This window comes from Scleropages formosus, chromosome 2 (assembly GCF_900964775.1).
Source record: "Scleropages formosus chromosome 2, fSclFor1.1, whole genome shotgun sequence".
NCBI classification, from domain to species: domain Eukaryota; kingdom Metazoa; phylum Chordata; class Actinopteri; order Osteoglossiformes; family Osteoglossidae; genus Scleropages; species Scleropages formosus.
Window position 1 is genome coordinate 24,292,050 of NC_041807.1, and position 116,573 is coordinate 24,408,622.

Genomic DNA, 116,573 nt, shown 5'->3' on the forward strand with positions numbered 1-116,573 from the left:
TTTGGGTGGATGAGACAGAGTTACGCCTCCTGTTGTCGAAGGGGTCATTATTCGCCTGGGACATGACACGCACAGCTATAAAAACAGATCTATTGTAACGGAGATGAGGGGGGTTGATGTAAATAGTTGGTGTTCGTGTCTGCTCTTGTGCAGAGTCCTGTGCTCTGTTCTGATTGGGAGTAATGGTACCGATGATCTGCTTGTCACTGGGGAATTCTGGGAGGTACAAGTGGTAACCCCCCCTAACCATTGTGTGGAGTACAGGGGGTCAGAGTGACCTGTGGGAACATGTAACCCTGTATGGATCTTTGTAGATATCCTCTGAATCAACATCTTCTAACAAAAACCTGGTCATTTTCTTTATAAATCATAGGAGGGATTAGTTTTGGTCCAGTTTGCGTGACATGAATTGTCACAATATGTCTTCATCTTCACATGGACTTTAACATACTAGATACAGTTAAAATAGGAAAAACATTTCCATTCCGTGTTTGCATGCTCGTTACTGACTGGCACTTTTTGTCAGGGCTCATTGACCAGGGAGCAGAGAGCTCAGTAGGTCTCTACTCCGCTTGGCACCGTTGTGATGGACAGTGGAGGGGGCGGTGCCGCAGCGCTGCTAACTCCTGTAAAACGGGGTGCTGTGCATTGAGATCAGCAACTCGGAGCCGATGCGGGACGGTGTCGTTGGGTTCCTGGGCTCTGCGTCTCTCTCACCTTTGGACATCTGTCATGTTTGGCCGCGGCTCCAAGAGGACACGTGTCAGCTCGGTGAGTGGTTCTCGGCTCCGTCCGTGTGATTCGCGCCTTCCTTGAGGGACTCGATCGTTTCCTCCCGTCTGACGCTGTGGTGTGTGGGTGGGGTGGGGTGGGGTGGGGTGGGGTGGGGGGCGCGGTGTCGCTCAAAGGCTGTCGGACGGACGGGTCCCAGTGCCTTAGGATCGGTGTTTACCTTCTGAGAGGGTAAGAATACAGTACCTTACTCCGCAAAGAGGTGATCAGAAACTTAGCAACCGGCAATCTTGAGAAGGTGTCACAAAAGAGATGAATGACTAACAGCGCTTCATATCGGAACCAGTAAGTAATTAATCAGCACTCACATACTAACATGACATGATACGCGTGTTTTTAGTCTTTCTTGTTTCGCAGTTTTATTTTTACTGAAACGCCCTCTCAACCGAAAGAATTCTGCTTTTGTAATTCAAAGAAACATATTCCTTAGTTTCTGCCCCGAACCAGTCAGTAAAAGTAACACGTGACGACATGGTTACTTTGTTTGAGAAGTGTCATTTTATTCAGTTATTGCGGTTTTCCACATCATGTTACATACAACACTGACTGTACCTGTTAGAGGGCTTTACGCTTTGCGGCTCAGCAAAAAAGCGAATGTTAATATTGTATAATACGTTTTCCTTTATCATCCGCACACATTTTTATCCGATGCTTACGTAGTATTTCGCGGCTCGAACAGTTACTGTTACTCGTTCGGCAGGCGCTTAATTTTCTCCAGTGACGCAGCGGTTACCTCTCTAAAATTTACCAGGTGACTCATAATGTTACGTACGTTACTTACACCGAATTCCCTACAGCTACACAGTCATTCGCCCATCTGTAACACTCTCACGTATTAAAAGCAACTCGGTCTCAGAGCCTCCAGCAGTTGACCTGCTTTGGACTGTGGGAGGAAACCGGAGCTCCTTTTGGAAACCGCATGCGAACACGCGGAGGAGGGCATCTGAAATTCCACATGCAGATTCGAACCACACCACATGTCCTAGGTGCTGAGAGGCTGCAGCACTACCTGCTGCGCCCAGCTTACGCTTGAGGGTCTAGCTTCAAGGGTCATACAGGGTCTTTCTCCTTAACCACTGCACCATCTGCTGGCACTTGCTTGCAGTTACATTTATTCATTTAGCTGACGCTTCTCCAAAGCGACTTACAATGTTAAGGTTACAGTTGTTTACCCATTTATACAGCTGGGTAATTCTACTGGAGCAATTTAGGGTAAGTACCTTGCGCAAGGGTACTACAGCCGGAGGTAAGGCTCAAATCTGCAACCTTTGGGTCCTAAGGCAGTAGCTCTAACCATTACACTACCAGCTATCCCAGTTGCATCTTCCGGGTAAGCCAAATGTGCGTTCTTTTCAGAGTGACTATTTGTTTGTTTGCTTTATTATTTACTGGGAATATATTTAAAAATGGATCTGGATGATGATAATTAATAATGTTTCCGAATGCACTGCACACCTACACTAAATTGGTCCTATTACGTACAAAACCATATATTATAAGCAAAAAAAAAAAACAGTATACAGTTTCCTGAGATTAAAAAAGAAATTGCAGAATATCTTTCATAACCTATTGTTGTTGTATTATGGTACCATAATTCTCCTAAACTTAATTTTAGGCCGTTCGCTGTATGTGTGGTGTCAGTCCCACAATCCTGGCATAAACTGGCATTCCACTGCAAAAATAAACACCTGCTGAAGCATGCATGGTGTACCACTTTTAATTACCAATGTATTCAAAAGTGTAAAACAGTGTTGAGAACCACATCTGGATACTCGGGAGGCAAAGGCAGATGCTGGCAAGTAAGAGTTTCTCATTTTATGGAATGGTGATGGAATTAGTACCTCATTATGATCACATTCCCTTTTTTGTGACACATTTTGTTCTGTTTCCATGAAATGAGCGGCCATGTAAAAAGAGAGTGGGATATTTAATTATGTGGCTTTCTTTTTCTAAGCCATTGAAAACTGTTCTTCGCCTTCCAGACAAACACAATGGACATTCTGGAGAGAGGACAGCCCTGCAGCGCGTGTGGAGATCAGTGTCCCGGTTTCGTGATGCACAGATGGAGGTAATGTCCACATTAAACTATTTTCTTTAGCACTGATTGTTGTCCCTCCAGCCCTTGCGTAAAGTTCAGAGTCCTGCACTTAAACTCTGTAGAATGAATTTGAAACTCGGTGGGAAGTAATTCTTAGAGAGCTAGAGCTCAAGGCTCATGCAGGGTTATCTAGAGGACACATAGTCAATAATGGAGAGCTAATAGTTTGTCATGAATATCTGGTCATTTGTGAATCACGAGCAGTTATTTAAGAAGTGAATAAAGAAATACACACACACACACACACACGCGCACACAGTTTGAAGCCACATGTTCTGAGGAGGGTTGTGGCAAGCCAGAGTTTAACCCTTCAACACCAGGCGCAAGGCTGGAGGAGGAGGGGACACACCCAGGATGGGACGCCAGTCCATCGCAGGGCACCCAAAGCAGGACTCAAACCCCAGACCCACCGGAGACCAGGCCCAGACCAAACCTGCTGCGCCACCGCGCCACTGCACCCCCCTTATTTAAGAAATGATTAATAAAAATATATTTAAAAGAAATTGTCCGTGGGGTCGTGGGGGTGTCGTGGCACAACAGGCTTGACCCAGGCCTGCTCTCTGGTGGGTTTGGGGTTCGATTCCCGCTTGGGGTGCCTTGTGATGGACTGGGGTCCCATCCTGGGTGTGTCCCCTCCCCCTCCAGCCTTTCGCCCTGCGTTGCTGAGTTTGTCTACCGCTTGCCGCGACCCCGCTTGGGACAAGCGGTTTCAGACAATGTGAGGTTGTCCCTCTCTGAATTTTGTTCTTAGCATTGCCTTGGAGGTATTCGCTAGCATTGCCTTACAGGTATACACACACACACACACACACACACACACACACACACACACACTTGGCAGAAATTGCTTTTACAGTAACCTGCATCCCAGAAACAGAAGGCTTAACTTTAAAATAACTGCACTGTTCTGTTCATGCAATAGAGCACGGTACTGTATGATAGAGCCTTGTCAAAGAAACAAGACAGAGAACATACAGGCAAAGTGAGTCAATTCTGTCTGGTTAACCTCTTGGAAATGAACTAAGTTGAAAGTCCAAGGGATCATTTAAGGGATGACACAGACATCTTCCTTGCTTTCAGCTTCAGAACCTCCTGTGTGCTGTGAAATATTTTAATGGCTAAATATTCATTAGAGTTCAGGGTTGCATCTTCCTGCTTTTTAAAAACATATTAATCTCTCTTTTCCGTTCCATGACAGCTATTTAGAGTTGATATCTATGGGTGGTGGAGAGTCTTTCAGTGGTTGATTCTGTGGGGTTCCATCAGTGTTTCTTTAGAAAGCACTCACTCACCACACTGAATGCTGCAAAGCCACACCTGAAGATGTGCAATTTGTTTTTCAACATCAGAAAGGCCCCTTTTCAGTTTTACGTTATAAATATTTCCTATTATGGCCACATCTTTAGGTAAAGCCAAAAAAGTGCTGTCACACTAATGTTAATCTCTGTTGTCTTTGGTTGTTTATGTTCCTCCAAGCTTTAGTGATGTGTATGGTATGTTCTCTTTTTTTTCCCAACCATATTATCGCAGTGTGTGATTCTCAATGGATGTCTGGATGTTTTTGTTTATATCTTCTGGATGATAGAGGAAACACCCTCTAATTATCACTGCCTTGCCATCTCATCTCATATATGTACAAGCGCATTTTATGTTTAATATTCTCAACGTTATCAAAAAACGAGGTGTGGATTTAAAGGAACCCAATGAATATCATTGCCCTGTAACCAAAGAAATAAAAGATTAAAGAATGTTTAACTCAACTCAGCCCTTTAATTATTTATGTTCGCCTTTAGCTCGCTTGGTTTCCTTTGTGCTAATGAGGCTAATTAAAGATCTTACTAACATTAAAAGATATTAGGCAGATTGTTTGATCCACTTATTATCAGTAAGTCCTTGTTGTATATTGTAATGTGCAGTGTAAATGGGAAAAGCTATAAAGGTGTTTTTAAATGTTTTTCTCAATATTTCTACTCTGTTTTTACGAAACAATTCATACACTGCTCCAGGCTGTATATTTGAAGGTGGTGTTATTTTAGCTCACATGCCAAAGATATCCAGAACTTTTTGTGAATAGCCTGAAGTCCAGCTGAAAACTTCACCCACTGGCATTCTGACTGAGAATGAGCAGAAACATGTGCCAGTCAAAGTAGCCCAAGTAAGAGTCAGATTGGTAGGATATCATTTACAATCCAGTTGACATTCCTTGACGGTTTGCCAAAAAGCTGGCCGAAAAAAGACTGTCAGGTTCCTCCTGATTAAAGCCTGAAAGATGCTTCTAGTGTGTGGTGAAATTCCCTCCATAGTGGACACTGCTCTGAAAGTGTGGCATGGCAAAATCACTTTTTTTTTTTTTTTTTTTTTTTTTTTTTTTTTTTTTTTTTTTAAAGATTGAAACCCGCAGATAAGCAACAATGTACCGAAAAAAAAGGAACTTGCCTTTCATATGCTGGATTACAACGTGTGGAAAATATTAATATTACAGTTCTGGTGAGTCTGGAAATATGTCTGCCTCATGCTATATGATTGAATTTATACAAAAAGTACTCATTTGTAGGCATTGCAGTTTTATTTACTGCTTTTAATTGTTTAAGATGTGTTGGATTGTGATGAAACAGAACACACACACACACACACACACACACACACTTTCAGAACCGCCTGTCCCATACAGGATCGCAGGGAACCAGAGCCTACCCGGTAACACAGGTCGTAAGGCCGGAGGGGGAGGGGACACACCCAGGACGGGACGCCAGTCCCATCGCAAGGCACCCCAAGCAGGACTCAAACACCAGACCCACCGGAGAGCAGGACTGTGGTCCAACCCACTGCACCACCGCACCCCAGCAGAAGACACACTCAAATAAAAAGATATGTGAAGGAAGTTCAATATTCTGTTATGCAAAATGAAGATGACTAAAACACCAGGATGCTCAAAAGTGCAGCCTAAATGATTGCTTTCTGTTACTTTTTGCCAGACTCACTTGCTCAGTGTTAGTTTAACAGAGGTCCTTACCCTGTTGAACATAAGCTCGGACACAGAACAAGGTGAGGATCTGAACCCAAAGACGGTTCTCTATGAAATTACTGCTATAAACCTCTAACACTGAACTGTAATTACAGAAAGCATTGTTACGAGCGCCTATTATGAATGTTTGTTTTATAACCTAAATATCTTTTATAAATGAGGAGATCTTAAAATATTTAGATGAATCTGTATGTGGTGGCAAGGCTTTTTATTCGACTTAACTAACACAGGGAACTTGTTTTCTGGATCCCTTTTCTCATTCTCTCTTTCTTAGCCTCTCTGTTTCTCATTTTCCCCTATTTTACTCACCCTCTTTCTTTTCCTGTTCCTTGCCCTCCCATCCCTCTATCCTACCCTTTTTCTTACTCTTTTCTGTCTCTATTCTTTCTTGTCCACTCCCATCATTTAATTCTCCTGCCTTGCACTCTTGTAATGCCTCCATCTCACTTCGCACCCTTTCCCTATTCCTCTTTCCATTCCTCCCACATCTCTTACCTTCATTTCTACCTCCATCTTCTAACTACTGTGTACAAAATCCGACGTTATTGTGTTGTGTCGCTGTTATGAATTTGTTTGGGGAAAATCTGAACTAGATTAGAGCTGCTGTGTCCTAAAACGTGACCTATTATTTGTAAAAAGCCCCCTTCTGCTGATAAGTAACAGAAGTGTAAGGGCAAGAAGAGAAACTTTCTAGCACCTAGCCTTAGGTGTTTGTGGGTAGTGGGTCAAAATGAGTAAACCAGTAAGCTTAAAACAAGGTTCTCGGGCTTCTGGGATTAGAAAATGGTTGTTTTCGTGGTCTTTCATCTTAGAGATCATGCTGGATTAAAAAAGACTTTGACCAAGATAATGAGGCTTTGCTGTTTTATGTGGAAATTTTACACACATGAATCCAGAGATGGGCATCTAGGTACTGAAAATTTCCCTTAAACTCAGTTTGGAGCCCATCATCAGTCCTTGTAACCTAGCTAACATCTTTACACTGTTTGTGCTTGAGTGGTGGAATTCACGTGCTGGATGAAGACCTGGGTTCAGAGAAAAGTTGTCCTTGTCAATATGGTACCTTAGATTAAATGAGTCACTGCTTCACTCCAGGTTGTGTGACTTTGATGCTCAAAGTGCAATGTACATGAAGGGAACTGGTAAAAGAAAGCTTTCCATTAATGGTACAAGTCCAACAATATCCACCTCATGTGCAAATGTTAAACTCCATCTTGCAGGAACTGTCTATCTAAACTGTATTCATGCTAAGGAAGCCATCTGAACTCTTTTCTCACACTGGTACAGTAGCAGCAGGTGTTAAGATCACTCATGACAGGAAGTTTGTCCATGTGGTGGAGCTGCAGAGAAGCTGTGTTGGTGCATGATTTGAGGTTCCAAGCAGTTCTGGTACACAACCATTCCTGCATGTCACCCGTTATAACTCAGCTTTCCCACAGTAGGTCTGTTGATTATCAATAAAACAGTACATGTGTGAGGTCTCAACAGTAGTAGACTTCACAATCAGATATGGGGCTCATTAATATGGTATTTGAAAGATCTTAGTGTTCCTTTCTTGATGGTTGAATTGCTGAAGATGAGGCTGCAAATATACCCTTCTGGAGGAACTTGCTCAACCTTGAGTATCCTAGTTCCTGGGGCTGGAAAGATAAACCTGCTGGGGGCTTTGCATGTCTCATCCACAAGTTATTCAACGTTTACAAGCTAAAGCTGCTTTGAGAGCCAAGTGTCATGCCAGTTGTAACGGATTCTTAGTTTGGCCCTTCTGAGTTTCTAGGTTCCAGTCAGTTTTGTAAGTATCATTTCTCTGAACAAGAAGATCCCTCCTTGTTAACCGAATGTATGCTGCAGGTGAACAGTGTGCCACTGGAAAAGCTTATAGGCACTGACCACTTATACATTTAAAATCTTTTCTTCTACAGAGAGACATGAAAAGGAATTTGTTCAGAATATCACCACCTGGGTGCAGTGGGTTGGACCGGGTCCTGCTCTCCGGTGGGTCTGGGGTTCGAGTCCTGCTTGGGATGCCTTGCGACGGACTGGTGTCCCGTCCTGGGTGTGTCCCCTCCCCCCTCAGCCTTGCACCCTGTGTTGCTGGGTTGGGCTTGAGTTCACTGTGACCCCGAATGGGACAAGCGGTTCAGAAAGTGTGTGTGTGTATCACCACCTGGAAATACCGTATCCCACGAGGAAGCTCGTGTTCGATGACACTGGAGAGATCAGATACCTCTGGAATTTGTCTCTCGTCCAATCAGGGCCTTGTTACTGTGCAGGAGATTTCCGTGTGCACCACTACCGCGTGCACCTCTGCTGCTGTTCGTTTGAAGTAATTGTTTCCCGTCAGCCAGGATATGTCTTCTGCTTTGAAATGTTTCCCAGGTTGGCTGGGACAGCTCTGTTTGGATGTTGATAGGAGTGATGGTTTAACAGTGTCGGTCATTTTGGTCCTCATGAGCCGCGAGATTCCCAAAACCCTCCCTCCACACAGCAGCCATGAATAGAAGACACTTCAGCAACCAAACAGCACATTTTCTCATGTTTTGTTTCCCTCAGCCTTTGAAAGTGTCACTGTAAAAATCATGCTAATCATGTTAATATGTTAAATATGCACAGAGACATCTGGGCAGCATGGTGGCACAGCAAGTAGCGCTGCTGTCTTATAGCACCCTGGTGGAGCAAGAGGGCGTGGGTTCGATCCCTGCTCAGTCTGTGTGAAGTTTGCCTGTTTTCCTTGTGACTCTGTGGGTTTCCTCCCACAGTCCAAAGCGGTGCTGTTCAGGTTCTCCCATAGTGTGTGAGTGATGGAGAGAGTGTGTTCCACTGATTTATGGATGAGTGACCCAGTGTAAGTAGTGTATCTAGCAGTGTAAGTCACCTTGGTGAATAAGGTGTGTGGGCTGGTAACACTGCATAGAGTTCATTGGAAGTTGCTTGGGACAAAAGCATCTGATATGTAAATTGGTGACTGAAGTGTTTATTTTAACTTTTTTGTGTGTATTACTTATGTACGTCTTATGCGTTTTAACACATTTTGTTCTCAGTTCAATTGTAGATTATTACCCAGTTGTTCCGTTTGTCCCTCGGAGCACAACAGCCAGCTGAGAAAAATGACCCACAGTGTTACCAGTGAATGCTGTGAGCCACCTGCTTTCAGGGTCGCAGTCTTCATCAGATATATTCCTCCAGGATGAGAAGTCTTCACGCAGCGCAGTGACGAGTGGGGTGAATGGTGGTGATGATTCTAGGGACCCATAAATATTTTTTTTTTCTTTTTATTTGGGAGGGAGGCAGAGCAATATTCTTTCAAGGGGCCCAGAATTCCTGGCTACATACCTGGCTTCATATCCAGTTCTGCCCTTAGCTCTGTAAGTGCCCAGCTGATCATAGTTATCTCTCTGAGCGATGAGTGGGAGAGAAGTCCAAGCCATTCACCACCACAAGACAACACACAATAGTTTCAGCTTCTTGGACCTCCTTGTCACAGATGTTTACTGTGCTGGCTTACTGATACACTACTGCAGAACTTCCAGGGCAAGGGATTCTTTTCACTGTGACGTTGTGAGTTTTAATGTCAGATGTGGTTTGTTAGCAATCACTGCTGCATGCAAACTGTCCTTGTCACTTCACTTATGTTCTGTTTTTTGACTTGTGGGGACCGAATACAGTTCACACTGTGCGTGATTGGGTCACGCTCAGCTGTTTAAAGTAGACCGCAACACACACTTGCATACCTTAACTCGCAGCAACCTGGGACCTCTTTAAATGAAAATGTTGCTTTGCCATATGATTATTTTTCAAGAAATGAGCAGTGACTGTTATTTAAGCGCCCCCTAGACAATTCCCAGCTGCTTTCCCTTATCCTTAATGCGGTGAGAAAATATTTGTCTTTAAATTCTTTCCATATCAGATTTTTGTTTTGGCAAGATGCGAAAGACTTAGGTCTTGAGCTCTATGATGTATGTATGTTTGGTCTGCAAAAGGATAATTTAATACAAAACACTAGTGAAATTTATATTTTGAAATACAAGTACTGCTATTTTTACTCACACACACGTTGCCTGAACCGCTTGTCCCATACTGGGTTGCGGTGAGCCAGAGCCTAACCTGGTAACGGGGGGTAAGGCTGGAGGGGGAGGGGACGCACCCAGGACGGGAAGCCAGTCCATCGCAAGGCACCCCAAGCGGGACTCGAACCCCAGACCCACCGGAGAGCAGGACCTGGTTCAACCCACTGCTCCACCCCTGCTATTTTTAATGTAAATAAATTATGGAAGCATTCCAATATCTGTTGGATGGATGAAATATTGATAACATACATATATGAAATGTTTAGTTTTTCTTTTTTTTTTTTAACCCCCCCCCCCCCAATTTCTTTGCGTGTAATATGTTCCGCATGATTTGTGCGCATAGTTTGCACTGGCTGAAAGTCTGGACTCATCTGTTCAACAGAGGCAGCTAATAAGGGGCAGTGTATTATATAGGTCTGTACAGCGGGTGGCGCTAGCAGAAAGGAAAGTCCTCCTGTGAAAGCTCCTCCAAAGGCTGTGCTGTATGCTGTGTTCAGAAAATGCTTTAGCTAAGGAAGGTTAGTAGAAGTTGCTCCACCTCCTTGTTTGCTCTCTTGTTTTGTGTGACATCACATAACATTTAGGTAAAAAGCATTTCTAGTGTACAGTGTTTTTACAGCACTGGACTGGAGTTATCAATCACTTAAATGTTTAGATTTGTAGAAGTCCATTGTCTGCCACCTATCCTAACAATCAAAAGCATGGTTAAAAATGATCATTGCTTTGAATGCGAATTTCTCAAACGATCGCGGTTTGAAAAAGCAACGGCGGACTGTTGTCACGCCAGTAATGTGAAACGATTTTGTTCAATCAGTTCATAGAGCAAGAGGAAAACTTCCAGCTAGTTCATCTGGTGAAGGAAGGCAATTGACAGACGTCATATAGAGCAGAGCTCCGTGGATCTGCAGATCACTCCCATGCAAGCAAACTCCTCCTCTGCCATTGACGGTTATTTGCAGGTTTTCTTTTGTTGTGAAGGGTTTTGGGTCTTCCTTTCAAAGCCCTCTACTCCTTCTTCTGTGACCGCTCGTGCTTTCTAACATTTACTTACATACTGGCGCGGAATGTATACACCAGTAAAACTTTCACAGCAACGAGCAATCACACTGTTCACTTGCTTACATTTACATTTCCCTTTATTTAGCAGACACTTTTCTCCAAAGCAACTTCCATGATTGACACGGCAGTTTCTACTCATGAGCAAACAATGAAGACGAGTTACATCCTGAAGAGGCCCTTTGGTGCCTTACCTTTGAGCGGCTGATGACCGCAGTCTGGACAACTCTTCACCACTAGCTGTTGGTCCAAACAAGCTCCTTCACCTGCTTCATCTCCCTCTTTCTCCTCTTCATCTGCACTTCAGAGCCTGCTCACGCATCTCTGAGATCAAAGCCCCAAATGTTTCTGTGGCTGCAGGCGACATGTCATTCTCATCTCATTATATTCCATAATTTATCGCCGCACCCCAGTCTTAGTTGCATTGTTTACCTTTTGCGTATTTACCAGTTATTAAGATTAATATTTTATGTAAGCACTTCAAGGCACTTGCTGTGGGCAGTTGTCGCAGCAAGGGCTCAAAGGACTGAAGGATTCACAGCCTCCTCGTCCAGTTTTCCGTCTGCGCCTGCCATTGCTCTTTCAGCGTGGTGTGCCAACCGTTTAATGTTTTAACATGAAAAGCTTCTCTTTATGCCTTTCTGATGGTATTTATTTTGGTAGAATATAATAATTTTGATGGGGAAATGTCATGCGATAATGTACAATTTGAGCCCAGGTTATGGGGATACTTAACGCTGTGAAATCAAAAGGTTCCCTTTCAGCAGTAATTTACATGCACACTTCATTATTCATGTTTGTTATTGCTGTAATAAGATCATGCTTTTCAAATGGGTACATTTTCACTCCTAAGGACGCCAGCTTCTTCATACATTATATAGGGAACTGTAAGTAGAAACCTAAGGGCTATGTTATACTTTTTAAAAATTTTTTCCGTTTTTATTTGTCTTTTACTAACTGATTTTGCAACTGAAGTAGAGAGTAAAATCATTATTGTATTAGACATATCTGACCACAGAAAATAAAAATAAATTCACTCCAAGACAGTGAAATACTGTGCAAAAAATAAGAATTCAAATTCACGGTAGCTAATGGGATATTGATTTGTATTTGTCCTCTGCAGATCTGTATCAACAGACTGGTTAACTTTGTTTTGTTATAAGAGAAATACATACACCAGGAAAGTCGCGATTAAATTAGAAAAGACGGTGGTAGAAGGTTATGAAATTATAACAGAATTAGAGGCAGCTGGAAGTCAGGAACAAATATTTTATTGGGCAGCCAGGTCTGGTGGAATTCGGTGGCAGAATTTTTGCGAAATACCAGTTTGATGAGATGTAAAATACCCTTAATCCACATTTAATGGAATGGTGAACTAGATATCTTCCATTTAAACAAAATCTAACGTTTCACACGGAGTGCTATAAAAACTATAAAGTCAGTTTTGCATCTCTCCGTCGTAGGAGTTCCAGGCAGAACGCCAGAAATTGCTGTGAAAGGATTGCAGTCAGGAGTCTGCTTTACCTTGGATATTACATTGAAGTTGGCCAACTGGTGCTGTTTTTAAGTGGGGCAAGAGCACACGCAGAATATACAGCAGTGTAGCAAGGACCTGGATGACCCCTGTCACAGGCAGAATTCGTATTAGGATCATTCTAGAGAGCCTGAGCTCTGTCCCGTGTGCCTGGTGGAGTTACTTTGCATTGCATCTCTCCGCATTTTACACAGATGGAGGAGGAACAAATGCACAGCCTCACAGCCTCCCAGGTTTCATCTGTGAATTGTACATCAGCGTCGTCCTCCCATAGGGACTGCTGTGTGAAACAGGGACGCGGTTCTGTAAATATTGTGGTCTAAGTGGAAGAAACTGCTTTGATGAAACATGCTGTTAAGCCCTGTGACCATGCCGGTATTGGGGCAAATGTGGAGAACTAACTGGGTTTCAAATAAAACTGAGAAGCATGTAAACTACATTTCTCTATCTAGTCCATTTTACGTCTGGATCGTTGATCCCCTGTCGATGCGAGGTACTCTGTTCTCAGAACTCTCATGGACTTTTAAATTTTGCCAGTGGTGTTGTGTGACTCTTCTTGCGCTCTCCTATTACGTATCAGTGTGTTCTTGAACATTGTCATTGCTGTAGGACTACCGTTCTTTTGCTCTTCACCATTGTTGCCCTTTTACTGTTCTTTCACACTTTGTTACTCTTCTAGCTTATATAACGTAGCGCGGTTTAAACCAGCGCCTCGACGCTTTGCTGCATGACACCCAGAGTCCTCGTGTTGAAGACCTATGGCTCACCCCCCGAGTGGTGCAATCCACAAGTGGCGGCTCCAGACCTGGCACTTCCAAGGCACCCTTTGACAACGCCTGACTCAGGCGAGCTTGTGCACTCTTGCCAACCGGCATGACAAATCGAATGGCGTGCAGCACGTCAGGAGCCAACATGGCCGTGTGCCCCTGTGCCAGCCAGCAACGGCATGACTTAAATGCCAGTTTGGCCCAAGGATGAATCTAATGGGTACAGCCTGGATAGGGTTACTGTATTTCTGTATGCAAAACAAAATAGTTGTTTGTTCCTTTTCATTACCTGTGGAATGTTCTCTCTCGCTCTTTCATCTCTGGCAGAATTGACTGTACGTACTTATACATAGTGATGTTATGAAAAACCATGACACATGGAGACAGGGAAACCAGCACAGACTAGTTCGCATATTTGCCAAGGAATCCATTGTGTTCTGGGAGGGCACGCACGCACGCACAGAGTCTGAAACCGCTTGTCCCAAGCGGGGTTGCGGCAAGCCGGAGCCTAACCCGGCAACACAGGGTATAAGGCTGGAGTGGGAGGAGAGACACCCAGGACAGGACGCCAGTCTGTCACAAGGCACTCCAAGCGGGACTCAAACCCCAGACCCACTAAAGAGCAGGCACAGACCAAACCCGCCGCACCCCCTTCTGTGAGGGCAGTAAGCGTCAAAAGTGGGTTTTCACTAAGATCTGTTAGAGCCACTCATACACTTCCTAATGAATTACCACTAGAATGGAAAAAAATATATATATATTTGCAGAACGGAGCATAGAACAAATAGAAATGCAAAAGAATAACATGAATGTTAGACGTATATAACTTATTGAAGGTGTAGCTGAAAAATTATGCATTCTTTTTAAGTAACTATTCATAAGCTACTTTTCATAAGTTATCCTTTGATTACTGCAGTTCAGAAGACCTAGGGATGGGTGAGTTAATAATAATAATGATAATAACACACATTGACTGAAACTGCTCGTCCCAAGCAAGGTTGCGGTGAACCGGAGCCTAACCTGGCAACACAGGGCGCAGGGGACACACCCGGGATGGGACGCCAGTCCATCACAAGGCACCCCAAGCGAAACTCGAACCCCAGACCCACCAGAGAGCAGGCACAGGCCAAACCCACTGCGGTACCGCACCCCCTGCATCATAATAATATAGAATCATAATAATAATATTAATGTGTGCTACTAAACATATCCTTTATGCAAATTTTAGAAGAAAAATCACATACTTAAAAATATAGTTTAGTATATAGTAAATATAATATATAGCGTATATGCTAATGCTAAACAGGGAATATGTTTGAATGTAACAGAACATGTATTAAACTTCGAAATGCCTTTTTTGAGTGATAATGCATTAGTCTGTTGTTACTTAGCAGTCTGTATATTTAGCAGTTTCAAGACATTTAAAAGTGTGTTATAAGTTATAAGCCTGTGTCATACATATGCTAGTCAAAATGATTCCCTACTAATGGTTTATGTGGCCCTTTCTGTGTATACAAGGCTAAGATTTGTTTTACCAAGCTTTCATGTGAGATGTTACACTGAGATGGAAAATTGTGACCTTGACTAATTTGCTTTACGTTGCCTTACATTTTTGCTATTGATGGTGCGAAGGCCATGAAACACAATAAATCATAGCAGTGCTTCTGTTGTTCTTGTGGATAACCTGATATGTTTATTTTAAATTAATTTTTCAAACCAAGGAAACTGGGTACCTTCTTGCAGACAATTCTTGAAAGGGAATAAATAGTACAGATATGTAGACGTTTGTATTTTTTCCGATTACAAAACAGTACAGACTTGATTATCAGGCCTAAACAGGAATGACAGTAGGCCAGATAACAAAAATCAAGATAATACAGAACCGTATGTAATATGAGCTGTATTTGAAAATGGATTGTTAGACTCATTAATGAAATAAGAAGCTATAAAAAGGATTTATTTTTTGAACCTCAGGCAGTAACCATTATTTCAGTGCTTCTAAAATGGAACCTAAAGCAAAAAAAAAAAAAAAAAAAAAAATGAAACCAGAGTTATTACATTGTAACAAACCAGCACACAGCTAACAAAGGTAAAAAGGAAAACTTTAGAAACAAGTCTCTGTGTGGAGTAAAATGGAGTAAAATGTTTAGAGGGGCGAACATCACTGTTTGATTCTTGCATGCAGTTCTAAACAGGATGGATTTTCAATCAAAGGCATTCTGCAAAAAATACTTTTTATCTTTTTTTAATGTATCTGCAGCTGGATAAAATGGAAGACCAGGTAATCAAAAAAATGGAGACTCTACTGTCAAATTAAGTTCACAATTATTTTTATCTACATATTTTGACAAATATTTGTCTTGATCCCTTCCTTCATTTCACATTCTTTCCTGGTTTAGACCAAAAAAATTATTTTTAATGAATCCTGATTTACTTCACCTTCCCTGTTCCTTACAGTTTACTTATTTGTCAATGGAATTTTTAAAAGCTAATGTCAGAGCTCATGTGCACTATTGCATCAAATCGTGTTTGAATACTTCAAGTGATACTTGTGAATTAAGTGCCATCCAGTCGGTTTTAGCTCTTTATGATCACATTAATACAGCTCCTTCAGAACGTTCTGTAATTCATTTGTGTCCTTAGTGTTAAAATGGGTGTGTCCATTGTCGCTATTACTTAGTCTATCCATGTGGTTACCCCTGTTACTCTTTTTTTTCTCTCAAATTTCCCAAACTTTAAAGTTAGTTTGAGAGAATGATATTTTTGCTTGATGTGTCCAAGGTACAATAACATGAGTCTCATCATCTGTGCTTCCAGTGAAAGTTCTGAACAGATTTAATTCAGTATCATCTGTTTGCATTTCTGATCAGCTATGGTATCCTTAAGTCTCCTTCAGCACCACAGTGTAGAGGACTCCATGTGTTTTTTAAAGACCAACTTTCACGTTCATCCTGTGTCATAGAAAACATTGTTGTCTGAAGAATTCTAGTGGATACATCAGCACCTTTGTGGACCTTTTCCGTATCTTTAATTACTGCGCTACCAAATTCTAGTCTTCAGCATATCTCAGACTTTTGAAATAGATGAATACATTTAGCTGATGCTTGTCTCCAAAGCAACTTACAATGTTAAGGTTACAAGCTTATAATTATTTATACAGCTGTGTAATTGTACTAAAGCAATTTATGATGAGTACGTTGTTCAATGGTACTACAGCCGGAGGTGGGGCTCAAACTTGCAACTTTTAGGTTTGAAGGCAGTAGCTCAAACTACTATGCTAGTGGTTGTCCCTGCCGGGATAAAAAACGTCCAAATTCCCCATGATCATACATGCCGTATCCACCTTACAGGAGAACAGTATATTAAATTAATTACAAATTTTAAATTGCTGTAGGTAATTTCAGATAACTTTAGGAAGCTTCAGATATTTATGCAGTGTAAATGTAATTAAAATGTTTTAAGTTTTAAATGACAGTTTTTATCTCTTGCTCATCAAAAATAGGGAAATGTAAGAACAAGAATTACAAGGTACGTGGAAAGTTTTTTGCTTCATAAAGTGTGTTACAAAGGACTGGCGGATGGCACAGCGGTTAGAGTTTCCACCTTGCATCAAAGGACCTCGGTTCCAAACCACCTCCTACAGCAGTACCCTTGAGGACAGCACTTACCCTGAATTGCTACAGTTAAAATTACCCAGTTGTGTAAATGGGTAAGTATCTTAAGATTTCAAGTTGCTTTTGGAGAAAAGTGTAAATGTATAAGGTTTCTTGCAGTACAGTATGCCTTATGCAGGCACAGATGAGGTTCTGATAAGTAGAAACATGAAACCTACATTCCCAGACTTTGTGTTTTGAGGCATCCCAGTGCAGAGGTGGTTCTGTTATGTTCCAACACGTGTCTGTGTAATTGTTCCCTGATATGTAAAACAAGACTGAATGGATTGAGGTTTGGTCTTTACTCCAGGGTTTGACAGCCTCATTTCACTGAACAAATTCAGCTCTGGCATAGATTTTGACAAGAGGCGTTTTTTTTTATCACCGACCCTCTTGGTGTAGAGTGTGATCCTGGACAGGACAGTGGTTTCATCTCACGTATTTTGAGTGATCAAGAGTGAGGTACCCGTTATGCAAAGCCGAGATCAACTGTTTTTAATCTGCCACAATAGCACTAAAGCTATCCCACGGGGCAACCAAGAATTCTGCCTGCCAAACTCTTGTGATTTACGTCTTTTAATATACCTCCCAGATGGCACGCAAAAAGCCTGGGAGACAATCAGTGTATGGTGAAATTAATGGATTCTCCATTTCTGTCTCGGTTAAGTTTAATGGTGTAATTTAAGTACTGAAACTTTGATTGAGAAAGTGTCCCGCTAATTGGTAGGGCACACTCATGATGGGACTTGATTTAGCAGTTTGTGCTTTGATTTATGCAGCATTAACCCAGATGGTTGACGGTTATCCTGTGATTCAGTTATGCTGCAATGGCGCTGGGAGAATGTCTTTCAGACTGCTTATTATTGTGGCTGACTCAAATTATAGTTGATTTCAGAGACTGTCTGAGTCATGGTAATGTGTATGCAATGGATGGATGTGGGGGAAGGCACAGTAACCAGCTGCATTTTCAGATGCCCTTTTCTCTTGAAGTGTGTCCTTCAAACTGTTGCTATGGAAATCAACCGAGTGTCCATGGGTGGGATCTGGAGAAGAAGGACCAATTGCAAATGAGTAAGGTAATGCTGATGTGTTGGACAGTGTTCTCAAGCATCCAGCGTGTTTGCATGCATCCCTGTCCGAAGGTTGCCGCCAAGAATTCTTTGACGTGAAAGAACTGCACTGACGGAAGATGAAATTACACCCAGGTGTTAATCCTTTGCTCGTTTCAAATGTCATTTTGTTCTTCCTCATGTCCCTTTTATCAGCAATGAGCCTGACACTCAGCCAGAAGAAGAATAGGAACCATTTACTTGCTGTTGTTACAGTAGGTGGGGAGGAGTTGTGAGGTGGTGTGGGGAGACGCTTCTTTTAGGTTTAATACAAAGGTGCAAAACTAGTCCTGGGACTGCATACGAAGTCTCTGTGTGACATTACTAGATGTATTCATTCTGTTAGGACACTTGCCCTAACCAAAACAACCCTCTGTTTCCTCTCACTACATCTGACTGTTCTGACACAATCCGCTGAACCGGGAGGACGTCCACAAAAGACTCCTCGAGAGAAGTCGTCCACAGAGGAGCAACCAGCTAGCCGTCCCTGGCTTCATGCAGCTCACAGGCGGCTGTCACTTCCATCTCATCGATAGCATCTCCAGAAAAGTTCTCCTGCTACTGCTCTTGGCTCAGGGGTGCATTTTGTCTCCTTGATTTTTGTTCAGTGCAGCTCCTTATTGTTAAGGGATCTCTTCCTGTCTGATTGCTCACAGGAATGAGCTCCTTCCTCCCTACGGTAAAAATGCAGTTCTGGTGAAAAAAGTGCCTCAGGCCTGAAAAGAAGGACCTGTAGTTTTACTGTGCTGTAAATGCACTGAGAGTGCGTAACGGAATATGAAATCTGTGTCTTTCTACGCAAAACGTGTGGGTGGAGTATCATGCAGCCATCTTCTGTATACACTGAGTAGACAAAGTACCCGGGGAGGGTTTTCTCCCAGAGGCTGCTGGTTTCCTGATGTGGTGGATTAGTTGTGTCATGGCAAAAGGTGTCCCGAGGGATGTACGGGAGTGGTGGCATGTCGCCGAATCTGTCACTTTGGTGCCATTAATTCTTCGGCTACTCCCATGTGTACCTATTGTCACCGTCCATGTGTACGTCCATTATTCAACCACACCCTTTCCTGCAGCAGCTGTCAGTATGAACCAGGCCCTCCAACATGGTGGGAAAAATTCCTCCATTAGCATTGGACTTAACAGTAGGGCTTTTTCCTTATTTCCTTGTTCGGTATCTTGCTACTTGGCACGGATGTGGGTGATGACTACATCATTTAGCACCCAGTCTCCAGCCCCCCATAAACTGCGCACTAAGATGACTCACGCGCGGCTGAAAAGAGGCATCGCTGGAGCTAAGACCCAGTCTGTGGGCTGCGGAGCTAAGCGGCAACAGTGGCTGTGTCCTCCGGACTCAAAAGGGTTATAGATTCCGTCCGGAGGGAGACGTGTATCGACCTTTAAGGTTGAAATTGGATTCCTCCTGTTAGTATCACTACAATAATAATAATAATTCAAACCCCATGCAGCTCCTGTGTATGGTTTCATTCTTAGAAGTACAGAAAGAGTGAGTGATGCAGACAACATTAAGGTGGCACCTTCTTATGTTTATCTCTAGGAAGCGTGTAAAACCTATTTATTTTCCTTAAAATAAATATGATGTTTACATTCTTGCCTTTGTGTTAAGCTTCCTGTAGTTTTTAGTGCGGCAAGTTGAGTTTATTGCATGTCTGGGAAAGCGACATACAGTAAACAGTCTTCCAGGCACGTTGTCTAAAAGATGAAGCAGTTTACACTTTAATTAGTCAGGCTGAGATTTCCATCCGTTTCACATGAAAGCAAAGGAGCCAAAAGAAACCAGCTGCTGCAGTTAGATCAACGCTCTGAGTTCAGGCCCTGTGGACTTGGAGGCTGTAGTGTAAGGAAGAGCTGGACTGTAAGTCTCCCACATTTCAGTAGGCCCAGCCTTGAGCCCACCACCAACCATATGGTTTTCACTTCCTGATGGGGGAAGTGTGGATGAGAAGGGGCAGGTCCCCCTACAGTACACAGAGTGATACTTCATTTTTCATCTGTATGAGCTGGAAAGTAGAGTATGTTATAGGGTGTTTTTCATCAGATCATCATTCTTAACCCTGCATAGACCGCATATAGAGTTAGGTTCAGTGTGTGTGTGTACAGTACAGCAGTGTGGAATGGTTGTTCAAATGTAAGAACTGCAGAAAGAGGGAAAACTGTAAGCCAGTGTTATGAAAACTGCATAAATGAGTGAACAAACAGCTTCGCTGGCTGTCTAGCCAGAGCCTATCTTGTGGCTTTTCTTTCTGAGGAACCCACTATTTTTGTTCTCACGCTTTCTTACTAAATTGATGAGAAAGACACATTGTCTTTGCCCGCCGTGAGAATTAATGCTTCTGAGATGGAGGTGATTTGCAAAGAACAAAAGTCCTTACAGGAAGGAGGCACTTGGCTGTGTCATCTGCACTGCTGTGTGTTTAAAATGTAAATGCCTTTCTTCGGAATAACATAGACATCCAAAGAGGAGGAATGACTTGAACAGCCAAAGCTGTCATTTCTATCAACCCCCCCATTCGTTCTCCCGCTCCCTCCTTCCCTTCCTCCCCCCTTCTCCCACTTGCCTGGAAGAAAAGAGGAAATTGATTTGTGTCTTTAAGTTTTCCAGCTAGCCATTTCAATGTCGGTGCAATAAATACGCTATACCACTGTGGCTCTTATCATTGGTTTTCTCCTTTCCTTTCAATATTAAATTCACTATTCGTCTTCTGCACATTTAAAAAGAAAGGATGGTTTCCTCAGACAGTGTCAAATTTTAAGTAAAAAAGCCTTGCATTTAGGCCTAATTGTATTAATTTTACAGTCCTTCCTCTTGCCTTTCTGTCGATTCAAAATGAAAAATCAATAGCCTTTTATCAGTTTGTTTTGTCAGGGAATGTCGTGCCGTGATGGTTTATATTTAGAATCTGTAAGACTTGCTTTATTTTGTTGGGCTTAAGACATTGAAATGAGTGAAGGAGAGAGGGAGGGGTGCTGCAGAAAGCTCGGTGGATAACACAGTGTCTCCATTCACTAAGGTTTTTCAGCTACCTTCCTCCTCCAGGTTGTCCGGACTTTGTTGTCTCAGCGGGGCTCTAACTGGGGATTTGGTTATAATGAATCACCAACGCTGGTGAATTGGGGAAGGAAGAGAGAGACACTGCAGTCTAACTTTCAGGTGTAGTTACTGCACAGGGGTCTGTAAATGCACTATGGATGCACCGGTTTGTATTCCGTAGGCTCATTTTGGTCTTGGTTTGTTGAAGGACATGCATATGTTTCTCTGTGTTTTAATTGTGAAATTCGAAGACCTATATACAGTATGTTGGTGAATGTCTGTTTGTGTTTACTCATGTTCTCTCAAACCTCTGCTCTCCACTGAAGTATTCCAAATATTTGACTGCCTAACATAAAACATATATGTTAACACATAAATTCCTACAATTGTTTGAAAATGTGGATCTAAATATAAAAACAAATTTACAAATTTTACTTGCAATTTTAAATAAGAAACCTCCTAAGGGACTGTCGTGCAGAATAGAAGAGAAAAACTCGAGAACTTGCTGTGTAACACATAATTATCATTTACCTGTATTTCGAAGAAAATGCTAAATGTCACACAATCAGGTGTGGAACAGTCTTGCAGTGGCGGTACACAGTGGAGCAACTAGAGGTGAAGAGTGCTGCCAGTGGTCTAGGAGAGAGAAGGGACTCCAGATATCTCAGATATTTTGTTCATTAGACTTTTCAATGCTTGATCTCCAGGAACAACAGTCTCATTGGTCATCGGTCCAATTGGCATTTTTTGGTATGCCAGTTGGAGTGAGCACAGTGCCAGTATTGTGATGCTGTACACGTGACAAGCTCCAATGGCTGTCTCCTGCAGACTGGCCTTGCATTGATTGGCTAGAACACGTGTGTTCGATTTCTGATCCTGACTCTGTGAAATTGTTCACGTTGGTCAGGGGTCCTTTATTGTAATACTGTAGGGTCACATTCCATCTGATTTTCCTGCTCCTTTTAACCAGCTACCAACCTCAGTAGAGGGAAAAAGAGGTAATTACTTTAATTAGGCTCAATGATCAATTGAATCAAGTGCTTCTGCCCAGGTGCAAAAAAAAAAAAAAAACACTTGCACACGTGAGAACTCCTCAAGCATAAGTGGATTGCTGCGTGGTATGTAAACAAGGCACAAATGACTATTTCTGAAGGCAAAGAAAAAAAAGACCATTTTCAACCACTGATGGAAGATGAACATTTTTATTGGCTTTTTTTGCAGAAATGTTTGAGGCACGGAGAGCAGTGACATGAGGAGGACAGCAGTTATTAAGAGGGAATACTTAATGTACCCCAACACCCTAAAGAACCTCTAGCAACCCACAGATTTTAAAACATAGCTCCCACATTTTGTCGGTCTTACTCTATTTGCCCTCCTTCTCGATAACCAAGGAGCTGCAACCATAGTTCTTATCCTCATGAATTTGGTTAGTGTCTATCCCCCCCCAGGCCAACAAGTCATGATGATTGGCTGAGACCTGTTATTTCACTCCAGCAGGCTGACTGTGGTTGGCTGAGGGAGAGTGGGTGGTGGGAGTGGTTTGTTCTTCTCATCGAGGAGGCAAGCTGCTCTGCTTGCTCTGCTTTAAGCACGGCACACAGCACGCGAACCAGATCGTACTCCTCTGGTGTGCACTGCTCCAGCCTGCTGTTCCCCTGACTCCAGCCGACTCCACCAGCCGCCTCAGAGCAGGGAGGAGGGGGTGGATAGATAGAGTGAGAGAGACCCTGGCAAGCAGCGAGGGCCCCCAGCTCTGCTGGCACCTCTTCTGACTTCTTGCCCCCCTCCATCAGAGCCGGCAGCAGAGCTGTTGCGTTCCAGAGAACGAACTTCTCCCAACTGTGTGGGCTGTAGCCGCCGCTCTGCTGCCCTGCCCTACAACATCCAGCGCAGAGCAAAGGGAAAAGGTGAGTGCTTTACACAGCTCTGGCACCTGTCAACACTGTCAGTGGATCATGTGTTTGGCAGCCAAAGAGAATACGCTGCCGTCTGCAGCATGTATTGGAACTCATCATCTAAAAGCCAGAATTAGTCTTTGGGGGGTGCTTTGGCACCCCCTCTTGTGCCTCAGGCTCCGGGCCCGGTGGTCCTATGATGGTCTGCTTGTGTTATTCCAAGGATTTTACCCAGTGGGATCGCAACTGTCCATTGGTGGGTTGCTTTGATGGTGGAATGTGCTGACGTCTCTTCCATGAAAGTTGCTAAGAATGACTCATAGACTAACAAAGCCATTGCAGTTTCAGTGCAGGTTCAGGGACTGGGGGCTGTGTGGGCTGGTGGGAGTATGCTTTTGGTGATACAGGATCTATTTTGGTCTATGTCGGATGGAGGTTCTACATGAATGTTCACAGTTCACATGCATCACAGTGTTTGTGCGTAGTGTGCGAAGAATTTTGTTTATATTTTCCAGCATATTTATATGTCTCCGAGGGGGGGTGTTTAGAAATCAAAGTGAGATCAAGATGGTCGCTTGAAACCTTGCCTTGCTGAAATAATGTTTTGGTAAAATAAAGACCGTGTCTGTGCCATTTTACGTGTAAGTCTGTGTAAATGGAAGTTACACGGACAGTCCAGGGAAGGCCAAGGACTGATTGAAGCCCTTTTGGACACGATACCCCTGTGGCCTGCCTGACTGCAAGGATCTTAGTCATGTGAGTGTGTAGGTGGGAAGGGGTAGCTTGCTGTGGTTCTGTTCTTATCTGAACTATACGATTTGAGTAGAGTTATAAGATGCCACTCTTCCAGTCTAACCGAAGTGTGCACTCTTGTGGCAATGCCTTATCCTGGGCTTGGAGGGGGTCCACAGAGTTCAGTTTGTTCATTTCCTGTAGCCATTTACTGTGCTTTGTGGAACCTCCCACCTTCACTGTCCAAGAGGCTGAGTGTGTGAATCAGGTAGGAGACTTCCAGAGGAATAGCAGGAGCTTCATTAATCTCCTCCCCAGGCTTCCCCTTGCCCTGACGCACACTCCCGTCGCCCAGGTTGGTATAGGGTTTGTGCTCTGGGTGGCGGCAGTGAGACAAATGCATCCATTGAATTGCTTGTGTGTGGGCGAAACATGGATGACATTAGAGGAGGAGGTTTTCATTTTCCTCCTGTGTTCCAAAATCTTCCACACTCACACTGAATCCTGTGGTGGCCTTTGTGTTTAATACATACACTTTGATATAGCCATTCCCATGGATGCTGCACTGTAAGAAGAAAGTGCATGAAAACTTTAATACTACTGGCAACTATCCTGCAATAGCACCGCTGGTTTAGAAACTACCTATAAATAATGTATTAAATGTGTAAAATATATTTTTGAAATAGTTTTCCAGTAGACTGAAATAAAGAATTGATGTTCAGTCTCTTTAAAAAGAGTTTCACCAAATACTGTCTATTCTATGATATGTGTGCAAGTTTTAAGTTCTTATAATCTCCCCCCCCCCCCCCTAGTTGCAATGAGGAAAGGTTTCAATGTGAGAAAAAATTTCAAGCAGAGACTGGGTAGGAGGTGTGAGAACATCAGTGATTTCGAGCCTCAAAGTGACAGGTTTGAATCCTGATCTGGTAGCCAAATTGCTTCAAGTTTTCATGCATAGTAATCCCTTCTAAGCAATTACGTTTGTGACAGAACTGGGGAATCTGTAACGAGTCTTGAAAGGACACGGATTCCACCCATTACTTGGTGAATCTGCGCCTCTGATAAAATCTGATCTAGAGATGTCATTGCATCTGTCACACAGAGGCTGATGGCTGTCTCTTTCAGCTCACCCCAAACCTGTCCACCCCTGCAATCATCCTCGTCCAAGCTACAGGTGGTTTAAGCTGTAATGTAAAACTGTTATAGCTGAAGGTAGTGAACGGGGACATTATTCCACCTTGAGCTTCAATTCCAAAAGGTTTATTGTAGTAAATGTAGCTTCAACACCTAGAATTCTGGGATGACGTGGAATGTAATAGATATTTGATCTTAATTCCATAATTTACCTTACAGTGCCTGAAGCAATATCATATTTTGGGACCTGAAGTCAGTATGATGTACAGTACTCTAATCTGTAAAAAAGTGAAATTTGTTTGACTTCATCAATACACCTTTTGTCACACAGCAGTCATAGACCTTCTTCCTTGAACTGCTAAAATGTTAAACCATCTAACTCAACTGTTTAATGAAGTAGGAAAATTCTCAGCATTGTCAAATAGGGGCTTCACCTGTGAAAAAAGTCACAACCTGTACCGCTAAATGCTAGAAATTATGCAGTAAATTTGTCAAAATCTGTGGCCGTCGAGTTGCCACAATTATCACATTTATCCCCAGAGATAGGACTGAGCCATGACTTTTATCCACAACAGAAAAGTGCAGAAATTTGGATTTTTGTGTGCCCTTACGTAGAAGTTTCCTTGATAGGTCCCACAGGACTCCTTTACTCACGTGGCTGAAAGACAGGTAATCAGCTTACAGTGAGCAAAGCACCTCTGCTGGCAGAAACAAGTCAACCTTTAAATGAAGTCTAAAGTGGGGGAAAATATATATATAGAAAAGCTAATTTTTAGTGACTCGTTTTTAGTGAAGCCTCATTCGCTGATGTTGGCTGCAGTATATCTCCATATCAACATTTCTCGTTGGAGGTGTTAATCTGGGCTCAGAGTGTGGGCCCGGGAAATCATCAATGATCCTCAGCCACTTATGAGGCTTAATAAACTGAAACGAGTCCCAGTGGTTGGCCTAATTTCTAAGCAAGCTCTCTGTCTGGCCAGCCTCCAGTCTGATAAGATCCTTGCCTTCTTACCACAACAGCTGTGTGATGGGCGTTCAGGTGCAAAATGGCTGTTGTGCATGGGTGTGCTAACACATTGGTGCAGGATGAGGTGTTATTCCACCTTTACACAAAGCACACTGAGATCCTTGGATGAAGGAGGACAACATTCAGCACCTAATACATTTCTCTGCTTTCTACATTACTTCTTTTTCCTGGGAGATAAAATAAACGTCTAAAGTCAAAGCGTTTCAAGACACGAAAGCCCGTGGCAATGGAAATGGCGGTTTGTGGTTTTGTATGCTGTTAAACGTATGCCGTGTTGGGCTGTGTAGTTTTGTTATTTAATTGTCTGAGGAGCTCTTCAGATGTGCCTGAAAACCCAGTGATGTCCCTTGCTCTCCCTCAAGCAGCAGCAGCCATGTGGCTGTCCAGAACAGCATTTAAAAAGCAGAGCAGGGTCTTCTAATTTATCTCCTTGTAATTATTATTCAAAATCTAAACTGATCTGACGAGGAAAAGGACACAAAAAGAACAAACTACTCAGCATTACACCTTCTCTAAGCAGCTTTTTTCCCCTTTCGGTGCGTCATGTTCCTCCACTCCGGAGGTGCAATTAACACCTGCTGCATGTCGTCCCCCTCATCAGGTGGAATGCGATTATGGTAAACCCCATTATCACCGTGTCAGTTTTGGGTTTGCTGCGGGTGTTGATCTCTGAGGATTTTTGTGTCTGATCCCTAGAAGAATCCCCCTTAGAGCTGACCCAAGACACCAATGTATCATGTTTTTACAGCTGTCCCCAAAGCACAGTGGAAAGTCTGCCATGTGACAAGTATAACACTTCAATCTGTGGCTAATTGCAACATGTCTCTTGCATCACCTTGCCAACACAAGTCTGGAGAAAAGGAGGGTTGCTCACAAACCATGCTTGCTTTCCATCACAACAAATGAAGACCCCTTTTAGTGCAGCTTGAACGCAGCAACGCATTTAGACATCTTTCCTAGTAAAACTCGTCAGACCTCTTATTAACATATTAATTTACCAGACAGAACAAATGGCTGACATCAGACACCAGTTGAGACCAGTAGCCTTGAAGGGAGAACTTTTTTTTTCCCTCCAAAGTAATCTGGACGACTACCTAGCAGAACCAAATGCGGTTGAATTGAGTCTTGGAGAATTATTACTCTTGCACAAAGAGATTTCTTCAGTCCTAGGTTTATTTTGTCACTCACAGTGACTGCTGTCAATAATTCAAGTTGCCAAAACATCCTTTGCCTGGGTACTTGATGTCACCTTATGCTGAATGAATGGAAAGAAAAATACACTGGATATATGGCCAATGTAAAGACTGCATGTGTACACATAGTAAATATGTCGACAGTGAAAGCAGATACATGATACTGTAAACTGAGACAAGGGAACATATTTAGTTTAAAAGAAAAAAAATGGAAGCAATGGTTTAACAGATTTGAATTCCAAAAAGAATGTTGCCACTCTTCTCCCCTGCTAGCGGTATTACACTGAGAATGTTTAAGCCAATTAATGTTGCCGAAAGCGGTTTCATTGCTCAGCTGTAGGGATAAGCTTCATTCTTATTAGCCTAAGTCTCTTAGAGGAAGCACAATGTATTTATGATAACAGGGTTAGGCCTTTGCAACATTTCTGGGCCAGATTTTTTCTTTAATTGGATGGCAAAGATTTTTATTATTTTTTTTTTTTTGTGCAGTTTTGTTCTGGACCTCTTTGACTGTAGAGGAACCCTTTGGTATCTTTCCACTGAGCTGTCCAGGCTGGTATGGTGCACAAATACATCCCATACTCAGGCTTTGATGGGTTTGCCATGGAGAATAATCTCATAACCTATTCAAGCTCTCATAGTCACCACATTGTCTCTGGTCTACCCGGATATACCGAGGAAAGAACAGAGCTGAAAATGCGTAACTTTTTAAAAATGTTGACTATGAATAAAATTATGGCAGCCCATACTTCAGATTATCATTGAGATTGTATGTATAATGTTTTCCTTAGCATTTTAGTAGAATTTGTTTTAACTGTTTATTTTCAGAATCAGTGTTCTGTGACACCTCTTGACGTATACACTTTGCTGACAAAATTCATTTGTGAATAATTTTGAATCTTTTAATTTTGTGTGTACTATGGTACAATTCATAATGTTATATGATGCTCAGAATACAAAAGATTTTAACATGAATGCCCACTGGAGCGTAGTTACGGTTTGCTGTTTATGCAGAATCCAAAAGCAAATTCCCTAATATATATATATATATATATGTCCCTGGGAGAAATGAATAAAATAGCACTACCATTTGAGAGATGCTCATTCTGTTAAGGGGTTCTCATGACAAACCATGAAATCAAAGTGTTTGCCAGTTTGTTTTTGTCTGTTTTGCTTTGGGCCTCTTACATGTGACTCCGGGTTTAAGTGCCCTAAACCCCAACCTGGATAGCTTTGTTCTCAAAGCAAACATTTACTTTGAAGCTGAATGGTGACCTTAGCCATGTTTCCTTTAAAGCCTTCTGATTTGTTAACTGTGTGTATGGCCTCCTTTAGTGCCCACCTTCCTCGATCATTACCTCAACTCAGCCTGCTCTTCCTGCAGCCTGATGACACCCATCTCATGTTTGATTTTGATATTCAGCTGACGTGGTTAATACCTCCAGCCCCATATATTAATGAAGTGCCTGCCATAGAGAGGCCAAAATGTTTGTCCCGATTGCACAGCAAGCAGCAGCACTGCTGTTACACATATGTCTTGGGCTTTGTCTTCCTTCAGGCAATATCTGGAAGGGATAAAAATACTCTTAGGGGCCAAATAAACTGTCACTGACTTGAGTATGCAGAGCAGAGAGAAAATTCCATCACACACCTTGCAACTGAGCACAGTGTCGTATATTGTGAAGCTCCATCGCCTTTGTGCTTCCAAGATGTATAGCAAGGCGGATTATGTCTTTAGTTTAAGCAAAGCTTTCATACTTGAACTTAGAAACTACCTCACCTTGTGATTTTCAGCTTTGATTAGACAGACAATTTTGCTCAAAATGAAGAAGTTAAATATGCCAGATGTGTTTGTAGGAACAATGAAGGCATTTAAGATTTTCTTAGCGGTATTTTTATGGCCAATTGTTATGTGGACTATTATAATTTTCACAGGGATGTGCAAAGTTCACAGCTGGTTTTCTGTAAAATGGTCAATGCCAACCATTTTGGAAGCATAACATGTGCAATATTAAAAGCAAAAGAGAACTGGAGTGTTTCCAGTGTTACCAGTCAAGATTTATACAATAAAGGTTGCTTTCATTGGAAAATAGTATCAAAATGAAAAAAATTAACTCTTGTTTTGGAATGCATGTGCTCTTCATAAAAAAAGTATGTTAAGAGCTGCCACAGTTTAGTCCAGTGTTTAGCCATCTTTGCTGTCTTGGAGATCATGACTTTCCACATTAAGCTACAGAATGGTTGTATTGATTAAGAATTTTCAAACTGAAAGGTGATCAGCTTTTCTTTTTTCCGGAAATTAAACACAAAGCTGTATTTAATAGAAATCGATTAAACATATCTATTCCAGATAGTTCACTCATGATACCTGAAATCCCATATTGCCCAAAAAATTTTTTTTTTTTAGCAAAATTATTTTCACACTCGTTTCTGTCAGGGCGGGGAAGGTTGGAAAATTCGGTATACCAAGAGGAGTTTGCTAGTGGTAAAGTAAACCCTCGGTTTGCTGCATTCATACACTCTGAATGTATAGTGTCAGCGAGCACAAAACACAGGCTTTACGTAGACGTGTCGAAGGCCCTTAGTACCAAAAACAGACAGAAGAGAAGAGCGCTGTGGAAGAAACATGGCAGGAGTGCTGGGCGAGCGCTGGCTTGGCTCCCTGTGAAGTAGCTGGTGGGGGCGAAGACGCATAGCAACAGAAGCGCTTGACTCAACAGGCGTGAGTAATGATGTGCGTCCATTAAAGATCCCCCCCCCCCCACCAGCGAGCCCTCTCTGCATTTTTCAGACTCATTTTCCAACAGGACCTGGAAATCAGTACCAAAAAGGGAGTTTTAGGGCACATTTTTGCATGTAGAAAATAATGTTCTAATTCATTCTGACAGCCTTTTAACAGCATGCTTTATTTTCTTTGAAAGTCCTGTCTTTGGGGTCTGCTTCTCCGTTTTCTGTCCAGTTTATCCTGTCACATCGGTACCTGGTGGGGCGTACATATTGACTGCGGAGTCCATTTTGCAACACACCCCAAGAGCGCTAAGAAAAGCCTGGGAATCCAAATGTGTTTTTCGTGGATTCAGATAATCCCTTTTCTATAGATATTCCCCATCCCCTCTTGAGAATGGTGCCTTGCCTATTGAAACCATGTGGCACCGCTGTCAAGGCATCCCACACAGAGAGGAGGGGAGGCAGAAATTTGTCACCGCTTAATTACAGCTCTCTGGTTCATCAGAAATATCAGTCGACCGTAGCTACGAGTGGTGTGTGTGTGTGTGTGTGTGTTATTTCAGATATTAGGCGAACTCCCCCGGCATTCGGTGCCCAAAAGGAACCAGAAGTGAAAACATCAATTGTTAATAAGAAGCAGGGTGTTTCTTTTCTTCAGACTGGATGTGTGGTGTGCTTGTGAATTTCCCGTGATGGCTGTAAAGAGAAGAAGGATTTGGGGGTGGGAAAAAGGCTGTGAAATTGTGGGAGTAGGAGCAGAGGTGTGTGAATAGGAGCTCCTACAGGTGGGGCATCAAGGGAATGTCATTCACTTGAGGTTAGAGGCAGCGCTGTGCTCCTTTTTAAATTGTGTTTTCCAGGTGCCTTTTCCTCTCTCCTCCATGCTGCATGTAGAGGAACCCCAGTCTCCTGGATGGGCAGAGGTGGTATAAGATGCTGGCAGGAGATTGCAGTGCAGCAAATCATGATTAAGAGTGTGGAAAATATCGGGAAAAGGCCTGGGTTTCATTCGCATCATTCACCTATAAAATCCTTTTGGTTGCTTATTGAAATAATAACGAACACCAAGGGACTCATTTAAACAGCCATCTGCTAATGCTGTTAGCTTCCTGCACCGATGACTGTGTCCTCTGTCAAATTTCTAATGAAGTAGAAAGAAAACACTACAGCATATTTCATAAATATGAATTACGATCATAAATTAATTATGCCTGAATTTTGTGCTAAATAGACAACATTCGAGAACAAACAGAAATATTTGCATAATATATCTTTTTGGTCTTTTGTGGGTTTTGAATCGTTTTGATTCTCTGAATCATGGTTGTCAGACTTTAGCCGAATAAAATTTCGTGTATGGCATTTAGTATACTGTCACAAAAAGAAGTGTCAAGTTGAAGGATTTCTAGAAACTGAAGAGAGGTGTAGTAGTTCTCGCTGAAACGGGCGCGCTGTAATCCAGCGTGGCCCAGACCTCGGCTGCTCTGCCGTGCACGTGAAGCGGAGAGCGTGAGCTTTCCTGCACGTGCTGCCCCATAGGCCTTTGCCTGACAATCTGCCAGAAATGTCAATTGCAATTTGGATATCGATCAATAACACCAGGGGTCTTCATGGATTGCCTGACCTTTTGTCATGTGGTGATAATGTGCCCTGGCAATAATAAACATTTGATAGAGATGTGGACCAAATGCAGTACGGAACTGCAATAGTTAAAAACAACGAGGTTACTGGCAGCGCTCTCTTATTCTTGCTCTGCTTTTCTGTTTCAATTAATACCACAAAAGATAACCAGGTAATGAGCAGTTAAAGCTGGTTGTCAAAGCAAAACTATTGAAAATCACTGTGACGATAAAGTGCTTTGCTGCGTATTTTTGCTAAGGGGATGCAGTGTCACAGCTCCTGATGGGAGTGGGGTTCAAGTTGGGCTCAGGGTGTCTGGAGTTCACATGTTTCTCCCTGAGTTTGCATTCCCCCGACCTGAAACAGAAGGCACTTGCGAACCACACAAGTGGTCACTTTGAGTCTGAGCTTTTCTTCTTGCACTTGGCTACAAGAGATCATATAAAACACTTGGAGCAGAGAGCTATTCACCTCATTTGACCTGCAGCCCTGCAAGCACCCAGTCATCTCACCTACACAGGGAAAAGCAAGCAAATCTATGTTCACTGGACATCCTCACCATTGATGGCTGGTGTGGAACAGCATGGATTCAAGCGAATGTCCCAGAGATGGGGTGCACTGTAATTTACCCATATGCCACAGGGGAGGATCCTTAATCACATTTTTAAAAATGTTTTCAGTTGAACTGTCTTGCCTTAAATTCTTCTCGCCTTTGCTGTAAGACTTGGCTGCACTTCAAAAAATTTCAGTTTGGGTATAAATTAATATTTGGATATAATTAGACAAGATGGCAGGATGGTGGTTGGGTTACGTGTTCCCATGGTTGCAGATTCAAATCGAGCCCTAGCTCTGTTTCTGCAATTCGCTTGTTCTACTTGTGTTCGTGTGGGTTTGCTCTGGGTTCTCTGCTTTCCTCCCACAGTCCAAAGACTGAGAGCCTGAGTGAAATGGCACATGTAAGTTAATGTTGCTCTATGAATGTGTGAGAGGACTTGTGTGTGCATCATTGCTCTGTGATGGAATGACCCGCCATCCAGGGTGTACACTACCTTATTTGCTTCATGCTTTCAGATTAGCTCCAGATTGCCATAACCCCAGTTATAAAAGCAATTACTGAAAATTGGTGGATGTGTATAATGTCTCAGTATGTTTGCATCATTTTGCTGAATCAGAATTAATGTATATGTGTTTTACAGGGTTTAAATGGCAGCAGTAATTCTGCCTTTAAAACCAGGTTGTTGGTTTCTGGGTTTGTTTGAAAAACACTGAAACACCTTTATGTGAAGTCTTTTTTTTTTTTTTTTTTTTTTTTTTTTTTCCAGAATACTTTCATATTTTCCAAGTAGTCAATATTATTCAGCAAGACATTTGTGACACTAGTTATAGAAAGACATCATAGTGATACTGGGGTTGAGAGGTAAGATTGCTCCTCACCCTCAAGGAAAAAGTGGCTTTTGTAGAGCAGTTTAAACAATGGTCATTGACAGCATATCATGACTCTCATCTTACCAAGGGAAGAATATATTATGCTGTACTCCCTTCTAAAGCTCTGGGTTGGTAAAAAGCAGTAAAACATATGTGGCAGCTAATTCAAAGTTGTACCTGAAAACTCAACAAGGGTGACCTACTCTTTTAAACTCTTGGAAACACCTTTCCAATGTTGTCAAAACATCCATCCGTGCAGTTCAGAGATAATAATTGACACAGATGAAATAAAACCCGACATGAAGAGTAAGATACTTTATATAGTTTTTGCTCCTTGCAGGTCATTTTTTTTTTTTTTTTTTTTTTTTTTTTTTTTTTGTTACTTAGAAGTTTTGGAAAAATATTTCATAAGTTCTTCAGTGCCAGTATCTTGGACTTTTATCTGCTTTGACATTCAGCTATGAATTGTCGTTAAAATATAATTGTAAATTAATCCTATTTCAGTCTCATTACAAACCATCTTGCATTTCTTCATTTATAGTCATATGTTCTCAGCAAGAAGCCTTTGTAGATTATCTGCTCTAAATGTATCCCCTTGACCACTGGAAGGATTTTTCATTCTAGGCTCAGAACAACTGCACCAAAGAAGGAAATTGTCTAACAGTAACCCCTTGACATTAAGTCATAAAGTACATCTTTAAAAAAAACCACAAGAAACAAAAATGAATACAAAATTTCTACTTTAACTGACTTATCTTCATGTAATGTGGGTCATAAATGCAGCTACTCATGTAGAGTATTCCATGATGATTTCCTTTTTGTCACTCACTCTGCTGCCTTGCCTGTGTGTAGCTAACTCAGATAAGAAACACACTGTTCATATATGACAAATATCTTGCTCATACACCACAGCAATCACCTTGTTGACTTCGCTCACATTAATCACACCTCTTCGGTTGGGAGAAGTGAAGCAGGTTACCGTGGATACTCACTCTGACGGGCACCATGACAACCGGGTATATAGACGCACCAAAGGAAAAATAGAGCAAGCAAGAGAGGCCGTTCTGTTCTGTTGTTCCAAGTGCAAATAATAAGCTCCTTTGAGACAAAGGGAATATGGCGACCCCCCCCCCCCCCCACCAACCCCCTGCCATTATTTTACAGGTTTTAGCTAGGGATGACTGTGAGTTCAGATAGAAATATACAGTCAGGTAGCATAGTCCCAGCAGAAGCCCAGTTGGGCTTGTTCCAGCTCAGTGGATCGTGTAGCTCCTTATCCTCTGATTGCCTAGATTTGTGCAATAATGTTTCATTATCACTGGATCAATGTGATTGATTTTGGGGCCGAGGAGAAGGTCTGATTGTGCTTGTTTTGAAATAGCTTATAGAAAGGATTCCAAATATCCCAGCCATCAAAATCAGATATGTAGTGTTCTAGCACTTTAAGTATGTCACAGAATAAATCAGTGCATCTTGGGTCAGAACAGAGGCAGTAATATGAGATTTGTTTCTCTTTTGAACATGTTCTGGAGTATCATTTTTGTGCACGCAAAGTTCATGCTGCATATGAGAAATGGTGTCTTTCTTTTCTGGGTACATGCTATAGCGCACCAGCTGGATGAAGAAACTGCAGTAAAAGATTAGTCATAATCAGCAGGAGGAGATTATATTACTGCACCGTCCCCAAATGGGCCCACTTGTATTAACCCAGTTTTTTTTTTCTTCTTTTTTTAACAACAGGAAGCTCTCCAGGTGCGGTATGTGTCCATAAGATAATGGCTTTCCACTGTCAAATAGGCTTTTGGTTTCTCTTCAGTAGCTGCAACAAAAATAGCACCGCTGCATCATTTCTGTGTTGACTCAGTGATCACAGTTTTGACGGAAATGAAAGAAAAGGTGTGCTGTGTTCTGTCAGTGTCCAAAGATTATATCTTTCCACTCGGTACCTTGTGAACTTCTAATTCTGGAGATTTGTCACCCAGAACAGTGGCACATGGAGGGAAGGGAGTTATTGTGTCCTTAAAGCTGCTGTTTATGTTATACTGTATTTGTTCAGGCTGAATTGCTCTCATCCCTCATTCCAACCAGAACCGTTTTTCCGTAAGATACAATCTGCTTGTTCAAAGCTCTTCAACAATGTGCACAATCATTTGTAAGCACTTTGCCTGTCAGGAACTTGAAGAACACATTCTGGAAATGCTTACGGTTCTTTTCATATGAAAAGAATTGTCATGTTTCAGTTGTCTCCTTTTTCTGTGGTTTATGGATGATGGAATGTACAGTGGCACACAGCCCAGTGCACTGAGTGCAGGCTTTGCTAAAAAAGGTGTTACGCTTTAGACTAGGGAATAACGTTGAACTGGTTAGAGGATGTAGTCCTTGGCATTAGTCTTTAATGCCACTTATAATGAAATTGTCTTATTTGTATGCAATATGGCCAGATATGTTCAAAAAAAAAAAATGGACAAACTGCGCTAATTCTGGGTGGTGCTCTGTCACGGGATTTCAGTTGTCCTTATATTGAAGAAGCCTCGTTGAGACACACAGCTCAGGGCGCTGAAGTCCGAACTTGCTGGAACTGGTTTTTAAGTTGTTTTCTTTCAAAATAACCTATACAGAGGTCACTTACTTCCGAAGAAGACCTTGACGGTTAATTTGGCCATTCGCTGGAAAATCAAAGACAAATGATTTTGTTGTACAAAACAGATTGTACTATTCTGAATGAAAATATAGCACATTGTTGTTGAAGTTGTGTCCCTCGTAACTGTTTTATTGTTTATATAATGTCCATCATGGGGAAAAATGTTGCAGAAGTAGCTTCATTTAATTTGCTCTAATGGCGAGATGTGAGAGTCTAGTTTCTAATTTTTGTCTTTTGACTCTAGAGTAAAATATGTAATGCAGTAAATGTCATTATTTTTGTGTCTCTTGATAGTTCAATAGTACTTTTTTGTACTTAATTTTTAAAATATTTCAAAAGCTTTTCTTAATTATTTTAGCATGAAATAGTTTTTATTGCATTTGTGAGTCTGAAAAGCAAACACAATCATGGAAAATGCAGGTATGTTGCCAAGGAGACTCGGAGCAAATATATTCATTGTTTTCAGTTGCTGTACCTCATACTGTCTTTTTGTTAATGGAAACAGGTTTGGGTTATTATTTGTCCTTGTGCTGCTATAACACAACATGACCTGGGCAAAGGTTCATAAACACACATGATGTGCTTACAGTGCTGGCATGTCTGTTCTTGTTACCCAGAGAGTAACAAGGTTTTGTCATATGGCTTCATAGGACAGAAACTTAGTGATGTTTTATGTTGTTCTCAGTGTAACCTTAGACAGTCTTAGTGTAATGCCACAGCAGGAATACCCAAGGTAGGTGTTGCATGCATTGCTGTTTCAGTACACACGCTTACATAAGATGTGGTTATCCTTCTCCTTACATTTCACTGTAGATACACTAATTATTATTTTAATGACTTCAGTGCTGTATTCATTGCCAGCAAGCAGCAGTCCCATTGACCCTTGGTTATAATACTAAAAAAAAAGCACCTCTAGTGGGTGCAAAGAAACAATGAAACTCTATGGAGTCTATGAAAATGTAATTTTTTAAATGGACTGAAGCAAAAGAAGAGCCATTACAGGGATCGTTATTAAGTACCATTTTCAATATATTTTAACTGCGCTGAGCACTTTTTTTTTTTGAAAATGTCAGACATTTTTCTTGCATGCATATTTCCAGTAAATCTTTAATGTGAGCTGCCTAGTCTGATCAATCAGCTATTAAATATGCTTGTACTAATTTTTTTAAACCTAATAATGACATAATCAGAGTAGGGTGTAAGCCTTTTAGAGTAAAGAAATATATATAAATTTGAGCTTTGAATTCAAATAATGGAGAAGTTATGTAGCTAGAAGCAAAGAGATCTTAAGATAACTGTGTACATCATGTTGGATTCTTGACGGATATGTATAATCCAAGGGGTAATATGGAATGCATACCCCTGTTCTGTTGCTCACTGAATGCTTCCAGGCATATTGTATTTAGCTGAAAAAGATTTAGTCTTGTGTATCTCTGATGCAATAAATGGGATTCATGTAATACATTGTTGTAACCAGTGGTACGCATCTATCAAGTGTACGTCCTTGCGTGTAGTTGAAGGCTTATCCTCTGTGATTTTAACATACATTACATAGCTGGAGACCTGAAGTGTGCGCACACAGATCGGGTTCTCTTAAGAGCCAGTAGATGTCAGCTGAGAATATGATGAGGGGAAAAATCTAAGAATCTATCAGACAAGCACATTCTTCATCAGTGCTTCAGATGAAAATGTCCTCTCATGCTGGTTTTCAGATTGGGGAAAAAATAAACACTCATTCACACCCACATGGGACCTGTAAAAATGAGATGAAACGTGGATATGTGACACAACGAAAAAATACGGATTTTCTGTCTTCCTGCACATAACTGACTTGCTATCAGCAACTCAAGATGATGCATGCAAAGAAGGGGAGGTGTTCAGTGGGATCAGTAGGAGTAGATGCCACAAGTGATTTTTCCACAATGTATTCACCTTTCTGCTTTAAGTATTTACTGTAGTAGTTTACAAATACCTTGTGTTCATTGTTGTGGGACGTTCACTGAGCTCTGCCCAATTTAATGGGATTGAGTAGATCCGTAATGTCGAAGCACGAATGAAACTAGCTCCACTGCTCCGTCAAGCCCCTAACCTAAAGACATCAGCAAAGGCACTTGAAAAATTATTTAATAATGTGAACATTTGTTTATAATGAAGGTAAAAATATTAGTATAATTTTAACTACTACTGTTCCCCAAATATTCAGTCATGGGGTGGCCTATTTTAGCCAGTTATTACTAACCATAAAAAGGATATGAAATATGGGAAATATAATCCATGGAATAAAGTTTAATTAGGCTGACACTCTGCAACTATTTTTTTCAAGCGAAAGTTAACCGCAGACCCATTTCAGCCGCAGACCTTTGTCACCAAGTGCAGACATAAGTGAAAAATAAACAAATGACATACAGTATCATGTGATAACTAAATACATAGAACTAATGAAAATCATGAGACAACTGACTGGACGTCCATTCAACTGCGAAGACAATTACCTGTTTTAACAATTCAAAATGGTTTCCAAAGCAGCCATTACATTACAATACATGGTTATTCATTTAGTCTTGAGCAACATGGGTGACGAGGTACAAACACAGAATTTCACCCCGAAAAGATCTATACCTAGCAAGCATCTGAAATCTGTTCTTGGATTTTCTGGTGTGCATGTATTGAATTCTTAAATACGTATAATCAATTGGAAGTGTTAATATCTCTTTCCAGCATCATGTGGTTTCTTTAGTGATTGTAATTTGTTGGCATCTTTCGGAAACAAAGTTAGTCGACCAATAACGTGATGTCTTTCCCATCCAATGGTTCTTTGAGAGCAATACAATCATCCAAAAATCACTGAGTCCTTTCTGAATACACTATACATTTTTTTTTTTAAAATTCTGATCATTTTAACTAAAGCAAAAAAAACTGATGCTCACAGCAAATATCAACATGGGAAGGAGAAGCACCACTTTGACAAGGTTCTTATAGATGTGCAGCAAAGTAATTTGTGTAAATATTTGATGTATGATCCCACCCAAGACATCATCATCATCATCTGTGAACTATCTCAAAGACTCAGAGCTCTGTTTAGAGTCTTTTGCTTAAAGGTCATCCACCCAAGTACATTTGTGTGTTCAGAGGAGTGTTTTACAGTTAAGAGCTATGCAACTTATGTAGTATTTTAGCAGACAAAGCTTTTCAAAAGTGAAGAGCTGGCTACTTTCATTCTGGGAAAATGAGAATAAAAAAATGCTCTTCACTAAAGGAAGCTGCTATGACTGTTGATTAGAACTCAGTTGTCTTTGGTAGTGTATGCACTGCACTGATCCTTTTTCTAATTGCCCCTGTTACCCTGGCATCAGCTGAGCTAAAGCTCATAAAACATTCAATGAGACTTACCATAGGAAGGGAATTATGTGCAGCTTGGCCATACTTTTGACAGAAATTGACAGCACGCAGTTTGAATCTTATAGCACAAGGCCCACCACATGCTCTTCAAATGAGTGCCTACCTGGTCTGGTTTAATTTCAGTGTGCTAGTGATGCATTGATAGATTGCTCACAACATTTACAGCTGAACCCTGAATGGGTCTTGTTCTGGCCCCATGCTGAAAGAACCTGTGAGAGGAAGGAACGAGTTGCCCACTGCCGTTACAGGAAGGTGTACATCATTGTTGGTAAGTCTTGGGTTTTGAAAATTTGTTGGATCATTTAAGTTTTCCTCCAAGAACTAATGAAAAATGTATGCAGTGAACTACATCAAAAACCGTGCATCTGCTTTATGAATTGGAACATGAAGAGATCAGTCAGTCATTTCCCACCCCAGCCCTGCAGCCTGGCATTCACTTATTCCCAAAAAACATTACCCACTGCTTAGTGCTCCAGAGCTGTATGCCTTAAAGATGCCATTTGAGACGTTACTTAATCCATTAGGAATGAGTCGTGGAAGAGCCTCGGTGACCCTATGAGCTTCTCCAGAGATGCTGGCACATGGGACCTGGAAATGCTGTGAAAACCACAGCCCTGCGTTTGGAGTCGCTTTGTTTCCAGTGGACTCTACGGAGGGCGCCATCCAGGGCCATGCCGTGCTGCATTTCCTCCCTACAGGAAGACGAGATCGCTGCTAGAACAGAGAGCTTTCTTTGCTTAGATGGAGAGGCGGAGAGATAACGGCAAGCCGCAGGGTTTTCACCTCGCTCTGTGTTGCCAGGGTGATTCGGAGGAGCGTGTGATGATTAGTAATCTGCAGTGCATGTTCGTGTTCTTGCCTCATGTATTCTAAGATGGTTTCGGTCACCTTCCATGCTTTGCGCTTGTGAGCAGTGCTTGCTTCGGGAACCTCCAGTGCCTTACCCCCGATCGAAAATTAATGAAATATCAAAGAGCATAAAGACTTGTTTTGTAGTCTCTGTCTTGCGAGAAATAAACTACAGGCTTTGAAATCCAATACACTTATGTGGGTGAACATTTTTGTGACTAACATGCATCCATAACAGGATTTCAGTCCTTCGTCATCTTGTTCTCTTTGCATTCATGATTTTTGTTGATTTTGTGGCATAGTGGAGAGATTTCTATTTCTGCAGATGATGTCTTTATCCTTAACATCCATTGCTGTTGCACTTTTGTAAACAGACTTCTGGTAAATTTCATGAGTGATAAATTCAAGGCAGCCAGTGGCTACAGATATTGTGGTCAAATAGTTCTAGGATAAGATGATTTGAGGGGAAAGTGAAAATAAATAATATATTCTTCTGTGTCAACTGGGTGGAACTGTAAAATTCGACTGTAAAATTGTCCATCAGGAATAATTCCACTACGGTACTCTTCCTCACTTAACGGATTTAACTAGTTCTGTGAAATCACCCTCTGAGACAAATTCACATTGTGATGGCATCAAATTAACTTTGTTTCATACATATAAAAAGATTCCTGGGTGATAAGTGTCACCTAAAATTGATTTAAAAAACCGAAATAGAAGGTATTTTTACGCATTACAATGACAACATATTTTACAATAACTGTAACAAGTATTCTAACTCTTTTTAATGTTACACTTTCTTTTATTTATCATTCATTATCAATAACTTCTTGAGAAAGCAGGGTTGCAGTGGCTGGAGTCTGCTTATCAATGAAGCACGTCATTCATGTTATCAAAGCTGCTTGACTGTTACACACGTGGCCATGCGCGTGTGACCAAGAACAAGGCATACACACAATTTCAAGAATGAGAATGAGACTAAGACTGAGCCGCCCTGTGTCTAGTCCTGCACTGTCATCAGTCACCATTTCTGTATGTAACAAGAATAAAGGACATATTTCACATTGAACTTCACTAATACTTCTGTCCTCTTCCCAGAAGAAACACTATACGTAACGGTGTTAAGACACGTTTCTCGAAAAAAAAATTAACATATCTGTTTACGCTGTTGCACAGGAATCCCAGCTCCTGCTGTATTACCCGTGATAAAGGTACTTACCCTGAAGTGTTACAGTAAAAATCACCCAGCTAGACAAATGGTTAAATTATTATAAGAAGTTTTACACCATAAGTTACTTTGGAGAAAATTAAATTATTATTGTTATTATATAGTATTAATAGTGCTGGGGGCACGGTGGTGCAGAGGGCATGGCTGGGTCCTGCTCTCTGGTGGGTCTGGGGTTCGAGTTCCGCTTAGGGTGCCTTACGACGGACTGGTGTCCCCTCCTGGGTTTGGCCTCTCCCTCTCCAGCCTTGCGTCCTGTATTGCCGGGTTAGGCTCTGGTTCACCGCAACCCCGCTTGGGACAAGCAGCTTCAGTCAATGTATAATGTATATGTATTCATTAATAATAATGAATTGGCAGTTTCAGATATTACATTAATATTTGGTTGAGACCGTCAATATGCTTTATCATATTGCCTCATCTATGCCCAATTGTTTCTGTACAAAGTTAATTTATTGTGTTCTGTAATTTTCTCGATGTTCCCATGAGTGTTTATTCCGTGTTTGTTTTGTTGCGCTTGTGTAGAATGACTGCTCTGAACCGGTTACCAAGGATGGAGGTTGTTGGGAATCGCCTATATGGAGTTTACTGTATACATGTGTGGTTGTACCTTCTGTTGTATCTTTGTCAGGAATGGATGAAGCGCATCTAAGTGAGCAAAATGACCGTATAACAGGCAAAAAATGCCACTCTACTGAATTTATAAACCTGCTGTATGGAGAGAAGGGTGTTTATTTTCGGAAGCCATTTTAGCATTTTTTTTTTTTTCCCCCCCAAACCCTCCATTGCAATTTTTTTCCATGGGACTTCACTGTGTGACGGTTCAGTGTACAGTAAATCATTTGTAATGGCATCTGAATGGCATTTCCATTCTCTCTCTTGCTCCCTCTTTCTCTCATAGAAAGATCTGCATCCAGTGCAAGTGCCCCCAGGAGGAGCATGCTGCAGCTGTGATGCCCCTGGAGATGGAGAAGGCTGTCAACAAGCTGATGTTTGACTTCCATAGGAACTCCACTTCTGACGACGACTCCGGTTGTGCCCAGGAGGACTATACCTGGGCGCCTCCAGGCCTCAAGCTGGAACAGGTGCTCCCTCTTCTTGACCTTCATAAACACCTTTTCATCTTTTACCACTGGCTTTTGGAATATGAAGGGAATGAAGAGTGTAATGAAGTACTGCTGTGATTGCTGTGTTAACGCTGAAAATGTTAATTATAGAAAAGCATACTTTTCATTTTAGAACAACGCTTATTCCAGCAGTGATTGTTGTAAATTAATGTGTACCATAGAGTCTATGTATTTTGCAATTATTTTAATTATGTGATTCTTGTTGCAATTTGTTTTAATTTCCTATTTTCATATGATTGTAAAAATATGACACTTTACCTCCTGTTATATTTTTAGGGATCTTGACCGTGACCTAATGCTTCACATCTAAGCTTTTGCTTCATGACATTATTAGCTCTATCCATCATCAGTAAAGGCATCTGCCAAACACCATACTGTTTAACACTCTTGAGCACATATCTATGGTGTATTCCAATGGCATTTAGTAGTTAAATTTTGGTTTTCTGGACAGAGAGATTATTTATAGGTGTGCCTTTCAATTCCCTAATTAACTGAGAAGGGAGGCTTGCTGAGTTAATGAGCTGATCAATGAAACGTTCCTTCCTGGGAAATTGTGTTTGGCACACTGGAGAATGTAGTCTGTTTTTGTCCCCACATATGGCTAGACCCTCCCCCCCGCATGAGACATGTCAAATTGGCTGTTATACATTCAACAGAAGAATGCAGATGAGAGGACTTCTCAGCCATGCTGTTTAAAGATGCACTCTCAGTTATTAGTGGAGATCTTCTTCAGGGATGTTTTAATACATATTTTCAAAACTGCAGAAGAATTCAGTATGATGGTTTATAGCAGACTATTTCTGCAGACCAGATTGCTTGTCAACATCTTAACAATATTACCAAAAATATATAGAACACGCATTTGTATATTACAAGAATACACTATGCTCTTTGTCTTTTTAATTATGTGGAATTTCATGCATTGCAAGAATTAATATTTGTTGTCTGATTAGAGGAGCCCTTTGTAGATATCATTTGTTGCTGATGCAGTGTATACTTTTCTATTGGGCAACAGGCAGCATAGTGGTTAGAGCCTTGGCTTTGAATCCCACCCCTGCTGCAGTACCCCTGACCCAGGTACTTTACCCTGAATTGTTCCAGTAAAAATTACCCTGTTGCATAAAAGGATAAATCATTTTAAGCAAATGTATTACTGTCAACCTTTGTCGGTCAGTCCTCAAATTTGACTAGTACTCTCCAGTACATATTGCTGGCATCTGATTTTTACCTGCTAAGAATACAGCTGTTGTCCCTGAAAACTGCCACCTTTTGATGCATATGTACCATTTAGTGTTTCTAAGTACCGCTAACTCCACATCAACAACAGCAGTTTCTAAAATACATATGGAACACAAATTTGGAGTAAATTATATTAAAAAACTAGCCTAAATAAAAGATTATTCATGTAATAAACAAATTAATAAATCAATTTCAATGTACTTACTAGAAAAAAAGAGACAATGTTTTTATCACATGAGGGGGGTGCGGTGGCGCAGTGGGTTGAACCACAGTCCTGCTCTCCGGTGGGTCTGGGGTTCGAGTCCCGCTTGGGGTGCCTTGCGACGGACTGGCGTCCCGTCCTGGGTGTGTCCCCTCCCCCTCCGGCCTTACGCCCTGTGTTACCGGGTAGGCTCCGGTTCCCCGTGACCCCGTATGGGACAAGCGGTTCTAAAAATGTGTGTGTGTTTTTATCACAAACCAATCTAAGAATTAGAGGCAGTTAGAGTCTTGTACCTCGGAACACTTTGGAAACATACTATGTAAGTTCATCCATTATTGTTTCAATTAGAATATTATTAAACAAATTATGTGGTCTGGAAACATGGAGTCATTAATACGAAACCTGTCAGAAAATTAAATTTCACTATTTTACATTACATTATTCTTATATTACACGATTTGCATTCACTATTTACATATGTAATATGTTCTGGATATATGTTTTATATATCTGAGGATATATAAAATCCTACAGGTTGCACTATTGCTGAAAAAGATGGGCATAGGTGAGGATAAAGGCACAATATGTCAAAGCCTGCCATATTCTGAGAAGAACTGAATAGCAGTGAGAGACTGAGATACAGCTGTCACATGCCTTTGTCGTCCTTTTGAAAGAACTCTAATGTTGTTGAAATTATTTACTTTCTTCATTGTTATTGTTGCTGTACATACTTTAGCAGTATGAATATGCATTTACAATAGCATTAGAGCACTTAAATTGAATCAAAATTGCAGTGACAGCAGTTGACGCATGCAGACGACCTATGAGTCATTTATTGCCCATTAAGGAATTCATCCCACTTAAATTAAAGCAAACCGCACTTACTTTCACCTACAAAATACATGTTCAGTCATTTTAACCTTCATTATGTCATTTCCTTCCCCCCCTTCCTTCAATTAAGAACACAATATGTATTTGCATATAATAGAAAAAAAGTGGAATTTCATATGGCAAGTTAAACTTTCCAATGTTGGTCTTGTCATTAGACATGAACACTCTAAGTCCAATCAATCACTGTTTCCTCACATACAATAACATTCTTTCTTCTTCAACGCACTCAGCCATATCAACGTTTAGATATTTTATTCTTCAGGCTGACAGTCTTTCTCTCTTGGCTTTGTAAAATTTGTCAATGACTGTCTAACATGCAAGTGGAAGTTCTTTGAGTTCTGGCCTTTTAGTGTAAAAGTCAAAGTCGATTGCTGCGTGTCAAACTGAACAGAACTCATTGCTACCCTTTTCCTGCAGGTTCACCAGTACTACAGTTCACTTCCTGAAGACAAGGTTCCATACATGAACAGCCCAGGAGAAAAGCACCGGATCAAGCAGCTTCTGCACCAGCTGCCTCCGCACGACAATGAGGTGGGTGAGATTCTCCCAGAATTCTCTATCCGTCAATCAGATCAGATTGGATACTGAAGATGATGATAAATGGAAATGTGCAAACAAAGCTATTTAGCTAAAGTCCTGGTAGACTGAGACCGGCAGATTTTGCAGCTCCCTTTAAGCACATAGTGCTGCTATAAGGCAGGGAGTTCAATGGGTTCAGTCAACAAATAGGAATCGCGTGATTCAATGACCAACTGTTAAGAAAGACTGCATTCCACCATAGCTGAATAGATTTGATGTGGCCTTTAAAAATGATGATGAAGCCGGTGATGAAGGTGGCTGCATGGAGGACAACGTGAGGTATGAGTTGTACTTGATATGTTTCCAGGTGCAGTACTGCAACACCCTTGACCATGATGAGAAAAGGGAGCTGAAACTGTTCAGCAACCAGCGGAAGCGAGAGAACCTGGGCCGGGGGACCGTGCGACCGTTTCCAGTGACCATGACTGGAGCCATCTGTGAGCAGGTACTGGACATGAACGAAGAGACAAATCACGCCAGAAGGAGATTCTCATTTAAAGGTCACACTTCCAGAAAATGTTTTCCTAGCCTTCTAATAAATCTGAATTATTTCAAAAACACTGCAGTGTACACTCTGCTAGATCCATTCATTCTATGTCCTTGTAAGTGTGCTGATTCTCTCAAAGTTTCACCTCACTACCCTGTCCAATAGAGTAAAACCATTTATCCCAGGAGAGGAATGAACTTTACCAGCTTTGTCTCTTCCTTCACTTTTTAATTACCTCGTACCTCTTCCCCATTTCCTGTCTCTCTTGGGCTCACTCCCCACTTTTTCCCTGCATCTCTCGCTTTCTCCCCTGCCGGCCCCCTCCTGCAGTGCGGCAGGCAAATTAACGGGGGGGACATTGCAGTGTTTGCGTCCAGGGCTGGACACAACATGTGCTGGCACCCCCAGTGCTTTGTGTGCAGCGTATGCTCTGAGCTGTTGGTGGACCTCATCTACTTCTACCAGGATGGCAAGATCTACTGCGGGCGGCATCACGCTGAACAGCTGAAACCGCGCTGCTCAGCCTGCGATGAGGTGAGCGCACGTCTCCCACATCCCCGTCCCCCATTCACAGCACTGTAGCATGCTGTTCTCCTCAAGCCTGCTTCCATCACACATCTCGGCGAGGTCCTTGGTGGTCGTCGTTCGGCGCTGTCAAAACTTTCCTACGCCGTTCTCCCGTATCTCCTTACTGTATCGGAATCTACACTTCTGACATGTCAGCAGTATGTCTCTGTGGTAACTATTGAAAGGATGAACAGCTTTCTGTCAAATACTCTATAATGCAGCATTATATACATGTATAGAATATAATGTGTAATGTAATATAAAGCACTAGCACTGATACACACAACTTGTTTATAAATGTATGTTGACTGCACAGATATTCATTGGATAGTGCTGGCTGCTGATGTCACAGCCTGATTTCAATTTCAATCTCCATTTACGCATCTTTTGGGGGAAAGGGAGAGGTTTCCGGCATTTGTTCTCTAGGGGACCGAAGCCCTTTTGGTTCTATTTGTAGATTATCTTTGCGGACGAATGCACGGAAGCAGAGGGCCGTCACTGGCACACGAAGCACTTCTGCTGCTTTGAGTGCGAGACCGTCCTGGGCGGGCAGCGCTACATCATGAAGGATGGCCGGCCATACTGTTGTGCCTGCTATGAGTCGCTATATGCTGAGTACTGTGACGCCTGTGGGGAGCACATAGGTACGTGGTTCACTCGCTACGTGTCTTAGATTCATTTTGGTGAAATATCTGAGCATCATGTATAGTAAAATGGTTAGATGTGGATTTGTAACCTGAAAGTTTCCTCACGTCCTGTTAAGGAACTCTTGAGAAAGGTTCTTAAATAGCCAGATGAATAACCTAACTCTAAAAATGAAGTTTTAAATACCTTCAGTGAAAAAACTGTAATATTAATAGTAATTGTTGTGGTTTCAGTCTTGTAAATAGTGTCCAGTAACTACCACCAATTGACATTTATGCAAAGGGAAATTACTTTGTGAGGAAAGTGTGCTGCTCTTTCTTAATCAGAGTTCTTTGTGCTAGAATATCCAGTCTGAAAGACAGAAGCCATCCTGTAGCCATCACTCCACAAAGTAGCTTAGAGTGTCTCAGATTCTCTGCTGGAATCATAAGAAATCCAGCTGAAACCACGTGGCAGCTCTTTGAAAGGTCTGCCTTCACAAGGAAAACGATCTCTTCTCCGTTCTTTGTGTCACTGGATCATTTTGATTATTTTGCATCATCCAAAAGTGCTTCACGGTTATCTTGAAATAAACATCCAGTTTTGTGCTTTCTCAGAAATCCTGGCAAAGACTGCCTATGTACGAATAGTTACTATAGTGAATAATCCAAAGTACAGTTTTTCCCCACATAATGAATGCTCATAATGTGAAAGCTTCGCTTACAACAGGATGTATTTTTTTGCCCTAAATTCACATAAGCTATCAACTAACGCTTATGAGAAACACATTAGAAGGAGGAACCCACACAAACATCGGAAGAGCATGCAAACTCAACATAGAAATTTACATTTATCCATGACAAGCTATTCTTCAAAGCATCTTCTTATGATTATTAACTAGTACCTGATACCTTTGCCCAAGGTATCTTACAATGCTAGATACACTACACTAAACTCCGTACAGTCATTCACCCATTTATAACATTGATTTAATATACTTATTCACACAGACTACAGGGAGTTTAAAGTTACCAATTCACCTGAAACGATGCCTTTGTACAGCTTGAGGAAACCAGAGCAAACCTATGCAAACACGTACAGAATGTATAAATTCCATACAGACTGAGCCGTATTTGAACCTATGTTAAAATGCTCTAGCCTAGGTATCGCGAGAGACCAGCACTACCTTCTGTTGTATGAACCAAATTCAAATCCATATATGAACCCACAGAGTAGGAGCTATAGGGCAACAGTACTACCTGCGGTGCCACACAAAAGCAACAAAACAATGGGGAGAAAATAATGAAATAAATTATCAGCTGGAAATGGAGGTAGGTGTTTGGAAAAAATCTTAATGAAATCCATATCAATCTCAGCCAACATAGCTATCATAGCATACCACAGAGAGATTCCATTCCATCAAGAATACAGCAAGTTGGGGAGTATGTCATTCTTCAGAAAGATGCAGCTTGACATGTAGGTCTGTTCAAGGTTTTGACTGGAGCAGTACTTGATGGATATCAACACTGCCAAATACATGGCGTTGTGTGCATGCTTTGCTTGTGCTTTTCAGGTGTGTTCTGTAATCCTTGTGTGTTCCGTTGCAGGCGTTGACCAGGGCCAGATGACCTATGATGGACAGCACTGGCATGCCACTGAAACCTGTTTTTGCTGTGCCCGCTGCAAGAAGTCCCTACTAGGCCGTCCCTTCCTGCCAAAGCAGGGCCAGATCTTCTGCTCACGTTCCTGCAGCATGGACCAGGAGCCCGATGATTCAGACTCCTCTGACTCTGCCTTCCAGAGCGCCCGCTCCCGTGAGTCCCGCCGCAGTGCCAAGGTGAGCAAAAACGGTGCCAGGCGGGGAGCTGGGCGTGAGGCTGGAGCCCGCCCCTACTCTGCTGGCCCAGACCCGCTTTCCCTGCAGATGGACCTACTGAGCCTGTCAGGTCGGGCCCCGGCCCTAAGCCGTGACCAGCGCATCTGGAGGAGCCAGGGTGAGCTGAACACCCGAGATGCCTCTTCTGAGACCCTTGCACCTAAACCACCACCTCTCCTGAGCCAGCGCAGCGTCAGGTCAGCTTCCTTTAACTCCTCTCAGAACCAGGGAACCGCTGCCCACAGTCAAGGAAACCCCAGCCAGAACGCAGGAAACCCCACACCACTCATAGGAAACCAGCCAAACCCGTGGGCTAAGGATCAGCTCAATGTGAAGAGGCCCCCCATGGGTGCCCTGAAGGGTCGCTCCTTCAATGAGGATTGGATTCACCGCAGCAGAGATGAATTCTTCCCTCCAAAACTAAAAGCGCAGATGAGTTTCAATGAGGTCTCCAACAGCGGGTTCTCAGGAAACAGGACAGGAGCTTTCTATGGATTTCCCAGAGAAGTGGACCCTCAGCTGGGCAGAGGCAGGAATCCCACCAATACACATAATTTCTCCAAGCAGCTCACTCCCTTGGCACAAACCCCAAGGAGCTCCGTGGAATCGCTTGCGCTGTCCAGTACCACAGGTACTCACTGCCCTTCCTGGTCCTGAGTTACTTCAAAAGAGCATCCGTTACTATTAATGTAATAAGACTTAATTGTTGTCATAAGTCACGATTTTAACTGTAAAAATCAGAGATCTTCCAGCCGTCTTCCGTTTTCTTTACGTTGTTTTTTGCCAAGTATGGATTGTCATACAGCAAAAATGGCAAATCACGTGTTTCCCTTACCAATTGAAATACCAGGCTGCAATAACACGTTACAGAAATTCTTGTCTAAATATGACAATACTATGCCATCAGTGTAAAACGGTTTGTTAAAAATACAATTATTGAATAAAAATTAAAGAATGAAAAGAAATAATCTTATTAAAAGGATTTAAACTATTTCCCTGAAAACTGCAGCATCATGCACTTAAAATAAAAAATAATAATTGGTCGTAGCAGTACTTGCTGAAAATGTGTGCCATCTAATCATTTCTTCTGATACGCAGGCCTATCGGTGGATGGGGACAGGTTCCGGCAGGAGCATCTGTCTAGGTTTTCTATGCCAGACTTAAGCAAAGACTCTGGCATGAATGTTTCTGAGAAGAGCAACATGGGTACCCTGAACTCATCACTCCAGTTCCGCAGCTCAGAGTCTCTGCAGAGCTTGACCTCGGGCCACCCGTACTCCGGTATGGGTCTGCCTGTCAGGCTCCAATACCCTCTCCAGTACTATAGGTCTCCACCAGGTGTCCCCTTCGAGGGCCCAGGCAGGGTCCACCTGGCAGGTGGTGGCCATAACATGCAGCACGTGCCGATGAGCGAGAGGGGCAACAGGCGGGGCGAGACCCCAGAAGCCACTCCTCCGCGGCGTCGGCACCGCCGCCATTCCCGTCGCTCTCGTCTCTCCCGCTCTGATAACGCCCTGCACCTGGCAAGCGAGCGACACGTGCACGCCCCACTGCCGCTGCGCGAGGACTACGGCCAGTATCCAGTTCCCGGTGTTGGCCGGGGTCTCATCGGTAGCGGCCAGTACAGGCCGCAACCCTGCCGCCCGTGCCCACGGACGACCTCTGACCTCAGCCTGCACAACGCCGTGGGCCGCCACCTGGGACAGTACTTTGATGGCTATGGCGACGCGGAGGACTGGTGCTCCAGCTGCACCTCTTCCACGGAGTCTGATGATGAGGGTTACTTCTTAGGCGAGCCCATCCCAAGGCAGGTGGGCATGCGCTACCTGACGAGTGAAGACCTCCTGCATCAGTATGGCTCCCCAGGGCTGGCTGCTCGAGGACAGCTGCACACACGCAAGCACCGCAAGACCAAGAACTGCATCATCTCATAGCAGGACAGTGGGGGGGGGGGGCGAAGCTGACTCTTTCCGTAGACTGACTTTAGAATCTCACTCCCGCTCCTACCGCCTTTCTCTCAGATGGTTCCTATAAACATTCCCATTGTACTTTGACCTTAAAAAATTCCCCAACCTGTAAATGCCTTTAGTGTTGTAAGGTTTATGAGCTGGTCACGAGTGTACAACGTAATATGCTCATCTGCAGCGCAGAGGCTTTGCATGTTTCCCACAGACCCTTCCAGATTTTTCTTCACTCATTTCTTAAGACTACATGACAAACTGTAAATTCAAGAGAAAGAGGAAGAGTGGTAAAGGGCGTTTATCATAAGTACGAGGAAGAGCCCGGCACCTCAGGGGTGGACTGCTGTACAATTCTTCTGAGCCAGACTGTGCATGGTGTCAGTTTAGGGATCAGTCAGCTGACTGAGCTGCTGGGCACATGGCGATCACTGAATTTCAGATTTAGCGCACGGATTCAGTTTACTGGCCTCAGTGGAGAAGAAGAAGAAAAAATCTGCTCAGCTTAATATTTTGCCGTCCTCTCTTCTGCCATGTGTATAAATAGCATGTCATATAAGTGCTGACGTTTTATCAAAGACAGTGTACAAAAGCAATCTTCAAGGCACTGTAAAGTTCAGTAAAGTTGAGTATAGTCCTGCTTATATTATGCAATGCATTTGGTTTTGGCTTTACTGTTTAACTAAGTTTTATAAATGTATATAAGTATATTTGCTAAGTCAAGGGGATATTAATGTAAATATACAGAAAGAAGTGTGCCATATTTTTTATATTTTGTATTCTCATAATAATTTAACGTATTATATAATAGAAATAGATGTGCATGCAGTTTTATTTGTTGATATTTTTGTGTTTTGGAATTAAAGAATATTTAATTGAACATTTGAAAGTCTCAGCCTCCAGGAAGGCCATTGAAACTTCTTACAGACAAATTGATTTCAGACAACTATATAGCTGGAAGTCCCCTGTTGCTCTGTGGTCTGTTTGGTTTTGTGGCAGATGTCATTCCACATTGTAACAGTAATCAGAAATGGGTTATCTTTGGCATAGAGTTCTCATCTGCTTCTCTAATAAAGGCATAAGCACAACGAGTGTGGTCTTCACGTGTTATGGACCATGTGTCATTGTTGATCTGTACAAGTCACATCTATCCATCCATTGTCAACAACCGCTTGTCCCAAGCGGGGTTCTGGCAAGCCGGAGCCTAACCCAGCAGTACAGAGCACAATGCTGAGGAGGGAGAGGACACACCCAGGACGGGACGCCAGTCCATCACAAGGCACCCCAACCAGGGCTCGAATCCCAGGCACACCACACAGCGTGCATTGGCTGAATCTGCCTCACCACCACGCCCCCCCTTGTACAAGTCACAGTCACCTTGAAATCATGGCACAGAAACGGAATAATTAAACTTTGATGACCAGAGTTATAACTGCCAACATGCAACATCAATAAAAGTGGTTAAGGGAGTTGATGATAGCCTAGTAGTAGCTCATTCCTGAGTTTCAGGGGTACACTTACATATATAGATGAGTAGTAGAATTTGCTGTCATCTTTAGTTGACATTACCATAAAACAGCATCTTGGTTTGGCTAAAGTTCCAGCCAAAAGTCAATTGTTTGCTTCAAACCATTTTTTTTTTCTTAAGCCATTTAGTTAACAGTTCCCACAGTTTCAGACACTTCTGAGTTGCTTTACTTTCACTCTTCTGTCCAGTTTGTCAACATACAAGTATTGTCAAGGTGCTCTGAAACTTTTAATGTCACTGTTGCTCATCTCTAGACATTTTTGTCTCATTTAGATTAAGAAATTTCAACCTCCTTTTGAAACATGGTGTCAAGTTAGCTCCTAACATTTGCATCATTTAAGGCTTGAATTCCTTGGCACCTCATGTCTAATCTGCTGTGACCTCCAGGTGTAATTACCATGTATATTACAGATAAGAAAATAAGAGTAGCCCTGCAAGAGAAATGCTACTTTGGCCCAGAAATCAGCATTATTTGTTTGAAGGACGTACCTTAGAAGTATATTTTATCTCTACAAGAAGCCCCATTAACATTCTACCACAATGAGTGTTTACCTTTAACATATCCCCATTTCACCATTTCTTGAGTGTTGTTATTACATAAATTACCAGGACAGAGGAGAAGATAAAAGCTCCAGATAAAACAACCTTAATCAATTGCAATGTCCTGGAATGTCTGCAAAACAAGAACGCAAAGAAAAACAATTCCAAATTTCTGAGGTCCTGCTTTAATGTGTATGAATTTTTTGACCTCTCAGCCGTCTATATAATTGCTTAAGACCAGAAGAACAAGGTGTGTCCGGATAGCAGCACTCATAATGCTCCGCTGAGCACCAGCATGCTGCAGTGAAATGGCAATCACACAGTGGCATGCAGTTCTCTGCAGATTCCCCACACTGGGAAGCATCCAGATGAGTCATTCTTGGGAATAATCCAGGTCAGTGTTGGGTTTTTGAAAATAATATGGTATCTGATCAGCAGCATGTCCAGCTCAAGGAATGTTAATGCTTTCCGGCTGTTTTTTTAATCTTTTTCTCAGAGAGGACCCCTTGAGCATGTTCACTCTTTTAAGACTTGGCTCGTTGCTTTTTTCAATAAGCCTCAAATGAAAGCGCTGCCTTGTAGGAGCATCTGGCTCTGCGTGCTGAATCCTTTAATGGCAATGTGATTCTCTTTTCCAGACCGATCCTAGACATAGCTTTACAGTTTCATATATCTGTTTTGAGGCAAAAGAGAACATACAAGTTGTAAATGGGGATGGATAACTTTTACTTGAAGGATTCAAACTATTCAGTGCAATCACATTGAACAGTAGCAACCAGCAAAGCATTCTAAGTAGGAGGAAAACAACATTTTGGCACCTGTAGGTGAATGTCACCTCTCTATAAGGAAGCGTACATCTCATATAAGCAAACACACCAGTGATCTTAAGATGAAATCTGGTTGCTGAAGAGGGTATGTTTTTGTGCAACAAAAAATAATTTAAAAAAATGCTGCTGGCAAGAAAAGCTTATCCTTCATTGAACATATTGTGATTCATTTTAAATGCTCTCTGCTGCATGAAAAATAGCTTATTCGAGTTCTGCACATACGTGAGAGAATTTTTCCTGCACCATGATAACTGAATCTGAGCAGGTGTTTTCATTATTCAAGCACACTGTTCCAAGATGTCAGTATGAATCTACAACCAGCCTGCATTTAAAAGCGTAAGGTCCCAGCCATAGTGTGACGGCAGTGTTGCTGTTTTTGTGAGCGCTCCTGTCTCCTGTGCTGAGAGGAGCAACGATGAAAAGGGGTGACCAACCAATGATCTGTGAAAGAATCGTCACGTGTTTGCTCTTACACGTGCATCGTGGAGGCTTGTGTAATCTGCCCGTATCCATGACAACAAAACGCAAACTCAGTTAGAGCCAAATGCATCTAAATGGCAGCACCGCGTTGAATACATTTTTATTTATAGCCATGCAAAATATCTCATCTGTCAATAGCTTCCATATTACTGAAAGCATTGTTTCATCTAAGCGTTTTTTTGGGGAGATAAATGAACCCGTAAACTAAGACTAGATATGATGTTTGCCGGCAGTGACTAATATAGCAGCAGATGAAGACGGACCCAGTAGCGCAGGACAGAAAATGTATCATTTTGTGAAGAGAGATGGGGACAAAGGGCTTGGATGCAGCAGGTCGTATTCTTCAATGAACTGCTGCATGGCTTCTGCACACCGCAAACCAATGTCCTGAAGGTTCTCTCTGAAGGATGCCTGGATTGGTTGCTCCAGGGATGGATCCTTGGCAATTAGCATCTTCACCACAATCCCAAATATGTTGCAGTCCTGTCTGTACACCTGTTCATTACAACAAGAAAGGGTCGAAGAGGGGTTTGTCACAACTCATGTGAGGGTCTGACTAACTGAATACCGCTTGAGAAACCTCATCCTAAGCACAATAAGCTCAAATTAAAGTTCTGTTAAAAGGATCATAAGACTGGCAGCAACAGGTTTAGCACTGACATGAAGGGATGAATGTCCTAGTCTAACAGCAAGCATCTCCATACTACCATGAAAACAGCAAGGTAAAGTGCACAGTAATACCTCTTCAATCTCTCTCCTCTTTTGCTGGACCGCTCTGTTCCGCATAGCAGCCCTTGCTGCACAGTCTGGCAGTTGTTGACTGTAAGAGTCATCGCCCTCCTGCAAGACCTGCAGATGTCAGGAAGAACAACCAGTTGTCAGGGATGGTCAGGGGAAAGACCAAGGGCACAACATAGACAGACTCAAAAGCACCCTAGCAATTGGTAGATTAATTCTCAGGAAGGGTCTAGCTAGTGAAAAAAAAGTTATTTTTATTATTCACAATAGACATAGAGCTTTAGACACAAACATTGCCATTTCCATCCATCCATCCATCCTTCCTTGCTTGCTTGTCCACTACAGGGTTACAATGTTGCCATGAAGCAGGATACACCTTAGACAAGCCAACAGTCCATCACAGCCCAATCACACACATTCATTCACTCACACATCTGCAAACAAACATAATCAAGAATCACCAGTTCACCTGAAACACACGTTTATGGACTGTGAAAGGAATCCCCAACAAATAAACAGGTTGACTTGACAAAAACAGAGTCAGAGTCAAACTTACATCTGACCTCACAGGTCAGAAGCAACGAGGCACGAACACTTTGTTCTGCAACAAAATCCTGCCCGATTATTATTACTATTAGAATTTAATCCAATTTAAAGCAGTGAGAATGAAACACACATTCAAATGAGAAGTTCACATGGCAGCCAATTCAAGAATATCTGGCCATTTATTTGCAGACAATTCACTCATTTTTGTGGCTACTTCAGCACTTTGCATAAATTACTATTAATTGCTTTCCGCTTGCATTTACATTATCAGCACTGTTACTGGTATAAATTGACTTTAAAATATGCTTTGCAAAACAGGGCACTCAATAGTAATATTATAAACTATTACAATAATATTTTGTTTATACCCCTTCCCAGTGTCCTTGCCAGTTCCCATTTTATGTACTCATTATGAAAGTGCTTCCTTAATTTATAGCCACCCACATGGTGCAACACTGAGTGTTAGTTAAGTTTTCTATCTTTTCTTTTTTTTTTCCCCAACAGATAAGAAGGCTTTAAGCACTTGCTTAGTGACATCTTAAATAAAAATCCACATCAGGTGTACATATCCCAAATATTCTTGTAAATGTTGATAAAAATGTATTAAATACTTTATATTTATTTAGGGCTAAGTATGATGATCAAGGACTGAAACAAGGACCTTCCGACTGTAAGGCAAGAGCTCTAACAATATTCCACCTGATTTAATTAAAGCCTCCATGCAACATTTTGACAAGAGTACTTTTTTGTAACAGCAATGGTCTTGGATTAATATAAAATGTCTTCTCAACAGCTGATACCTCTTGGAATTGACTGGTGTGTACTGTGAAAGAGAGAGATGTCATCCCCTTATTTTTGCTTGCAGCGGAAGATGACTTAGAAGAATCTGAAAAAATAAACAACAGTGGGTATGAAACGCATTACATTTCTTCATTTACCAGACACTTTTCTCCAAGGTGACATCTTTCCATCTCAGAGAAAATTTACCGGGTTAGGCTCCGGTTCCCCGCGACCCCGTATGGGACAAGCGGTTCTGAAAATGTGTGTGTGTGTGTGTGTATTTAGAACAATGCAAAGAGTGCATTACACACAGAGCCACAAGGTTCCATGTTTCAAAACAATGATTTTCTTCATGCTCCGGAGCTGGACCAGTGAAGGTTTCTGATTCGTAATCCAACAGGCAACAGGGGGTTTGTGTGGGTTGCTTCCTCCTCCACATCATCACCACTGTGTACAAAAGGGTGCTTAATGGGCAGTCTATTCAGCTCAGCTGTTCTCCCCGCAGCCAGACCACTTGAAGCACCAACTGCACATATACTCGTTTCCAGCTACTACACGCTTATAAGGATTGTGCTAACAAATAAAACAGTGTAATTAACTCTGAGATGATGACAAAACCTATATTTTTTATTATATATCTTTTAAAAAATTACATAACTTTGGTACATCCATTGAGTGCGTTTGAAAGAATCTGCCTCAGCATAGGAGCGCATTGCTCCCCAGTGTGCTCATATCATCAGCTGGCTCTTACGCAAGGCCTGTGAGTCATCACTGTACATCTCCCAGGCGCCCATAGCAACCTGCTCTGAGCTCTCCTCAGCAACTGTACAGCTCCCGCAGTCATGAGCATGTCTCCAGTTCCGAACAGAAATATTGATGCTCTGAAGAAGCAAGTGTACCCTGCATGGTGTTATTTGTTGATTTTCCCTGTTAAAACGTTGTGTGCGCATTTTCATGTCCAGATTTCACACCCAGGTTTTCGGAACACCAGCATGTGATCACTGTGCCCGCATCACCCACTTATGAGAACAGTTGATACAGCTCTTGGCTCTTGAGGCCTGAGAGCATGAGGGGGGTCACTCCTGACCTCCCCGCTGCTACAACAGAGTACCCTACTGGATGCTACAGGAAGGCACTGAATTAGATGGAATGCTGAAAAAATGACTGTCGCAAGCAGTTCAAATGTGGCGTCAGAGCAGACATAAATAATTCATTGTGATAAAAGTGAAACGATTTCCTGGAAAAACTTTGGCATCTTATGTGCCAAAAGAAAACTGCTGCTGCTGCTGTTAAAAAAAAAAAAAAAAAACTTTTAATTGATCTCAGCACTTGGACAATCTGCTCCAGGTCACATTTTTCACGTGTTGGGAAATAATGTGCAGTACAATTGTACACTGATTTACCCATTTATACAGCAGTGTATTCTCACTGTATAAATTCAGGACAGGTACACTGAACGTGTACGGCAGCAGGAATGGAAATAGGAATCTCAGACCTTCAGACTGAAATGTGATAGCACTAACCACTACACAACCCACTGCTCTTAAAATAACGCATTCTCAAACAGTGACGCTAATATGGAATGATGATCACATCTTTCTATGACAAACTTACTCTTCTGATCTGTTGACATCCCTTTGGAGCACTTGCTTGTGTTGTTAATGCTGGTGCGCTGGTTGGAAGGCAAAGGTGGGGCTGCCACCCCCACAGGAGGTCTGTTTTGTAACTTCATGCCCGCAGGAGGGCGGTACCTCTGGAACATGAAGCTAAACCCAGGTCTCCGAAAAAAAGGCCCAGCCTTTATGAAACTGGAAAATTAAATATAGTCACATAAAGGACAGGCTTTAAAATATAGCATTTTTCACAATGCTTTATTTTAAAAACATGTATCTGTATTTCTTTAAAAATAAGGCTCCAGAAAAGGAAGACTAATTTTAACTGTTATTCTATATGGAAAACAAGAACATAGGACTAATACTGTAGTTTCAGAGATAGAGCCTTTACACACTGACTAAAAGCCCTGGGCCTGCATTTCTGCCCTTAGTCAAAGTAACAATGGGGTGCAACTAGTTTTTACCGTGGTCTGAAGAATCTCTCACCAAACCTGGGTCTGAAGGGGGCTGTCACTCGGGAAGGGCTTCTGCTCTGTCTGGAAGGCTTTCTTTCGTCCTACATGCATTGATTATCTTATAAGGATCCTACCTAAATAATTTCACAAACATATTCCCCAGATAAACACCCTTACCCTGAAAAAAGGCATAGAACTTTGTTCCGTTTTAGACTGACCACAAGTGTTAGTGACATGTTGCTGTCAACATCTGCATTTCCTGTGTCATCTGTTCTACTGCTTGAAGAGCAAGGTGTGTTAAATTTGGAGAGCAGGGTATTTGTCAGCTCAATGGTAATACAACAGGAGTGAAAGGGAACAGTCAGATTACAAGGAAACATTTACCACTATGGCACCTGCTGCTCCCATACAGCACTGACCACTCTGACCCATGATGGCACAGCACTTTCAGACAGTGTTACTCATTGAACCGATGGGTTTACCTTGAACTCACTGGTCTCTCTGGACAACTTCTTTCTCCTCTCATGGGAGTCTTGACCCCGTTGTCTCGAGGAGCTCTGAAACACACCCAACAAACAACAGTGAATGGCTCCATTACATTGACCGTTTTTTTTTTTTTTTTTTTTTTTTTAACTGTAACACGTCAATTTCCTTATTTTAAACAAATGGTAAGGAACCGGTAACACAAGCTTCCCACTGAGCACTTACAGTCCTGTCCGTTGGCTAGCCTCAGAAATGCACAAATAGACTGCTAGCACCAAGTACATTTTTTAGCCATGCACTTCTAACTAAACAGAAATTGGGGTGCAGTCTATCTACAAAACAGCACAAAGTAATAAGAACAGTGGAGAAATATACCAATGTTTTTAAATATATTTTGAGACAAAGCTAATGTAGAGTGTAGTTTGAAAAGCAAAGCCTTGCTGACCAGCGGTGCAAGAAACATCCCTACCATTTTTTCCAGCACACAAAGGGACCTCGTTGAACCTCCTTTTGCTCGTTCTGTTGAGCCACAGCCTCTGCAACACAAAGCAGCTTTGACAGAAGCAGGAAGAGAATGAAATCAACATGGTTTTGTTTCATTTTCACTATGGTGATGTCACTATGGCATAGCCGTGGTTGTTTTACTTTCACGTTTGTTTACTTTCAGGTTCTGGTTTTCTATTTTTTTAATTGTTCACATTTAGCAAGAGAGAGATCTGATTTGCCCGCGAAGGCCCACCGAATGACAACCATTAGAAACAGAGTGTACACACATGAAATATACTGTACATACACTCTCATATGAAACTTGGTAGCTACTGTAATAGTTGTTGCAATTTCTAGGGAAAAATGCCACCATAGGGCACATAGTCGATAAAAGTCGATGATGAGCGAGTTTGTGTTGTTGAAATTTATCGGGAGAAATCCGTCCCTATTGACTGATTTTCACAGTTTGCATAAACTGCGATAACAGCAGCAAGGTTAACGTGAATAGAGAACGTCCGGGCCTTAAAAAAGGCATCAATACAAAACAAACATTTCATATGACCCTGTTTTGCATATATGCAAAAAAATATGTGAAGGATGCGTTAAATGCTGATGACAGACTGCTTCTCATGGCTGTTTTACACAGCTTCCACCAGGCATCCATGGCTGCTTGAGCGAAAAGATTTGGACAATCGTTAACGTACATATTTACTTCAGAACACGACTTGTTCCAGTAGTCGCGGTGTACTCCTGTCAATCATTTTCATCAGTGTTTTCTTTATATTTTAACACCTTAAATTGACAAGTCACTAGCGGTCCATAGAGTCATTTATTTACATACCCATGGATCTTGACAGAAAACATTCAATAATTTAAAAGTTTCTCTAGGCTACATACGCAAATGTGTGTTCTTAATGATTAAATCAGATCTCCAAACTCTAAGTTAAGGTGTTTATTTTGGAATTCTGCTAATCATACGGATCGGTGACATGATATTGTACACTTTTCGCTCTGTACAGAGACAGTACTAGGTTTTCCATACGCATTCTTGACTGAATTTTCCATGCATGGGCTCAGGAAAGAAAGCGTCTTTAACAGAGCGAGAGAAAGTGTAGAAACTGCTCTGTTAAAGACACTTTCTTAGAAAGAAAGTGTAAGCGAAAGAGCGGGTGACTTTGTTCTGCAGCTGCCGCGCAGCGCTGGTCTGGACGCGACGCTGAGCTCTTTTCTTGTGCTATTGCGCCCTCTGTCGGGAATTGGAACAAAAACGCAGCAGAGCAATGCTGAGCCGCTCTTTCAGCGCAGCCCGGCGATCGGGTAGCGAGGGTTGGCGCTGCACTTTACCGAACAGTTACGTTCCTTATTTGTGACCATGTCTCGCTCTAACACCCTGAATGCTCTCGGTTCGCAGGTTCCCCCAGTCTCTCGGAAATGCCGATTCCCTCTCAACGTTCAAGAAGAGTCTTAAAACACATTCTTTTTGGAGCCCAAAACTCGCCTGATCGCTCATCTGCTTCACAATATTTCACTCTGCATCACCCGATCGGATATTAAATAAATTAAAAATAAACGAATAAATAAATAGTGTATAGGCCACAGCTACATGACATGTAATGCCTGCTGTCAAAAATGGCGGCACTGGACTAAGTGACTGTTTTAGTGAATGTGTATCCATTAATTAAATTGATTTTAAAATATTAGCAAAGCCATCATTACTAATATTGCAAATGGCCATTACTGCTTGAAATTACTTATAATTTATTATTCACACTTGACTGCACAGCGGTGTTTTCAGAAGCCATTACTCCAGTGTCCTAATGGCGTGAACTAATGGTAATGGCGCTAATGGTAGCGATGTTAGCTTAGCTCAAACCTGTTATTCAGTTTAAGGAAGGAAGTAAATCGTCTTTCCTGGGTTTGAAACGCACTGGCATTCTTAAAGTTCATTTCTAAGTTCAGGAATGGCCAATACGAAGCATCTTCCTCAAGAAACACGTCAGTCTGTTGTTGTGAAATGGTCATTGCATGCGTCCGATTGCCAAGAAACTGAAGATTTCGTACAGAAGCGTCCACTACTGTGTTGAGAGGAGAGGGCAAACTGAAGAACCAGGGTAGAGAAAAAGAAGCAAAAGGCCCAGATTCACACCTACACAAGAGGATAAATACATCAGTCTGTAGTTGGAGAAACAAACGCCTTATAGGTACCCAGCTGGCCGCTTCCTTAAACAGTATACATGAAACAGCTGGCAGGGTCACGTGCGACAGCGAAAAAACGACTCCGGGATGCTGGCCTTAGAAGTAGAGCTTCAAAAAAAGAAGCCGTGCCTAAAACTGGCAAATAAAACGAAAAGGGTAAAATGGACAAAGGAACACGGACACTGGATGGCGGATGACTGCAAAACTATTTTGGGCAGATGACACTGGGATTTTAGTTTGGTTCTTCTTACCTACTTAGTTTTAACAAATGCAATTTGGGGTTCACGTGTTTTCGCACCCGCGCTACCTCCGTGTTTCTACTACACACGATTTCCTCTAAAGCAACATATGGAACCAGTCATTATACACCTATCTTGTCCCATGAGAAAGGCTGATTCTCATTAAACAGCCATTTTGTGGCACAAGGGTTTCACATACTTCTAAGTAGCACTGTATACATTTACAATTAGTCAGCGCTTTTCTCCAAAGCAACTTACAGTGGTAAGGTTACAATTATTGAAGTTACAATCATTTACCCATTTATACAGCTGTGTATGTTTGTTCATGTCTAAATGTCTGAATCTCAGCCTCGTCACAAACCACTGTGTAATTTTACAGAAGCAATTTAGGGTAAGTATCTTTCTCAAGGGTACTACAGCTGGAGATGGGGACTGAACCTGCAACCTTTCGATCCAAAGGCAGTAGCGCTAATCACTATAACTGGTAGGGTTAGTGCCTCTGAACAGGTTTTCGGTGTGTTTTGTTATTCCTTTCTCTCTCTCACACACATATATCTTTACAAAGTTCTAAAGTCTATGACACAGTGAGCTCACAAGTTTAAACGTAACATAAGGCAAGAGTAAATGCTTTCGAGTAAGTTGTTTTATAGTGAACACTCACATGGTTTTCACGGTAAAGGAGGGTTCGGAAGTGGTTTACCATTTCCTTTTTTTGTGCATGTCTTTAGACTGTAGGAGGAAACCCACACAAACCCGGTGAGAACGTGCCAAGTTTGCATATACTGAGCCTTCACACGTCACGTTAGTTTCAGTAGAAACTCAGTAGAGCAGTTTTGAACATTTGAAAGTGTTATTCTTTGGGGGCCTGTGCGACAGGTGCTAAAGTCTAATCTTATCGAACCGAAGCTGTAATTTCAGTTTCTTACAGCAATGAGGTCAAAACTTGCACATGGTAGCTGCTTGGATGATAGAGTTGTTTAGGTTAGTCTTTCCTCCGAGATGTCAGGGGTTTCATGGGACACCTGGTGACACAATGGTTTGCGCTGCTGCCTTTGGGCCCGCAGGTTCAAATCCCACCTTTAGCTGTAATACCCTTGAACAAGCTATTTACCATAGATTGTGCCAGTGAAATGGCCCAGCTGTATAAATGGGTAAATAATTTAAGTAGCTTAACATTGAGAGTCACTTTAGAAAAAAAGGGTCAGATAAATATAAGAATTGTTTGTGGTTCGGCACTAAACATGAAAACACAACACACAGTGAAGGGTAAGATCATAAAATGTGTGACCACCATGTACAGGTAGTAAACAGGATTGTAAACACAAGCAGTAGTGCACTGCCTTCAATTGCGCTGTTATTTGCACTACTACTTGCACATGGTGATTGCTTTGTATATTGTTATTGTTTTGTCCTTCATTGTTCGTATATTGCTATACTGTGTTTCATATTAGGTGCCAATTCACAAACAAATCCAGTGTACTATATTCTGGGACAACTGGTAGCACAGGGGTTAGAGTTGCTGCCTTTGGACCCAAATGTATATTTACTCATTTAGCTGATGCTTTAATCCAAAGTGACTTACAATGTTAACCTACTGTACGTAGATTTATTTACCCATTTATACAGCTGGGAAGCTGGTACTGAAACAAATTAGGATAAGTACCTTACTCAAGGGTTCTACAGCTGGTGGAAGCACCTTACTCCAGGGTAGTGTAGCTGGCATTCAAAGGCAGAATCTCTAAACACTACACTGTCAGCAACCCCTATACTATCCTTACCCCTCCATTGGACAACTGAACAAAAGTGATACTGAGCTGTTCTTCCAGGCCAAAAGTACCCTCACGTACCCTAAATTGTTCCGGTAAAATTACCCAGTCACATAAATAAAGTCCGGTAAATAAATGAATAAAGGTAAAGAGTTCCGAGTTTAGAATAGCGGTGAACTGGACGAGTACAGAACAGTCCGGTCCAGTAGGTGGCAGCGCGCTGCCTTTATTGCACCCAACCTTAAGACTCTTCCACTGAAGAGGAAAACAGTGTTTTCACCGATTGCAGGTTAGTGGAAGGTCACAGCCGTGCTCTACACGTTGTCATTTGTGTCACCAAAAGTGCAGATTCTTTTTCATTAGTTGTCTGTCACTAGAATTTGATTAACTCACATAGTGAAGCAATTTAAAAGATATGCAGTACAAAAATAGGAGTTAGAAACTTTAGCTTTGCCTAAAAGCCCAAATGTCACTGACCAAAATTGAAGTTATTTACTGACACAATGTGTAGCAAAGTGACCCGAAAGTGATATCAGAGCTCAGGGACCCTGTTTAAAATACAGCCAATTGAAAGGCATGAAATACAGTTTCGTACACTGGGTCCTCAACGTACATTTATTCATTCAGCAGACACTTCTTCAAAACAACATGCAACACTTGCTGTGCAGTATTTAGCTGAAGCCTTTGGCTGAGATGGTCATCATCTTAACTCCCTGATGACACTCTGTGGTAAAATAAAAGGAAAATCATCCTTCAGTTTTCACATCATTCAGTTTCTCTAGTGGCCCCTGGTGGTTAGCATGTACCTTCAACTTGCTGTTCTATGCACTGCTGGATTTTCTATCTCTTGCGCACATTTTCCAGAATTGCATTTATGCAAATAAAGCACATTTTTATCAGTGGTTTTCCATTATGACTTAAGTATTAAATATTACCTTCAAAACATTTTGCAAGATTAGTACCTTTTCCCCCAATATAATGACAGAAAATAACAGAATATGTAGAATTTCAAAAACACAAATTCATAAACTGAGCCTGTTGCAATAAAAAGTTTCCATTACTGTCCAAGGGGGAGAAAGATGCAATTACATATATGTGTAACAAGTCAGATCTTACTGGGGTGGTGCCTTACCTGTGCTTATTGGGACTTCTTGATGGTCTCGACACACTGTTGCTTTCCAAGGAGTACCCTGTACATTCTCAACCAGCCTCTTAACAGTTACAACACTCATGATGCACCAACAGAAAAACACCATTATCTTCAGTAAGATGTGCCTGGATGTCCTGTACACAGAGTGAATTGTTTGCACTCACCATCCTAGAATTGGCAGAGCTTTCAGCTGCTTTCAGCTCTACAAATCAATTTCGCTATATTCTGATGGGTTACAGACCATTCTCTTGAAGCCACAGTTGAGCACCTAAGACTAGGCTGCACTGTCTGGCCAAACAACACTCACTGAATTATGTGATTTATTATGTGGTTTATGGAAATGGTTCACATTATATTTGTCCATTTGTCTTTGTGATCCTGCTGTAAGGAGCTCTTCCATCAGTCACACAGACCTTCCTCTGCAGGTCACTAGCTCTCCTCTTCCTCCCAGGACACACTGTGCTGTGTGTCTCAATAACTGAGCATAACAGTTAGGCTGTATGAGTTTGTAGATGTAGATGCAACTAATAAATTTTTCTCCAGAACCATCTGTTTCCAGTGGTTAAGCATTTCTAATTTGAATGGAAGCAGCAAAAAGTTACTCTTGTGTAAAGAAATCAACACAGTTAAAAAGCTTTTTCCCCCCCTGAAAGTGGATTTTGCTGTTCTGTTACAAAAGGGGTAGAAGCAATTAAAGCAAGAGGTTAGGCAGTTTTAACGTATAAATAACAGTATAAATTATTTTTTATTTACAGAAACCTGTTACAAAACAGACTATACAATCTTTAAATATTTAAATCTATTCAACTACATTTGTTCATGAATTATATAGCAGCCAACACGATGTCCAGCTGATCAATGCATACAAAAATTAACTATATACACTTACTGTATACAGTGGAGTTTGCATTTATAAGGATTACCCACAGACAAGCTTGTTTCAGTCTTAGATTCACATTACATACATGTAGTGCCAAATCAGATACATTTCTGTCATTCAGACAAATGGAAACTTTTTCAATTGTCAATTTTGTGTAAAGACTAAAAAAAATGTCAATTCTTGCTCAAAGTCACATACCTGACCTATGACTGATCAATAAATGGTCACGTGTAGATTTCAAAAGAGAATATGATCCCCTCCCCATTTAGGAAGAACTGCAGATTACAATTCCAACAGTAGTCAAATTCAAACTGGCAGCGCCGCACCCCAGTCACCAGTATTTTCTAAAGTTTTAAAAAGCTGTGGGAGGCTGGCCAGCATTTTTACCACAACTGGGACACACAGAAAGGAATAAAAAGCAAGCTCCTAAACAACTTCAACATTCAAGTCATAGGGACAAATAACAGCTGTAGTTAAAACAGTCATAGTGTGAGAATTTTAGGCACTTCTTCCCTAAGTAAAAGCAGTGTTTAAAATGAAATGTTTGGCAATCATGATGCAAGAAGCTGCATTACATATTAAAGTGTTCTCACCCTCCTTCCTCCTCCTCCTATTTCAGTATTTGTCCTACTCCTACAGCCTTAAAGGTAAAGTGTTGCCGCAAGGCAATGCCAAACTGTCACCATTCAAGTCTTTTGTTGAGTAACGTTTAGAAGCTAATTTAAAAAATAATAAAAAAAAAAAAACACACAGGTCTTGTGAGCGGACAGCTTGGAGGCTGTCAGATCAGATGTGATTTTGTTCTCTCAAAAGTAACAACCAATAATAAAAAAAAAAATGTCATGCATTAAGAGAAAATAAGAAAAGAAGTGTGACAGACCTTTTCCAAAGTATTGTGTTATGGGATGAATAACTGCAAGAATAAAGCATCACTTGATTTAACTGACTTGACCGCACACCAAGTCTGTCCCTCTGTCCACAGAGAAATTTTACCTAAACTGAAATGGAAGTACATAGTCAAATATTTATAAGAACAAGTAGGATTTAAAAATAATTTTTTAAAAAAAAAAAGGCCAACTTGCAAGGCTGTGAAAGTGGCCATCAACTCAGCTTTGAAGAAGCGTCGGTGGAGAGCTCTTGGTTCTGAAACTACTTTAAGGATCTGAATCTCATCCACAATGGTTGCAGACTAACAATTTATCAAACAGATACGTCGTAAATGGAGTTCATCTGCAAAAGCAATGTTTGAAAATAACTGCTCACAAAGACCTTTGGGACAAAATGACTTTGAACACCTTGACTTGACAGCACTTCACCTCCGAAGGACCCAAGTGCACATTTAACAGATGTTGTTAGAGGCATATTGCATTATTGGCTTGGCAGTGAACCACTTCAAACAAAAGGAACTAATTCTTTTAGACTAAGTACATATTGAAGGTCAACTGTACCAAAATGGATAGGAAAAATGCTTGTGCAAAAATACATATTTAAATATGTACATTTTTTTAACAAAATACATTTTCTGAAATTTCAATATCTGTATAATACATACCAGGAAAAACCCCAAATAATAGATACAAAACGGACCGATTTACAGCTACTTTTGTTGATTGACATCAATAGGGTCATGAAATCTACAGGAGCTGAATAGTAGCTACAGTGTGCTGTTGCCTCACGTACACTTCTGAGGATATTGTGAAAACCATTTAAATGCTTTTTTAACAACAAATGCATGGGGAAAACACGGGCATGAAAATTTGCGCAAGACCAAGTACCCCCAGTCCAGCTCAAAAAAGAAAGTCTCCGCAGGCCGAGGGTTTGCCCGTCCCGTAAACTTTACAAGCAAACGTCAGGGACGAGACCCTTCCAGTACAGAGCTCCATTTCAGAGTCCTGGAGGTAAACTGGAATGAAGTTCCTACAGCGACTGCCCCTGAGGACAACATATTAAAACCAAGGCAACTCCTGACCACCTATCCAACCACCAATTCACTCTTCAATCCGATACGGCGGTTTGTCTGAGCTACAGTTCTCGCTTCATCGGGCTCACGTAAAGGACTCCATTGGTGGTTCTATGAGACCCTAATTATTCTTTACTATTGTTGTGTGAAAATCACTGAAAATTTTTTAAAAAACTATTTGAAAATGAAATCTTGAAATGTTGGCCTGGTTGCATACAACACTGACTGAGTTGACAGTACTCACAAATGATGCTACTAACTGACTGGCGTGTCCATAAAACAGTAGACTTGTGTTTCACACTCAGCATTCTCACTGAAGGCTTGTTAGATGAGAAGCATTATTAGGATAACTATCTTATAATAAAATAGTAATTTTTGCATTTTGAACCAACTTTTTCTTGGACTCCGTTTTCAGAACACAATGCCTGTCACATTCAGCCAGCTGCAGGGAAGCTGAAGACTCTTGCATAATCTCTGCACAAAGAACACCATCCAGTTGAAGCTAATGATTCACAGTAAAAGGAGGCTTTTGGTTGACAAAGTGGGTACTTTTTTTTTTTTTTTTTAAATTAAAAAATAAATTAACCTGCATTACAGCTAAAACCAATGACCATAACAATATCTCCATTTTGTCTCAACAAAACCATGACAGGTCATTCTGAGACAGGTCACGTTTAAGCAAGTAAGGTGAATTTCACAAGGGTGTGTGTGTGTGTAGGGGGGGGAGAGATTCCAGCATAAGCAGGTTTTCTAGTCGCATTTCAGCAGTTTGGTTTGGTCTTCAGTCTTCACTGGAATGAAAAAAATTTCTGAAGCAGCCCAGTAAGCTTCCAAGAAGATTAAACAGAAGATTGATGGCTTTCAAAAGCTGCTCAAAGCCCTGCATAAAGCCTGTAGCAGGCTTGCATTCATTGTATCAAATGGGATCACACTGTTCACGGCTCTGTCCAAACCAGCCCTGATGGAAGCAATGTGGGTTGACCCACCATTGATTCAGGCACCTCTTGGAGGCTCACCTGGAACCCCAAGTACTCCATCTTGATTTAACAACCTTGGTATGTTTGGAAAAGCAGAAATGGTTTTCAATTTGACATTATGCATTAAAAAAAATCCAAGCGTGTGAAATGGCTGGAACTCCTGATAGTTTCTGATAGTTTCTTAGCCCAGCTGCCCCACAGCTCTTCAGAGGCTCAGTTTCAAGCTAATTAGCCTTTCCGCCCTCCGTATTCCAGTGGTTTAACAGAACCTGATCAGCCAAAACACGCAGATGGTGAACTACTTAGCTTAGTGGCTTCTGCACTGATGCCGCTCCTGTAACGCATGTTCTTCTGAACGTGAACAAGCCCTGCTTAACTCAGCCCTTGTTCTGTACCTTCAGAACCTCAGTATTAAGGTCACAGAATGGAAAGCCCCTTCGCAGGAAGACCAGCCAGGCCCAGCCCGCTGTAAAACTGACATCTGCCAACAGGAGACCGGCCCCGCTGGTTGTCGTTGAGTCTCCCCACCAAAGAGCAAGGCAGCAGCAGACATGGCTTTAGATGGGAAGGGGCAGATTCTCACAACATTGCTGATGTTTCAGTAGGTCTCCGCACCCTTGAGGACCAGGGGAAAAGTAGATGTGAAAAGCCCCGTTTACTTGGGAGTGCCACAAGTGCTCCTCAAGCTAAGACCCAGCAGGAACCGCTCAGCCGCCGTCAGGGCCGTGCCTTTGGCTGGGGAAAAACAGGAAACTCTTGTTAAAACCTTCAAAAACATTTTAGTTGTTCTTACTTGTCTTTCTTATAACTTGCATCATGTCAATTCCTCCTCTAGTTCCCAAGAACTACACCCTAAATAGATCTAGTCCTTATCTGAGAGCAAGCTCCTAAAATAAAAATTGCTACTGACAGACTGTACCACAAATAAACGGTGTGCAGAAATGTCCCAGAACTATTTTAACTTGCAGCTTTCTCTCTGCTTCCCCTACCAAGATGACACCCAGTCATATACCTGAATACCACAGTCTACCAAACCAAAGAAAATCACAGACAACTCTAAGAAAGAGCCTGCTTTACTCACCGGTTGTATAAAGGTATTATTAGGGAGTCCCGGTGTTCCAGTGATGGTGCGGCCATGTTTACCATGGAGGTTATTCATAGTGGGAGACTTGGGCAACTTGAGGGGCCTTCCAGGGCCTGAGGCACCACCACCCTCCCTGCTGCCAGCAGCCAGTGAGCCTTTGCGCCTTTTTCCCTCAAGCCGATGGTCGGGGGAGGTGTGCGGGAAGCCACCATGGGCACTGGCTGTCTGATGAACGAAGGGCCCTAGGGAGAGCGTGGAGTCACTGCTGTTCATCACCACACTCATGCGCTTGATGGACTCGGCGGGGCTTCCTGATGGTGGACCCCGGCCTGGCTGTTCTTGCTTGGGTCCCAGGGAGCTAGTCCTGCCAGGGGTGCAGCTGAGCCCTGCACTGTGACTAGATGGTGAGGGGGCCAATGGCAGGTGATGTGAGGTCACTGCACAGTTCTTCCTGAAGGTGCTGGAGGTGGAGGAGACCGAGGAGGAAGGCTGTGTTGCAGTAGGGGGGTGGGCAGAAAGGGGTGAGCTGCTTCTCCTCTTTTTCCCCGAGTTGCTCGTAGCTGAACTGCCTGAGGGCTCCCTGGGTCGGAAGGGCTTGTTACTGGGTTTGGGCTTTGAGGGCTTGCTGGACACAGGAGATGGAATGGCAGAGTGTCCCGAGGGCAGCTGGGGCCACACTGATGGCCTGGCAGGAGTGTTGTAGCTGGGAGGGTCCGTGGAGCCTCCAGGGGAGACTCGTGCATTCAGGGTAGTCCCATACGAAAGGACCGCCTTGCTGTCCAGGGACTGTGCGTAGGAGGGGGAGACGAGCACAGGAGATGGTGTAGCAGAGGTGGGGCACTGGAAGCCAGTGGCATTCCCGCTGTAGTTTGGGACCAGGTGGGAGTTTGTGCTTGTCCTTTGAGGCATTGTGGAGGACACCATCTCGGAAGCAGGGGGAATTTTCCTGGAGAAGAAAATATAATTCAAAATTTCCCATGCATTTTAAAGTAGTTCTCAGATGGCAAGATCTCTTTCAGCTTTAGTCTAATTCATGTAACTCTGACAGCTGAGAAAAGCAGGTAAAGACAGTCAAATCCAAGCTTAACTGATTAAACCTCTTGCGTTAAAATGATATACCTGCTTTTGTGGTGAAAACAGTGCTGCATAAAACCAATATCCTAACAGCATTTGGGGACTGAAGTCCATTTTGCTTAGGGTTACAAAATATAACATTTTGTGCAGACTACAGACTATGGATTTGCTCTGCATATATAGTCTTCTCCCCATAACAAGCGCTGAAATAACGAGCATTTGCAGTTATGAGCACAAACAATTTGTATCCTAAAATTTACATAACAAGCTATCAACTCAAAATTCAACTCAAAGTAAAGTCTTAGTGAGCACCAAATTGAAAAGCCCCCCCCACACAAAGGATGTGGGTTCTCCTACATATCTGTGGTCTTATAGCTGTGTGCCTGCTTGCATGCACCTCTCAGAAACCTTTTCATTTATCATAACACAATGAGCCCTAAAGTATAAAAGCTTTAAAGAAAACACCAAAAAGCAAAAGAAAGCCTTACCTTTCAGCTTAAAACTTGAAATAAAACCCAGTCTCTTCAAAGGCAATATCATTACAAAGGAGCTTGTCAATATTTTATAAAAAGCTCAGCAGAGGTTACCAGCATTATGGGTGATTACAATAACTACTTTTAGTGTTATGTTTATTTTACATAGTGCCTATAAAAGCAGCTTCTGAAAGCACTTTAAAATCGATATCAATTAAACTCAAAAACAAAGATATTTGTAGTAAATGCTATTTTAAAATAACAATAAGTGTTAAAAAAGCAGAACACAGTATTTTAAGATAACAGATCCATTCACTATAAATAACCGTTTGTCCAATACAGGGTTACAACGGTCGGTTGCTCACTCACTCACACACACACACACACACACACACACACACACACACACACACACACCTTTGTTCAAGCACTCTGTGTCACTGCGTGAGAAGAGCGCTCTATAAAATGAAACTGAACTGAACGCACGCACGCACACAAAAAGAATAAGAGTAAGGGCAATTTAGAGTCACCAATCCACCTGAAAACCAACTTTGGATGGTGGCAGGAAACTGAAGCACCTGGAGGAAACCCAAGTAAAAACAGGGAGAACATGCAAACTCCACACAGACCAAGTCAGATTCAAACCCACTTCAAGACCCCCAGCCCATGAGCTGACACAGCAGTGCCACCATGTCTCCCATGAACAGAATAAAACAAGAAAATAAAATGAGAAACTACTAGTAAGATAAATGATCAGAAGGAAGGGGGACAGAAAAAAAGGGAGCATACAAATGTGTTATATATATAAGAAAAATTGGATATGCCTGAATTTAAAGGGGTTTAGAGTAGTTCTGAAATTCTGGACTTGGTTTTGAATGAAATGGTCACCATTTTTAAAATATAATGCAGGTATTTTGCAAGCTTTTTTTTTTTTAAAAAAAAAAAAAAAAGGGGGAGGTGAAAATTTTGTGGCTCAAGAGCACTTTATTTTTTCCAAATTTGAATTAATGAGAAGTTTACACACACACACACACACACACACACACACACACACACACATTTTCTGAACCGCTTGTCCCATACGGGGTCCAAAAAGAAAAAAAAAAAAAAACCCTTAAGTAGATTTCCAAGAATGAACAACACATTATGATACAGTAGCCTTTATTGCAGAAAATAAAAAGAAAAAAAATATTAGTCAATAAAATAGATACTATTCAATTAACACAAATAGCAGCACTTTTTAAGCTCAGCTAAAATAGTCTGTGCTTTCTAAAAGTAGAAAATGACCAAAAAAGCAAAAAAACTACCACGTACTTCCACATCTGGGCGTTGACGTGTCGATCCACCATAGCACTAAGGGCACAGCGGAGGCGATCCCAGCGCCGATCAAAGCCATAGCAGCCCCTTGCCAGCTGTCGACTCCCGAAAGTGCACGTCTGGGCAGGGCACAAGGCAGAAGAGCTAATATTATAGAGCTGGCGTCACTATTATTAGCACTGGTGCCTCCAGTCACTGAAGGAACTCTGATGGAAAAGATCCAATTTTAATAATTTTAAACAAAACGCACTGGGGAACTCCTCAGCAGCAAGGACTTGGAATTAGATAATTAATGCTCTGCTCCTAGCACGTTACATTCCACAGTGAAGCCTGCAGCCCATAAGAGTGAAAAAAAAAAAAGAGTGGGTTCACCACATGCATATCCAAGAGGACTTTCATTGTACAGTATTTTCTTGGTGCAAGTCTGCTAGAAAAGGACCGCTTGTAAAACTTCAACCGTAATGCAGAAACAACTATCTTTAGAACAGGGAGTATATGACCACTGGTTCTCCAGGTTGTCGCGTGCACTCACAGCTGCTGGTCGAGGATGGTAAGCTGAATAATGGCAATCCAGTTTTTCCATGCTCTCCTCCTTTTCCTCATTCTCCCCCTCGTCGCTGGACAGTCGGGATACCCCATCGGAGGCTGCTGTGGAGGGGTGTGGTGACTCCTGCACTGTGGTCAGATCGCCTTGGGCATTCCCAGAGGAGTGTGAGGAGTGGCTGTTTAGTCTGTGGGGAAAAAAATCCAATACAACCAAATTCTTCAGCAATTTAAACTGGATATTTTTCTTTTTACAAACCAATTTAGGTTCGGTACTTCAAAAAGGCCCATAGATGTGAACCAGTAAGGATGGACTAAGATCATAGTTAAATAGCTGGCAGGCAGTGCTTCTGTTAAGTATAGATTAGCACTGCAAAGTATGGAAGGAAGACTACGCACCTTGGAAGACTCGGATTATGAGGTCTAGGCTTGCCAGGTGGTGAAGGCTTGGCCTCGTAGGGGGCATTGCCATGTGCCCCCTGGTGGAGGTCATGCGAGAAGCGGGATGGGGGAGGCTGGGGGTCCCTGAGAGGGGGAGGCTGCTGAGGGTGGTCTGAGGTGCGCTGCAGCTCCTTCTCCCTGGCCCTGCTCTTGTGCTCTGCCAGCAGGGCATCAAAGCGCTTCCTGCGGCCTGGCACAGCCCTCCGCTGGCTCAGGGAATGTGTCTGTGGACAAAACAGTCATAATCCCTCAGACAAAGGAGTATATCTAATGAATTCTAGCACAGGCTTCAAGGACATTTTTTTTTTTTTTTTTTTAGAAATATTGATGATAAACCCCACCTTGCATGTGAGCGATCTTGTGCATGGCTTCCGTGTAACTAGGTCCAACACACCACAGTGGAAATCTGCATTGAACTCTCGTTCTGTCAGGAGTGAGAGAACACAATGAGAAATTGTGGCCCTCAAATTACATTCCTCAACTGGTATTTTCTAGCCCCAAAATGGCCAGACTTTTCAATTAAATATGTAAATATGTTTTAGACAAATGTGTAAATATATTAAACAGATTTTATTACTTTTTGTCTATTTTTTTAAATAGATATAGTAGTTACTGAATGAGCAGCGTCATGGTTGGGAAAACCACCCACTATTTTCCTGGAGCCTGGACTGGTAAAAACATTTCCGTGACACCACACTAGAGTCACTTGGTCTCGCTCTGTGTGATTTTTTTTTCTGTTCACAAAAACCAAAAAAAAAGTTCCAAGCATCCCTAATAATTTAAAGATAGAACTTTGTGGCAACATATTTGAAATAGTACTGTATTCTAATGAAAGTGGGAGGAAGGCTGGTACAAAAGATTAGTTTTTGAGGGGACAGCATATTAAAATGATTTATGAAAATGATCCATCCATCCATCCATCCATCGTCAACAACTGCTTGTCCCGAATGGGGTCGTGATGAATAACACAATTCTTCAAAATAATGAGTCTTAGAACTTTTAGATTGCCCTTCATATAATATGAACATTGGGAAAAGAATCATTGTCATTAAAGAGGGACAAACACACCATTTCCATCCATAACTGGGAGCTGCAATTTTTCAAAATGGAAATACGAAAACTATGGGTAAATGTCATCTTTGTTACTGGAACAGAGGCATGGAAATTTTTTTTTTTTTTTTTAAAAAAAAAAAAAAAAAAAAAAAAAAAAACACATATATTCTCTCACACACACACACACACACACACACACACACAATATTGTACACACAGACTAGTATGGCCATTACAGGGAAGGCTGGGTACACCTGAAAAGTTTAAGAGAGAGGGACCACACTACATTGCTGCTCACCGGATATCCTCTTGTGCCTCTTGTAGCTGGCACTGTCATCCTGTTTCCTGTCCAGGGAGGAGAGCAGGGTTTTCCCGTTGGGGATCTGCCCTGGGGACAGCAGCGGGGCCTTTGGTATGGAGGAGCAGGTAAGGCTGGGCTTGGAGCTCACAGTGGTGGAGGATGAGGGCGTGTGAACAGGCTTTGGCGCTGCCTCGCATGCCCTCACAGGCTTCTCCACTTTCACACCTGGGGAGACTCTGGAGAAATTCCAGTTTTCATTTTACTACACAGAAGTTATCAATGGCCATCTCAGACAAAATGATTCATTTAGCTGATGTAATCCAGGGTGACTACTAAAATGGAAGCAGGTTTTTAAATGAGTACTGCACAGTGATAGCTGTAACATTACAGTACTCACTGCCCACGTGAACATCATAATCTATTACAATATAGTAGGTATGTTAAAAAAAAATTTTGTGCAGCAAGAACTAAATCAATTCAAGCTGCCATTATGTAGTGACAGCAGATACAATAGGTCATGTATCAAACACCAAGCTAGTAGTTCACAATCCGGGTCTTCGAGGACTACTGTGTATGCTGGTTTCTCTTCAGACCGATGTAGTACTCAATTAACCCAAGTTCTCTCAGTTACTCACGACTAAAACTACATTCAACCAACTTTTTAGCTGAGGGTTTGATAAACATTTTGATAGTAGAGCAAGACTAAAAGTACAAGATTCCTACACATATCATGCCTGCAATTTCAATTAAATGATACAAAAAAACACATTATTTGAAGATTTCATTAATACACTGTGTCCAATCCTTTTTCAGCATGACTAAACAAGGCAGAGGACAACTCACAATTTCATATTTCACTCACTGCAAAGAAATACTTTAACTGCATTAGTTCATCTCAGATCTAAATTGCTTTGCTTAGCAGAAAAACAGAAGTGGCTTGAACCTGTAACCTACTGATTAATATGTCCAAATCCAAGACGACTATACTGCTCTTGCTCTGACACTTTCATACCAAGGAATGTGCGTTCCCTGACTTCAGTTAAGTTAGCAGGCGACCAATTGCAGGTACAAGTCAGCACTTACATTCTGTCAGGAAGCACCTTGAAGGACATGGGAGGCCGGTTGTGAACGGGCAGCTTCTCTTTGGCCACTTTGGGGACTTTGGAGTTAGAGGATGACCCACTGGCACCCGGGAGCCGCCCTGTTCCCCCCAGGCTGCCACCCCCCACAGGCTTGTTCCTGGAGGGCAGTGTGGAGAGTGGGTACGTGGCGCTTGGTATTGAGGCAGATGGGGGCTTGCTGGATGAGCTGTGTCTCCTCTCTGAGGAAGGCGGGGGCAGGAGAAGGCGTGAAAGGTCAGTCATGACAGGAATTGAGCAGCCATCCATAACTCATTTATGAAACTAAACCATCGCACTGACACGGGGACACTGATCTTGCTGATTTTAATACTGGCTGCTTGTGCCTGAATTCATATTATACAGATTAAAAAATTGCAGAAAGACACCAGCATAACACACCACAAAATAATTACTGAAATAATAAACCAATCATTAAGCAATGAAATTCAAAGACAAACTATGGCAGCCACCGATATTAGAATTAACACTTAGAAGGCAGCCAGTAAAACTATATCTGAATATACACATATCTGGATGGAAACAATTAAAAACAGGTATCTAATTTGCATGAGCAAAAGGAAGCAAACGACTCGGTTTTTTCAACTTTATACCTTGTAACACCTGGATTAACACCTGTAACAGAACTTTTGATTAAACAGTGCAGTGTTTAAGAAAAAATGTATTACAGGTGCATTACATCACCCGAAGCATCCTCAAACGCTGTAATTGTTTTGTCTTCAGCCACCTGAATATTCATAAGCAGAGCTCGCAGCAGGATACCATTCTCAGTGAGACACATGTGTGGAAGACTGGGGTGTTGGAAGGCAGGCTAGCAAGGGAAAAACAGTGCTCTCAGGCGCTAAAATAAGTTGCTGGGTCTTTTGGAAGGCTTTCACCCGGCCTTGCAGGGATGAAGGTCTGAAAATAACCGTTGTGTAAACGTGCCAGGCCAGAGGCTTGGCGCTGTATTGGGGCCAGTGGAGAAAAGACCTTTCTGCAGGATGTGAAAATGACGGAACTGCAAAACCAACTCACACATTTCATCTGTAATGCAATCATAAATGCATTCACCTGGGGACTTTCCCAGAAAAATGAACCAAGTGCAGCAGCCTGGGTAGGTTGCTATGGAGGAAACCCAACAGCTCACTTGCTGTAAGTTTGAAGAAATGAACACTCAAATAGTCCTAAAGTTTTACATTAGCTATTAAACAGAAGGCCACCGTACTGAAATCTGTCTAAAAACAAAACCCACTGCTCATGTGGTAACTGAAGGTCAAAGGACTTTCTTTCAGCAGAGAGATTGCTTGTGTGAAGTCTTGATCGGCATATGTATATTAGAATAAGTGTGGAGAACCCAACCGTGTGCATTTTCATGAATGGACACAAAGCCACAGCTCATTCACAATGACACACAAGACCAGGGCAGGACCTGAGGGCTGGAGGCAAACAATGCTATTGTTCAGTCCTGCCACTCAGTCACAACACTGATCCACTTCCTGCTTCCTTCATCAGACATCGTGTTACCCGCCATTCACACACGAGCACTGTGAATTCTCAACAGGGCCTCCTGCCACACACTGCCACCAACATTGCAAGGGCAGAAAGGGGACACAGGAGGACGTCTCAGCTCCCACCTGTATCTCTGTTCTCACACGACACCTCTACGTCAGCCTCCTTCCCTGACACCACCGTCACTGGTGTCACACAAAACCCTCACTCACTGACGTCCTGGCATAGAAACAGATGATGAGGAGGAGTCTCGCCTGACCTAATATGGGCATGGTTGAAGTGCCTTTTTATGCTAATTAATCGCGCTTTTTCAGAACAGACTTGGCAGCCCTTCAGATGGCTGAACTCAACACTAATTTTACCGGAGTACAATCTGTCATGGCCTAAATCATCCACCGCTAGCGAGGGAGACATGAAAGAGAACAGAATGTGTATCGCTATTGACAACACACACTGAAATTCACTCACGATCTCTGCCACAGGGCTACTGAACAAGCTGCCTTCACCTTTGAGCAAAACTACACCCACAGAAGGATGTGTTTGCTTTGGCGGTACATCTACTTGCACCTGAAAACCTGAACTGATTGAATTAAACTGACTAACTGCAATGGAAATGGCTGCTTTTTTTTTTTTCCCCAGCTAAGGGTACAAACAAAATAAAGCCAACAAATCTAGACCAAAGCAGCCTCCTATGGTCTATATTTGTCAGTTTTAGTCTTTGTTTGTCCCATCAACCAAATCAGTTGGGAAGGGGACTACAGTGGAGACTAAAACTCACAAATCTAGACCAAAGACTATCCTTTGGTCTAGATTTGTGAGTTTTACTCTCCACTGTAACCCCTTTCCCATTAACCTGGTTTGAAATTAAATGGAAAGCTTGTTCTAGCTGGACACATGGGAAATGAAGGTACTTCTGGGTATCCTCCACCAACAACAGCCTCCAAACACATAACACTTTTTCTTAAAAAGGAAGCTGTGTGCAATACTAAGAAGAGGGAGATATATTGGTGTGGCATTTCCAGGCCTGGGTTTATTAGTTTGACGTGACGTGAATGGTCTCTCTGGAGACAATACACTCCCCTCCAGTCAATGAGACGTACAGCAGGATATCAAGAGTCTACAGGAGAGGTTCTCGGTCCTGGTCCCATGGAGCTGCTCTGTATGCGCCTTTGTGTTAAGACTGTACTGTTGAGGGATGTCTGAGTGTGTACTGATATGACAGCAAAAATGTTTTTAAATTCTGGCTCTTAAAGGATGCAAAACGCAGCAATGACACACTACCATGAATTTTACTCAACAATAATGTCTGAGATCCAGAAATCAATCACATCTAGATAGAAACACACACTTCCTCAAGATGCATCATGACAAGACACAGCGGTGACTTAAGGAACCATCAAGTTATGAATTTTTAAGCAGCATATTTCTTTTTTTTTTTTTAATTGCATTCATTTCAATAGAATTTTATTCACTTTATTTTTTTATAAGTTGTTTCTGGGTGGGAAAAGACCTGTGTTTCAATGTTCAGCTGGTAAATGGCAGAAGAGGACCAAGCTAATTTAACAACCCGCGACACATATTAAATGCACTTTTGTTTACTCCGAGTTATATGTTGCTACAGCGCAAAGTGACAGCAAAACACACACACGCACATATTTTCTGAACCGCTTGTCCCTAATTCACTAACAGTGATTATAGCTCGTGTCTGGCTTTTACAAGTGTCCGTGATCAGTGCAAGCTGATACACGTTGCACATGTTTCACAGGATAAATCCGTCAAAAGGTGGCTCTGAACAGGAGTTTGTGGAGATGATGCATTTTATTTTCAACCCTTTTAAATGTTTCAGTTTTAATATAGCTCTGAATTAAAAAAAAAAAAAAAAAAAAAAAAAAATTTATTATAACTATATACGGTAAACTTTTATTTAAAACCTAACCATTAAATAAATTGATGGATTTCCCTATTAAGCTATTGCTGTGACTTAGTAGTAAAAGTGACTTTGGAGTTTAGGCTGAAATGAGTAAGACTTCCGATCCAAATTGCGTTTGTGAGTTGAGGAATCGGAGTAATATACAAAAGAAGCTACAGATGGCGCTAAAGGTCAATACTGGCCTCTAAACTGCCCTTCTTCAGAACACGGCAGTATAAAAGTAGCGGAGGCATCAGTCCCTGGTTGAACTCCTGCACCTGAGCCTTTGAGCAGAGTCTTTAATCTGAACTTTATTCTCCAGATGGGTGAACTGCCAACTGTACGTACACATTAGTAAATGATACGTGCAAACCTCCTTAAAAAACATCTACTGAAAGCAAAACACAATGGCCTTAAAAATAAATAAATACATAAATAAATAAAGGGTTAATTTTTTACATGGTATGCTTCCCAGAACAGACTGTGTGAATGTACAGGGAGACATGACCCAGCAACATTACTAATAACTGGCATTGGTGACAAAATAACAGCTGGCTAAACAAGCAATTAACCATATACAATTAACCAAAGTGGACACAGAATAATTCATCCACCAGCAATTCAGCATTTTTACTGCATTCCATTGCATATCTGGCAGCGTCTTTGCATTTCAATCAGTGTACCTTACCATGTATGATCATGAGCATCATCACATTCCCAGTGTGTTCAGTATCCCACAGCATCAGCTTCACGCTACCACCATCCCTCACAATTGCGCTAGTCCAATCAACATTCATAGCAAGACACATGGGTAAAAAACTCAAACACTGGCTGCTGCAATTTTTGAGACTTCCTAATAAGGACCAAGGAATTATTTATTTTACTAACTTGTGTAACAGTGAAAACCTAAATTAAGTTGTGCTGAATAAACAGTGTCCACCAGAGTGTCTGGGTCACATGGAATCATTTGGACTCCTGAAGAGCCCATTTCAGCAGTATAGCTCACGGTGAGAGATGAGAGCAACGGCAGAAATCTTCATTTCAAAGGATGACTGTTATTAGCAGTCACTGCAGAAAGCGATAACACCTGGACACACAGCAGAGGGAATGAATGTTCAGTACAGGTTCTCTCCACGCAAGAGAACTGCACAGGCTGTCCTCAAAATGACTAGGGAAAAATCACCAGGTCTTGAACTGAATCGTACTCTTAAACCATTCTGGCTACCTTTTTAAGAGTCCGCCCCTGAGACTGACTCCAAGTACCCCTCCCAGTTATCTAAGCTGTCATAACTCGTCAAGCCACTGGGCTGCTGGAGGCAGGGGGTAGGTTTCTTGAGGGTGATATACCTAAAAATCCGAGAGGAATCAATGAAAGTGCTTCCTGAGGGTATGCATGCACAAGGAAAGAAGGCTGGCAACAAGGAAACTGCTTTCTCAGGAGTGTTTCTGGGATGACTCTGGCATGGAGGATATAGCGGTCTGCTACACGAAGGGTGCCTGACGGGATTAAAAAAGCCAAGAGCCTCAGCAACCCAGAGTCCTTGACAGTCAATATTGGCTTGAAGAGCCTTCTGGACAGCAGGGGAGAAAAGGAGGATCCGTCTCCTGTCCAAGTGCGAAAAACAGGGAAGCTTTGAAAATGCCACAGTAAGGAGGCTGCGGGAGGAGGGGGGGGTCAGTGGATGCAGCTGCGATGTGAGGAGAGGCCATGGATTTTTGCCTGTGATCTCCAAGAATCTCAACTGTGTCCTCACAATTCTCCCTGAACCCTCCATTATAAGCTGAAAATGCAGAATCAAATAAGGCAGGCCTATTACAATACATGCACACATCCATTATCAATAATCACTTGTCTAATGTAGTGTCGCAAAGGTTCAGCCAATTCCGGAAGCATATCGCTTTGTGCAGGGTACACCCTGAATGGGATGCAACCCATAACACAGCAGTCACACACACTTACTCATTCACTTACACATATACACACCATGACCAATTTAATAACAATCCACCCGAAACACACATTTTTTCTGCAGAAGGAAACTCATGCGAATGTGGGCAGAATATTCAAACTCCACACAGACAAGCCCAGAAACGCTAAGGCACCAGAGATATGACTGGGAATGGACAAAAACCTTTCTTGCACATTTCTACTCTAACGAACCTTTGAACTCTTAAATCAGACAGCTAACAGCTCAGCTGTGGAGAGCCAGAAAGCAGAACAGGGAGAAAAACAGAGGCAATGATGTTAAGTGCTGTAGAGTCAATTTCAACTACTGGTGACCACACAGTTGCCTCCAGGATGGTCTGTCCTCCACTTGTCCCATTTGGCTGAAAATTGGTGCATCCACAGTAACTGTTATTGAGAAGGATAATACATTAATGAGAGTGTGAGAGAAGGCTGAACTGTGGGAATGTCCAAAGAAGTAAACCAAGAGAACCAGATCAATCCTTAAAGATTAACTACATTTTTAAGAGGGTTAAAACATATGTGCAGTACTCTGCAGTATTAATGTTCATGTGAAGAGTAAATAAATATGGCTTGTGGCAAGAGCACAGATATACAGAACATACAAACATCCTGCTGTGGCATATAACACATTGCAAACACCATATATGAAACCTCACACACAAATGCAACATGAACAGCTGCTTACAGCTCTGGTAACCACGAAACCCTAACACGCAGACTGTGTGTTACAGTTAAACATCTAGTTGCCTTGACTTCCCTACTCACAAAAATATCCCCTACTCAAGTTTGACTGAGAAGGGATTTGACCCGGAGAAGGAGAGGGACAAGGAAAGAGCAGAGACCATGCCAGACTGAGTTCCAGAATAAAGACTATTGAATTTGGAGATCATGAGTTGGTTTCCCACAAACCAGTACATCTGTCATGCTGAACTAGTTAAAATGTTGATTAGTACAAGAAATCCTCATCAATACTCATTATTGAAAACTAGTAACAAGGCAACCCGAGTAACACGGCAAAACTCAGGAACAAACTGAGTACAAACAACAGTAAACAGTCAAAATACCTCATGCGGATACTGTCCAGTATGACCTATAGAACCCACAAAAGCATTCATCTGTGGAGGTTGGAGCTCTGTGGAGCAGGACATCTAGAAGCAGTGATGTTTCACTGACTCACACCACTGGATAACAATGTTATTGTATCCATGAGATATAGAATGGGACAATTTACACATCAGCAACTAGCTAGAAAATTTGTGAAACTGAAATTTAAATATTAGCCTCACTGTCTATCTGTAATGTAGCCTTCGCCTAAACACACTGAAGTTCTACTGTTAGGTCAACCAAATGTAATCCATCGTACAAAATAGACATATCCTTAAAGTTTCTTTTAAACCATCTGAGAAATAAAAGGTCCATGAAAACAAAACAGTAAAGTTATACATTCAGAAGGATGCCATTACCAAATAAGAAGTCTACTGCCTGACTCTTTACCTACTGACCACCAGATCTAGTGATGACTTTGTTTAGCAATACTAGCCAATGTGTTTATGTGGAGATCATCATATGGGATCATTACAAGTTTAATTACTTTTTTAATCATTTAATCATTACATGTTTAATTAATTACCTTTTTGATGCCGAAATGTGCCTTTTAGATAGTTTGGGTCTTTCAGGTGGGTTTTAGGTATAAGGAATTGCAGTAGTGGGAGGAAACACTAATGTTTCAAATAAGATACGATGGTAAATACTTTTGTTCAGTGCTAAGTAGTTATGGTGTGAAGCCAGGAAAGACCATCACTGGCTGCATACTGCACTGAACATAGTGGGTCTTTTTTCTAGTACAAACGCATGTTGGTTGGCCTTTGGCCTTAACCCCATGAATCAAACATTCTACTAACATCGTAGGAAGCCACTAGAATTCTGCTCCACTCCTCGTTAGAAGCTAAACTCCCGATGTGACTCGTCGTCACCCTACTGTACTGCTGGAGAGGCTCAGATTAATTAAAAATCCAGTATCAGATAAAGAGGTGGCATAATGGAAATATTATGTAGAGTCTCTTTCTGCACATGAGCAAACAGACCACTTGCTCAGTAAAGTGCCTCTGACAGCAATTCTCCATGTGGGATTCAAAGGAACAATTCGCAATGTGCTCCTTCAACCATGAGTCATAACAAGATGACTATTCTCTGCGGCTTGTCAGTACTGCAAGTAAATGCTGACAAGCAACCCTGGAATGCCATCATTCCAGCTTCTTGGGATGAAATATTATTGAGCTATTGAAACAAATATTCACATTAATTATTTTCTGGAAGACGACAAAGTGGCCAGTAAGAAGAAAAACGTAGAGAATAATAATATAAAGCAGCAGTTTCGACTAATGGGTGTCGACTAATGGGTCGGTCAGCAGCAAAAATCCCAGCCGATTACTGCTGTTGCTTTGGTCCACTGCACAGTCATCCAGCAGTCAACTCACTCTCATCCATTACATAAATATGCCAAGCTGCTACAAGAGCCAACTTTATTCTTGCTGTATGGCACAGAAGTGCGAGTTTTTTTTTTTTTTAAAAACACACAGCATACCTACCATAAATATTTCTAATTCCTCACTCATGGTCAGAAGAATGGAGATATTTGTGAATCTGAATCAGTTAAATGCAAGGAGGGCAGTCTAAGTGTCGAGGCCCAAATATTGCAATGATGGCACATCGGTTTGAAGCGCAGCTGTTAATGACCACCGTTTCTGGCAATTTGGCGCATTTGTGGAAACGCACTGCCACACATTCCTCTAATTCTCAATCCCTGAATCACCATCTTGTCTAGGCACACAGCTGATAAGCCAGCCTGCCACTGCAGTCCTCTAGTACCTCTGTGCTCTCTGCATCCATCTGGCACTTTGTGGTTAGTGAACCGTTTGGAAAAATAAATTCATACTGCTAAATTCATTGGTAGGAATATATTTACTCATTAGGGCCACAAATGACAGCCATGACTGTCGCAGTCAAAGAATATCCTTCGTTCTTCAGACTTCAGTCAAAAAACCAAACCTGTTGCCACTCTCTACATTCTGAACAAATCTTCCTAAGATGACAAATTGGCCCATCTTCATCAATCTCATGACACTTTCTTAGCCAGTTCTGTTCTGTACTTCATCTTCCACATTTTGACTCTTAGTGGGACTTCACTGGCACAGTCAGGTAAAGCTGACTTAAGAATTAATCAAAAATCGCTCAGACCAAATCCTGCTAAGAATTTAAACAAGGGGCTGAGTTTTTGATCGAAAACCTTAAATAGCCATGACTATTATGTAGAGACGATCAGAAGAATATTCTGATGCAAAGCACAAATCAAGACGCACAGTCATTAAACACCAAACGACTAACCTGCTGAAAGGTCTCAAGTCTTTTGTCCTTTCTGCGAGAAAGTCAAAACAAAACCTCAGAAAAGTACAAATCTAGAAGTTTTGTTCTACTGAACTTACCGTAGTGTCCCAGAAAGGCCTGGGGTTTCACCACCTGGCTGCACTGGCTGCACATCACCAAGTAGAAGTCGTCCTGTGCGGGACACTGGCCAAAAATGGCCATGTCTAAATAGACAAGAAACAAACACAAGGTTATTTATCACCACATATGTAGGACAGGCCAACTAGAACATTAAATATTTAACAGGAAAACTTCTGGAAGCTCAAACAGTACGGTTTCTAGCTTATCTGGGGTGGATTATACTATCATATTTTGATGATTATTTCATAATGTATAACTTTTTAAAACATACTGTATTTCAAACTTTGAATGAAATCGACACTTGCTCTAACACTATAGCCAGTACAATATAACTATAACACTTCTCTGAGTCTTATTTTAAAAGTGAGTATAACAGGAATACCGACACTTCTACCTAGGCTTATTTCTTTTGATATCCTGGAAAATTCATAACCTGTAAAATTCTAAAATTTATTTAAACTGGACGTGATGTACAGCTGATATAAAAATTTTGCCCAAACTGTAAACCACTGAAGAGCAACGACATGTCATTCAAAAATCTCTTTGGTGAGAATACGTCCACAGGATGCAAATTTCTTCACATTAACTACTTTCTGGGGAGAAGAAAGCTGTCAGAGGTGAGACTGAGCCATGACAGACTCCATCGATGTGCCTCAACACAACATTGTTTCAGACTGGAACGACTCTTGGGACAGTTGGTAGCGTAGTGGTTAGAGTTGCTGCCTTTGGACCCAATGGTTGCAGTTTCGAATCTCACCTCTGGCTGTAGTAGCACCCCAGGAGCATGGTATTTACCCTAAATTTCTCCAGCCAAAATACCCAGCTGTATAAATGGGTAAATAATTGTAAAGTTGATCAACATAAGTCACTTTGGAGAAAAGCATCAGCAAAAATGAATAAATATGTGCAGGACTTTCAGAGTGTGGTAGTGACACCCACAGACACTAGACAGTAACGTAAGAACTTCACATTCTTCATCTCATACATCCACGCAAAGGGGATGTGTGACAAAACTTGGTGCGAAAACCATATCTATTTTCACAGTAACCACAGCCATAACCATGTTCACAGCAGATGGCATGAAGCTTTTCAAAAAAACAAATCAGAAGGAACAGCAGTTCACAGAAGTGGGACACTTGATCACGGGGCTTGATGCAGTACAGTCATCTGCCCACATGGATCTTCATACATGTTCTCAGTGTTGTCCATCAACGAATGGACTGCAATTAGGACTAAAGGCAACAGCTAAATGCAATGGCAAGAGAACCTGGATTAAAAAATCTGCAGTGCTCGCTGAGAAAAAAAGGTTAAAGATCTCACATGCAAAGTTCTAACAGAATGAATCTGGGATAGTTCTCTTTTTTAAAAAAATAAATAAATAAATAAATAAATAAATAAATAAATAAATAAATAAATAAAATCTGATGTCAGAATTCTACACTTTACGTGCAAAGTGTGTGTGTGCGCACTTGCTTATTTATTTAAAACCAGAGAGCTGCAACCTACAACCTAACATTATCCCGCAACATTTCCCGTCTTCAAAAATGGTGAAAGTGGCAGGGCAGCAGGTAGGACCGTTCTCGATAGTCCATAGCGCCCTCTACTGGTGGTCGACATGGAGAACAACAACGGAGACACTTCTGTCGTAAAACGAGGCCTACACGCGATGAAAAAGAAGCATGGGAGTTTCAGCATTGACCACCTTTTACCTGTTGTTGAAGCCTACAATTGGCTCATTGATCCTATAGACAAACACAGAGTAAGGAGAACAGTCGTAGCAGCGAGTGTCAGTGGAGAAAAACTAGCTAAGTGAATAAATTGTCCATGAGAACGTATGGTGTGCTAGTGCCGTGTGGCCTAACATTTGCATGAGCAAGAAAACTGAACTCTATCCAATAATCACACTGAAATGTGGCAAAATGTACAACAAAAAAATGTAACAATGTAAAATTGTACTTATACTGAGTAATGTTAGCTAATTTGACATTGATGTGAATGTCTGAGTCCTCCGTTAGTGCGCCGTGGAAAGGGCTTCTGCCACAGTTGCTGCTGCAGCCCTGCCGTTCTAACAGCTCTATTAACTTGTGCCTCCAAATCTGTGCTTCTGCGAGTGGCAGAGGGACCATGATTTGGCAGCCCTTCAGGGATGTTCTGTGGAATATGTGGCATTCTGCAAGATGTCCATCTATGTCTTGGAAAGCTGTTCTCACATAGGGAACACAGCACTGGGTATCAGTGGGTGGGTGAACATGCCATGCTCTTCTTCAAAACGAGCAGTCCCTGGTAAATTTACACACCTGCGCCATTCGTGCTGTACAAACCTAACCTTCAATTTCACACGGTAAAACAACAACACCGCTGCCATGATTTTATTTACTGCTAGTTAAAACGTAACAATACTCATTTAATACCTATGATTGTCTATTTCCTTTGGACAAAACAGATGACCCGACTTAAGATTAGAGTGTTCGTCACAAGTGTGAATGTTGTCTCAGCTATCAAGACACACTTACACTCCAAGGAAGGTCTCCATCAGCGCTGCTGGAAAGAACACCATTATTACTATTGTTCAGAGGCGACAAAAATAATCCCTTGCTGTACTTTACACTTCACCCACACAATTTTACGCCATCTACCTGATTTTACTCCAGTGCAGTAAAAGCGGACTCGTAGACTCTTCCTCTCTAGCACCAATGTAGGAGTCTAGTGTGAGGATAACAAAAGGACTGTGGTAAAGTGGGTGTACTGCCATAAACATCTTCCCACGACTGCAGTTAGCTGGCTCCACCTCCAAAGTCTGTCTTCCACTGTTACCAGCCACTTTACATGTCTTGTGACTGTGGCATCTGCAGTTGCTGCAACTGATTAGCTGCTCTTCAGACAAATTAATACACTTGTTTGTCACTAATTTGCATCATCTGCAAAATGCCAATGCAACAGCTGGACAACAGACAATGAATGGCTGCTCAAGGAAATGATAAAACTGCTGTCTCTGTTCTGAGACGAACCTTCAACCCTCTGGTAACAGGACGTTACTTCAGTACACTGAGACACTCCTCACATGACTTGAACTGCCACAATACATCCTTGCAGAGATCTTGCCACCACTCTTAACACACTCCTATAGGTTGAAATATAAATTGTGTGCAAACCCTGGACAAATGCCCAGCAAAATTTCTACAGATTAAAACACAGCAGACACCTGGGGATTCTTCTTCAATGATTTATAATCAAGCAAAAGCACCACGTGAACATAACGATCTCTCCAAAATGTTAGGATCAGATATTAAAATAAAGTCTTCAAAACAATCTATTTTCCACCTAACAGAAGACAGAAGTATCTATTTGTGCCAAGCAGAGGTAGGAGAAACCAAACAACAAAGTATGTTTTACTTTATAAAGTGAAAAAGCTTGATGATTTTGGATTTCATATGTCAATTCTGTCTTGGAGGAGGTGAGTTAAGGAAGCAATAAGTGGTGAGAGTGACACTTTGTGCACAGCTGCGATTTCTTTAACACGACTTCTCGGACACAACCAATTTGCACCAAATAGAGTAATGTGGTCCATCTACACAGTGAAGACATTGTTCACCAATTCAAATGCACACTCCGATAAGTAGAATATGTACCAAGCTGCTTTTCAGCAAGCTTTCAATGACAGGCGAAAGAACATGCCTTCAGATAAGACAATAACTTCTGAGAGATTTAATAAAAAAAAAGCCATTATTGACCACCATTGATGAAATCTAAAACTTTTCTCTGTGCTGCACCTATAGGTGATTCATTTTTACAGTTTGATTCAGAAACAACATTTTGGTTGGTTCCACTGAGGCCAAGCAAACAAAGCTGTAGGTAACGTTCCTGGGCTTCCCTCTCTAGGTGCACATGAATGACTCTAGTGTGACAAGCCAAATATCTTAATGTGTGTAACCCTGCGGAAATAACCTGGAGTGCATTATGCTTTTCCAGCAACCCCACTACCAAGCTGAAATTTATGCTGGATGAATTTAACAAGAAAACATTACAATTAGATATTACAAGATGCACCTTAAGTGTACGCACGCACACACACAGAAGCAATTGTTCATTTTAGTACATACTGAAATCTGAAATGGACTGTGTATCGTACTTGGCATGAGAGCCATCTTGAATACTTAAAATTGCTAAATTTCTCAGGGTTGTTGCCAAGACTAATACAAAGCGCTCATCTTCTCCAGCTTCTTCCAGAACATACAAAACACTGTTGCAACCCAGGCTGTGAATAAGCTAGGAGCTCATTCTATTTACTAGGGTGTAAATTTTCTTTAAGAATTATTTGGGTATCTAGCATTGTAAGTCACATTGGTGAATAAGGTATGTGAACTGATAACACTACATAGAGTTCTTTGGAAGTCGCTTTGGAGAAAAGTGTCTGTTAAACAAATGAATGCAAGTGTAAGAATCATAGGTTTATTCCCAGGACAGCAGGTACTGCTTGAATAAATACACTTCTGCATAGTACCATTCTGAAAAAGTTGCCTGAGCATGTTAAAAAATAGACAGAGCAAAAAAGTATATAAATGAATGCACCAAGTAATACTAAAATGCCATGGAATAATCCATCAGCTGACATCTGAATTTCAAACCACATAGCAGTTAAACACTCAGTCTTGTTTTTTTTTTTTTTAAATCTGTGCAACAACTTTGCAAGCAGCTGAATCTAAAACTTTCTGGTACTGAGAGTACAGGAAAAGAAAAGCCATTGAACTAATAATGAATTCAGGAAGTGAGATGGCTTGGATCTTAAAATAGAACATGAAAAAATTACTGAAAGGTGATGTGAATTGTGTAAAAGTAGTCAGTGTGTACAATGAAGCACGGGACAGTAACAACTCAAAACTACAACACAGCCAAAGAAATCATTACAGTGATGTTAAAATCTAAGATTTTTTACAGAACTTTTTTTCTTAAACTCTTTACCAAAAAAAAAAAAAAAAAAACATGTTCAAAATAAAAAAGCATATTGGAATTATCAGCGCAATATAAGTATTATACCAAAGTAAAAATATCCATATTATTTACATTTATTCATGTAGCTGTTGCTTTTCTCCAAAGCCACTTACAATGTTAGGTTACTTACAGTTATTTACCCATTTACACAGCTGGGCAGTTTTACTAGAGCAATGTGGGGTGAATCCTTGCTCAAGGGTACAGCAGCAGGTGAGATTCAAACTGTCAACCTTTGAATTGGAAGGCAGCAGCCCTAACCACTACACTATCAGCTGCTCTGTGCCTCCATAAGTATTATTATCCATGAAGCAGATGTCTATGTACAAGGCTACTTATAACATTTGGCTTTTAAACTAGGGCACTTAAAATGACTTTCCCATTCATAACGCAGGGTATTTGTGCTGTATCAATTCAGAGTAAGCACCTTGATCAGGGTTACAAAACAGAAGTTTGGATTCAAACCAGAAAGCTTCCACTTTGCTATGCCACCTACTGCCCCATTATGGTGGCAAACACACACACACACACACACACACACACACACACATTTTCAGAACCGCTTGTCCCATACGGGGTCACGGGGAACCGTAGCCTACCCGGCAACACAGGGCGTAAGGCCGGAGGGGGAGGGGACACACCCAGGACGGGACGCCAGTCCGTCGCAAGGCACCCCAAGCGGGACTCGAACCCCAGACCCACCGGAGAGCAGGACTGTGGTCCAACCCACTGCGCCACTGTACCCCCTTGGTGGCAAACACTATGATCATAAACGGGAAAAAATGCAGAAATATGACAAATACGTTTTAAAATACATTTTAAAATCTAATATGCACAAAGTAGGGAAGTAAAGGCAACAACTTGTGAAGCAGCAAGGTAACATGCTTGTAAAACATGGTGCATAAAGATTAATAAGAGAAAGGTATTTTTGCTGAGATTTTCAGAGGCCGTTGGAGCTGACAGCACAGCACCTGATTCAACCATAATTGCCAAGTAAAGAACACAACAGTCATTACCTGAACACTGCTCCTTACTACTCACTTGCTCGCATGAACTCAACCGCCTTTCCCTCCACAAGCCTCACCGAGCATCACTGTCAGTTTGACCCTGTTTTTTTCTGCATGGACATCCTCAGTACATTCAGACACTCTTTACTGCCAAGAAGAGTGACCCTGCAGCCACCTACTACCCCAGACACAGAACCCTGTACAGAAGCAGAGGGTTGTGAATCATGTCCAGGTACTCACCATCTCTGGAGAGCCTCATGGATTCCCAGTTCTTGTCACACTCCTTCAAACTTTCTTCACTTTCAGCACCTGAATGAAAGAGTGGCAAGGGACAGTCAGCTACACTTAAAGTTAAAGTCTTAGTCCTGCTCCACTTACTGGTGACCAGTATTTCACAATCACAAAAGGGCAACAACAACAAATCATCATCATCACTATTTATTATTATTATTATTATTATTATTATTATTTATTAATAATAAAAAAATAATAATAAGGGGAAAAACGTGAGTAGTGGCAATATACGGGGCACTCCTGGTCGTACCCCGTGGCCCATCCTCAGATCTCACCGTGTTGGTCCTGCAGTTGAGCAGCATTGATCCAGTCGCTCCAGGACTGTCCCAGTACAGTCTGTGGACTGGGGAGCGCCGCCATTGCTGCGGAGCCTTCTCCGAGCTGCGGCGGCTGCTGCTGCTGCTGTTGTTGCTGGTTGTGTTGTTGGTGGTGGTGGTGGTCGTGGTGCTGTTGGTGGTGTTTGTGCTGCCGCGCCGCCCTGCGCTGCTCCGCCCTGCCGTCGCCGTCGGCCCTCTCCGACATCCCTCCGGCTGCAACGACACGCAGCGGTTTAGCGGCAGCCCGCCGACTGCCTCACATCACACTATGTGTTTAAAAGTAAAACCAGTACAACATTCAACCATCGCTAATGCTACTATACCTATGGCTTCCACGTACATGTACCGGTGTTTGAGGTCGCTAACAGCCAGGAGGAGAGACAGCGCGTGAGGTTTTAAAAACGACACGGCGCTGACAGGAGGAATGGACGAACCGCACATTTCCCGCAGGAAACTTGACGGCACACGACGAAACAACCCAGCACAAGTTTAAATAAAACACGAAGAAGCTCCTGTGAGAGAAACAGAGCCGGTTAGCTAAATTAAATATCTGTTTGTTTTTAACTTAAGCGCCGCCGTGCTTTACTTTTAACATAGATAGAGAAACAGACTAGGTAGGTAGGTTTACAACACAAATCAGGCAGGTTTACTTGAGAGTCACATGTCTGCAGCCATCGTCCTCTCTTTCTCTAACTAATGCACAAACAAATTGTACTTTTGCTGAGATGTACGTCGCTTTGGACAAACTAAGCGTCTGCTAAAATTAAATGTAAATGTAAACAGGTCGGGCCTTCCTCATTTCATTTGAACACTCCAGTTAATCTACAGTCGAATACACAACAATAGTCATATATATAAAGGTCCACTTCACGCCAACGTGTAAAATGCCCAAGTAACTTAGGAGTAAGAGTCTCACTCGGCTCCAGACACAGAGCGTCCGCGCGCCCGCTTTCAGTAAGATCACTTTCGATTCGCCAGAAAGTGCGGAGAGTTGCAACATCCCGCTTTTACGTCCATTGTAAGATGTGCTGTTGAGCTGCTAGCGGTGAACGTGAGGCTTTTTCCTCGAGGTTCGGCGTGAGAGCAGCTGCAGGGTGGAGCAGGTCTGTCACCCTGGGCCGAAGTGTGGGACACTCTCTCTCTGTCTTCGTCAAACTAAACATCAGGAACTGTGTGACAGACACACGCCCAGCCCAGCACAGCGATCACAAGCGGAGCGGTGAAAAAGAAAAAAAAAAAAAAAAAAAAGTCCTTTAAGAGCCAAAGACACGGCAGCAGCGCACATACCATCAGCAGCACGCAGTGTAAGTGCGGCAAACGGTGTTTCTATAAGGAAACACCCACAGGGTTTGTCCGCCAGAGCTTTCCGGGAAGTCCAACTTTCCCCCAACACGACCAGATCCTTAAGTCAACCTACCAACCAAGAAATACACTGGAAGAACAAATCAATAAACAACCATCCTAAAAATATATATAATATATACTGCCCCCAAAGTATCAGACATACAAGAAAATATGACTTAGCTCATACTTTCATCCATGGCAACTTACAACGTTAATCAATTTTACTGTTTACATTTATTCACTTAGCAGATGCTTTTCTCCAAAGCGACTTACAATGGGTACTGTGTAGTCTTATCAGTCCACACACATTATTATTCACCAAGGTGACTACATTGCTAGATACACTACATACAAGGGGTTACTCATCCATGCATCAGTGGAACACACTCTCTCTGGGTCACTCACACACGACTATGGGGGAACCTGAAGCATGTCTTTGGACTGTGGGAGGAAACCAGAGCACCCGGAGAAAACCCACGCAGACATGGGGAGAACATGCAAACTCCACACAGGCTGAGCGGGGATCGAACCCATGTTCTCTCGCGCCACAGCTACTCGCTGTGCCACCGTGCCGCCCCGATTTATCAACTATGATTTACCCATGTACAGAGTGCAACACACTTTATGAATTCAAGGTCACTAGCTTGATCAAGGGTACTACACAACAGCTGGATTCAAACGAGACAGCTTCAAACTGCAAGGCAACAGCCCCAGACATTCCACAACCTGGTGTCCCATGCAGGCTGACGTTCACTGTTAAATGATCCAAAGATGCATTTGTTTTTAGTTACATTTCTGTCACCGCGGCCTGAGAAAAAGGGAGAAACCCAGTCGTAATTTGTCTTTAGGCTAAAATGTGCCCACAGGCATCTTTTTTGATTCCTCTGATTCGCAGATACTCAGATGAGTCACAGTTCCTCCGCCCATTCGAGTAAAGACGCTACAGTGAGAAACATAACATGGATCGCAGAAAAAACACCACAGGAACCCTCCTTTCCCCTATATAAAGCTGGAGGTAAGCATGAATGCATTTTCTTCAGAGTCAAGGCCCTGGATCGTTTTAAGGTTCCTGTTTCACCAGAAATGTGCGCTGATTTACGTAAAGCCGAATGCCTTTAGACTGCAGCAAACGTGTGCATTTTGTTCGGGTTTGTACTGACCTAAGGCACATGAGCCATGTTTCAACTGTGCAACACAGAGTTCAGACCAGAGAAGCATTAAAACTGTTTTTCAGCCTAAGCCAGTTTTACATTATTATTATTAATAATAAGTTTTATCCTTTGTGAAACTGAATATTTAGTGGATGTGGGTTACAGGCTAATGTCCTTACCAGCCAAATTACCTACTGACCTGTAATCTGAAACATCATTGCTCTCCTAACAGTTTTTAGAGACTGATCAAGATTTCATCCATTGCCATAAAAATCTATAGAATGGCCCAAGAAATACTGAGACAGGGAATGTGATAAAGTTTAAATTTTAAGGTGAGGAAACTTATTTGTCCATAGTATCCTTTATCATCGTTTCACCTTGCACACTGAGGCAGAGTAAATGCCAACTCAATTTATGGCAACCCACATGCTGACAGTCATCAGCTTTTAGAAAGGATCATAAGCACTAACACTCGTTCATTTATCAAATCTACCACAAGTTGGAACGTAGGCTTGTGGCACAGTGGAAAACACTCTCGATTTGCGTGCATTACTATCCCATCCCAGTTAATTTCTCTGTGAAGACAAAGATATGTACGGCTGATGAGTTTCAATTAGAATGAAACGTGTCTAGTAGTCTTTGCGGGCCTGACAGAACAGATTAATTCAGAAATTTGCCATTGTTAAAATAGGCTTTTATAAACATCTAGTTACATAAATGTCTATATTACATATAGTTTCGATCATTTAGCTGTAGCATTTAAGGTTGTTTTTCACTATTAATCCATTCTTATTTAGCTGATGCCTTTGTCCAGGTAAACTAAAGGACCTCCAAAAACCCACATGAACACAAGCAGAATACAGAAACTCCATAAAGACTGAGCTACATTTCAACCCACAGACCAAGACCTGTGAAGCACCAGGTCTTCCCCACTGTGACCACTCTTATTAGTTTATGAGTCTGTTGACATACAAACTATGAAAGGTGGAAAATTTATGCGAAATTACCTAAAAGAACAACCAGATTATTTGTTCAGGGATGAAAGTCAACAGAAAGCTGGCAATGAGAACATGGGATCGTATCAAATTTGGCAATAAAGTGTTCCCTGGTGACTTTAAATAATTCATCGCCATTTGGGGATTTAATGTGTTTATCCATCAAACTGACTATGGTCTTGAGTTTGAGAGCTGACCACAGCTGGTGACAGTGCTCACGCCGTGGCTTGTCTAGACCTTTGTTAGCCACGATCTGCACTACTTATGGAAAAACCAGTAGCTGCCAAGTAACCCAATCCAATAAGCAGAGTCCATGGTTAACCACTACGAATACGGCCCTTCACAGCTCAATAATCCCTTTTCCGTAGATTACAGTAAATACTTCCTTCATGTTTCAGAGATGCTTCTGCAAACACATCTGATTTAAGAAAAGCAACACCGGGGGTTCCATCAGCAACTGTAAATACCTGCAGTGAATGACATTTACGGCCTACCCCACGTAAACCAAACAGAAAGCAACTGCATCTGACAAGTACCAGTTATAGGTCTTTTTTTTTTTTTTTTTTAAAAATAAGTGTTTCTTTACGCTCTCTCTCTGCACTCATGTGCCAGTCAGTGCCAAACTTGCTCTAATGAAGTAGACAAAGAGGTGGTGGAGTTTATGTGGGGACACATCAAAGTCGCCCTTTGAGGGTGTCTATGTCCAGGAACACTTTGACATCTTCCCCTCACAGTGAAAAGATACATTTTGAAACACTGTACACTACGGATACACAGGAGGGTACAAAAGTTTATTCCAAATCTGCAACACCACCTGAGTTCTCCTCACTCCAGCATCATCCTCCAGGCTTGGCTTGGTCAAACGTCGCAACCGGTCCCAAGATGAACACCTCCCATAGCATAGATCATCTCGGGCATTTTAAACATGTTACGTACGTTCTACAGCAAGCTGATTTGGAGAAAAGCCGACGCTCAGTCCAGACAGTGCTGGCTCTCCCACTGCACTGCTAACCCGCTGAATAAGTGTGCCGACACTTGCAGCAGTGCCGGAGAAGATGGCTGCAGACGCTTTTGTTCCGTTTACCTTTCAAAGTGGAGTATTTCACAGCCCTCACCCGTCCAGGGAGCCCGGCCGTCCGGCAGCGCGGGTGACCGGACCACCGTGCAGCTAAGCAGCTAGCTCGCTAGATTAGCTCCAGCTCGGAATACAGCCATTAACTGCTATTAGCGAAACACCATCCGTCTTTACCTGATTGCAGAACTTTGTACAGGGGGAAAAAGAACGTCTCCCCGCAGCTCCTAATCCACGGAACGTGGGCGGTGTATAATACTGGGTCTCTGTAAATAGAGAGCGAACGTAGCGTTTTCACTGACAGTGGAGGTCTCAGCCAGGTGCTTCCATGCCTGTTTACCGGACTGCATTCTGGGACGTGGACGTAACTTTTCCCGCACGCATCGCACGTCGATTGTGCTCTAGCGTGCTGGTCGCAGAATGAAGACAGCGGTGATGAAACTGACGCCATTTTGGTGCACCCTGTGACCGGCATTCCACTAGCAAGAGGGGAGAACTTAGAGCCAACATGGCGGCGGGCGCTGATCAGTTACACCGCCTTTTTCACGTTATCCAAGAAAACCCCGGTGCTTTCTTGACATCGCTTTCAAAACCGCGGCGCCAACTAATGACTGCTGACAGTTTCGTCAGAGAGCCGCGATCCACAGCGCATGAGGTGTCCCGGTGTCTTGGTCGCATCTAAAGGGTTTGAAACCGAATATGAAGTGCGGGGTGTTTATTACCGTGCCTCACTCTGCTGGACTTCGTAAGAATTTCGCTTTTACTTAATACTGACGTCACAGTGTAGGAAGCCGCGTATCTCTGTGAATCTCAGTGACTGTCAGTGACTCTCAAGACTGAGCACTCACTGCAGTGCATCGGCAAAACTGCTGTGCATAAATGATAAATAAATGTGTGTGTGTAAATATATATAATACACGTCTCATTTCGGGATTTCGTACTCTATTTCCAAGATGCATTTACTCACTTTCCTCCAAAGCGACTTCCCGTGAAAGCTCTCTTAGTGAATTACACTCACACTGCTAGACTATACGGGTCGTCCATACAAGAGTGAAACATACGCTCTGTGTCACTCACACACTATGATATGGGAGAACCTGAACAGCATGTGTTTGAACTGTAGAAGGAAACCCACGCAGATACGGGGAGAACATGGAAACGCCACACTGACAGACTGAGTGGGGATCGAACCCACGTCCTCTCGCAACATTCAGGCGCTGTGAGATACCAGCGCTACTCATTGTGCCACCGTGCTGTGCGAAGTTTTCCCTCTTAGCGCTTTCCTTGTTTAATGTCCACAGTTAACTTTATTTTTTTTATAACATTACATAGCCTATGTAAAGTGTTTAATATAATAAAATTAAACACGAACAGAATAATAGTATATGGTCACATAATAAAATAGTTTTGTAATAAAATACGAAAAATGAGTGTTTCCTTCTAACTCTCATTAGAAATGTTTTTAATACCCAGCAGCAGTGTCAAATCTTTGTGCAACAGTGTAAAATGTGTGGGACTGTTGAATGTTCTCAAGTGTTCTAATTTAGAACCAAGAATGCAGGACAATGACATTTAAGCAGAGTAAAACTGCAGCCTACCAATGTTTATTATTAGTCACAAAAAATATCGCTGTATGTAGCATGGTTATGTTTAGGTCATTGTTAGAGCGCATGATATTGCTGCAAAAGGGATACGTGTGTAAATACACACACACACACACACACACACACACACACACATTTTCAGAACCGCTTGTTCTGAAACGAACAGAATAGTAGTATACGGTCACATAATAAAATAGTTTGGTAAATATAAATAAATAAATAAATATCAATAAACATATAAACATAAGTCCATAAGATATAGATATATTATATATATGTATGGACTTATATATTTAAATATTGCCTACAGGCGTATGCAACTTACATAAAAACATAATTGGACAGAAATGCAAAAATATATTGGCCAGAATAAGCAGGCCAAGAAGTAATATTTTAGCATTTCAAAGGTTATTTCTCTCTCTCTCTCTCTCATTTATTAGTATCCCGCTGGGTTTTGAAAAAGTGAACATACGATGAATGTCTGTCTAGTATGCGCACTATTTATTTATTACTTACTGTTGTTATGCAGCAGTATCAAGTGGCTTAACTAATATAACTGTAGTAAAAGTGCAAAGAAAAAGAGAATATTTTAGGATGAATTATAAAATAATGAATTTTTTATGCGTGTATGTTCACAGGTGGCTTGTTTACAATTAATGAATGTGTATGGGCAACTGATATGTGTAATTGCACGTAACCTCAAGGATGCAAACACCTCTAAACGCGCCCTCATTATTTATGTGCCTGAAGACGAAAATAAACGTAGCCTACACTCTGCGAATTTAAATTTTCCCAGGTTTTCTCAATGTACTCTGTACCTTCATAAAATACGTTCCGTGGCGTGGGTCCGAAGAACTGCTGGATGTTTCATGAAATTTCATGTGCATTTCACGTTTTTATTTTTTCTACACATTTTTTTTTTTTCCCTTTATGTTCACGACTGTTTTGTCGTATGCGCTGGTTTTCATTCACGAATTTCATTTCACGAAGTTCTGTAGTTCTTGGTCTTTTTTGTTGGCGAAATCTGACGTTAAACAGCAGATGGCGCTATTGTACATATGCTACTCTGCATTGGCTGCAGTGTCCATAATACAGTGCAGTACTGCGCAGAACATTGTGCTCCAGTAGGTGGAGATAATACACTATGTCATAATCAAGAGAAATAATACTGGTTTCCCTCAGTTAATTTTCTTTATTTTATTTTAGTATTGTTTATAATTCGGTTCTGTAAGAACTTCTGACAAAACTCTAATAAAATCTCTGGAAGTCTTTTATTCATTTTTTCACTTACCATCACATGCTCATCCTATGCATGGGACTGAAGGGGTCTAGAGCCTACCTTGGAAACACTGGACACAAATCAGGGTACACTGTGGTCATGACTTTTATTATTATATTTTATAAATCAAGTCATCATTAAAATTAGGCTTGGTTTAAAATTACTGAGAAAAAAGAAACATAATCTCCAAACCTCTTATTCAATTTTTGTCATATGAATGTGCTATATTCCTCAGCATTTTGCCAATGTCACCTTTGTTTATTTTCTAGATAATCAAAACAAGCTTTATAATGGAGATTACCTCGATGTATTCAGTGGGTAGGTTCTATAAAGGTCTCAGATATTACTATTTATGTATTTTTATAAGTAATAAGTGCTGTAACACTGTTATACATTTTTAACTTTGAGCATCACTGAAATTAAAACTAATTCAAAATGACAAAATAAAAGTATGTTGCCTCTACAAACTAATATTTAAGTGTTGACTGATTTATCCGTTAGACATATTTAATATTCATCATCTTGTTACTGAGCACAAACACTAGACGCGCTTTGAACATTGTGGAAGTGAGTTTAATTAAGTTCTATTCCGCATTCCTACTCTGTTTGCATTTTACTTCCAACTAAGGGCTGCTCATGGAAACGCAGGCCAAGTTTCTGGTTGGGACTCATTTTCATTTAATTCAAATCCTAGTGATACAGAGTGCTGAAGGAGGGATCAGGAGACAGCACTGAAATGGTTTCAGTTCTACGTATCAGACAGATCCTTCCCAGTGGTTTGGTGGGGTTAGTCGCTTTGGAGAAAAGCATCTGCTCAATGAGTAAATGTAATAATACAAATTAAAGGGATTCATTGGCATTCTGTATACATTACTACAACCACTTCTTTCAAGCAGGGTCGCGGCAAACCGGAGCGCAACCCGGCAACACAACCAGGACAGGATGCCAGTCTGCCACAAGGCACCCCAAGCAGAACTCGAACCCCAGACCCGCCCCACAGTGAGGCCAGGGCAAACCCGCCACACCACCGCGCCCCCGCTGGTATACAAAAGCTATGCATTAAATTATTACGAGAACAACTGCAGGCATTAAAGCTATAAGTAAGCCAACAGGCCAGAGAGGAAAGTAAAACAAAAACTTGAAACCTGAAAAGCAAGGGAGAAAAGAAAAATTCTCTGGGGGCCAAGTGCCATTGGCTTCTCACCCTTCCTTGGCATTCTAGAAACAGAAAAAGCCTTTTAAGCCAACTTATACAGCTATTTTAAACATTAATACAGTTGCTAGAAGATAAGTTGATGAGCTTATGTCCAAGTTCAGATGTGCTGGTCCCGTCCGCAAAGGCATGCAGTCATCAACTTCTGTCAACTTGGAGTGCTGGTATCACGGCCAGTCTCCTCAGGCCCTGTCAATGGGAAACAATGCTCACAGCCAATTTAATAGAAAACGAACCTTTTCTTTATTACAGGGACTTTAATGCATTTGCTAGAGGGATGCCCAAAAATGACAATCCTCTGAGATTACTTAGAAGAACTCTCTCTTACACACACACACACTGTCTGAAACCACTTGTCCCAGGCGGGGGTCACTGTGAGCCGGAGCCTAACCCGGCAACACAGGGTGTAAGGCTGGAGGGGGAGGGGACACCCCCAGGACAAAATGCCAAGTAGGACTCAAACCCCAGGCCCACCGGAGAGCAGGACACAGTCAAACCCGCTACGCCACCACACCCCCTCTTAAAAGAACTGAAATTGCTTAAAGCCTAATCACAACTAGAAAATACTAGTTATAATTCAATCATAATTTATGACTGTATCTGCAATTGTATGAGATTTTGCATGTGGATGGTATTCTTCTTCGCACTCAGAGGCACCTCAACAGGCATCATCTAAGTGGCACATAATTGCTTGAAATTCCGTGCAGATCAAAACTTTAAATTGCCTTGAATAAGTCAAGCGTCCATAAATGAAGTCTAAGTTGTGCACTGACATGGGCCGTGGTGATGCGTGTTTTGTGATCACACCCTTCTGCCTGGTGTAATCCATATGTCAGTTCTCAGTACATGGCAGCGATCTTTGACTTCTCAGCTGAGTAAGACACTGACACCTGACACAGAGGCAGAGCTGGAACCGTGTCAGATTTTAAATAATATTTCTGCATATAGTCACAAAACACTTGTTTTGTCTCAATAATTTGCAGAAGGGACAGCTTTTGTAGTCTAGGTGTTAGTTTGCCTCTGCTTTTTAAGATCATTATTATTATTGTTACTAGCGTAGTGTTATTATGTCTAAATTCACAGTCATAGTTTATGTCCTGCTGATTTCCCATCCAGGGGGTGCGGTGGCGCAGTGGGTTGGACCACAGTCCTGCTTTCCGGTGGGTCTGGGGTTCGAGTCCCGCTTGGGGTGCCTTGCGGCGGACTGGCGTCCCGTCCTGGGTGTGTCCCCTTCCCCTTCTGGCCTTACGCCCTGTGTTGCCGGGTAGGCTCCGGTTCCCCGCGACCCCATATGGGACAGGCGGTTCTGAAAATGTGTGTGTGTGTGTGTGTGTGTGTGTGTGTGTGTGTGTGTGTGTGTGTGTGTGATTTCCCATCCACTGGATCCTCAGATAATTAAATAGTTGGAGGAATTATGCTGCTATTTAACCTTAAGGAAACGTTAATAGATTGTTAACAGCACTTTAGCAGAAAACCATCGTGTGCTTTCCAAATGCCTGAGAAACTGTGTAGTGTCCAAACAGACTGCATTCTTTTTAACAATTATTGTGAGTGCTGCCAGCCGATCCAACAAATCATAAACCACAATATATTTCTCCCAATTAGTATTCAGCTGAGTGAGAAACTGGGTACACTTGCTGGAAACTAGTTTATCTGTGAGGTATTCGCTTAACAAGTGTGATCAAGAAATGAAGCAACATGTGTTCCCAGCTCACAAGAGAGGGGGTGCGGTGGCGCAGTGGGTTGGACCGCAGTCCTACTCTCCGGTGGGTCTGGGGTTCGAGTCCCGCTTGGGGTGCCTTGTGACGGACTGGCGTCCCGTCCTGGGTGTGTCCCCTTCCCCCTCCGGCCTTACGCCCTGTGTTGCCGGGTAGGCTCCGGTTCCCAGTGACCCCGTAAGGGACAAGCGGTTCTGAAAATGTGTGTGTGTTCCCAGCTCCTCTGCAACAATTTGCACAGATGTAGGATACCTGCGGGTTGGCCATGGGTTCTCCAGCTTTTCACAGGTACTGTAAGCAAGAATTTTTAGCAGGCTTGTAAAGTGACATGACGAGATTTATCTAGCATCACAGAGATCATGTAAAGTGTGCCTGGGAATCAGGTGTACCTAGCAAACAGGTCACAGTGTAGTTCTGTTAAGGTATGAAAAACAGAGCAGTCACTGATGTGTTTTGCTTCCTCCTATCAGCTCCACATTAGGACATAGCGGGTACTTCAATTGTTCAAGAGACGTTTCTCATTCAGATGCATCACTCGCCATTCAGTTCAGTGCAGTGTTCAGAACATGTATGAATCGCATCGGTCATTGTGGAACTTTCTCATTTGCAACATTCATTTTCACTTGTAAAAAATGGCAGCTATCGTGCGGATCACACGCATCTGTACGCCGCCGAACCATTTCGAATATTTTCAGCAATCAAATGTCATTCCAAGTAGAGCAGCTTTAGGGTAATTTATAGCACACTAAGCAGTGTAATGGCTCTGCACAGGCCTCCAAAGCAGGGCTGAGGAAAATGAGGGAATCCCCAGTGCGTCTTCTGGAAGTTTAGTTGAAGAATGAAAATAAAATCATAGCTAGAGAAACCAATTTGAGAAAAAAATGTGGATTAATAGTAAATATAGTAGATGCATTTTTCACACCTTGATCGGTTTTGCTGAAATGCTAATGAAAGCGATACTTTAAAAACAACAAGCAAGCCCAAAATTTGTTCAGCCCATTGCATTAGAAAACTCCGTGCCCGATGCATTGGGAAACATCTGGCCACATCAGCAGGTTCTACCTAAACTATAGCAGGTAGCACTGAGAATAATATCTGCATCTGTCTCATGACAGATGAGTAATGCTGTTGTTTCCAAGGACATGCGGGATTGTATCCTGTAGTCATTATCTTCCATACTTATGCGGTGGTCCCATGGGCCTCTACTGGGAAAACTCGTAGTGAAAGAGAAACGTAGAAGGAAGCAGAAGAAAGTCAGATCTGAGATAAAACTGAACTGAACGTTCATAAGCATAACACAAGAGCAACAATGACACAAAGGTAACAGCCAGTCTGTTCTCACTTTGCACTTACAACAAAACAGCCAAGGGAAGAGTGAAAGAAAAGATTAGCACTTCCTGTGCCAGCTGTTTGCTTTGCCAGCTTTTCACAGGTGACAGTGACCTCAACTCATATTATGCGTTAAAATGTCACCATTATAAGCTTCTATAATGGTGAGGGTGACACTACGAAAATGTTCTTTTACTGTAGTACCTATTATAGCACAGTGCACTGGACTGAGTGTGTCATCATCCTCTCCAAAACTACGGGGAGGGTGAAATGACTAGAAGCCTAAAGTGGACTGAAATACACTGATTAAGGTCCAAAATATAATGGGTTGCTAGGTATTTATGCTGACATTGTCATAGAACTGGTCTGGGTCATCCAGAGATTGATTCATTGTTGCTTTACAAACCAACGCGTATATGCTATTTTTTCCAATTGTTTTCACTTTGACGATATAACAAAAAATAAAAACAGCTCTCTATATTCTGTAAGACTCACCACTAGTGAAATCTGCAAAATGTACAGGTTACAAAGTCCAATATTTTTAGTCAAGCGTGCAGCTTACTTTATGCATTTCCAAAACAGAATATTAATGTTTTAAATTAAGGATCCACTTTCCATGTGAGAGTGCTTCTTTAGAGATACCATTTGTATCGCTGTAGATGGAAGAGGTATTTTTTTAACTTTTTCTCTCTGAACTCAAGGGTTATAGAATCTCTCCCTTCAAATGGAGGGCTATAATTGCATTTTCTTTCCACTTTCCTAAAGTTTTGCCTACAGGAATGCTTGAAATGTTGCCAGTCATGATTTTTATATATATATATATATATTTTCACTGCTGACTCTGCCATCTGGTCTTGAGGTAATAGTGTATTTGAGACACTGTTGTGTCCATGATTCAGAGAACACTACCACCAGAGGAGACTGAAAGGTTCAGGCAATGCATGCAACACCTAACTGAAATTTTCTTACCTTGCATTTTAATTGAAATCAGTAATTGAAACCTGTATTACTATACTACAGAAACCTATTGAATTAGCCTGTCTATTAAACTAAATGAGATTAAACTTCTATGAAGCAGGCCTAGACCTAAAGTGGATATCAAGTGCAGATATCTTATATGTTGGTCTTGGCTTTATTATAGGTACCTACTAGGGGTTGCACGACTTCAGATTTTTTTAAGTCCACAGTTATGTGATGAAAGTCGAGTTGACGTTGAGTAATCACTGATGATGTCAGAATAAAAACACCGGAGAAAGGAATGCTTTGCAACCACCGACAACCTGTATTCTCAAACTGAATGCATATGCTGACAAGACAGCCATAGTCGGCGTCAAGGTTAAAGCGTATCACAGAGCAGTAAAGTCGACAAATCGACTAGTCTGAGCAACCCCTAGTACCTACGTATGGCTTTATTATCAAACCTGTTAGTTACTCACATATTGCACTCATATACAAGTATAACATGCATCACTCATGATACACATGTATAATTAATTATATATTTAGGTAAGCAATCCATGTTACAAATAGTCAAGCAATGAATTTGCAATAATTCCAAGTTTACTTTTTTCATTTGCATTTTCTTGAGTTATATATTTTCATAAATTTCTCAATGTAGTGGCAAGAATGTGACATTTAAAAATTTTTCTCCCTTCTGCAGTATTTACAACTTGTTGTCTGGTATTTGTGTCTGTTGGTCATCAATAGCAATGGGGACTAATACACAGGTTTATGTGATGAATAACCAAAGTACAGGTTCTAGAGGCAACACATTTTTATTTTCAGTCATTTTAAAATGGTTTTCATTTTAATGTAGCTCAAAGTTGGGGGGTGCGGTGGTGCGGTGGTGCGGTGGGTTGGACTGGGTCCTGCTCTCTAGTGGGTCTGGGGTTCGAGTCCCGCTTGGGGTGCCTTGCGATGGACTGGCATCCTGTCCTGGGTGTGTCCCCTCCTCCTCCAGCCTTACGCCCTGAGTTGCTGGGTAGGCTCCGTGACCCTGTATGGAAGAAGCGGGTGTGTGTGTGTGTGTGTGTGTGTGTGTGTGTGTGTGTGTGTGTGTGTGTGTGTGTGTGTGTGTGTGTGTGTCAAAGTTTATTAAAAATGTTAAAGTGAGTAGTAACACAAATAATTTTTTGTTTGTTATAGGTATTTCCAAGGGTTTGACAGAATAAGTTGAAGGATAAGTGTATTAATAAGCTTTTGTTGATTGTTACCTGACACTTTCACTCTGGAGGTGCAATCAAAAGGAATAATGAACACACTTTGAGTTCCAGATTTGTTTGTAAGATGATGAGCAGGAGAAGTCTTCCCCTGCAAAACAAAAGCTTCTTTTAAGAGTGTTCTGAGTTACAAGCACTTGTAATTTGGCCTGTTAAATTTGCAAGATGAGCTGAGACTCATATTAGAACAGATATTTCAGTTCAAAATATGCACTTTGGCATCACATGAGGTGACCAGAATCCTCTGCTCATGGGAAGAGTGGCTTTTATGCCAGTATAGTGTCAGTTGCAAAGAAAGCATTACCCATATTAAAACTTGAAGTCATGAAAAGCCTGGAATTCTCTTGAGTGGTAATATCATTATCAGTGACTTTTTATGATTTGATTTATGTTTACATTTATTCATTATGCAGATACTTTTCTCCAAAGCAACCTACAGTGACCAGTATTAAGATGACAGCCTTGTCCAAGGTGACTTACAGTGCTAGATAAAGTCTACTAAATTCCCTACAATCATTCCCTAACTTTAAGACTTCATAGCTTTCCTGAAAAGCACATCTTTGGATTGTGGGAGAAAACTCATGTTAACATAGGGACACATAAAAACTCCACACAGACTAGGAGCTGTGAGATACCCACACAAGAACAGCAGAGTAAAATAAAAAAACAAACACAAGAAAATATCACAATAAATTAGGGGATTATGACATGCTGAGTTCTTTCAGAGAGCAGGACAGAAACAGAGTCAAAGGTATAGTAGGGGTAAAGCTGTGCTTTTACTCATAACATTTACAAACACAGACACTGGTGTGGGATAGTAACTCTTGCAAAAAAAAGAATAATTTAAATGCTTGCATTCACATATTTAGCAAATTCACTTTATAAACATCCATTGTCAACAATCGCTTGTCCCAAGCAGGGTTGCAACAAGCCAGAGCCTTACCCTGCAGCATAGGGCACAGGGCCATGCGGGAGGGGACACGCCCAGGATGGGACACCAGTCTTCCGCAAGGTACCCCAAGCAGGGCTCAAACCCCAGACATGCCATACAGCAGGCACTGGCTGAACTCGCAGTGCCACCACACCCTCATACTTTATAAGCGCACCTTTAGAAATGCATTGCACTCTTGAAATGTGAGAATGCATAAAAATAAATGAAGAAAAGCCATCAAGTATGTCTAAACCGAGTTTTCCTACTTCTTCACTTCAATGGATTTTAACTTTAAAATCAGAATTAATAAAATAAAAAAATCAATAATTTCTTGTCCAGATGTTGGGCGGTTTTAATTATGTAATTGTATATCAATTCATTATTTTAAATAACCATACATGGAATTCATTTTCAGCTCTGGCACATGACAGTCTTCTTCTTGGATAATGGATTCTTTTTGTGCAGGTTTGAGGCTTATCTCTGTAGTCAACCTCTCTCTCAGTGAGCTCAGGTCACTAGCCATCTTGGTGTTTGCTTGGCTTTAGCTGGACAGACTGCCAAAACTCTGAAACGGTATTTACTATGCACACAGCAAGTCATTTCTGAATGGCAGCGCTATCCGAGACTGTTGAAACAGAAGCTGGAAGTCAAGTTTGCATTAAAATTGTGGATAAAAATCAACTGAACAAAGTCTAGTAATTCGTTTGTCCATATGATTACTTTTTGCTCTGACACGGTGAGGTTTCAGCTGACATGCCTCTGATGTATTTTTTTTTTTATACCTTCGAAACTGTTTAGCCTTCTGCTGTTCCATGGATTGTTTTGTACACTGATTGAGATGAGCCTTGGGAACCTGGGCGCAGATGCCGCCCAGCATGGCGGTCTGTTGGTTTGTCTTTGCTGAGCACTCTGCTTCCCAGCCAGCGACAACAGATGGGTCTGAAAACCGAAGCCTGTTCTGAGGGAGGGGAAGATGGGGTCAAGAGAAAAAATAAAGCAGTGCTTCCCAACCCCTTCCCTTCCCACCTAGTGTCCTGCCCCTCCCAAACAGTAGCTCTGTTGAAATTACAGTGGGAAAAGAAATGAATACCCCATTTGATTATGTGCGAATCTATTTCATAATTATGCGTTTTAAACCAATGCCTGTAATGCACAGGTGATAAAGCCAGCTCCGTGTGTATTCTCCAACAATTGACTGGGGCTAATTAAGTTATAAAATATGCTTTTTACACAGAGCCAGCAAGCTCTGTTGAGAGCTTTTCTCTCTGTTTAGTATGCCGCCACTCCATGTGAATAATAAATGTGGAACACCTGAAGCCAACTCTGAGGCTCCTCATTAAATCTCCCATTTACAGCAACGGCAGGAGCCAAATTAAAATGATTTCAGACATCCAAGGAATCCAAAGCACGAAGGACACAGGCACTTGCTTGGGAAGGAAGTCACGTGCAGTCAGATTCAGGAGGGCTTAAAGTGTAATGTTGATGAACAACACCATCAAAAGTGTCAGTGCTGCTGGTACCATTGGAGGACGCGTCATTACTCCCAGGTCTTTTCATGTTTGCTCTTTCTTTATATTTTTATTTGTTTATCCTAATGCAAAAATCAGGAGAAACATTATCAAGGCATGTACATTCGTATACATGAAAACTACCCAGCGGGGCATCCTCTATGGTCAAATCAAAACTCATCGCCTTTGAACATCAACAAAAGAACAACTGCACTTGATGTTCGATGTAGGCCTTGCCTATTTGTTCCAGCCATGAATTCAGTGAGTAAATGAAGCAAAATAATAATATAAGAATGTGTGGGAGATAAAGGGAAGAAGATTGACAACTGTACTGACAAATCCATGTAAACCTGTGACCTTTAAAGTCTGCCAAGAAAATTATTCTGCAAACTTTCAGTTATGACTTACAAAGTGATTCCAGTTCTTAAATATAATTCAGAACATTAAAACCAAAGGAGTCTTTTCAGGCATTATGAGCTTCATCAGCTGCATTAGATCTCTGATATTTTCTCTCTCAAAAATCACTGTTGTCCTATGTAATTGAAAACTTATACTACCTTAAGCAAACATTTTGACAGTATTTAACACTTGACATTTTACAAGAACATATGAATTTGATTTTTAGTACTCTAATGTACTCTTTTTCACTGCTCTACTTAAGCATGAATATTTTGAATCCGTGGAAGCAACAAGAAATCCCCTTTCCTGTTTTTGTTGCCTCCTGCAAAATTACTACTTGCAGACAGCTATGGTGTGAATATCATACCAACCCCTAATTTTCTGTCAATGGCCTAACCCCTAATTCTTACGTATTAAAGGGCCACTATACTGTAATTCAGAGTCATCTTTATCCCTGAACCGACTCCACCTGCATGCATTTAACATCTCTGTGGAGAGCAGTCTAAACACTGACTTTATTCCTCCGACTCCATAATTACCCCTCTCTTACTGTATCATTTACGAGACCATGAAGATAACGACTTTTCACGGTACTGGCTTTACTTCTGTTTCTCCTGCAAACTAGGGTTTGCCATTCCATCTTCATTCTCACCCATTCTAATGGAAAATTCAGTTTTTTTGGAGATTTTGCTTATTGGGTCGTGGGCCTCGGTAGTGTTTTCAATTAAGGAACGCACACTGAATGGTCCTCAGGACCTGTTTGAGGAATAACAATCATGCTGTTTCCTTCAAGCTGTGCTCTTTCTCTACAGTACACCACATTCCATTAGTGGTACTGTAGAGTACCCCCAGACTCACAGGATTCATTTATACAAAACTAAGGGGACAATTTAGCTTCAATTATTCAGAAATTAGAGAGGACTGAACCAACATTTCAATATTGAGGATCAGATTTAGAAATAAAATTGGTCTTAAATACCAAAACTGAGTGTCAGCTTTGTGTCCTTTATAAACATCTAATGTCAAAACTTTGGAGGCTCATGTAAGGTAGAGTTCCTTGTCAAAGGGAACCTTGAGACAAAACATGAATTAGCCCTGACGAACTGGGGTCTCATCGAGGCATGTCTTGAACATCCTCTTGAGAACCGCCCCCTGATCACTCCAACCTTTTGCTGGATAAGGAAATGGGTTATTCTTGGTATTATTCTCATTACCTTCATACTTCAATTTAGATCTTCCGGAGACTCATAGTAATTTTACAACAATACAATAATTTTAGAAGTTTGGTGAATGAAATTCTTCTTGGAGAATCTTCTTGGAGAATCATCTTAAGTTCCAGTCATTAAGGTGTACTGTGCTGTTTTTTTATGCAGTCTTTGCCGTGCAACACGTGGTGCAGTTGGCATGTGCCTATGAGGGGAGCACACAGACAAGCAGGGTGAAGAAGAAATACAGTGTCTTCCTATGGTAATCGGGGTCCTTCAGAGGCACAGTGGCACAATGCAATGCAAATGAGCCAAACGTTTCTCTTCCCCCCATTTCCCATCCTGAACGACGTCGACAAACTTCGCTGCACAAGCGCAGAGCAGAGAGGGCCTTGTTTGCTCCTACCAAGAGGCTGCCAGAGTCACGCTGAGCCCCCCTTACAGGAACACAGGAAAAAGTGGCCCCTCGCAACCACCCCATCACCATGGCAACAGGACTGCCGGCCGGAGCAGAGGGTGAGCCTGAGTGTAGAAACACATGCAGGAGCTGGGCGGGACACCAGGTTGGACTGAAGCTTGTGAGCAGATCTCCAGTGGGCACGTGCTGTATTGGAAAGTGGTGAACGGGAATGGAGGACTGATTGGCTGGGTGTGCTGGATGGGTTTATCTCAACTCACATCTCATCAGGATGCAAACTGTATTTGTGTGTACACACCTGTAGTCCATCAAAGTGTATTTGATTGCTGTGTTACTGAGAGCTTCAAAAAACATCAAGGGGGGAGTGGTCAGTGCTGTCCCTGTACTGGATGGGCTTTCACTGTACGCTTCACTATTATTATACACTTGTTTCTGTAGGATGAAGCCAGTTTAACATCTGGCAAAATTTCAATACACCTTTTTAGACTAGGCAGAGAACAACAGGTAACCTGTCCATGGAGGTGTCTTGGGAATACAGTGCTGGTCCAGACATATTCAGAGGTCCACTGGGAGGACACAAAGCATCCAAAACCAAAGTATCAGAGAGGCCTTTCCCCCAAAAGGAAGGATTCATTTCATCTTTGTTCTCTGTGCTTTGCAAGAGCACACAAAACATCGAATGGAACAGATTCCTGGCTTTGAATTCCAACCTAGCCCATCAGCAGCACACGTTCTACAATATTAATAATTACAGATGCACCATTATGCATCTCAAAATAACTTCCTCTGTTTAAAAAACAAACCCGTTATTCAGATTAGCAATGACAGCATATTTTTTGCACATAACTCTGCTTTTCCTGGAGCTACAAGGCCAATAAAATAGACTTTTTTCCAATCCAAAATGAACATTTCAGACAGTCTGCCAGGCAAAGTAACAAAACATTCACTTACCTTACAAAAAGAAAATGAAGAAGCACTACAAAGCATGTATAGTGTAATTAATTATTAATTTGTCAATATTAATGACTTTATTAATCACTGGCAGCTTTCAGGTATGTCATTTGTAGTCTATTATTTATTTTATATGTTCATTTTAAGGTTTAGGTCTTATAAGTTTATTTGAATAATTTATAGAAGAATAATGACCATCACTGGGGGTCTGGGGTTCAGGCCCTGCTTGGGGTGCCTTGTGATAGACTGGTGTCCCGTCCTTGGTGTGTCCTTTCAGCCTTGGCCCCCTGTTGCCAGGTGGGTTCCTGCTCGCTGCGACCCTGCTTTGGACAAGCTGTTGTTGATGTTGGTAACTGACCATCCCTATAGGGTTCACATGCAGCACTGTTTTTAGATGCACAATCAGTGGCTGGTTAGACTAAAGTATGTTCAGTTCTTAAACTTGAGGAAAGTCATGTGTGGTCATTATGTGAGTAAATCTACTTAGTATCACATTATAAACCAAGTATCTATGTTTGACTAATTAAATTTCTACTAGATATACCTTATTCCCTTGAAATGTGTTTATGGAGTTTCTACCCTTTCTGGAAATGGATTTGTTGAAAAGTGACTAACGAATCCATGTTTTGTGATCTGAATAAAAATTTTTGTATTGTCTTGTGCATGCACACAATCCCGCTCACCTTAAACAGAACAAACTCACATAAAGCAAGGGTTTGTGTGTCTTTATTATCATTCCATTAAATGCATTAACAACATCATTTGCACTTCATAATCAGTTACAGATTACGGCAAGCATACAGGCAGACCCAGACTGTCTCACACTGACAGCAGATCACAAACAATAAGGGAACAGAATTCATCTCGTTTCTCTGTCACATTTTTTAAATAAATGCTGTTCCCATGGTAATCCCAGCCATATTTTTTGGAAATCAAGCGAAAACTGCACAGATATCTCTTTTTTTCTGTATGTTACACATTTAATTATTAACATTTTCTAATTTTATTATTGATGTTTATTTACACATATCAAGATTCAAGAACTGGAGGGTTAAAACCAGGGTGTAAATTAAATTAAGAAATAGCATGTTATGAACATACAGTAACTCCCTGGCAGGCCATTAGTCATTTTCAAGACATGCCTTACTGTCGAAAGAGTACTCCTGCATGTTTGGCATAGGCTATTTGAGTAATGTACCTGACAGTATGTGCCACATCGTAAAAATAAACATGTCTACTATAAAGTTAAGTTGTCTTCTTCTTTACTTTATGCAATGCTCTCGTTAAACCACTCAGGTCCATTTCAATGGATCCCTTGAATAAACACAATAAGTAGTTTATAAAATTAGAACTGCAAACTATCTAGGTTAGAGTTCCTTTGTTGGAGACTTTGTCAAAAAAAAAATAGACATATTAAGACTTTTGACATTTATCCATTTGAAACACAAGGCTTGCCAACACCAGATATTATTTAACGAAAACTAAAACTTTCATAAAAAGGCATATGTAAACTTTACCGGCGCAGTTTCATGCAATTATATCCGTCGTAAGAAGACAAAATGCTCATAATGACAGGAAATCCTCTATGCAAATAAACAAAACAAAAGGTTAGTCGAACAATACAATAGAAACCACTTGCAGAAAGGTAAAAACTGTAAAGCAACATTCACATACCAAAGCAAGCCAAGATGTAAGTCAAAAGCAACACGTCGTCTTATGCTACTAAAAGAGTGATCCCTGGTTCACCAGTGCTATTGTTTCTGTTGTGCCTACTTTTGTTACAATGTACTCTGAGTTTTGAGCATGCTTGAACCACTTATTGTGGTTTCTCAAAATACACAGCGAACCAGCCTGAATCACATGAGAGGTGTATGCTCTAGCAACGCAACACGGTGCAAACCACAGAGCAACAGCAATGAAATGCAAATCTTTCACATTTTGCCAAATTCTCCCCACGTCCCACTGCCATTGTGCCTTTTCTGAAATAATTAGGTAGGGTCACATTGTTAAATCTGATTAGCAAAAGAAATGGGCCCACTGAGAGTGTAGTTGCCTACCTGGCTGTAGCTATCATGGTGTCCTAGGTCCACCAGTTGGGAGCTGAAGCTCCCTCCAGTGTGGTCAAGGCTGGCCTGTGACTCGAAAGGCCTCTGACGAAAGCTGGCAGCCCGCTTCTCGGAAGAAGTTCTCATGGAGTACCGAGGGCTTGACTGGTGCCATCCTGTCTCCTTGTACGCAAACCAGATGTTGCCTGCCCATAGAACGAAGTTCATGAACCCGAAGACCTAGACAGAGAAAGAAGAACCTCAGTCCAACAATTCCAGGCACTCAGGTGATGTGAGGAGACAACTGTGAAATGACTGATTTGAAATTCAAATTCATCATTAAACAACTTCCAAGTTATATAGAATGCTGCACAATTATACATCATAAAATATTATTAATACATGTAGGAAAAATAAATATTGTATAACTGCAAACTGCCAGATGGGGGGTGCGGTGGAGCAGTGTGTTGGACCGGGTCCTGCTCTCCAGTGGGTCTGGGGTTCGAGTCCTGCTTGGGGTGCCTTGCGACGGACTGGCGTTCTGTCCTGGGTGTGTCCCCTCCCCCTCGGGCTTTACGCCCTGTGTTGCCGGGTAGACTCCGGTTCCCTGCGACCCCGTATGGGACAAGCAGTTCAGACAGTGTGTGTGTGTGTGCAAATTGCCATGCATATGTGAATGTCTACAGAGGGGCAAAATGATGAAATGCTAAATGAACATCAAGTAACATAAGGTAAAGAGGTATCCTTTCTTTATCTTCAACTTCAATTTTTCTTGGAATCCGTCAAGAGTTTGCTTGCAGTGTGATTGAAGAAAAGCCTGCTCTTCTTCAGAACTTTTCATAAATGTTCAGTGAGGTGTTTTGATGACTGGGGATACCTTTGAGATCAACAAATTTCCTCCTTGTGAAGCCGAAATGGGTTTAAGTGGTTGCAATGAAAAATGTGAAGATAGTGAAGATACTGGGCACACCACAGGGTATATCTTTTAATACAAACCAATGTGGTATTTGAATGGTCATTACAGAATCACGTGGACCAGTTAGGTGAACCAGATATGAGTTATTTGAGATAGTGGTACATACAATTACAGATTGACCATGTTTTCAACATCTATCTTTAGGCTAAATCGTAGTAATGCTTTTGGGAAACCGACAATCATTGTGCTTTGACTTTCAACTAGTGTTCCATTTAGTGTAGTGGAACAGTACTCGGAGCTCGATACACCAAATAATTTCATAATTTTTATATTTATTTAGCCTTGTTTTAATTCTCAGCAGTCATATTTCTTTAAATGCACATTCCTCAGTCCCCCCTTAATTGCTCGGATAATAACGTTTCAGATTACTGCCATTGCAACACTTATGTTTAGAACACATTGCAAAAAATCCAAAGCTACATTTACATAGAGGTACCACAATTTTCCATAGCAAAAACTTCAAATTTGTGGCTGTCTCCATTGTCAAAATGACATAAATGCAACATTGTCCATTCAAAACTAGTATTACAGACTAATCTAAATCTCAAACTGAAACAATTTGGCCCAAAAACCATCTTATATTACAACAATATGACAACCATTGCAAAGGCCAAAGTGTTTTGGTTGCTCTGTAAAATCCATTTTAACATCAAAGGAAAATCTGTCATTTCATGAATCATAAGGCATAAGGCTACAATGAAAACAAAAACTCAGTCTGACTCAGAAGAAAATTTTATTTCAAATGCTTGATTTATAATATCCCCGAGTGGTTTTTTTTAAGTTCAGCCCACATGTAAGGTCGTGAAGTTTGTGGTTTCAGGAGTATTAATGTTTAAATGGGCATCAGAAAAAGCATGATGACATTTAAATTTCAGTACTTACAGTGTCACCCTGCTTTTGTAGCTGAGAAGTTCTAAAATCAATTAGTAATTAATATGAGTCACCTGTGATGCTGCTTTTGCAGCTGCAGTTTTCTTCGAAGTTCAAGTTCTTTTACATATTTTAATGTTTTACAAAGGTGTACATTAATGCACTGAACTAATGGCATAATTTATTACTAGAGAAAATTGGACAGAGTCAATACTTTTTATTCACAAACCTCTATCACATATTTACAAAAGAGAAAATGCTATTTAATAAGTTACAAACTGAAGCACAATTTGTCAATTATGCATGACCATCAGATTTTTTTTCTTCATGAAAAAATGTCAGTATTTTATATTATGGCTGTTCTGAAATAACTAAAGTTCAAATTAAAAAGCCATTTATAACCAGATGTTTTGGAAAAATAATTAGCTATTGTGTGAAGTAAATTTATTAAAAAAAAAAAAAGAAAAACAACTGAAATGTGTTACATGAACTGTAGGTTTATAGTAAGTATTTAATAAGCATTTGATATTTTATTGATGAGTTCACACTAAAATTGTTTTAAAACAATGGCAAAGGCTTCTTTGCCAGCAACACAGTGAAGTTCCTTTTCAAACTGCAAGTGAACCACATTTTGGGCCGCAGTACAATCTGATGAACAAGTAAAAGAAAAAAGACAAAAAGACAACCTTTTCAAAATCACAACGCTCGCAAGCGGGTCTCTTGCACGCAGCAGTTGTTCAGTGACTCACCACAGAGGTGTTCAGGCCAGACCAGACGGGCCCGAGCACAGAGGCGCACCTGTTGGCTGGCACTTTGCAGGCGGAGATGAGCTGCAGGACCTGGTTGGCATCCATGGCCAGCTTGACATCGGAAAGACCCTTGGCCCAAGCGGAGGAGCTGACTAGCCAGGCGAAGGAGAACACCACAGTCACCATGAAGTCCTGGTTCACAGTCACGGGGAGGAGAAAGCATTGCAACTGCATTTATTATGGGACAACTTGGGTACCATGTCAGAGGCTGAAGAGCAGGGATAAATTTAGCAAAAAATAAACTAAGGTTAGCCCTTCAAATCAGCCACTTGCTAAACTAACCAGTTTGAAATGGCATAACACTGCTAAGAATGAGAGCTGTGATTGGAATCTGTGGTGACACAAATTTAAGTTTGTTCTGAGCCTGTCAACTCAGTATAAATCTATCCAACAGGATAGTGTTCATAATAACACTTTATGCTGCCCAAATCATCCTGGATCAAGGTCTACATAAATACATGCTGTGATGGAAATGGATTCTAAAAAGGCTCATGTCAAATAACTGAACAAACACCATCCATGTTTAACATCCGAAAAATGAAATTAGATATTTTAAGAGAAAATAAGAACATGTTTCAGATTTCTGAAAAGTAGTTTTCCATTGTTATTTTTACATCATGCAATTTTTCTTGTACTGTGCAGATAGAAGAGCTCTCTGACGAAAAAGTTAATTACACTGACATTTATTAATCTTCTTCCTCTTCTTAATACTTGAACAATATTACTTTTGGAGGTGTCTTAATCCAGGGTGAATCAGTTGTGTTTTTCCTGAGGGTAAATATTTCATAGAGCTCCTTTCTACTACCAACACTGAATGAAATAATGACATTGTCCTTTGTTCCAGGCATGGAGGATTAGCTGTGATTTAGTGACTTCCACACTTCAGGTACACCAGATTCAGAACAATTCTGGTGACACACCTGACTGACAGTGTTCGTAATTAAACAGGAGAGTAATGTGCAAAGAGAAGCTGATCGGGAAAAAGGAGATTGGATTAAGAAGAGTAGAAACGTCAAGAGAGATGGCCATGACCTACAATGGAGGGTCCTCTGTTGTTCTCTCGATATTTGTTCTGGTAGAAAATGTAGACTACTGTAGCCAGTAAAGAGTAGAGGAAGGCGAAGACTGCAGTCGTGACAAAGAACTCGGCTGAGGAGGAGTGATCGCCGGACAAGAAAAGACGCTCGCGCCTCCTGTTGTCACATGTGGGGGCATCAAAGTAGACCTGTTGTAACCTGTGGGCACCAGGGAGAAAAGTACATGGAGTAAAATAGGCCTTCAGGCAGAACACAGAGTGCAAGTAGTGCTATAGTGTAAATATGGCTGCTTTTCAGGTAGGCAATTTCACAGCCATTTATATGTAATACCCTCCTCCAATGCAACTTAAATCACTGCTTCAGAGAAAAGGATTTGTCTCTGTCTACAAAGCC

At 41.7% G+C, this 116,573-nt stretch overlaps 4 protein-coding genes across 10 annotated transcripts in view; 1 reads left to right on the forward strand and 3 right to left on the reverse strand.

The window, feature by feature from the left end:
- The first annotated feature begins 667 nt into the window (after positions 1-667).
- On the forward strand, positions 668-51,536 carry LOC108939431 (prickle-like protein 2). The gene is made up of 9 exons (XM_029249411.1): positions 668-771; positions 2,775-2,860; positions 41,913-42,096; positions 44,888-45,001; positions 45,357-45,494; positions 45,867-46,070; positions 46,561-46,747; positions 48,335-49,234; positions 49,702-51,536. The coding sequence occupies exons 1-9, from the start codon at positions 733-735 to the stop codon at positions 50,535-50,537; spliced, it is 2,688 nt and encodes an 895-aa protein (XP_029105244.1). The 5' UTR covers positions 668-732; the 3' UTR covers positions 50,538-51,536.
- A 1,809-nt stretch (positions 51,537-53,345) lies between these two features.
- LOC108939672 (periphilin-1-like) lies at positions 53,346-63,167 on the reverse strand. 4 transcript variants are annotated; one of them, XM_018761204.1, is made up of 8 exons: positions 63,136-63,167; positions 59,021-59,103; positions 58,551-58,625; positions 58,078-58,169; positions 57,615-57,808; positions 56,021-56,106; positions 54,678-54,785; positions 53,346-54,431 (listed from the first exon to the last, which is right to left on the reverse strand). In XM_018761204.1, the coding sequence occupies exons 2-8, from the start codon at positions 59,021-59,023 to the stop codon at positions 54,225-54,227; spliced, it is 765 nt and encodes a 254-aa protein (XP_018616720.1). In that variant the 5' UTR covers positions 59,024-59,103; positions 63,136-63,167; the 3' UTR covers positions 53,346-54,224. The 4 variants fall into 4 exon arrangements, with proteins under 4 accessions (XP_018616720.1, XP_018616730.1, XP_018616740.1 ...); XM_018761214.2 differs by lacking the exon at positions 63,136-63,167 and adding an exon at positions 61,188-61,328 and having other exon boundaries at positions 59,021-59,087; XM_018761224.2 differs by lacking the exon at positions 63,136-63,167 and having other exon boundaries at positions 58,105-58,169; positions 59,021-60,032.
- A 5,228-nt stretch (positions 63,168-68,395) lies between these two features.
- Positions 68,396-95,998, reverse strand: LOC108939437 (ataxin-7-like). 4 transcript variants are annotated; one of them, XM_029260019.1, is made up of 12 exons: positions 95,847-95,998; positions 91,066-91,320; positions 90,737-90,805; positions 84,482-84,586; positions 75,575-75,812; positions 74,489-74,727; positions 73,479-73,561; positions 73,096-73,361; positions 72,686-72,884; positions 72,151-72,272; positions 69,287-70,235; positions 68,396-68,940 (listed from the first exon to the last, which is right to left on the reverse strand). In XM_029260019.1, exons 2-12 carry the CDS (start codon positions 91,310-91,312, stop codon positions 68,923-68,925), a joined length of 2,535 nt encoding a protein of 844 aa, XP_029115852.1. In that variant the 5' UTR covers positions 91,313-91,320; positions 95,847-95,998; the 3' UTR covers positions 68,396-68,922. The 4 variants fall into 4 exon arrangements, with proteins under 4 accessions (XP_029115852.1, XP_029115864.1, XP_029115857.1 ...); XM_029260031.1 differs by lacking the exon at positions 95,847-95,998 and adding an exon at positions 92,395-92,405; XM_029260024.1 differs by lacking the exon at positions 95,847-95,998 and adding an exon at positions 91,448-91,863.
- A 15,163-nt stretch (positions 95,999-111,161) lies between these two features.
- LOC108939104 (synaptoporin-like) overlaps positions 111,162-116,573 on the reverse strand; it is a 20,502-nt gene continuing 15,090 nt past the window's right edge. Inside the window, exons 3-5 of the mRNA XM_018760242.2 lie at positions 116,180-116,378; positions 115,084-115,275; positions 111,162-112,728 (exon numbers count right to left, since the gene is read on the reverse strand). Coding sequence (XP_018615758.1) covers positions 112,450-112,728; positions 115,084-115,275; positions 116,180-116,378 — 670 coding nt within the window. The 3' untranslated portion in view covers positions 111,162-112,449. The remainder of the gene's footprint in view (positions 112,729-115,083; positions 115,276-116,179; positions 116,379-116,573) is intronic.

What these genes read in the sequence shown, in the direction of transcription:
- LOC108939431 (XM_029249411.1), top strand. Translation starts at nt 733, where the DNA reads ATGTTTGGCCGCGGCTCCAAGAGGACACGTGTCAGCTCG. An exon ending in TGCCTCCGCACGACAATGAG is followed by an intron (nt 45,002 to 45,356) that starts GTGGGTGAGATT and finishes ATATGTTTCCAG; the next exon opens with GTGCAGTACTGCAACACCCT. An exon ending in CGCCTGTGGGGAGCACATAG is followed by an intron (nt 46,748 to 48,334) that starts GTACGTGGTTCA and finishes GTTCCGTTGCAG; the next exon opens with GCGTTGACCAGGGCCAGATG.
- LOC108939672 (XM_018761204.1), bottom strand. An exon ending in GAGAGATTCTTCAGACCACG is followed by an intron (nt 57,809 to 58,077) that starts GTAAAAACTAGT and finishes TTAATTTTCCAG; the next exon opens with TTTCATAAAGGCTGGGCCTT. An exon ending in AGAGGAGAGAGATTGAAGAG is followed by an intron (nt 54,432 to 54,677) that starts GTATTACTGTGC and finishes TGTAATGAACAG; the next exon opens with GTGTACAGACAGGACTGCAA.
- LOC108939437 (XM_029260016.1), bottom strand. Translation starts at nt 91,548, where the DNA reads ATGTGCGGTTCGTCCATTCCTCCTGTCAGCGCCGTGTCGTTTTTAAAA. An exon ending in CATGTACGTGGAAGCCATAG is followed by an intron (nt 91,321 to 91,430) that starts GTATAGTAGCAT and finishes GTGTCGTTGCAG; the next exon opens with CCGGAGGGATGTCGGAGAGG. An exon ending in CAAGATCGCTCACATGCAAG is followed by an intron (nt 73,362 to 73,478) that starts GTGGGGTTTATC and finishes TTTTGTCCACAG; the next exon opens with ACACATTCCCTGAGCCAGCG.